This window comes from Erpetoichthys calabaricus, chromosome 14 (genome assembly GCF_900747795.2).
Source record: "Erpetoichthys calabaricus chromosome 14, fErpCal1.3, whole genome shotgun sequence".
In the NCBI taxonomy this organism is placed as follows: Eukaryota; Metazoa; Chordata; class Cladistia; order Polypteriformes; family Polypteridae; genus Erpetoichthys; species Erpetoichthys calabaricus.
In genome coordinates, this window is record NC_041407.2 from 44,776,746 (window position 1) to 44,920,924 (window position 144,179).

The window sequence follows — 144,179 nt, forward strand, 5'->3', positions numbered from 1 at the left end:
CAAAGACTGATGCTTTTAAAATTAAAATTTTAAGTTTGCATTTCGTGAAACAGACTTTCAGGTAGCAAAGCAAATACTATACACTCAATTACAAATTATCTCCAATATTTCAAATATTTAAATAAATAATAATTAAATCTATAATATTATAATAATATAATTATAATATTTAAATAATAATATTTAAAATTTACAGCATTTTACCTCAAGAAACATAAGCACACAGATGGGAAAAGGCAATCAACCAAATCTGAAAAAGGAAGAACTGACAACTGATTGCATAAATCACAAAAACTTACAAATGCACCAATACTTAATGGAATAAACAAACAAACATGAAAAAAAGATCCTATCAAATGCTGAAAATCCTGCTATAGAAGTTAGCATCTTTGGTACTTTAAATTTATGAAATTTTACACCAGATTGTTAGCAATTCATTACACCTTTGACACACTGCATTGTTTCTTCCGAGTTACTGCCTTTCTTTTAGTTCTAGCAGAAAAATGCAAAGAATTGGATCTAGTAAGTTCAAAGAGGATAAAGCTGCACAAAAATGGCAATTATGCAGAACTTACTGTGCATTTATTTAAGTTTCTCAAAAAAGGCAAAAAAAAAAAAAAAAAATGCAGTTTCAGTGGGAATGCCACCTTATTGAACAGACAGAACCTCAAAGCTGCTTTAATGAATCAGAGAGACAATAGGATCTACACCTACCACTGCCATCTTTTATTAAACAATGTAAGAATTGCTATGAACATACCAAGATTTGTTCTGGTCTCTTTAGCTCTTGGACACTATTAGTGTCTTCAACTGTCAACTTGATTCAGAGTTTAACTTTCAATTAAACTAATTTGCAATTCTTTTTTGCTAACATTTTAAAGTATAATGGACTAAAACTTTGACTTGCGATGGATTGTAAGCACTTCTAAAATGAGGAACAGGCCGAAGATAGTACAGAAAAGCAAGAAAAGATTAACTGTACCAATATTAAAAGTGAACTCTTTATGAACATGTGTACAGCTTCTCTAAGGTTAAGGACTTTTTATTCAAAATTTCATTTAAGACCCATAAGGTTTATAGTGACAAATTTTTCATATTTCACAATAGTACCGTCAACAGGTTACTTTATTAAAGTACTGCAACTCATATCATACAATTAAAATGTGTCTTCATTCAACATATATACAAATTTCAGACATTAAAACCAAAGCTTACAAAAAAAAAAAAAGTTTGTGTTCATCACAGGGATACACAACATAAAAAGGTTAACAGACCAAACAGAAACATAACAGGACTACATTTCACCCCGTAACCAGAAATGCCCAGGTCATCCAATTCTCTACTCCTACTGCATTAAAGCCCTGCGCCAGCACAGGTGTACCAGGGCCATTTAGACCCATGAATCCTACACAGAAACATAAGTGAATAATAAATCTAGACTTCTTAGGAAATCCAGACCACCCAGTCAAAAATAGAATCTGTTGAACAGACATTGCCACATTTTCACAACTTGTTGAAGTGAAGGTCAATAGAGAGGTGCTTTAATGGTTTTTGTCCCATTTCAACCTTATATTAAAATGCAAAGCATTCTAGAGTGGTTGAACCAGGCCAACTTATGCCAAAGATACTTCCTGCATATGGACGTCAAAGCCTTAGGCATGTTTCTTGCTACTCCAGGGACATTGATATTACACATGCTAGAATTAAGACATTAAAGCAATGTAAAGTAATTCTAAATTAATGTAAACAAAATCTATTAAAAATCTGCATCTAGAGTAAATGTTTTGTCGATATTTTTTGACATAACTCCCATCTTCTGGTACTCCCCCACTCTCTTCTCAAAGAAGTTGGTCTTTCCCTCCAAAGAGATATTCTCCATAAAGTCAAAAGGATTCTCCACTCCGAAGACCTGTATGGTTAAATTATGAATTTGGTTACAATAAATTCAAATACCTTTGAACAAGACTCGATACAGATCAACAGGAAGCAAAAGCTATTTACAGAGTTAAAAACACAATGTCATGCAAATCTGACATGTTTTGATATTTTGTACACCATCACCATTTCGCTGCACACATGTCAAAGAATCTCATCTACCTGGTTAGTATAACTCGCTACAGGAGTCCCTCCATTCTTCTGCTTACTATCAGGGTTTTGTTTTATTTAACTTTTCATAGCCAATGTCATTAACTAAAACAGAAAATTAAAAACAAAAAACAGACTTTTCATTAAATTAATAGCCCTTCTGCACAATGTACGTGTGAGCATGCAGTAGCTGGTATGTTCATTAAATATTGAAAACCATGCTGTCTTAATCAGTTTGGAGAAGAGCATTGATTTGTCCACATGTTCCCTGCCACTCAAGGACTGATTTGGAACCTGTCAGTTTCATTGGTCACTTCAAGCACTGGTTCTAGAAGGAAAAGCTGACCAAGAGCAAATTCTAAAGCCTCATCACTTGTCTGAGACTTATTCTATGAATTTCATTGGCCATAATTGACTGGTCAGTCAGATTTCCCACTGCCAGTGAAAGGTAGCTTTCAAACTTCAAGGAAAAAGCATTTCAAAACGTGACACCTTTTACTTTGGAAGATCCAGTCAAATAGTTTCAAAATTAAAGCCATGGAGGATTTGTGTAGCTCAAGTAGCCACCCTCGCACTTCAAATTCAGTCAGTATTTAAAATGGGGAAAAAAGCAGATCTTCATACTCCAAAGAATGTAGGAATTTCAGCCATTTCACTACCTACCATTTGATGTTTTAACATAGGTGGTGCTTTTCACAATAAACTTTATGTTAAATGCACCATCAACAGCAAATGGTTGAACTGTAACAATATTAATAGATTAAAAATGCAAAGTTTTAAAACAGGGACTGAACATCACCAGGCTGTGCTTCAGAGCTCATCAGCACTCTTAAAACAAGAGTACCAATGTACACGTGTGACTTCCTGCATTTTCAAGTAAAACATTAGCTTGAAATATAGTTACCCTATAATTACATTAAAAGGCTCAATAACAAGCCATTAAAGGACAGCTTAAAATTTTGGTAAGTTGCTTATCTGTTAGTTGAGGTGATAACAGTTCAGTGTGGTACTAAACGTTTTTTTTTTTCAGTTTGCATACTATTTTGTTCTTAAATTTACAAAGATGCACTTAATTTTAGTCACTCCCACAAGATATTGCACTTCCCCCTTTATTTTTAATATTGTTAAACTGCATAATTAAATCGAGAAAGTGATTTTTGTGTTTCAGCTCTGCTTAGAAGTGATATTAAACCACTTTTAAATTGAGCTTGGTTTTAACGTTGAAAGGAAAAAGGTAAAATGCCTGTGGTCAAAATATTAACAAATGTCTGCTAGCCCCTAAATTGGACTAGGGGAGAAATGTGCACTTTGATTTTTTTTATTTTTTAAACACTACATAAGACCAGAATGTTCACTTCATACTCGCTAATCTCTTCATATGTTTGAAAACTGCATCTAATTGGATGAATGGTTCTTTTGTGAAAAGACAATGTCAATATTTTCCTATAGGCACACTTAATTTTTGGCAATTTGACACTTCAAATCAGGCGTTTCAAATAGTTAAAATAGCTGTCATAAATGACATTGCACACGCTCAGCTCAAAGGAATTGTTTTTTTTTTCTCTGCAATTATAGCATGTTGCTCACATGGTGATGCCAAATTTAGTCTCTAATAAATATAATGGAATGCTGTTCAATCCTGGATCTGCTTATTTAGCTTTATTAAAGTATGGCCTGACAAACAGATTAGGATTTCAAACACAAAGAAAGTAAGTAAGTAATTGGGAATGGAGTCCGTCAAATCCAGCTGTACTCCAATTACACAGAATAGGTTTGTACAAAAAACACACCACACACACACACCTTTTGAAAATCTTTCATTTAGCACCTGTTGTGTTGAACTTAAAATCTTTACCAGAATACTGGTGGAAAAAAGTAATCAAAACTACCCAAGCTACTTAAGCATTCATTCCAACTTCATTTTTGGGACTTGTATGTGTCTGAATAAGCCTAAGCGAGTATAGAAGGAGGCTGGGAGAAGATTTAAAAAAAAAAAAAAAACCCACAAGATTTCTCAGGATTACACAAGGCCTCAAGCCAACCCAGCCACAGGGGATGCACAAACCAGTGTGTTTCTCTGTGCCGGTCCCAAGCCCGGATATAAAATGGGGAGGATTATGTCAGGAAGGGCATCCGGTGTAAAAATTTTGCCAAATCAATACGTGGACAATACAAATTTCAATACCGGATCGGTCGAGCCCCGGGTTAACAACGACCATCACCAGAACGGTTAGTCAACAGGGTGCTGGCAGAAATTGGGCTACTGTTGGCCAAAGAAGAAGAGGTTGGGGAGAGGGGTCCGGGGTTTAGGAAATAAGAAGACATGTCCGGAGGCAGGAGGAAAGTAAAGACAGTGGAACTGAGGGTAGGAACTTTGAATGTTGGCAGTATGACTGGTAAGGGGAGAGAGTTAGCAGATATGATGGAGAGAAGGAAGGTTGATATATTGTGCATGCAAGAGACTAAATGGAAGAGGAGTAAGGCCAGGTGGATCAGAGGTGGATTCAAATTGTTCTATCATAGTGTGGATGGGAGGAGACATGGGGTAGGAGTTATTCTGAAGGAACAGTATGTCAGGAGTGTTTTGGAGGTGAAAAGAGTGTCAGGCAAAGTAATGATTATGAAGCTGGAAATTGGAGGTGTGATGATAGAATGTTGTTAGTGCATATGCACAGCAAGTTGGGTGTGCAATGGGTGAGAAAGAAGATTTTTAGAGTGAGTTGGATGAAGTGATGAACAGTACCTAAGGGACAGACAGTGGTGATTGGAGCGGATATCAATGGGCATGTTGGTGAAGGGAAAAGTGGAGACGAGGTGATGGGTAGGTATGGTGTCAAGGAGAGGAATGAAGGTCAGAGGACAGTGGATTTTGCCAAAAGGATGAACATTGCTGTGGTGAATTCATATTTTAAGAAGAGGGAGGAACATAGGGTTACGTACAAGAGTGGAGGAAGATGCACACAGGTAGATTACATCCTATGCGGAAGAGTTGATCTGAAGGAGATTGAAGACTGCAAAGTGGTGGCAGGGGAAAGTGTAGTTAAGCAGCGTAGGATGGTGGTCTGTAGGATGATGTTGGAGATCAAGAAGAGGAAGAGTGAGGGCAGAGGCAAGGATCAAATGGTGGAATTTGAAAAAGGAAGACTGCAAGGTTGAGTATAGGGAGAAGGCAAGACAGGCACTGGGTGGTAGTGAAGGATTACCAGACAGTTGGGAAACTACAGCAGATGTAGTAAAGGTGACAGCAAGAAGGGTGCTTGGAGTGACATCTGGACAGAGGAAGGAGGAAAAGGAAACCTGGTGGTGGAATGGGGAAGTACAGGAGAGTATACAGGAGAGAGAGGAAGAGGATGGCAAAGAAGAAGTGGGATAGTCAGAGAGATGGAGAAAGTAGACAAGAGTACAAGAAAATAAGGCACAAGGTGAAGAGAGGTGGTGAAGGCTAAAGAAAAGGCGTATGACGAGTTGTATGAGAGGTTGGACACTAAGGAGGGAGAAAAGGACCTGTACCAACTGGCTAGACAGAGGGACCGAGCTGGGAAAGATGTGCAGCAGGTTAGGGTGATAAAGGATAAAGATGGAAACGTACTCACAAGCGAGGAGTCTGCTGAGCAGATGGAAAGAATACTCTGAGAGGCTGATAAATGAAGAGAACGAGAGAGAGAGAGAGAGCGAGAGAACAGGTTGGATGATGTGGAGATAGTGAATCAGGAAGTGCAATGGATTAGCAAGGAGGAAGTAAAGACAGCTATGAAGAGGATGAAAAATGGAAGATGACATACCAATGGAAGCATGGAGATGTTTAGGAGAGATGGCAGTGGAGCTTTTAACCAGATTGTTTAATGGAATCTTGGAAAGTGAGAGGATGTCTGAGGAGTGGAGAAGTAGTGTACTGGTGCCGATATTTAAGAATAAGGGGGATGTGCAGGACTGCAGTAACTACAGAGGAATAAAATTGATGAGCCACAGTATGACATTATGGGAAAGAGTAGTGGAAGCTAGGTTAAGAGGTGAGGTGATGATTAGTGAGCTGCAGTATGGTTTCATGCCAAGAAAGAGCACCACAGATGCAATTTTTGCTCTGATGATGTTGATGGAGAAGTTTAGAGAAGGCCAGAAGGAGCTGCATTGCATCTTTGTGGACCTGGAGAAAGCATATGACAGGGTGCCTCAAGAGGAGCTGTGGTATTGTATGAGGAAGTCGGGAGTGGCAGAGAAGTACGTAAGAGTTGTACAGGATATGTATGAGGGAAGTTTGACTGTGGTGAGGTCTGCGGTAGGAGTGAAGGATGCATTCAAGTTGGAGGTGGGATTACATCAGGGATTGGCTCTGAGCTCTTTCTTATTTGCAATGGTGATGGACAGGTTGACAGACGAGATTAGACAGGAGTCCCCGTGGACTATGATGTTTGCTGATGACATTGTGATCTGTAGCGATAGTAGGGAGCAGGTTGAGAAGACCCTGTAGAGGTGAAGATATGCTCTAGAGAGGAGAGGAAGGAAGGTCAGTAGGAACAAGACAGAATACATGTGTGTAAATGAGAGGGAGGTCAGTGGAATGGTGAGGATGCAGGGAGTAGAGTTGGCGAAGGTGGATGAGTTTAAATACTTGGGATCAACAGTACAGAGTAATGGAGATTGTGGAAGAGAGATGAAAGAGTGCAGGCAGGGTGGAATGGGTGAAGAAGACTGTCAGGAGTAATTTGTGACAAACGGGTATCAGCAAGAGTGAAAGGGAAGGTCTACAGGACGGCAGTGACACCAGTTATGTTATATGGGTTGGAGACGGTGGCACTGACCAGAAAGCAGGAGACAGAGCTGGAGGTGGTAGAGTTAAAGATGCTAAGATTTGCACTGGGTGTGACGAGGTTGGATTGGATTAGAAATGAGTACATTAGAGGATCAGCTCAAGTTGGACGGTTGGGAGACATAGTCAGAGAGGCGAGATTACGTTGGTTTGGACATGTGCAGAGGAGAGATGCTAGGTATATTGGGAGAAGGATACTAAGGATAGAGCTGTCAGGGAAGAGGAAAAGAGGAAGGCCTAAGCGAAGGTTTATGGATGTGGTGAGAGAGGACATGCAGGTGATGGGTGTAACAGAACAAGATGCAGAGGACAGAAAGATATAAAAGATGATCCGCTGTGGCAACCCCTAACAGGAGCAGCCGAAAGAAGAAGATACAAGGCCTCAAACCCCATAAGGATATCTGCTACCTACGCGACTGACCTTAGTGAATCCAAGCTCAAGTAGTAGCCGGTCAGCTACAAACTCAATGTACTGCTTCATCAGCTGACAATTCATGCCAATCAAATTAACTGGAAGAGCCTTGGTCAAAAAGTCCTGTTCAATTCTTACAGCATCCACAATTATCTCCTTGACTCTGGATTCTGTTGGCTTCTGAAGTAAGTGGCGGAACATGAGGCATGCAAAGTCACAGTGCAGACCCTGAGAATAATGAAACAAGTTAATGTTTAGTGCTATATCACTGCATGGAAAGTCTGAAAACAATCTGACACATGTATTTATGTGGTAGTATATGAATTAATTTTCTGGACTATGCAAAAAATGGTATAAAAGGGGCATCAGAGTTCCAATGAATTGAGCAGTAAAACAGGCACACCAACAGGTAGCTTAAATACCAAAATAAAACAGAACTGGTTTCTTATATAGCCAAAAATTATACATCCACTACTCAGAAGTCTCTAGACTATGCTCTAACTGTTGCAAATTTTACAGGAGATCCTACCTATCAGGTAGCTCCAGAGGTAACAATGTATGCATTCAGAGACACCATGCCCAGTAAAAAGGTTTCACAAAGTAGGTATATGTCTAAGTGTTTAGCAGTAACAGGACAGCATTTGGAAATAAACTGGATGTAGATGTTTTTGAACTTGAAGAAAGCCAATTAAAAATGAAAGACATTAAGCGTCATAGATAAATCACCTCATCTCGACTAATGAGCTCATTAGAAAATGTAAGCCCTGGCATAAGACCCCTCTTCTTCAGCCAGAAAATTGCAGCAAAAGAACCAGAGAAGAATATTCCCTCAACAGCTGCAAAGGCTACCACACGTTCTCCTAAAAACAGAAGAAACTATTAGTGCCTTCAAAAGCCAAAAAATTCTTTCCATATTTTAAACCTAAAAGCCTAGTGTAAAACATTGCCAAAAAGTGTACCCCTAAACAAAATTAATAGGTTAAAATATGAAACATGAACTAAATCAATCTTCTCAAAGCAGCATAGCATGACTTTCGAGTAACAATTTTTATCCCGGGCGGCACGGTGGCGCAGTGGGTAGCGCTGCTGCCTCGCAGTTGGGAGAGCTGGGGACCTGGGTTCGATTCCCGGGTCCTCCCTGCGTGGAGTTTGCATGTTCTCCCCGTGTCTGCGTGGGTTTCCTCCGGGCGCTCCGGTTTCCTCCCACAGTCCAAAGACATGCAGGTTAGGTGGATTGGCGATTCTAAATTGGCCCTAGTGTGTGCTTGGTGTGTGGGTGTGTTTGTGTGTGTCCTGCGGTGGGATGGCACCCTGCCCAGGATTGTTTCCTGCCTTGTGCCCTGTGTTGGCTGGGATTGGCTCCAGCAGACCCCCGTGACCCTGTGTTCGGATTCAGCGGGTTGGAAAATGGATGGATGAATTTTTATCCCGGCCACACATTCACCCTTTTGGTTACATCATGTAGATTTTAAAGCCATGACACTATAACACTATTCTGCAAAGTGTTCTTTTTTTTTTTGGCTAAATAAAGACAGACCTCTATAAGCTATGCAAAACCAAATAAAGTAAAATGAACAATTTTGCATTCTGGACATTGATTGATTGAAGTTAAGACAATATACCAAATGTAGAATCTTGGTCTGCAATCCAACGCAAAGCCCATTCAGCTTTCTTCTTTACACAAGGGAGGGTCTCAATCGCATTAAAAAGAAATTCTCTGCAGAAATAAAGTCCATGGTCAAAATTGCCATGTTTAGTGCCCAAGTGCAAAAGCATAAATGGCTCATCTAACCACAAGGAATACTAGTACTGGTTTAAAGGAAGGAAGCTAATCTTGTCTTAAATTATAACAGAATTAAAAGTAGAGATTGTTCAAAACAGATTATAAAACTATATATTGTATTCCTTTTGAAGTGTTTTAGCACTCACACCACTAAAATATCACCAATTCTTGAAATGGAGTACATGATTTCACATTTTTCTTAAAAGCAAATCTTACAAATTTCTCAATGTTATGGGTGGTTTTAAAGTGTACTATAAGATACAATGTTGACACAAAATAGACAGTGCTATGAGTTAATGTATGTAGCCAAAAAGAAAAGAAAAAAGCCAAAAGAAAATGGAAAAGTATTGTTAACAACACGCCTCTACAAGTACAGTGTATCATCAGTAAGATAATGGCTGTTATATTAGGCGCATTGAAACCTTATTTGCCTCTTTCAGGTTTTACTTTATTTAGTGCACACTCAGATTTTGGACAACGGGAAACAGTCATTGGAAGGTATATTGAACATGAAATATGTACTTGCAAGAGAAGCAATTTCATTTGAGTACTACACTAAGCAGGGCACATAAAATACACAGTTTGTCTTGTGGTTTATAGTGTGTAGTCTTTAAAGGTTGTGAAGAGGTCATAGTTCCATAAACAGTAATTGCAAGGGTCTTAAAAAAAAAAAAAAAAAAAGACTATTATGCAGGGATCTTGGCATTTCACAACCAACTCATTGCTGCTCTATTACAAGCGTAAGTGTATTGTCATCCTTTACAAGACTGGTTATGTAAATGACCTCATCCATTTACCCTAAAACGCTCCTAATCTTGACCTTGCAAGAAAGCAACATATTAAAACAAAACCATTGTAGATTGCAAATTGACCACTGGTGATTCCAGAATACGAAACAGTTCACTCAACCCCTAACCAATAAGGAAACTGTTAGGAGGTCACTAGAGGTAATTTTTCTACACATTATTATAAATATGGGATACACAAGAGAAACCAGATTTTTCACTAATCTAATGCAGAACTCCCAGTTTGACCAGAAAACTGGACTCTTCTCACAGCACAAAGTAGTTATTTATTGGAAGGAAAAAGATTAAATAATTTTTAAACTGCTTTTAATCCCCATCAGGGCCATTTTTTAGGAATACATAAACATTTAGAGAAATGTTCAGCTGCAGCACAAGTGCAAATAGTGAAGTGAATAAAGGCACAAGATAAGGAGGCAGCTTAAGGCCACTTCACATGAGGTGACTTTTCCAGAAGTTCAGTTTTAGTCTTCATTTACATAATCTTAGTGAGTCGGAGGCAGTTGATAGCATGCTTCAGTGAGGCTGGTCATGTAAAAATGACATGCCCAGCAACTTACTGCAACTAGCCTGCAACTCGCTCCAGCAAAACAGAGTGTGGCTGAATGTTTTGTACAGCATGAGCTCCATAAAGCAACATGGTACTGGCTGCTGGAAAAAGGAGTGAGCACGACTGTGCCGAAAGGTCGGCATGCGATCACTAAATGTAACTTGGCAGGGATTTCCAGATGTTTAAAAGGACATTAGTACAGTGATGACTTCAGCAACTACGGTTAACAAATCTGATATACCATCCATCCTCTTCTGCTTATCCAAGGTCGGGTGGCATGGGCAGCAGCTTGAGCAGAGATGCCCAGACTTCCCTCTTCCTGGCCATTTCTTCTAGCTCTTCCGGGAGAATCCCGAGGCGTTCCCAGGCCAGCCGGGAGGCATAGTCCCTCCAGCATGTCCTGGGCCTTCCCCAGGGCCTCCTCCCAGTTGGATGTGCCCGGAACACCTCACCAGGGAGGCTCCCAGGAGGCATCCTGATCAGATGCCCGAGCCACCTCATCTGACTCCTCTCGATGTGGAGTAGCAGCGGCTCTACTCTGAGCCCCTCCCGGATGACTGAGCTTCTCACCCTATCTTTAAGGGAGAGCCCAGACACCCTGCGGAGGGAAACTCATTTCAGCCACTTGTATTCACGACCTTGTTCTTTCTGTCAGTACCCATAGGTGAGGGTAGGAACATAGATCGACTGGTAAACTGAGAGTTCGCCTTACGGCTCAGCTCCTTTTTCACCATGACAGATCGATGCAGAGCCCTCATTACTGCGGACGCCGCACTGATCTGCCTGTCGATCTCACGCTCCATTCTTCCCTCACTCGTGAACAAGACCCCGAGATACTTGAACTCCTCCACTTGAGGCAGGATCTCGCTCCCAACCCTGACAGGGCACTCCACCCTTTTCTGGCTGAGGACCATGGTCTCTGATTTGGAGGCGCTGATTCCCATCCTAGCCGCTTCACACTTGGCTGCGAACCGATCCAGAGAGAGCTGAAGATCACGGCCTGATGAAGCAAACAGGACATCATCATCTGCAAAAAGCAGTGACCCAATCCCGAGTCCACCAAACCGGACCCCCTCAACACCCTGGCTGTGCCTCGAAATTCTGTCCATAAAAGTTATGAACAGAATCAGTGACAAAGGGCAGCCCTGGCGGAGTCCAACTCTCACTGGAAACGGGTTCGACTTACTGCCGGCAATGCGGACCAAGCTCTGACACCGGTTGTACAGAGACTGAACAGCCCGGCGCACCCCCCACAGGATTCCCTGAGGGACACGGTCGAACGCCTTTTCCAAGTCCACAAAACACATGTAGACTGGTTGGGCGAACTCCCATTCACCCTCCAGGACTCTGCTTAGGGTGTAGAGCTGGTCCACTGTTCAGCCACCATGACGAAAACCACACTGTTCCTCCTGAATCCAAGGTTTGACTATCCGACGGACCCTCCTCTCCAGAACCCCTGAATAGACTTTTCCAGGGAGTCTGAGGAGTGTGATCCCTTTGTAGTTGGAACACACCCTCCGGTCCCCCTTTTTAAAAGAGGGGGACCACCACCCCAGTCTGCCAATCCAGAGGCACTGTCCCTGATGTCCATGCGATGTTGTAGGGCTGTCTTGGTTGACACGTCTCTGCAACATCCAGAGCCTTGAGGAACTACGGGTGTATCTCATCCACACCCAGGGCCCTGCCACCAAGTTTTTTGACCACCTTGGTGACCTCAGTCCCAGAGATGGGGGGAGCCCACCTCCGAGTCCCCAGGCTCTGCTTCCTCATTGGAAGGCATGTTAGTGGGATCGAGGAGGTCTTCGAAGTACTCCCCCCACCAATCCACAATGTCCCGAGTCGAGGTCAGCAGCGCACCATCCCCACCATATACAGTGTTGACACTGCACTGCTTTCCCCTCCTGAGAAGATGGATGGTGGACCAGAATCTCCTCGAAGCCGTCCGAAAGTCGTTCTCCATGGCCTCCCTAAACTCCTCCCACGGCCGAGTTTTTGCCTCAGCAACCACTGAAGCCGCATTCCGCTTGGCCTGCTGGTACCTATTAGCTGCCTCCAGAGTCCCACGGGACAAAAGGGACCGGTAGGACTCCTTCAGCTTGACGGCATCCCTCGCCGCGGGAGTCCACCAACGGGTTCGGGGATTGCCGCCACGACAGGCACTGACCACCTTATGGCCACAGCTACGGTCAGCCGCCTCAACAATAGAGGCACGGAATATGGCCCATTTGGACTCAATGTCCCCCACCTCCCTTAGGACGTGGTCAAAGTTCTGCCGGAGGTGGGAGTTGAAGCTACTTCTGACAGGGGGCTCTGCCAGACGTTCCCAGCAGACCCTCACAACACATCTGGGCCTACCAGGCCTGACTGGCATCCTCCCCCACCATCGAAGCCAACTCACCAACAGGTGGTGATCAGTTGACAGCTCCGCCCCTCTCTTCACCAGAGTGTCCAAGACATGTGGCCGCAAGTCCGACGACACGACCACAAAGTCGATTATCGAACTGAGGCCTAGGGTGTCCTGGTGCCAAGTGCACATATGAACACCCCTATGCTTGAACATGGTGTTTGTTATGAACAATCCGTGACGAGAACAGAAGTCCAATAACAAACACTACTCTGGTTCAGATTGGGGGGCCATTCCTCCCAATCACGCCCTTCCAGGTCTCACTGTCATTGCCCACGTGAGCATTGAAGTCTCCCAGCAGTACGAGGGAGTCCCCAGAAGGTATGCCCTCTAGCACCCCCTCCAGGGACTCCAAAAAGGGTGGGTACTCCGAACTGCTGTTCGGTGCATAAGCACAAACAGTTAGGACCCGTCCCCCCCACCCGAAGGCGGAGGGAGGCTACCCTTTTCGTCCACCGGGGTAAACCCCAATGTACAGGCTCCACGTCGGGGGGCAATAAGTATGCCCACACCCGCTCGGGGCCTCTCACTGGGGGCAACTCCAGAGTGGTAGAGAGTCCAGCCCCTCTCAAGGAGATTGGTTCCAAAGTCCAAGCTGTGCGTCGAGGTGAGCCCGACTACATCTAGCCAGAACCTCTCAACCTCACGCACTAGCTCAGGCTCCTTCCCCTTCAGAGAGGTGACATTCCACGTGCCAAGAGCCAGCTTCTGTCGCTGAGGATCGGACCACCAAGGTTCCCACCTTCTGCCATCACCCAACTCACACTGCACCCGACCTCCTTGGCCCCTCCCATAGGTGGTAAGCCCATGAGAAGGGGGACCCACGTTGCCTCTTCGGGCTGTGCCCGGCCGAGCCCCATGGGTGCAAGCCCGGCCACCAGGTGCTCGCCATCGAGCCCCACCTCCAGAGGGGGGTCCCGGTGACCCATGTCCGGGCGAGGGAAAACGCTGTCCAAATTTTTTATTCATCATAGAAGGTCTGTTGAACTGCACTTTGTCTCATCCCTCACCTAGGACCAGTTTGCCTTGGGTGGCCCTACCAGGGGCATAAAGCCCCGGACAAGAGTTCCTAGGATCATTGGGACACGCAAACCCCTCCACCACGATAAAGTCATGTAATGAAACACTGGCTTTGGAACTTCTGCCTGCTAACAGCAGTACACACACACACAGAGTAAGTCTCACTTTTTTAAAAATATGGCAGTACTTGCAATGAGAGGAGCCGAACATTCAGTCCTTTAATATTAAAAATGCTTTTTTTTTTTTTTTTCCTCCAGTTCAGCTGTCCTCATTACTGAAGCCACATTTTTAAAAACCCTCTTAAAAATAGAAAAAACTTAAGGCTTTCTGCTGAACACACTGCCAATTCAGAATGAGAAGTGGCAAGTCAGTATTTTCCATATAAAAGATTAAAAGAAAAATTCCCTTTGTTACTAACCCTCACCTATTCTGTTTCTCTTCTCGGTACTCAAATGTGGCACTTGGTACCATGGCCCACCTGCCAAGTTGTTTTGCCCGCCTAAGGTAAAGTCATCCCTGATGGAGGATCACAGGAATCGTGGGGTAGAGGGGTCCTTTCATCGGATTGGCTGGCCCAGCGTGGTTTCAGCTGTGGAATGGCCAAATGGGGGAGGCAGCTCGATGGCTGAGGTCTCCAGGACTCTAAACAAATCCAAATCATATTATGTGATATTATCTACTGTTAAATTCTGGTCCGTACTTGTAAAATTTTTATACTGTATTGAGGATTTGTTCTGTGTATTGTATTGACCCCCTTCTTTTTGACACCCACTGCACGTCCAACCTACCTGGAAAAGGGGGTCTCTTTTTGAACTGCCTTTCCCAAGGCTTCTTCCATTTTTTCCCTACAAGGGTTTTTTGGGAGTTTTTCCTTGTCTTCTTAGAGAGTCAAGGCTGGGGAGCTATCAGGAGGCAGGGTCTGTTAAAGACCACTGCAGCACTTGTGCAATTTTGGGCTATACAAAAATAAATTGTATTGTACTGTATTCACACCTCACTACACGATTCTGTCAAAATCCCTGACACCCGCTCCCACTCTTATTACATGGTATAGTAATCTGTAAAACTTTTGGTGTTGCCCTGAAAAATGCCACAGTTCGTCACTGTTAACATATGGAAGAAGAACTTTAGCATCTTATGCACAGTATAAGACATGAATCATATTAAAGTAAAAGGCTTCATTAAACTACTAATACAGATCCTATATTTGGTAAGTTTAAGATATATTAAAAAAAAAAAAAAAATCCATCTGTACCTTTCATTGGGGTCTTTAATGTAGGTGTCAATAAGAAGACTATACATTTCAGAGTGAATGTTCTCCATAGCAATTTGGAAACCATAAAAACAACGTGCTTCTGTTATCTGCACCTCCTGGCTGAAACGCTCCACCTAGGAAGAGAAAGAACACAATCTACCCCAGGATATAACAAATATATGGAAAATACAGCATATGGTAGGATGGTATGTCATTTCATTCAACTTAGAGGTTACTAAAGCATGACATTCATTCTAGTTAATCATTAATATTTTACAGTATTTGAAGATCTGAGGCCAAAATAGTTAACTTCACTTAAATCTCATTGCGGTAAACATGTAAGCGGAATATACTTCCACACTAAAGAAACTAACTTACTTCTAAGATTATTTAAAATTTTAAGAATTTCAAGATAAGAATACATGCACAATCCTATAAGCAGATTAGTTAAGCTAATGTTAATGAAATAGAGCCAGTTTTGTCCAAACTACATTATATGAAAGCACACACCACCAAAACAAACACTTCTCTGTTGATGCATTGTCAGAATGCACGTCCTGGGGGGTATTTTTCGTACGTCGCTTAAACCATCCGAGATCAGGTGCCTCATCTTGAATGAGTTAATGCCAGTGAAACTAATCCAGATAAGTCGGTTTTTCAAACGCAGATGTGTATTAGATTAGTGTAGCTGGATCTAACCATACGAGATGAATGCACGCGCCCGCGCTGAGTGAAAAGCCCATATATATTGAGTCTAGAAAACATGATCAGCAAGTCTTTGATAGGCTGTAACAAAATGACGAAAGAACGGGCGCATTTTTTTTCACACACGCGGCGCAAGACCTTTTATTCGAAGGACACGAAGAATTTCAATATTTAATATGCACAAGCGGTAACACTGCAAAAGCAGGCCAGACCAGAAAAGACGGCTGGCAAAAAGTGGCCAAAAAAATTAAACGCTAAGTAGTGTACATTGTACTTAGTGAATGCAACGTTTCATTTCCTATGTGTCAGATTAATTATTATTTAATATGTCATAATTCCAGATCAAATGTGAGCACAAGGAGAACATGGGAACAGGTTAAAGTGAAGTACAAGAATATACTTCAAACTGGTAAATATTGGTATATAACTATTTAAAGAATTGTTGACATAAAGAATCATATATAATATAAAAAACATTAATTTTAAAGCTAATAAGGAGGCAGACAAGCAAAAAACAGGTGGAGGTCCACGCGGTCCAGACCTAACCCCTGCAGAAGAGTTGGCTCTCCAGCAAAATGCCCATCGCCCTGTTTCTGAGGGCATTCCAGGGGGAAGCTCCTCCTCAGAACCAGTGGCAGGATGCAGTGGTCACTTAATTTCAGGTAAAGGATGGTCATTGCATATTTGTCCTCCATGTGTGCTATAGGTATGTTCCATATAGCCCTCTTTTTCGTTGGGTCAGTTGCAGGGAATGTCATATCCTTTGAACCTGTGTCTGACCAACGAGATATTAACTAAGGTCAAATATTTGATGAAGACACTGTCTGATTATTCATCAGGAGGAGAGGTACACTTTCCAAATAATGTTTGATCAAACTCCACTCTGATCAGTCCCATGTGCCCCAATCACATTTGGAAATCCTGGTAATGAGAATGTTAGGCTGATTGTGGGATTTTTCGTGGAACTGTGGATGTTTTTACCTGTGTATTACCTACCTGCAATGGCATGAAACGCCTCTTTTATTGTCTGCACACGCAGGTGTCCAGGAAACACAATGAAAACCTGAAGGAAATGTTTCAGAGCCAAACAGACTTTACAAATTGCCTGGAAAACTGCACTTTTCGATCGCTGTTCCGCATCGCCTACAGTATATAAAAAAAGTGCCGCTTGCAAGAAACCTCAAAGCAATGCCTACTGTCTGTGTGGTTGTGAGAGCCCGACTTCGCCGAGTTTGACTTCGAATATACGGAGCTAATAAATCTTTGAGGTACAATATTCCCCCTCGGCTAAAGCGGTATCTTTCGTACAGAATTTCCTCCGGGGGCAATAAAGGATCTTACCGATCGCGCAAAACCCTCTTTATATGAAATTCTCTTCCTATAATTTGCACAACAATATCAATTGGTCGCTCATTCTTGAACGGCGAAGCCCTGACTAGATGACTTCCACACCGTCACTGATCACGTGTGTAAACTAATCCTTGTTTACGCAGAACAAACCTGCTCCGAGCAGGTTTGCGGATTTGGATGTGTTGCTATGACAACACTTCCAGCAAGAGTTTCAAAAAACCGACAGATCCAGGATCAGGCTAAATCGTCAACAATTACATCCGGCTAAACGAGTAATCCACGTACGAAAAATACCCCCCACATCGGCAAGGATAAAGCAGACCTTGAGACATAAAGCACAACAAGTTGTCCGAGGCAGAAACAAAAAAGCCTGCAATCTTCCCCTCTACAAAGAGGGAATCTGTGCAATCTTTGGTGGAGATAGAGTCACCAGTGGATATACATACTAAACAAAAATACATCCAACTTAATATATAAAAGTTCAAACTTACCAAATTCTCATTTACTATGCCATCACTTGCAGCGAAGAATGCAAGTACATGGGAAATGAAGTATTTCTCCTCCTGTTTTAATTTTTCCCAGTGTTTTAGATCCTTTGACAGATCCACCTGAAAAAAAAAAAAAGACTGTCCATATTAAACACAAAGACAAGAACAGAACAACTTTCCATTTCTTATTGTTGAAAGAGTATTACTTCTTCCACTGTCCAGAAGGAAGCTTCAGCCTTTTTGTACATCTGCCAAATATCATGGTACTGGATGGGAAAAACAACAAAACGTCTAGGATTCTCTCTTAACAATGGCTCATCTTGCAGGTTCTCCCCTTGTTTCAGCTTCTTCTGTAACAAAAGGATTTTAAACAAGCATCTTTAGATATCAAAAGCTTTAACATTAGTCCTATTTTGATATGTATCATATGTATTCATTGTAGACCTTCACAGACAAAACTGCATTTTAACTTATGAATCATTTATTCATATTTAATTATTTGCTAAGCCATTCACTATTGTTTTTCCACTTAATCATTTTGCAATAATAGAATGGCACTTTTAACCCCAGTTAAACATTGGATACATTAAGCAATGGTCTAGCGGTTTTATACAGTTGCAAAAATGTCCATTACTAAAAATATCAAATCAAATTAAAACAAGGGAAACATACTTCACATAACCATCCAAACAATAAAGACCAGTAAACTTAAATGTAGGAAAACTTTGTCCAAATCGACCCCAGTCTGTGGAGAGAGCATTGTTCTTAGCTTTCCCACTCACGAAAGCAGTTCTCCTTAAAAATTCAGAATGTTAATATTCTAGTTTAAAAGTCAAAATCTCATTTTTCTAGTGGATTAGGAGATTAGGTAATGGAGAAGATGCAAAATTTATTCTATTAAAAAAAGTCATTCTATCAGATCTTTTTAAATGCCATATTGTTCTGTTCAGATGAAAATTATTAACTTTACTAAACAGAACAAAATTAACAGGAATATTTTAACTGGACTCTAGTATATGCCTTATCAGATCTGTGTCCTATTCTATTTCGTTTTTAATTTTATTAAATATTTCCATATTTTAAGTATTGAAATGGGTACAGCGCTCTATCAGTGAGAAGAGCAAAGTATAAAAATGCGTCAAACTGAAAATAGCCCTAAGATAAAACACTATGCTACAGAAGTTAAAAAAAATCTTAACCCACTCGTTTCATGGGAAAACAAAACTGGCATAAAAACTGTATAAAAACATGTAGGGTCAGGATTTTCAACACACTACAAATCAGGGTTTACTGTATATTTATATTTTAATACACTTCATAGTAACAGATAGAAATGGTGCATATTTGAGTTTTCCCATTTCTATCTGTCACAATTAAGTGTGTTAAAATATAAACATAAACCCTGATTTGTAGTGTATTGAAAATCCTGACCCTACACGCGTAATGATAAATTTATTATAAACGATCCAATGCCAAAGGATATGCAAGAGGACGTATGCCTTGTACTCAAACAGTAAGCCAAGAAAATGATAATGTGTCTACCAAAAAACTCAATAAAATTATGCCACACCACAAAAGGCTTAAGAGCGCCAACTGCGCCGCCCTTAACGTATCCAAAACATAGGTCTAAAATCTATCTATTAAAACACACACACACACACACACAACTCAATGTTTAATGTATACAGACAAAATATTTTAATATTACTTTCTTATTACCTCTAATTTAGCTCCTGGAGAAGATTGCGCTTTCTGGAAGTAAAGAAGAACAGAAAACATTTCTGTGTAAAACATTTTCGGGAGTAGATGTCTGTAAAATGTCAAGTGATCGTACGTTAAAAAAAATCTTACCGCGTCGTTTTCGTCCGCAAAAATTCTTCTTGCAGTTTTCGAAGCCAGCGTCTTCACCTCGCTTAGGGTCGGGGGCTGCAAAGAGCGCAGTGTGAGAAAAAAAAGTGGAGATAAACTTATTTTCGCGAATACAACCCTTGAAAACGGCAAACTTACGGTATTTTCATTCTGGATGATGGACTGTGTGTTATCTGCCTTTACAGAAAGAGGAGTTCTAGTACCAGAAGACATAACTAAATTAAACAGCCTTTTTTAAATTAAACAGGAATGTAATGAGTAGGGAAGTGTAAATAAAGGAAATTAAAAAAATTCCTAAATGATTAAAATTCGCGTTAAGACAAAGATTAAAAAACCTAAAGGGGTGATGAGAAAATATAAAGAAAAGCACAAGAAAGAGAAGCAAAGAGACAGGGTAAAAGAGCTGCAGTAAGACTGACACTCTGTAGCGCCGGAACTTTGGAAGTTATAATCTTTCAATTCGACCGCGCTACAAGCCTATGGCCAATCCCGAGTCATATTACGCTCAACTCCTCCCCTTACATTTTTTAAGGACGTAGGAAATATTTTTTCCATATTTATATATTTTTTTTTACAAACTCGGGAAAAGTGCGAACTACTTTGAGGTTAAAGTTATGTTATTAATAATTTTATTTAAGTAGACTGAAAATATTTTTCTTCATTTATCAAGACACACCAATTCAACTAAGATACTCGTGAAATCTACCTTAAAAAATTAGTCGGGAGCGCTTTTCCGGAAAGCTGTCTTTTTAAACAACTTTTAAATTTTTTCAAATAGAAAGGCGGGAGATCACCAGAAAGACAAACAATAAAAATAAATTTATTTTCCTTCACAAATAAAATGTAAATGATCGTTAAGAATACGTGTGATTATGTGCTGTTCATCAGCATGAATACTTAACTAAACTGATGCATAACGCGGAATCCTTGCATTTAAAGGGGTTAATTGGTAATGTTGAAATTATTTTAAAAAATTTATTCCCAGAGCGATGCATTATTTTAAGTATGTTCCACCTTGCCCCATGTTTGAAAATGTTACTTTCATCAGGAAGTAAAACGAAAACGACCATATGTAAGCAAATGTTGTCTGAATTTATTTGTTTTGAATCAGCTACTCATTTCAGACTTAAAATTTGCTTTGTGGTCGAGAATGGATTCGATATTGAAGGAACTTTGTTCTCTTTGCTATCGTCTGCTCAAATCTGATAACGTGTACTGAAGAATTCGGCAACGTGTCCAAAAAAACCAAAAGATACCAGGAAAGTCGAGTACAGGCGGCCCCCCAACGTAAAACCATCCTGGAGCAAATTACATTATGACTGAGAAGACAGGCGTGGGCATATTTGTGACATCAACTGCAGTAAAGGAAGGTATGAAAAATGAACCAGTGAAAGGACTCGCGGTAAACCGGGTAGTTTCAATCTAAAGTTTTTAGACGCTACCTGCTTGCTTTATTTACGCCCTTCATAGGGCGCCAAAATGCCGATGCGAGTCCCGGACTTCCAAACCGCCTCGAATGACAGCTGCGACTGCTCGATTGTTCTGAGCCCTTTCGGAGAAACGGGTGCAGCTGTCAGCATTTCCAAGGTGCATTCTTCAGTGACGAAATCTGTCTAGAAGACCGACAGGGCATTGTTCGAAAACAAAAGGATTTAGGGTAACCACAATCCACTAATCAATAGACTGTGCTAGGTATTTGCATTCAAAACAAAGGTCAAAGGCCAAAAGAAAGCTTTCAAAATGATAAAAAAAATACAAAACAATAATGTTTAACTAAACATTGATTAACATTATTGACAAATGTATGTAGATAAAGTACACAGCAGCTTATTTTTTTCAGTTCAGCCTCTTTTATCATTAAAGCCCCAACTCTAGTTCAGCAGTTATAGCTGTAAAAAAATCAAGGACATGTCAGCTGCTTCATCAGACAAAATTGCCCTTTTAAAAATCTTACAATTTTTAGCAAAAAATGTAACAAACACAACACTGCTGGATTCTTAGTGATAGTGAAAGCACAAATAAAATACATAAACCAGAATTTAAGGAGTACAACGTGGTGTGGATTTGTCAACTTGACGACAGGCTGCCAGATCTATTCCCACTGCTGACCAGATGACCCTGTGGAAGGCACATGCACTCCATTTGTCAAAAACACATGAATAGAGATAGTGGGGCCATGTTTGGCCGAATTGCCTGTTTTCATCAGTTATGTTTTTCTTTGACGATGGGAATATGCTGTTGTTTGGTGTCTTGAAATGGTGTTCACTTTAAAAATCTATAACAAATATAAGAGTTTTGCTAAATGCATTGTATGCCTGATTGATTTTTTTTTTAATTCATTCATTGTGAGGCAATTTATAAAACCATTAAAAAGCACTGTACAATCTGGGTGCTTGATTGACTGGAGATGAAGTACTGATTTCTGTATATAGGCATTTAACCCCCATTCAAGCTTATGTTTTAATCAGAGCCCACTATGGTTACCTTTCATCAGCTGTGAAAGTTTCTAAGGGCTAAAAGGAAGTTCAGTTCATCTTTTCCATGTAGGTCAGGGTCACCATTGCATTGTGTTTTGGGGATTTCTGGTAAAGCTAATTCAAGAAGGGGTCTTTGAACCTGTAAAGGCTATCTAAACACTAGCTAAAAAGTAGATAAGGCTTAAATCGCTATAACAGCCAATGCCAATTTACACAAAACAACCTATCTGTGATCTGTGGTAATCACACAAGTTCGGAACTTGAGCTTTAGAGAAATGATTGACAATGTCAAAGGCTAACCTAATAGATTAGACTATTGCAATATGATGCTCTGCACTTTTGCACTTCAGTTTATTTGCTTTTACGTTGGCTGCCCTAACATTCCTATGCTTATTAAGTCTCAAGCTGTTGACAGAATCATGCACATCCTCCTAAATCTAGATCATATATCTTAAATCAGCTTTTGGTTCTTAACTAAGCAATGCAAAATAGCACATTTTGGGCTGTGTTCATTAGCTTAAGAGATACTTTGAAATGGAATATATGAGTGATATTCAACTTTGACACATACATTTATAATTGAAGCAGAATAGCCTTGGCATGCTTTGAGGGTATAGGATTCTTCCTCTTGAGATCATCAGGCTCCCATCGAGGCAGTTGTGTGGGAGGATGCTGGAAAACCTAGACAAAGTGATGGCGTGCTCACTGATTTGGATAAGTGAACCAAGTGATTAGCAGTTCTCATTACTCTTGGACCATTCACTAAATAATTACTGGTGCATTTTATCAGCAACTGCCAACCTTTCAAAACTGTATAGGAGCTCAAATCATTGCAGAATTTGCAGGAGAAAAGATGATAGTTTTTTGCATTTTTTTTTAAATTAGACCAATTGTAAGAAAGATCGATTTGGGACGGCTAATTTCCAGGAAACCCTAATAATATGTTTTGAAATTTCATATTTGGTAGTTGTTTTTAAAGCAAACTGAAAAGAGATAACTAATAAGTCGGGTGTAAGCACAAAAATTCGTAGATAATCCAAAAACTGGTGTTTTTATACTGCTTTCTTAGCTGCTTTTAAGACAATAATCTCTACAAGATTTAGGGGCTCATGACTAATCCCATCCCAAATAAATAGACATTTATGCCTCTGGATATGAAATCTTTTTGTTGTGTTTTAGGAGGAAAATAATGATTCGATTAGGGGAAGTTACAGATTTGAGGATTTCTGGAAAAATTACTCTAACTCAAGGAGCTAACTTTAGGAGGGTCTTTAGTTTTGGATAAAGAGTTGACAGTGTTTTTGTTTTTAGAGCTTTACACACGGTTCTAACACTGCTAAATGTAAGTGAAGGGCAGATAAGACCGATAGGTGTTTCAGAAATTAATCAAAAAGTTGTTCACCCATCAGCTTTCAGGAGCCATTTAGTTTGTCATAGTGTTACAGAAAGCTAAAACTTAAGCCAATCCCAGCAGCACTGGGCAGAAAGCAAGATTGACAACCTGAACAGGAACCACACATGAGACATGTCACCTTGCTTTCTGCCCAGTGCTGATGGGATAGGCTTAACCTTTAGCTTTCTGTAACACTATGACAAACCAAAAGTCAGGCATTAGGGATGGGGTTTGCTTGTGAGTCTCTGGTAGCCTGGTGACCCACATAACCTAGTAGGACTCAGTCCAACAAAAGTGGCATTGAGCTAAAGTGTGGGCTCACCACTAAGAAGGAGAAGGATGAGTGTTAAGTATAGTGCTAGTCGGGTCTCAGTGCCATAGACTTTATTCCAGTAAACCAAAGGTTCCTAACTGTTGTTTGCATGTATGGATCAAACAACTATTGAGAGCATTTGCTCTTTTTAGAGACATTAGAATGCTCAAACGGGTACTGTCTACTGACTCTGTAGTGTCAATGGAGACTTCAACACTCATATGGAAAAAACAGATTACTGAAGGAGTGTATTTATGAGAAATGACTTGTCTGATCAGAACATAACTGGCAAACTGTTTTTTGATTTCTGTGTGAGTCATTGGTTGTACATTACTTATACAATATTTGAATGTGAGGATGCTCATAAACATACTAGGCATTAGTGTACCTTGGATCAGAGGTCAATGTAGTCATGTCATATAAACTGAAAATGTATGTTCTAAGACACTTAAGTGAAGGGAGATCCTATTCATTACTTAGCAATGAGTTGGTATAAACAGGTTAGGCATTCATCCACTGGACAGACCCTTAAAACTAAAACAAGTAGCAAGGGCTTGCTGGAAATAACTAGTAGTTGCCTTTATGTGGGATGAGTGCAATGTTCTTCTTCTGAAGAGCTTCTCCTACATCTTGGAAAAAGTTAGAGATATACAGTCTGAATGGGCAATGTTCAAGGCCTCAGTACTAGCAGCCACTGCAAAAAGCTGCGACCAGAAAGTTGTTAGTGCATGGTGTGATAGTACTCTAAGACTTCATTGGTGGATACAAGGGATAAAGGAAGACATCAAGTTGAAATAAGACCTTACATACAATGTTAGCTTGAGGGTGTTCAGATTGAACTTTTTTGAGTGTTTCGGCACCATAAAAAGCAGCAGGTACAGCACCGGCAGAACTGAAAGCCCATGTGTGGGTATAGTTTAGTTAGGCCACTGATAATGACTTTCAGATGGTCTTAAAGAGGTGTGAAACACCATACGATTATTCAGAAAGAGTAACCAGGATGTTAACCAGGCCGATCTTGGCAAGGGTGGTGAAATGTTGGCCTTTGCTGACATTATCATTGAGAGGATTTAAGAGCAATAAATCTTTTGGATACTGGGTTAAGGAGGTGGTGACAGAAGCATTGGTTAGCTTCAACTGCTATGACTAAATATCTCCATATAAGCAAAATTACTGACCAGAAATTCTGAAAGCACTTGTGAGGTTATTCTGATTACTAAGCCTCATCAGTGTTACATGGAAGGAGGGAACAATACCTCAGGATTAGCAGATGGGAAATGGGGTTCTCCATTTATAAAAGGGGAAAAAGATGTTTTTTTCCATTTACCATAGGATCACATTCAGCCTCTCCAGGAATGCCTATGCCAGGGTACTGAGCCAGATTTCAGCCTACATCGGTGCCAGTCTATACTATGACTGATATGAACTACAACGCAATTATGAGAGGTCTACCAAGATGAAACCCCTATTACCTTAGAGGTTCTCAGGGGAATGAGATTATGAAGCTAAACTAGTCAGATCTCAGCAAGCTACAGGTAGAAAATGACAGCAATCAGTATAGTAAAATGTACCAGATGTCCCCTCCTTAGTCATATACTTGAGTAAATGCTCTGAGAGCTACAATACTTGAAAGAAAAGAATCAGCAGTTGTGGCAAACTGTGTTTAAAATGAAGTGCAGGATGATAATGGATGAAACTTTGTTATCTGTTTGCTTACTAAGAATAAAGATTTATCAATAGGCTTTCAAGTCGACTCAAAATTCACATTTTCCAAGGCACCACATTGTTCCAGAGTAGATCTATCAACCCAGAGATTACGTGTAAATGATCAGTTGGAAACAAAATCTATTATTACTGTCAACAAAGTCCAGGATTACCTTAACACAAGACATGGCTCTTTGGGATCTGTGAGGAAAAAAAGCTGTAAATAAAGAACAGCCAAGATCACTACTACTAATGAGCCCAAGATGAACATCCCTTATTATAACAGGCTTGAGGGGGCCTGTCATGTGAGTAAATTCAGCATGAACAGGCTGAGGAATATAAGAAAGCAGTAATTTTAAGTAAGTTAGGTTAATTTGCATAACAGAATTAAGAAACACATCAGTTTGCACCAATCAAAATATAGACAAATGGTATAATCTTTAGCAAAGTTATAACTTTTGTATATCTAAAGGTCCCAAAATAGTAAACAGATTAAAAGTCAAATTAATATATAAAGAGGAACGTCTTAGATGTAAATTCTTACTGAAGACAAAGTAAAAAGTATTAATTGTTGTTATATCATTGTTACCTTGGAAATGTGCTGGGTACAAATGGTACAGAATGTCTTAGTTAAATAAGCAGTCACATTCAGTAGCACTTTACAAATTTATGCAAAAAGTTCTTTCCTAATAGATCCTTACCATTTCACCCATTGTAAATGTAGATGGCATGACAAGTCTCAGACCGAGCTGATCTCAAAGGTTATTGTCAGTATCAATAAAGAATGATCATGATAGATGCCCCAAAACCACAGATTTCTCCTGGACAACAGATCACAATGATTCAGTGGCGCAGTGCTAGTGAGTAGTGAGTAAAGCGCTATACAAATGTACAGAATTATTATTATTATTAATTTTACTATCCTCCTACACCTTACAGCTGAGAAAGAATTTGTAGAGGTCCCATTTCATCCATTCCATATTTCATAAGTGTAAATAAAGTTCCCAAAAATCAAGAGTTCTATTTTGCCATTTAATGCCACTGAGTGCTCCTAATGTAAAAATCTGTTAGAGCACTTGAAGTCTGCGAAGGCTCCACTAATTGCAACTCCCTCTTCCCAATATGGACACAACTGCGTTTTTGACTAAGTACCGTGAACAGCCTCATCATCTAGGACTACACAGATTTGATTAAACTGCTGCATGGCCCAAAAGGAGACTTTAAGAAGCAGAGACACCTACATGAAACCTGTTCTGCTATAAATTAATTTTTGTGATTGGCATGAGTTTGAATGGCAAGCACAATGCACAGGCAAAAAAGTTTTAGGTTGTGAAGAATCTGAGGATTATTTGTCCTTGTTCTGAGCAACTGTATCTGTGGCTAGATGTTTGACTTTCTAACAAATAGGCCCTATTCACTAAGGGTCTGCAACATGAGCTTCTCCACACTGTTCACCAACATTGGCATTCTGCAAGACTGCTGCCTCAGTCAACTGCTATACATTCTACATATGGATATCTAGGATGGTGTTCTGGTGGCAACAACGTTGTTTTACTTTATTTACTATCATTACGAGGTATCCTATATTTAGTAAACCTAAGAGGATTTAATTACACGTATGTTTAAAGCATGTGCAGCAGAAGAAGGGTTCAAAAAGAGAAGGTAAATGCAGCTAAAGCTTCAGCAAAGTCTAAACTGGTCTCAGGTTCACAATAGGCCTGCCAGAGACTGACTCAGAAGAGGCAGACAAAGGAGTTGAAAAAGACAGGCAAAGGAATGTATCTGCTGGGACCTCACGCTGCAGCATCAGTATCAGGATTGGGACTTTGCAAAGTGTGGTCTAGACTCACTTAGGAAGGCAAATGGGAGAGGTCTGGGGGGTTGGAAAGAAAACAAGTTAATTCTCATCTATCCTTTCTACCCCCTGTAGTGGGTTGGCGCCCTGCCCGGGATTGGTTCCCTGCCTTGCGCCCTGTGTTGGCTGGGATTGGCTCCAGCAGACCCCCGTGACCCTGTGTTCGGATTCAGCGGGTTGGAAAATGGATGGATTTCTACCCCGGCAACTATAAGTGCCAACATGATAATAGGCTCTGTAGCCACAATTCTCAGCTATCATATGAAATCAAGATTAAAGCTATTATATGAAACAACATACTACTTTTATTTAAGTTTACAAAGTGTCCTCAAAAATCCAGAAGCAGTGTCTCTCAGAACAAACGGTGAACTTTGTGAGCTGGACTGTCAAAAGTCTCGGTAATGATCTAAAGGTAAAAAAAGTATTTTTTCACTTAACAGGCATAAATCCCAAGATTTTACAGGAGACTCACTAAACAAGCATTGAATAGTTTTGGTTGTAAAGAGACTGGATTGGCCAAATCTTTCACTCCTGGTATACAAAGAAAACTATTTCTAGTATCAAATGTAGTATCTGATCCTTAAGGGAGATGTGTCATGGTGATGGGTAATTTATTTCAATCCTACACACTCATCTCTGCTGCTGACTTAACCCCTTGTCATTAGCCACTGAGAACTGTACAGAATTCATCTCTAAGCAAACTGATTATTTTCTAGAAAATAAATACACACCCTCAGAGGTCTCTGCAGAACTACTATTGGATACTCTGAAGGCTTTTTTTAAGAGGACAGATTATTTCAAATCTTACCCACAAAAATAAATAAATAGGAAACCGAGAAGGCATCAGAGCTAGTCAATGACATTACCAGAATAGATGAAAAATATGGCAGGTCTCCAAATGAGGCACTCTATAGTAAAAGACATGTTTTGCACTCAGAATTTAACCTCCTGACAGCAAAAGAAACAGAACAGCTCATCGTTAAAGTATGATATCAACACTATGAACATGAAGAAAAGGCAAATACGATCTTAGATCAACAAATCCACAAACAGGAAGTTCGCAATACAATAACAGAAATTACCAACCAGATGGAGAAAAAGTTATCTATCCATCCATCCACTATCCATCCCACTATATCTTAACTACAGGGTCACGGGGGTCTGCAGGAGCCAATCCCAGCCAACACAGGGCGCAAGGCAGGAAAAAAACCCTGGGCAGGGTGCCAGCCAACCGCAGGGCACATACACACACACCAAGCACACACTAGGGACAATTTAGGATTGCCTATCCACCTAACTTGCATGTCTTTGGACTGTGGGAGGAAACCCATGCAGACACGGGGAGAACATGCAAACTCCACGCAGGGAGGACCCAGGAAGCAAACCCAACTGCGAGGCAGCAACGCTACCACTGTGCCACCGTGCCACAGAGAAAAAGTCATAGACCATAAAATATAACCCACATATTTAGAGAGTACTATAAGTCCTTATATTTTCCCCATTTTAAACATGACAAGACACAATGTACTGTGTTTTTTGATGCATTACAAATGCCACAGCTAGATACGCTTAGTGCAGAGGAACTGGATAAACCTCTGACACTCTCAGAATTACTAGATGCTATAAACTCACTCCAATGTGGGAAAGCAGAAGGCCCTGATGGATATCCAGTGGAATTTTATAAAAAAAATTTCAAATAAGTTAGCTCCACTACTATCAGCAATATAGATGCCAGAGACAACAAAATTCTACCTCAAAGTTTTCGCCAAGCATTAATTACCATCTTCCCAAAGAAAAATTAGGACCTAATAAAATGTGCATCATACACACCAATTTCACTTCAGATTAATGATGTTAAGATACTTTCCAAAGTTTTAGCTAGAAGGACTGAGAAAGTGCTTCCCTCTGCAATATCACAAGATCAAACCAAATCTATTAAAGCTAGACACTTAGCTTCTAATGTTCAGCATTTGTTTAATGTACAGTAATACACTCATCCATAAAATCTAACACACCAGAGCTATTATTATTTTTGGATGCAGAACAAGCTTTTGACATGGTTGAAAGGGACTACCTATTCACTGCATTGCACAAATTTGGGTTTGGTGGAAATATATGGGCATGGATCAAACTACTTTATACCAGGCCAGAAGTCTCTGTTTGTATTAAAAACATTATTTCAAACTTCTTCAAACTAGAACGTGGTACTCGACAAGAATGCCCCCTATCACCGTTGCACTTTGCAACTGCCATTAAGCCATTGGCCATTCACTTTTGATAAAGGGGTTTACCAGAGAAGGACTTGAACAGAAAATATCACTATAAGAAAATGATATGGTACTGTATATATTAGACCCACAAACTTCTGTACCAGCAGTCCTGAATGCACTAGCAGAATTTCAAAATATATCTGGAATTAAAATTAATTTGAATAAAAGTGTGCTTTTTCCAGTGAATTCTTTAGTACACAATATTAGACTGGACAATTTCCCATTTACTTCAGCAGATCAGTTCAAATACCTAGTGGTAAACATCACAAGTAAATATAAAGATCTGTATGGAACAGATGGTCTACCCTCCATCTCACATTAGCAGGGAGAATCAGTACTGTCAAGATGAACATCTTTCCCAAGCTTCTATTTCAGAGCATCCCCATATACATTAACAAATTGTTTTTTAAGAAATTAGATTAAATTATAACCTAATTTATTTGGAATTCAAAACATCCAAAGGGGAACTCTACAATGACCTAAAGCAGAAGGGGGCATGGTACTACCTAACTTTCAATTTTATTACTTGGCAGCAAATATACAATCCCTAACCCATTAAAAGTTGTGTTTGGTGTACTCTCAGATGGACTCAAAGTGGAGAAGGACAAATTGATTGTAATTGACTTTACTGCACTACTAGCACGTAGACTTATCTTACTGGAAGAATCCACAGCCCATCTGTTATAAGTCAGTGGGTAAGTGATATTCTATTCTATTTAAAATTGGAAAAAAATAAATTCTCAATTACTGGATATGTTCAAAACCTTTTTTTAAAATATGGCAAGATCTAATTAATCAAACCTTAGAATTAGCATTTATAGAAGGGAAAAGGATGTTCTCCTTTCTTTATTTTTTTTTTACAAATTTGCTCTTGTTGTAGGCTCTTCTCTTTCTCTCTCAGTGGGGGTTTGAATTATGGCTTGTTAAGTTTGACTTGATTGTATGGAATGTTGTTTTCTTCAAATAAAATCAATAAAATAAAAAAAGCAGTTGGTGACATGTTGACATCAGGATCAGGAGGTCATCAGCTTGCATGAAGCTAAATTTAAGATTCAGAAATTGGTTGAAGTCCTGCGGTGGGTTGGCACCCTGCCCAGGATTGTTTCCTGCCTTGTGCCCTGTGTTGGCTGGGATTGGCTCCAGCAGACCCCCGTGACCCTGTGTTCGGATTCAGCGGGTTGGAAAATGGATGGATGGATGGATGGAAATTGGTTGAAAGGCATTATTTGCACTATAACTTAAATATTCTAGCAGATTATGTGACTTATGGGAAGCTGCTCTTAGAACTTGTCTAGCTGTCAGATTGGAGTCAATGCTGTCCTGTTTTTCAGAAATACACTTAACTTAGATAACTACTACTAATGTAGATGAGGACAGTAAATCTGTTTTTACCACACAGCCTTAGGTGTGTCCTCTAAAATACCAAACCATAACCTGCTCAGAAGCATAATGTACCAGCTCTCCAGAGACTGTAGGTGAGCTTTCTGCACAAGCAGGTGTAATTTGTCTTCTCAGCCTTGCTTTTTTTTTTTCTTTTTAGGAGGTTAAAGCATTGTTGGCTGGGAAGTCATGGTCCTCTAGTGGTAGACCAAATTACTTCTGCCTCAAGTTCTATTACTGTAATGGCCTTATCAGAGTTTGTGGTTAACTATATCATAGAGGAAAAATGGAAGCGAAACCAAACCTCCAATAGTGCTTGACTCCAAACATACAATCATACATCAATATTATATTATTTTTCAAAAAGTACCGCTCCTCAAAACGGGACGACTATAATATGCGCTGCCCACCTGGAGTGGCAGCAGAGAAAAAAAAAAAAATTCGGGGTGCGAACAACCAACACTACTTTCCTACTACACCAACCTAAGTACAGAAACACACCAGTGAATGCAGAATTCAAGTTCAAAAATGATTATTAGAAGAAATTACACACACTTACTGTAACAAAAACCTCTATATACATATTATTGTGCTGCAGAGCTTCCCACCCCACACAAATCACGGCACAAAACACTTAACCACATACGCCACTAATACATAAATTTAACAAAGAGAAAAAGAAAAAAATAATGTATTCGTAGTCCTTTAAATATTCTCTGTTAGGGATGACTGTCTCAGTCTGTGGTGGGGAATGGTGCGCCGAACCAAACCTCCTGTTCCAGGAAATGCACAGATCAACAGTCCCTTGTGCTGGCCCATCATATTATTATTATTATTATTATTACTGAATACCTTCACCAGAAAAGGAAAATAATTTGTCCTGAAATGAACCCGGATTCACATTATGTTTTCCATGTGGTGTCAATCTCTTTCCCTCTCACCTTTTCCTTTTATGACGTCCACTTCTCTCTTGACTTTGCACTTCCCTGTCCTTTTTCCCGCCATCCATTAACATACTGTTGGCTCCTCCCCATACAGTCTGTTTGGGCCCGCCAAGCCAGGTGCTCCCCTCCCCATGTGCCATTGGCCGGCCTTACTAATTAAGCAATTCCACCAGTAACAGGAATGGGAAAGGTGAAAACTCACAGTGATACACACACATATTCCAGACAACCATTACACTGGTACAGTATAGACTGTTAGTCACAGAGAAAACACTCTCAAATTATGGTCTGAACACTTACTGTATTTCTAAGGGAGAGAAAATGAACATGCTGATGTCTTTTTAGCTTTACATCCTACCTCCAGACCCTATAGGCCAAACAAAAAGCAGAATTTAAAATTCTTGACTCCACCACCTCTTCCACCATATATACACACACACCTACAAATACACACATTTGGATGTGTAGGTCATTTAAATCAGCCTTTTCTAATACACTGGAGGCACAGACTGTCACTGAAAGTAAAGAAAATGTCAGGATCTTAAATTCAGAAAACTTATTATATACAACATATCCTCTGATATGGCAGATATTGTTCTGCTAGTCACTTTACCCATGGATGGACACTGCCCACCTGGGTTTTTAGTTCCAGCTGAACCTTCTGAATTTTCTTCTGGCAAGAGGGAATGTGGCTAACTGCTAGGATGGAGTTATTGACACTTGGTGATGCATGTACTGTATATTCAGGAAACTATAGCAAGAGACAGTACCATATATCAGAGAAACTGTTACCAAACCAAACCACTAAACTGCGAAAAAAGTAAAACAACCAAACGACATGCTATGACCAAAATATAGGCACAAAACTGTTAGCAAAGTCAAGAGGCGGACAGATAACAGTTGATAAGCAAATGACACTCCCTAGTTAAGAGCTCACACACTGAAGTTGTTTGAGGTAGGAATCCTTAATCTCAGACACTACACTGAATGTGGCGTGGGGTTATAAAGCATGGCATCACTGATGTGGGTCATCCTCATACCTGACCTATTCATAAGCTTATTCCTCTACCTGCCCTAAATGAATAGGTTCAATATGGGCTGGACCTTTCCAGTAGGCAACTTTATTATATTCATTTAGGTGTGGCATTATTAAAAATGTCAGGGTAATTTAGGAAGTTTCCCTTTAAGTGATGCCTAAGGGTTAATTGACCCGTGGATGTTGAAAAACAGGATTAAATTTGTACCTCCAAATGTGGATGTGTGTGCTGTTTAGAAAGCTATGTTTGTAAGTTACCATTTCTTTAACCTTACATCATGGACATCATTTAAATTCTGACCAAGTTGGGATTATTTTTGATCAAGTGTCCCTGACCTTAAGTATTGAACATCATTACAATGATGCAAGCAGGTCTGTAAGATGGGTGCATAAAAGAAACTTGAATTATGCCCACAGGATGGTTGGAGGTGTGGAGGCCCCCCAAATTCTTCACCACATGACTCAAGACATGTTATTTCCATTTGGTGTAGCTGTTTAGAGCTGTATAAAAAATGAAAAGTTATTCCAATCTTATGTTACAATCTGAATATCATATACAGTAAATGCTGCAATCCAACTTTGAAAAATAAGTAAGTTACTGTTTTACATAAAATGAATCTCATACTAATGCTTTCATCATTACTCATGCTCAATTTAATAAACCTAGTTCAGAATAAATGACGGATGAATGAATATGTGAATACTGCAGAACACAGAATATGAATATTAATCTCAATATTATTTTATCATAAATATAGTAAAGTAGAATGGTGGCACAATGGGTATTGTTGACCATGGGCATGGTTGTTAAGTGATACATTTTCTAAACTATTTCTGATGACTGAACTTTACTCTCTATATGTCAATTTTTAAGCATTTTACATAAAACCTAGCTTGATACATGGCAATGTTACTATGCATATTTCTGTGATTAATCCCCTTATAGGTGACATTTAATGTTACATATTTAGATACTTAATGCAATTATATAAAATTTGACTTTCTGCCTTGATATGTTTCAGATTTGCCCCACTACTTCTATATATATTAAGAAATCGATCCTGTCTATACACCCATGTCACACTTAACTTCATACACTGTTTCAGCAGTTTACTCTTTATTTATCAAATAACAATAATGACCATATCAACCTCTTTTACTTTATATATTCAATAATAGACTTGGCTTAACACATTTAGAATTCACTCCATATGGAGTATATAATATTTTCTTCCATTTATATGAACATTTATTATATTTGTTTGCATAAATAGCAGATTCAAAATATCTTATCTTGAAATGTTGAGAAAACTGGAATAATGTCTTCATTTCCAGGCTTCATCCCTGTGGATGTCTAAGGAGCGACCCCTGCTGTTGATGTCGGTTATTACATTACATACGTTTTAAATTGGTAAACTAGCTATTTAGCTACACACACGCTCCCACTAGCAAAGACAGAGAAAGCATGTAAAGGGAACTTACATTTACATGTACTAATTTGGCTGACACATTTATCCGAGGCAGCTTAAAACATCTGAGATGCAATTGGTTACATTTCTTTAGTTTTTTCCAATTGGAGCAGAGGCAGGTGACGTGACTTGCTCATGGTCACACCGTGTCAGTAATGGGATCTGAACCTACAACCTCAGGGTCTGAAGTCCAGAGCTTTGACCAGTAAACCACACTGCCTTCATAAAGATAATATTAACTATAATGGAAAGTTACTTTCACTTACAAGCCAGTAATATCCACTTTATTAATGCATGAATTTTGTGTAGCTGTTGTGTACTTTAAAAGTTGGAATACATTCTTATATTAAGCATGTTTTTACAGACATTCTGTCACCTATGCTGCCAGGAAAGGTGCTGGCTCCCAGAACTGCATAAATGGGTTGAATAATCAATGGACAGATGGATGGTTAGATGGATGTTTTTATCATTCTAAATGTTAGAAAATGGATGGATGAATTATTTTGAAGGTCACAATTAAGGGTAAAAGGATAAAAGCATTAGACATGTCACAGTCTTTCATAAGTTGGAGAGTAGTATGTGGAATATAATTGACTAAGTTTAGTTAAAAGCATTAAGACAAAAGTAAATATAAAATGCCGGTGCTTTAAGAATTGTCTATATGAGATGCATCAGGTGCCATGAGGGCACTAACCACGAGCTAGCGGAAGTTCACCTGATCAATCGAGAATAGTCAATTAATGTAACATGCATGTCTTGAAATTACTGAAGGAAAACTGAAGTACTGGAGGAAAAACAAAAAACAAAAAAAACACATGCACACTTAGCAAAATGAATTCAGGTTTGCAAAACCGTGTCACCTAAATGCCTTGTCCAATGGAAAAAATGTCAATTTGTTCCTTGTTGAACCCCCTTCTCTCCATTAAATGAACACGGGAAATCCATCGCTACGACATTTAGCACAAAGGATGGAACACAAGTCTGGACAGGGTGACATGTATAATGGCAAAACAAGCAGCTCATTTAAACATTTAAAAAGCACACACACTGACCAACAGAAAGACATTTGTAAAACATCAAAAAGATGCAAACCTGGATTACAGTAATTTAGCTACAATCAGTGCTAGATAAGGGACATTGTAGGAGAGTTCTCAAAGAGGCACAAGACGTTATCCAGGTAACTGCTGCTAGCAGGATTATGTGGACTGGGGATTACTGAAGACTTTTTAAATTGATTTTAATAGTTTGCTGTTTACCACTCGTATACATATTAAATGTAAAGCCCATGGTAAGCACAACGGAGGACACATAATACTGTAGAGCATAACTGTCAGAGCATTTTGTCACGGGTTATGTCAATTTTGTTTTTTCTTCTAAATAAAATGAAGGGTACTACAGTATAAACAATATCTATAAATAAGAATGTTAAAAAGTCTAACTCTATGCAAAATACTTAATAGCTTTGACTAATTTGAAGATGGGAATTTTTCTTTCCAAAAAAGTAAATGTTCATAAAAATATGAATGATTTTGCATGTTTAGTGGTTTTAAAGGTACTTTAATTGCATTAGTAACAGCATTTAGTGTCAAAAAATAGAATTTTTCTACTTAATTTTTTATTGTTAAAATTGTATTGTGCTCCTGTCTCCTCCCACAGTCCATAGACACACAAGTTAGGTGGACTGACAATGTTAAATGAATTATTATTATTAAATTGGCCCCTTATATATCTGTGTGTGTGTTCACCCTGCAAAGGGCTCTCACCCTGTCCTGGGATTGTTCCTGCCTTGCACTCGCAGAGGCAAAAATAGTATTAAGCTTACAAATGTCAACATTATTTTTTCTAAATACAAACCAGAAACTTAACTAAATTTAAAGCTAATATGACAAAATATTTCTCGATATAACAGAAGGGCAGAATACAATTGAAACTACAAATGTAGGAATATTATTTTTTTGAAAATGTTAGCATTGTAAGGTGATCACTTTAAGTACTTTTGTGATGTGATTGCCTGTTTTATATGTGTTAAACAAAATCTTCATGAAAATGTAGAAGTTCATATTATCTTACATTTGTATGTTCATTCTGGTTGGCATGGTGGTGCAGAGGTAATGTTGCTGCCATGCTGCCAGGAGACAGAGGTTTGCAACTCGTATCTTCCCTGGGTGGAGTTTGTATGGTCTCCCTGTGTCTGTGTAAGTTTCCTCCCACAGTTGAAACACACGCAAGTTAGGTGAACTGGCAAAGCTGAACTGCATGTGTTCAGCCTGCAATGAATAAGTGACCTGTCCAGGGCTTGCTACTGCCTTGCACCCTTATGGCAGCCTGGAGAGGCTCCGGTACACACCCTCTCCGGACCCATGGTCTGGAGTAAGTGGGTCAGAAAATGACATATTCATTCTAATAATATAGATTTTTTAATAAATTTGCTATGGTGACCTTGATACTGTGCTGTGATACTAGTTCATTTAAATATAGACTGACCCATTAATATTAGACATTCCAAAATATTATCATCATTTGAAAACAAATTCCAATCCATTTTAAAAAATACTCAGTATTGATATCGGAAATACTGACACATAAAATACCTGTACTTGTATCGATTTCAAAAATAGTGGTATCGTCCACCCCTACGCTCACAGGTGGCACAGTGGTAGTGCTGCTGCTTTGCAGTATGGAGACTGTGGAAGATTGTGGGTTCACTTCCCGGTTCCTCCTTGTGTGAATAGCGCTTTGAGTACTGAGAAAAGCGCTATATAAATGTAATGAATTATTATTATTACGCTAAACTGAATACATACGAGTGTTGTGGTGTACGTGAGTGGCCCTGCAACGGACTGGCACCTTATTCAGCCGTTTCCTGCTTTACGCTCGGTATGTGACCGTTGAAATGGTTCCAGCAACCCCTGCAAACACGTTCCGGCGACTCTAAATTGGAATAATTGGGTTTGATAATGCCTGTAATGTCTTACAGTCAGATTCTTTACCGATTCATTTGCTGCCATGTTTTCAACTTTGCTATCAGAAATCCAGCCTTGCATGGAGTTAGGATGCACATTTTTTCGTGTGCATGCCATAAAATTAAATACTCATATGGTGGTCTACAGACTCCGCAACAGTAATGCAGCCAACATGTCTGGACCAGCAAAGACAATCCTGACAGTAGTAATACGACGAAAAAATGCGAATCGCATCGCTAGTAGGCAGTACAGTTTGTAGGCTGACGCCGAACCACTCCCATAGTGCCCTCCTCCACGGTCACATTTCTTTGTTTTTGCTTTTCGGGTTGTGGTGGCACGGATATGTAGAATTAAATTTACATGGGTAATATAGTTTTGATCATCCAATAGAATGAGGTTTCATATTCAGAAAAATGTTTGGAAATACACAGATCAGACAGTACCTTAAAGAGAGATGATTGTACGCCTGCGTGAAAATGGAGCGCATGCGCGACACAAACCTGGCTGGGGATGTACATCGAGGAGCAGCATCTGGTTTACAAAGAGTATCAGTGAAAAGTCAAGCAAAACGACACCTTTTATTGGCTAACTAAAAAGATTACAATATGCAAGCTTTCGAAGCAACTCAGGCAAGATGTAATTCATAATGGCTAACACGGTACAGCACCCTAGTAATCAGTTTTGTGCCGGTCCGCGAAAATCAGTGAAATCCCAGGTCTTGTTTTTTTTTTAACAATTCGAACACTTATCAGAAATCATTTCGAAAAGAAAAAAAGTCATGTTTTGTATCGACGCTCGAAAGTCCAAGAGGACACGAACCCTGCTGTCCGGTCAAATGTTAGTAAAGCTGGATGCTCGAAACTTGAAGATGGACCTGCGCCTCCGATAATTTACTAAATTTGAGCTGTAAAATCTCCGCTCTATTAAGAAAGTACACTTAAAAATACAGTTTCCTCGTCAGGCACTTTCAGTACAAAATATGATGCTGAATACATAGGTTTATTCTATTTACCGCCTCTCTGGTGAAGATGTTCTTAGTTTTCTGCCAGCCCTCGAGTCAATAAGGTTTGGTGATTTTCCTTTTCACCGCAAGATGGGGTAGTAGGGTAACGTGTCCAGCTATTTTTGTCCCTGCCAAATCAAGGCGAATCCATAGTGAAGGCAAATAGCGACACTGATGGAGTTTGACTCCATCCACTTACTGAACCTGTAAGAAATTAATCGCCTAAACCTTTCCTTTCTTTGATGTCTCTGTTTTGTTTTTCTTTTTCTGTCTCTTAAGGTACACAGGAATAAGTATTAAATAACCCTTGTGAGAAACATGAAAATTTGATTTTGCCCAGTTTTTTGTTTAATTCATCCTCTGCAACTTACTAATAGGTAAATATTCTTTTGGGAATCATCCTTAACTGTTACTATGGCACAGGTTATATAAACTGCTCAAAAAAATTAAAGGAACACTTTGAAAACATATCAGATCTCATTGGGAAAAAAATCATTTTGGATATGTATACTCCTATGGACAGGGTAATGTGTTAGGAGTGAAAGGGTGCCACATCATTGGATGGAAATGAAAATGAACAACCTACAGAGGGCTGAAATCAAAGACACCCCGAAAATCAAAGTGAAAAAATGATGCAGCAGGCTAGTCCATTTTGCCAAAATTTCATTGCAGCAACTCAAAATCGTACTCGGTAGTTTGTATGCCCCCCCCCCCCCCATGCTTGTATGCAAGCCTGACAACGTCGGGGCATGCTCCTAATGAGATGACAGATGGTGTCCTGGGGGATCTCCTCCCAGATTTGGACCAGGACATCACAGAGCTCCTGGACAGTCTGAGGTGCAACCAGGCGGCGTCAGATGGACTGAAACATAATGTCCCAGAGGTGTTCTATTGGATTTAAGTCAGGTGAAAGTGGGGGCCAGTCAATGGTATCAATTCCTTCATCCTCCAGGAGCTGCCTGCATACTCTCACCACATGATGCCTGGCATTGTCATGCACCAGGAGGAACCCAGGACCCACTGCACCAGCTTAGGGTGTGACAATGGGTCCAAGGATTTCATCCCGTTACCTAATGGCAGTCAAGGTGCCATTGTCTGGCCTGTAGAGGTCTGTGCGTCCCTCCATGAATATGCCTCCCAAGACCATCACTGACCCACCACCAAACTGGTCATGCTGAACGATGTTACAGGCAGCATTATGTTCTTACACGGCTTCTCCAGACCCTTTCATGTCTGTCACGTGCTCATTGTGAACCTGCTCTCATCTGTGAAAAGCACAGGGCGCCAGTGGTGGACCTGCCAATTCTGGTATTCTATGGTAAATGCCAATCGAGCTCCACGGTGCCGGGCAGTGAGCACAGGGCTCACTAGAGAACGTCGGGCCCTCAGTCCACCCTCATGAAGTCTGTTTCTGATTGTTTGGTCAGAGACATTCACGCCAGTGGCCTGCTGGAGGTCATTTTGTAGGGCTCTGGCAGTGCTCATCCTGTTCCTCCTTGCCCAATGGAGCAGATACCGATCCTGCTGATGGGTTAAGAACCTTCTACAGCCCTGTCCAGATCTCCTAGAGTAACCTGGAATCCTGGAATCTCCTCCATGCCCTTGAGACTGTGCTGGGAAACATAGCAAACCTCCTGGCAATGGCACGTATTGATGTGCCATCCTGGATAAGTTGGACAACCTGTGCAACCACTGTAGGGTCCAAGGCCTCATGCTGCCAGTAGTGACACTGACCGTAGCCAAATGCAAAACTAGTGAAAAAACAGCCAGAAAAGATGAGGAGGGAAAAATGCCATTGGCCTCCACCTGTTAAACTATTCCTGTTTTGGGGGTCGTCTCATTGTTGCCCCTCTAGTGCACTTGTTGTTAATTTCATTAACACCAAAGCAGCGAAACTGATTAACAACCCCCTCTGCTACTTAACCGACCAAATCAATATCCCAGAGGTTTCATTGACTGGATGCTATACTCTGATTAAAAAGTGCTCCTTTTTGAGCAGTATATATCCACATAGTCTGTTGCCACTCATTCCTCTCATGTTTTTTTAAAATATTTTTTAAAATCTATTTTATTCTTTTTAACAGGAGCTCAACCTGTTTTTTTACAGGTTTATGGTGTTTTGTTTTCATGTATATGAGTTTCCTTGTCCTGCGTTATCAGAAAATAGTAAAAATCTTAAGTATATCTATTCTGTTCACAAAAGAGCTGAATTCGGCACAATTTAAGTAGCGGTCGGTGTGCCTAAAATGTATCTGGTTATAATCTCCCTTACCAAGCTCCAAATGTAAAATTGGCATAACAGGCTTTCATCTTAGCCACTGAAAACAGATTTGGATGCTATTTTTGGACCTTAACCTTTAAGATAAAAGGTCACTGCTGGGTTGCTGGCATTTGTCTCTAAAAAGGAACTGAAGCTGTAGTAGGAGACACTGAACATGTTTTCCTATGGAGACACAATTTTAAAAACATTTAAAATGTTAAACAAATCAAGTTATGAATCATTGCATGGCTTACATGGCTACAACAGATTGCTTGAAAAGTGGTTACTGAACTTTATCAATAATGTATATGAAATTCACAGCTAACTATCTTCAGATTGTGATCCACGATATTGGTGCAGATCTGATTTAAAAGTAATATTGGAGTATGCTTTCTTATGTATTTCTTTCATAATTTTACATACATCTATAATGTTTTTTCATATACTGTACCTTATTTTCCCAGGCTAAAGTGTTACACTTCCCCTTTGTTGTAACTCAGGATGCCTAACATAAAGTTGATGAAAAATGCTGATAAGGACAACTCCAGATTTAGTTTACTTGCTAGACAACAGAATGTGTGCCAGTGTTGTAAGGGTTTCCAAAAGCAAGATATGTGCAGGTTTCTGGTGGCCAGAAGCCCCAATTCCGTACAGTCAGGACCCCCGCAGCCAGGTGAAGAATTTCAAGCACAAAAAAAAGAAGAAAGAATCAACAAAGGCCTGACACTAATGTCTTCGGAGTAACATCTTTTAGCTTCTTCTACTCTAAGAAAGAATGCAAAAATATATAAAGGGATCCAAAGCTGGGATATTTTGCAGTACTTCACTGGAATGTTTTATAGGCAGGACATGATGATGACCTGCAATGGGCATATCAATGCTGTGAACAATATGATGGCAGCCATGCCAAAACCACCACAAGATGGCAGTTCCAGAATTTCAAAAACAAAAACCCAAACTTGACTGTGTTATACCAGAACTCAGAGCCATTACATTTGTGACTTTCTGTAAATCTTTGCCTGAATAAGTGAAGAATGCTATGCAAGAATTAATTTTTGAGCCTGCTTAAGCCTTATTATCTACACATGTAGAACTAGACATCTGGCACAATTACAGGTAACACCCATGCTTGTTAAGCTTACTTTGGGTACTTAACATCGGAAAAAGCAGCTGCAGCAGAAGAGTTCATTGGATTTTGCAAGACAATCCCTAAATTGTAAAGAAAACCACTGCAAACTGACAACTTATTGAAGTGAAAGAACTACTTTTAACTACACAGCTCTCTGTAGCTGGGAAAGGAGCAGCAGCAGCCGGACTGTTCTGAGATTTGAATGAAGCAGCAGGTATGTAACCTTCCCAGATGTGGTAGCTAGTAAAAGTAAGTCATCTAGGTATGAGATACACAGTAATGTTAGCACTTACTAAAGTTGAGGTCTGAGAGTTAGCTAAATATGTTTTGTTTTTTGTTTAATTTTCTTCTTCTTCTTAACCATATTACTTCATGGTAATACTTACACACAATATATTAGCTGTTAGATTCAACATCTTTCAGGTGATCTGCTAGAAATGAGATTCAGAAATAGAATATAGTTTTTTAAAGTAAGATAGAACAGGTTAAGGTCTTTGCTGGGATTCACAGAGTCTAAAAATATTTCATTCTGTTGTTTTATTTAGTATCAGAGAAGCAACATTTTCAAAGAAGCAACATTTTCAAATTTTAAGAGCAGCATCAAGTTAAAATCTGTGATCTTGTCTCAATACCACTGCTTAGGGATGAATGAAGATTTAGTTACACCAGAAATCAAAAACAACAGGAAATCATAAAACAAAGACTCACTTTAGTTGTGTCATAAAGTGCCATTTTATTTGCAAATGCCCATTTATACAAAGAGACACACAGCATTTACATTCATAACATAAACAGTACAGTACAATAAAAGAGACTTTCACAAAATATTCATGCTCTGCTGTAAACATTCCTCAAGGGTCTTTTATAAATAGATAACCCACCAAAACATTTAACCTTGGTCAGTACAAAGAAAAATTTAATTATGGAAGATTGATATGCGTTGTGTCCTTTGGTTTGAAGTCTTATTTTGATTTACTCTTAAATCCTGGATGGTAGTTCTAGAAAATAAACAAAAGCACTGTGATTGAGTTGAAAATCTGTGAAATTTCCCCTTGAATGATAATGATCTCTGATGGATACACTGCAATTCGTATACTCATTACTAAAAGAAAAAATTCTCGGACCCTTCTCATTGGGATCCTATAGTAAAACACATTCCAAATATTGGTAAGAGCAACACACCATCGTGCCATTTTGAAAACAGCTTCAAAAACTAAGCAAACAAATGAAAATTACCAGTAAAGGAGATAGTGGTTTAAAGGGGCCTTATCCCATATTTTAGTGACTCCCCCAAGTGTTTGGAAAGATTTTTGTTGAGCTTCACAAAATCTTTGTCCTAACCTTATGGGAGCATCTTATACAATGCTTGTACCAAAAGTAATGACCATATCGAAATCATCAAGACATACTTGACAAAATTTAAATGTGGGATAAGGTAACTAGTAATTCCAACTGTCATTTTATACAGGAATGAAGAATAATGTCACATGCCTCAGTTACATGTTCCCAGGTCAGAAAGATAACATGGCTAAGAGGGACCATTCATTTTGACAATATGTAGTGAGTGAGTTTTTATTTTTTTAATAGAAAACCTAGCAGCTGACACTCATGCATAATTTCAACATGCTTATGGCGTCTCCTACACGGGTGCTTGCTGTGTCTGGCAGTTGGTAAAGCTGTTTAAAGTTGGGAAAACAGACATTGCTGACCAACTCCATCATGGCTGCTCATGGAATCTCTCTTCAAAGAACAGCAAAGTAAATATGATGAACTCCTTAACAAGAATTTGTGCTCTGCGGTCAATCAAATAACAGTGGAGACTGTAAAAGAGCACCATCTGGTTCAACTTCTCATGCATCTCTGGAATGGAATTCTACTGCAAGAGATCACAAATCTTACAGAATGGCAGCAAACAAAAAACAGTTGGGATGAGAATCTGTAAAAAAGTAAGCAAAGGAAGGACCTATAGACCTAACTGCCATGTAGCAATTTACTAATCTGATCTTAGTCAAACAGAAAAATTAGAATGCTTATTACTTTTGGTACAACCCCTATGTATTAATTTAAGAATTTATTATACAATTATATGCTTCAGTGCACATTATGCTTTCATAAACATATCAAACATCATATTGTACAGATACATCATCATTTGGAGTATGGTATTAATAAAATGTAATTTATAGTTTTGAACAGTTTGCTTTTTAGTTCAACATTTAAAAAAAAAATGGGTTCTGAAAATTAAATTGCATAAAATAGATACATTATCTTGTTTAACTTTCTTATAATAAAGAACCCAAAAGACAGAAATATTACAGTAGATAAGGCACCAACAAATCTGAGAAGCAGAAATTAAAATGCAGGAGGTGGAGTCATGGAATTCCCATGTTCACATTTGTCAGCTGCTGCACAGCACTGGAAGCTAATCCTTTCAGAACAGTAGACGATGACCCAAAAACCTCTGAATGAACAACTAACAGCAGTAGGGTGATACGTGTGCAAACGTGGGTTTTTGAATTGCACATGAAATGAAGTACCCTGTAAAACACATTTCACCAAGCACTTCACATTCAAGTGACTGTGCAACTTGAAAACTGCAGAAAAACCACATGGGATTTGGACTGCTCTTAAAATTCAGGACTTTGCTTCCTATCTTAAGTATCTTCAAAAAGGTACTTTTTTAAGCCAAATTCCTACTGCCAAGCAAATGAAAGTTTCTCAGAACCCCAAAGCACTTAACCAGTTTTTCATCACACGATGTAGATTTTATTGCCCTTCACTCCTCTACCATATTTGCTTCTAACTTTGTTTTAGCCAAATTTGAGCAGTATTTTATTGTTTAAAATTTCACTTTCTTGGATGTTCATTTTATTTTTACTCCTTGGATACTGGCTCCTTTTTGCTTGATGGTTTATTGTATTTCTGTGCTATACCATAGGGCACATGTGCTGCTATAGTACCCATCTCTGTGGCACCCTCCACATGGAACATCTGATCATCAAAGAAAATGTGTGGCCGTATCTTTTCCAGTAGTGGGCCCTTGGGAGCACCCGCTAGAAAAAGTGCTTCATCTGTCTCCAGTCCCCAACTCCTCAATGTTTTTAGTGCCCTCGCCCCAGAGCTGGCAGCACTACGTGCTGTTACCAAGTATGTTCGGATTGGGCACTCCATCCGCTGTCCTTTCGCATAAAATTTCTTCTGTAGCTTTCCCAAAGCTTCAAGAAAACCCTTTAGGGGGCCCTGTAATTATGAAGAGAAGCAAATTAGAAGGCGTGTATTCCCTGGAGTGGTTTTAGCAGTTAATACACAACTTACTGTTCTTGAGCTTCTAATGTCATCTTAGGCTCACAGCCCACAACACTTGTATTGAGTGGTAACAATGTTTTAGGAAGCCTTTATGAATTATAATTGCTTATAACGGCCATTTATTGTAGCAGGTTATTCAATAAGTTGATATTTTACAAATGGGACTTTGAAAAAGCTGATGAAAAAGTTAAACACTTAATTTCACAGAGATTAAATATCTATCTATGTCATCTTTTAGAAAGGACACACTAAATGCACAAATATTTAGGCAAAAGTGCACAATGATTCTATGTACAGTATGTTGCTGATAATAAAACAGAAAAAGCAAGTTTATTATAAATACAGTATATTGTAACGATGCGGGTTCCGCTCCATGCTCCTATCCAGCTTCTGAACCCAACACCGTCGGTAATGTCACCGATGACCTAGGCAGTGAAGACATCAACCATGAAGCAAGGGTATGGTGCAAAAAGTGCAAAGTGCTTTTATTAATAAACAAAACCTAAATAGTGTCCAAATAAATAGTGCAGAGTCTATCAAATAAGTCATTAAATAAATAATCCATAAAAACTAAGAACTGTGGAGGTTAAAAAACACACTAGAAAAAAATCCTTTAAAAACCAAGGTTAAAATAACGGCTGGAAACAGTCTTTCTTTAAAACTAAAGTCAGGTGCGTTCTTCTACTAGCTGCTCTCCTGCTTCTCCCATTCAGGCCCCGCAACAGGGGAGTCACCCTACCACAAATGCAGCTCCTTCTTTTCTAGTCTGGTAGCCCTCAGATCCCTGGCTACGTCGGGCTCCAGCCGGACCGAGACTTGGGTTTCTTCCCCAGCAGCCAGGGCGCTCACGCTGGGGCTCAACATGCCCAAAGCCTCAATGACTCCCGCTACCTTCTGCGCAGAGTCGTTGCCTCTACCGGTCGCTCCAGCTCCTCTAAACTGCTTAGCTGGAGCGACCACTTCCAACAGCCCCCCTCCGAGAGTTGGTCAAACACTCCTCTGGGGCTCTCTTACCAGCTGCCTTCCACCTTAATAGAGCCTGTTCTTGCTCGTGCACGCATTGGCTTTTCTCCTTCCTGCTTCCTTCTCCTTTAACCTCCCGTTCTCTTTTTCTTCTCTCCTTTCTTATTTTCTCTATCCTGACCGGCTTGCACTTCTATGCTCCGGGACGTGGATCAGGTGTGGCAATCAGCAGCTCCCGGAAACAATTACGGATGCAGACAACTCCTCACCTGTGCACTTAAGTGAGGACCGTCCGCATTACAAATTCACGTGGGAACCGCTCCAGCCACACTACCACGCCCCCTCTCTAAGCCACGAATGTGGCGACTATGTATTTAAAAAGTGGCCTTTTTGACTTGAGCTTTGGACCCGCTACCCCACATATACAGTACCACAGACTAAAGTGTTGCACCCTGTGTGAGGAAGATAATTGGCTGAAGTCTTTGAACTTGTGGTAACAAACAGAAATGTCCATTATGCTGAATTCAGTGCTTGGGCTGGTCATTAACCCAGAATAAATCCATTTACATATATTTCTACAGCAATGCAGAAGGCTGATGTGGCTATGTCAGTGCATACTGAAATGATTAATTGCTTTTTCATCTGAAAAATCAGATGTAACTATTTTTTAAATTATATCCATCTCTACAAACCTAACAGAAACAAGATATTTCCCATCTGAAGTACTGAGAACTATAAAGCATCATCTTTAAAGCAACTTGAACAACCCAACATGTGAACATCTGGCATGATCCAGAAAGAATAATATGCAATATTGCAACTGTAAATTTCATGCTAGTCCAGAAATACACAAAGAGAAGACAAAGTATCACCCTGGCTGCAATGCTGTTCTTCATTTACAGAGAGGTATTACTATTAGACAACCAATATAAAATAAAAGTGAATATATTACAAGGCAACTGCCACAACCTTTGATTTGTACTGATAATCAGCACTTTAATGTGCTGCTTCAAGGAGTAACAGATTGATTTATATAATTTATATTATGAATTATTTACAGGTACTTTGAGCAGTACATTGATCAAAGTAAAAAGTACAGCACTTACAGTACCTGGAATAAGAGTCAAAAATATCAATGAATCATTAGAAACATATAACAAGGTGTAAACGCTCTCTTACACAAAAAGCACTATTCAATTTAAAACTGGATGGAGGTTACCCTTAAGACACATATGATATGTACAGTACTAAAGAACTAATTGTCCTAGTATAAGTGTTTCCCTGCTCATTAGTTTCAGCGTCAATGATCAAATTACTAGAGAATGTGAGTATCGATAAGAGAGATTTTAAGTACACAGCAGTTGCTGGAAGAAGCTTTTTCTTGTTTCAAAAAACCCACAATTTTTTATTGGCTCGATTGACTCAGAATCAGTTGTAAAATATAAACTAAACTGAGGAACTTTTTTAATGGCTGTTCAAAATGTTTACTATGTATAGATGTTATAAGTGTTTTCAGTTTAAGTGCATCACAGATTTCTGTAGTGCAAAACTTAAATGAGTGCCAGGCAATTTGTCTTATATGCAGGCAGGCATAAAGATACAATGAAATACTGTAACTCATCTGGCTCATTGACTGTAATTGATAATGTTATATTTATGTCATGGATGCACTACTATTAGTACTATATTAGTTCACGCCTGGACAAACTGGTGAGGAAGGCAGGCTCTATTGTTGGCATGGAGCTGGACAGTTTAACATCTGTGGCAGAGCGAAGGGCGCTCAGCAGGCTCCTATCAATTATGGAGAATCCACTGCATCCACTAAATAGTATCATCTCCAGACAGAAGAGCAGCTTCAGCGACAGACTGCTGTCACTGTCCTGCTCCACTGACAGATTGAGGAGATCGTTCCTCCCCCAAACTATGCGACTCTTCAATTCCACCCGGGGGGGTAAACGTTAACATTTAACATTATACAAAGTTATTGTCTGTTTTTCACCTGCATTATTATCTTTCTTTAATTTAATATTATTTATTGTATCAGTATGCTGCTGCTGGAGAATGTGAATTTCCCATTGGGATTAATAAAGTATCTATCTATCTATCTATCTATCTATCTATCTATCTATCTATCTATCTATCTATCTATCTATCTATCTATCTATCTATCTATCTATCTATCTATCTATCTATCTATCTATCTAAAATTACTTCATAAACACTTATCATGTTCATTTAGAATGCATACTCCGCAGCTAAATCATGCATGTTTTATTTGCATTTCTGGAGAAAAGGAGCTGAATAGAAAAAATGAAAGCTTATTCATGCTACTGTGGACAAATAAGTCAAAATAAAAAATAAGGCAAATACAGGAGGTAAATGTTTACATTCAAAATACATTTTTCAGATTTTTGTAAATTCAAAATCTAATGTGGTAAAGTTATTTTCTCTCCACTGTTTAAACTTCAAGCTTTTCCTTGTTGTTAGGATCCATAGTTATTATAGAATACGGCACAGTTATCCCTCCAAAACATTTAAACTTGGTTAGTATAAAGAAACATTTAATTATGGAAGATTACTATGTGTCGTGTCCTTTGGTTTGAAGTCTTGTTTCGACTTACTCTAAAATCCTGTACTAAAGTGACTTCAGCTGCAGGTAGAAGCTCCAAGCAACTGTTGTTATGGTTCTGCCTTTGTCCAGAAACAGTTTCATAAGCTTTATGACCTTAGTCTTGGAAAGTCTTTCTCCTGTGGGGCGAGTGGGATCTTTTCCTGAATAAGATCAAACACAGTTGCGTAGGGTGAGACAGGAGCTTCCACCTGCAGCTAAAGTCACTTCAGTACACATGTACTTTATCAGCATGCCCATGTCGATCAAACAGAGGAAACTCTGCAGTCTACTTGTGACTTTACGCTTTAGGAAGATACGTAAATAAATAAAGGTTAATACAATTCGATCTGGCTTTTATATAAGTAACATATAAATGTTTTCATATAAAGTATATATATTGTGAATTTCCCCTTGGGATTAATAAAGTATCTATCTATCTATCTATCTATCTATCTATCTATCTATCTATCTATCTATCTATCTATCTATCTATCTATCTATCTATCTATCTATCTATCTATCTATCTATCTATCTATCTATCTATCTATCTATCTATCTATCTATCTATCTATCTATCTATCTATCTATCTATCTATCTATCTATCTATCTATCTATCTATCTAAAGGCCATCACAAAACATATGTAAACCATGCTGTTTTGTTGGAGGACAGGTGTGGGGCAGACTGACTAGCAGGATGACAACCGATGTGTTGCTGCATCCAAACGGTGCCATCTTTCACCTTTACACCTGGTGCAGCTGCATTGTTCTTATGTGTGAGTGGATGTTTCTTGCGGGGAGGGCTTCTGTTCTCTTTCTCTGATGCAGAACCCTGAAGGGTTAATGATTTGGAAACACTGCACAACAATGAAGGTCAAAATATCAAAATAAGATATAGATTTGACAGTATGTGATCACTCAATCTAAACAGAGATGCCATACACTTTCAACAGAAATTAAAGTGATAGTATCATTATATGCAGCTTTACAATAAAGATTATTTGGGTATGTCACAACTAACTATTTCTCACATTTTGTACCAAACTTTAAATGCCCTTACAATGCGTGAGGTAATGTGCAGATTTATACATTTCCCTACCACTCCATGTGAGGTAATGTTAAAGCAAGCTGCATTCATGCAGATTGGCACGCACTTAAAGATCCCCCAGTGTGAATGGGTACACATATGTGAATCGCAAGCAATATTACAGTGTAAACACACAGGTGGTTCTGGATACAAACTGTATTGTAATAGCCATCATATTACCCTGAAGATAAAGGGCAGGATGGGTGACTGACAGTGAAATGTCACCCAGGTACACTGAACTCCAGGGGTGAAAGTGTAAGTGGCCAGGAACCCCTGGAAGATTCACGTTATATTTTAACAAAAGTGGGAAGTTTCAAGAAGGCAGGTGTAGACTCCTAGACCATTGGATAAATAAAGCTTTGCAGAAGATAAGGGAGAATCACAACAACAACAACATTTATTTGTATAGCACATTTTCATACAACAATGTAGCTCAAAGTGCCTTACAAAATGACAATAAGAAAGTTACAAGAAGAGAAAACAATTAAGATTAAGCAATACTTTTAAAGAAATAAATAACAACAAAACAAGGTATGGTCAGATGGCCAGGAGGACAGAAAAAAAAAAAAAAAATGTCCAGTTAGGCTGGAGCAAAAAAAAAAAATCTGGCTAAAGGCAAAAAGTCCTCTCAGCCCCAACTGGGTATTCTACCTAAAATAAATGTTAAATCAAACCTCTTAGTTTTCATGCTTCACATCACAGGATTTGATGAAGTTGGTCTCATGAACAGCTGAGACACCCACCTTCATTCCATCATCATGAAGAGACACACGGTGTGGTACACTGGAGGAGTGAACATGACTTCAGAAACAGTGCAGAAATAGCTGTGGCTTCTTTAGTAAGTTATTTTACAAGGTGTTTCCTGTGGCTATAGCAGTGGAAAGGTTATTAATGTGAAAATATGGGTGTTCATCCATTTCTAAATCTGCTTTATCCTGAGCAGAGTTGCAGGGAAGCTGGAGCCTATCCCAGCAAGCATAGTGCAGGAACAATCTCTAGAGCATTCATTGATAACTGTACATACTTCAGACACCAACAGACAGTACCCCAGTATGAACACTGTCCTACAGACTGCTGTATTGTGTGCTACAGGCTTTTTGGAGTGATGAGGAGTATTGCTGCACCATGTGTGTTTGGTTCTCTCCATGAAAAATGGAGACATGAATAATTGGCAAAAATGGGTAGTTGTGTTCAGATGTGCCAAAGGGCATTACATGCAAGAGCACAACAGCTTTGCAGGTTTGTGAAAGTGTATTGTCTAACAGGTTTTCCAGCAGTAGCACACATCATAGTCAAGCGCTCATTGTCATCAGAACTGCAGTCAAAAGACAGTGTTTATAGAAAGGGATCATCATGTATTACATACTGAGATAGCAAACCATTTTGCCACCAGGCAAGAATAGTGGTAAACAGTCAATGCAAGCCCACAAAAAGCCATGTATAGATGAACAATCAGAAGGGAACTCAATGCAATGGATATCTGGAGCAAAGTACTGCAGATGAGGCCCTTGCTAAGAGCTCTTCACAAAGCTGCTCTGTAACAGTGGGCTCAATGCCATAAACACTGGGCTATTGATGCATGGAAACATGTTATCTAGTCTAATGAGTTGTGTTTCTCCTTGTACTCGATTGATGTGGGTCCACAAGTACATTGTTAAACACATGAAGCATTCATTGAGGACTGTGGGTTCTCTAATGTTCTGGGGGTGTGTCAGTTATCTACATTACTAAATGAAGGTTGTATATATGCATGGATGCCAGACGCCAGAAGCAAGCCGTGCTGAAAGCGCACAGCGCCTCAGCGCCCCAGCAAGCCATGCCAAAAGCATACGCGCAAAGTGCCTCAGTGCCCCAGAGTCAACCCAGAGGCACCCAAACAACACAACACAACCTGTAAACTAAACTTAAGGTAAAGTGTGCACACCAACAAGTTGCCATGGTGACATATTTAAACTTGAGGTAGTGGTGACTACTGACAGCGCCAGTAGTCAGTGTTCTCCACTCCACAGTGCCAGGAGCTATTCCACTACACAGTGCCAACAGTACTGCACTCCACAGTGCCAGCAGTACTCCACTCCACAGTGCCAGCAGTCAGTGTTCTCTACTCCAAAGTGCCAGCAGCTACTCCACTACACAGTGCCAGCAGTCAGTGTGCTCTAATCCACTGTGCTAGCACTCAGTGTGGCAGCTGTCAGTGTGGCTTATTTGAATCACATTAAGGTAATTCAGTGTTAAAAGTAAGTTTAGTTATGATTCCTAACAGCAAACGACTTCTAGCTAACGACACAGTCATACAAAAACAAAAACGAGACCACATGGATAAAAACAATGAACGAAGGCGCCTACAACGCGCTTCTGAAACACCAGAACCAAAGGAGTCACGGATCCAAAAAGAAACAGCTTTAGTACAAATATATTTATTTAAATAAATGAAAATTTTCCCAGGACGCTCCCACCCTCCATGATTTTTCATCCCTCCAAAGATCGGAGGGAACAGAAAGTGATTGCCATTCTTGGATTTGCGATTCTTTAGAGAATCGGGGGTTTGCTGGTTGTGAATTTCCCTTTGGGATTAATAAAGTATCTATCTATCTATCTATCTATCTATCTATCTATCTATCTATCTATCTATCTATCTATCTATCTATCTATCTATCTATCTATCTATCTATCTATCTATCTATCTAGGAAATAGGTCCCTTGGTTGAGATGATGACACACTTCAAAGTCAAAGCAAACTTTATTGTCATCTCAACCATATACAAGTATACAGATAGAAGAAATTACAAAGCTCAGGGTCCGCAGTGTAACAACATGAAGTGCAAATAATAACTTAAAAATAAATAATAGGAGGATATCAAGAGTGTCAAAATACTTAAAGGTCAGTATGATATTTTCAGTCTTTTCTACATGTCTTTACAGGAAAGTGGCTTGCGTGTATAAAAGTTCTGTTTTTAGAAGTGGTTGAGGCAGTTAAGGAGTCTGACAGCTTGGGGGTAAAAACTATTCTGTAGCCTGGTAGACCTGGCTTTGATGCTGCAGTATCTTCTCTTGGATCTTCTCTAAGTGGCACTTGGATGGCACTTGAACCAAAAGGCTGCATTAACACAACCATGTGTTACATTTTGTGTTTTAAATAAACACAGACTGTCTATCCCAGACTTCTAATACAGCAATTATAGATAGATAGATTGCATGCAAATTCTGAAGCATTGTAGCATCTCTACTGACTCACAAAAATTGGAGCAACAAGTGAACCACTGGAGAGCATTTCCAACCAAATCTAGCCAAATTGTGGGATTTGATGCTGAAAAAGTGGATTAAAATTGATGTTGTCTACATGGTCTACTGGCATTGTCCATGCCAGACAGAATTAAAGCTGTTCTTCAATCTCTTAGGTGACTATTTTTGTCCTGTGGGTTTAAAAGGGAGGATTAAAGTGATGAGTTATTCTAATCTATGTGTTTAAATTACAAATGATTAAATAGATAAAGTGAAAGGGTGGTCCAAAAAAAATGGTGGTATGGTGTGGAGATTTTAATGCACGTGGTACTTTATGGAGTTGTTTGACAAAGGATGGAAATGGCTTGATTGTAGAGTAGTATTCAGATATGCATCAATATGTACAGTAAGTTTAAATGATGGTAGTGGTAAAATTATAAATGTAAAAAACAATAAATAAAATGTAGTAGGTCTCACATTAGGTTCTAAAAGATTGTCAGGAATGAATCAGATAACATTAAGTGACTGTTACCCAATATTTGTTGAAATAGGTGTAGATAAACATATATAGAGAGAGAAAAGGTAGGAGGTATAAAGAGGTGACTGTACTGTTCTAGTTAAGGTTTGAAATAGGAAAGGATTAAGATTAGCACCATCTAGTGGTGAAATTCAGCATTTCTTTACTTAAAGAATAGCCTGTCTCTGGGCAATGATGTCATCAAGCTGTGCACCAGAAAGTAAAAACAAATGGAGAGCACATGTTTACCTCACTTCCTTTGCTTTGAATATTCAGGTTGGCTTTGAAGGCATTTTCATTTTACCCTATTCCAACTGGCTTCAGTAAACTCTTGTCTGTTTGGTCATTGGAAAGGAGTTTATCTGACTATCGACTCAGGCAGGGCGCTTGAGGCAGAGGGCAGGACAGTGACATTTTGAAAAAAGCAGATTGGAAGAGGTTTATTGAATCATTTGCAGATAAAATGCAATTAGTTTTCAACAGACAGATTTAGAAGTAATAGCAAAAAGGAAGAAAAAAACTAAAGAAAAAGTCTGTGCAATGGTTGACAAAAGAATGTTATGTGGCAATCAGTCAGTGGAATAAGGTGTTCGGAAAGCTAAAGAAAAAGCTTTCCCCAAAATTATACAGTATGTTGGAATATAAAAAGGCCTGTGTATGAATAAGAAAGGTAGTAAAAATGGGAAACGTCATACTGTAATACAATTGGTAGAGATACAAAGATTAGGGAAGTGTGGGGAAAGAAAACGGGGGAATTTAGTAAAAATATCACAATACCATCATTGATAAAAAAAAAAGTTAGAATGGCAATTACAACAAAGAGAAATCCATAGTATTAGCCAGAAAATTTACTAAAATTCATCATATAGAAAATGTATGTTCTGAAGCTAAAAAGAGTAGGAATGAAGTTTTAAGTGAATACCAAGGGCATTGGAAGTAAGGAATAAGTTTGACAATATAATGGATGTGGACTTTACAATACCTGAATTCATAAAATCATTCAAAATTTCACATCAGTTCTCACCAATAAGGGATGACATATTTCTAGTTGTATATTGGAACATTTGATAGAAAGTTATCTAGAGCTTATATATTATACTGTATATTAATATTTTATAATGAAATTTGAAGGGTAGGTTGTATTCCTTCAGCAAGGAAATCTGTGGTGGTAATTGGAATATTGAAATTGGGAAAAGATCAAACAGAGGTAAGAAATTACAGACCAATTTCATTGACATCTCATGTAAAATAATGGAACTTCTGGTAACTGAACACGTAATGTATTTCTCCAAGAAAAGGTGTAGGTTATCAAATTATCAAAGTGGTCTCCATAAATGAAGAATGACAATGAATTCTGTTTGACGTTTAGAAGATGATGAAGGCTCAAGTGGATTAGGAAGCTGTCATTGTATTAATATTTGATATTGAAAATAATTATGATACGATGTTGAAGAAGGCAGTGATATTTTCATAATGAAAACGAGAACTAGAACTAAAAATATTGTTTTTCGTTTTACAAGAACGAGAACTGAAATTAAGGCAGAGAAACTAAAACTTAATAAAAAAAAAATTAGTGATATGTGAACGAACTAAAATGAGAACGAAAACTGAGTAAATATGAAAAAAAAAGCAATAGCATTTTTGTTCAGTTTCAGTCGTGCAGAGGGGTTGTTTGTATGTCACCCTGAGTCTTCAGTTACGTTGCGCTGTTCACTATACGGTGATCTTGTAACTTGGGCTTTCTATAGTCACGTGGTGCAACTTCCATAAAAAAGACGGTTGTTTGTTTGTTGAGCTCGTAGAGTTGAAGCAGTAAGCACATGTGGTTGACGATGGCGAGTTTTGCACATATATTTGCGGGTAGAAATCTATGAAGTAATGTGTGAAAATACTTTAATTACAGTGCAGAGGATAATAAAAGCAACTATAGCGTGCAAGAAGAAGAAAAGAGTCTCGGAGTTTCAGTGCAGGACCACCTGGATCAGTACATGACTGCACATCAGGGCAACAGAGTGAAGCTACAGACCGCAATACCTCTGACATCAAAAAAAAAAAACTAATAATCCATATTACTAAACGAGAATGGTAAACCAGATGGACGCAGGGACATCCGGCCATGGGCCGTGGACGCAAAAGACTGCGCAGGCGCCCCCACAACCCCCCCCCCCCCCCCCAAGCAACGGAAACCAGATGAAAACCAACGTAAAATAAGACATGAGGCGCCGAACGGAACACACACAAAGAAGAGGATTGAGACCCACGACACACAAAGCCCCCCTCCAGTAACTGAAATAAGAAATGAGGCGACGCGCCCCTAGAAAACCAAAAAGAAAGGAGTCAGACGCAAGCGCCACATAGCACACGAAACGGTACGCACACAAAAAAGAGGATTCAGACCCACCACACACAAACACCCCCTCCACTAACAGAGATAAAAAAAAGTGAGGCTACGCGCCAAGAAAAAATGTCTCGGATCCAAAAACGCAAAGCTCAAATAAGCAAGGGTTCAAAACGAAACACCTCGAGTCTCACAGATTAACCGACATACAAAAACGGGCAAGGCTCAATACAAACAATGAACGGTGTAAACTGCAACGGGCTTCTCACACAGCACAGGCAAATCCATTACAGCTCCAGAATAGCACGTCCCAAATCCTGCACATACAACGACGCGCCTCTCAAACGGCACAAGCACAACATACACGTCAAGGACATCAACGACAGACACCTGCTAAATGATTGCGCCAGTTAGCTGACAACGCGTTCAATAATAAGTCCACTATTCATGAAAATTCATTGGGATTAATGAATGTCATTTGCAATCATTGTCATTCACTTAACTTCCCTGAAGAAACAACTGGCAATACAAGTAATGAATTTACACGTTGTTGTCAAAAGGGCCAAATTAGACTGCCTCCTTTACATTCATATCCTGCATATCTACAGAAGCTTCTAACTAACGAAGTACCTGAAACTAAAAACTTTACGAACTGCATTAGATCCTACAATAGTTCATTTGCTTTTGCATATACCGGAGTAAATATCAGGCCACCAGAAGGCAATGGCCCATACTGCTTTCGCGTATGTGGACAAATATTACATCGCATTGGAACAGTGCACCCTGAAACAAATCAAGAACGCAAATATGCACAAATCACGTCGGCACCTACAACAAGCTTCTGAAACCGCGGAAGAAAAAATGTCTCGGCTCCAAAAACACATGTCACTCATTATTCAAAATACCGGTCCCAATCACAGAAACATCGGTATCCACTATGAAAATGAACAGTAACAATGCACGTGACATCCGTCTTGCCACACTATTAATTATAGATGAATTTACAATGGCATCCAGTCACTTACTCAACACCATTGATAAACTTCTACAAACGTTGATAAATAATAATACACTATTCCCTTTGGAGGAAAGGTACTGTTATTAGGAGGAGATTTTAGACAGTGCTTAACTATTGCTCCACATGCCATGCGCTCAGCTATTATTCAGTCCACCTTAAAATACGCGACAACGTCATACATAAACAACAAGAGAGCGAACTACAATGCATATACAGGCGCGAGACCTGATTGGTGATAATACGAAGAAACGAACAGTCCGCATATTAACAGTGAGTGCGATCCTCCTTATTACTTATCCATATTCCTAATGATAAAGATCAAACAAGTCATCAATTCACGATCACGGGTACAAAACTAGATGGCTCGAGTAACGGGACCACAAACACGTACCCGCATCAAAAAAAAAAAAAAATTCACGTCACCTACAACGCGCTTCAAAAAAATGTTACGCGAACAATTGGCATTGCTTTCAAAAGATACACTTAGTACAAAACATGCGATGTCCAGATCCCGAATATAACAATTGCTTATTACAACTGAGAGATGGTACACTCACCAGTACAGATGTACTTCACCCAGATATTATTACAATTCCTCAACCCTTTATCTGCGACGACTTACTTACGGAGATTTTTGGAACAGCAATCTCATTAGACCAAATACCCCTTTTAACACAACGGACTATATTCTGTCCAAAAAATATTAATGTTCATCACATTAATAACCAGGTCATTTCATTACTTCCTGGAGAGGCACGACTCTTTCTAAGCTCTGACAAACTTGACTCTGATGACGACAATGACCATCTTAATTTCCCCTTAGAATATTTGAACACTATTAACCCAGCCGGATTTCCACAACACAATCTTAGCCTTAAAAACGGAACAATAATCATGCTATTAGGAAACCTTAACACTACACAGGGTTTATGCAATGGTACACGTTTAGTCGTCAACACTATGACACACAATGTTATTCAAGCAACAGTTCTTACAGGATCACATGCTAACAATACTGTTCGAATTCCTAGAATTGACCTTACAAGTTCTAACCTGGAATTACCTTTTACACTTAAACGGCGATAGTTCCCCATTACACCTGCCTTTGCCATGACCATCAACAAATCACAAGGACAAACCATGGACAAGGTTGGCATCTACCTCTCTGAACCCGTTTTTGGACATGGGCAACTTTATGTGGCCTTCTCACGAGTTCGACGTTCATCTGACGTTAAAGTTAAGGTCATAAATGCTCCATGCCAAGGAATACTCATTCAAGGACAAGACACCATCTTTTCTACTAATGTTGTGTACAAAGAAATTTTCCAATAAACCTTTACACTGTACCAAACACTGAATTGTTTGCTTCCTATATGCGTCATCTACACCTTCACACTATGCTATATCTCATTCATACATCACGCTCTTTGTAATTTCCCAACACCAGGGGTTGGCGAGCGAAGTGAGCAGGGGGCGGAGCCCCCTAGTGATAACATAAAGTAAATGTGCCCACTGGTCTGTGCTATACATTTGTTTTCTGTCTGATTCCAATAACTTTGATAATTTTTATAGTCAAAATTGCTGAATTGGCGCATTTCCTGTTCAAATACAGGGGAGAACCTTCGAGCCTCACCTCAACTCGGACTGCGCTCTCTCTCACGCACTGGGTTGATGCACGCAATTGGCACGTGCCTGTTGCTGTATCTCTGTATGTCGCCAATATAATGTTTGCAGACACGTTTATTATACACCCTGACTTTCCACAGTCTGGCTAATATCTTTAATGAATGTGTGTGACATATCTAGCCTTGCTTGATTGGTCATAAAATCTCAGTGAAAAGGCACAAGGTGAGGCAGACAGTCGTGCCAATAAATTAGCGATATCAGAAAGTCAAGTGCACTACAGCGGTCTGTTTATTTTTATTTTTTATTCCGACTGACTGCCAAAATGGAAGATTAAGACTTTGGTCTGGTAGAACAATTCGCCAAAGAGTTGGGGTAGAATATTCCAACAAATAGAAACAGTGATAATGTAGTCAGTTATTTTTTAATATGATGATACAGGATATTTTTTATCAGATTGGCAAATCATGTAATTCAAATGATAAAGCTTTATGGTAGGGAAAAAAATCCAATATGCAGTTAATAACATTCAACAAGCAATTAATGGAATAGAACTATGGGCAAATGTTTGTGTGGATATGAATGGGGATCTACAATTATCTTTATTAAATATTTGATCAAATCCAATGTTGATTATGAGCTAATTGCTTATAGTTCTGATTCAAATACATTAAAATGCTTGGAGTTACACCACATGAAAACTGGAAGTAGTGCTTCACTGGTCACTTAATTGCTTCCAGCACAGCAGGCATGTTGAAGTGAACCTTGGCTGAGATATTCTTGACCTGTCAGCCAGTTTCCTGAGAAGTAACAACAGATAGCTGATATAAACTGATGAAGAAAGTGCTTCAGTAAACAAATAAAATTGGCCCACTTTAAACATTAATAAAATACAGTTTGTGCTTCATTAATTACTTCTGAGGTTTACTATGTTAGTCAAAAACAATGCGCATTCTAATAACGAGTCGGTGATATAAATATTATGTATGTGAGTGTACATTTAGCAGGTTTGGCTGCATTTCCCTACTTGATTAAGGGTCAGAGTTGTCAAAAATCTATGTACGTTCAAATTTTCTTGTATAAATCCCAACATTTGCATGGAAAGTTGCATGCACACACTTTGAGCCTATTTTTGTGCATACGTAAGTTTTATAAATTTGACCCCTTTTTTATGGGTGCCATTCAGGAGTTTTAAACAGGCGTGAAGGTGTTATCAATGTAATGTTCCTGGCCTGCTTTTGTGGCTTATTTAGGAGGCCCTAACGCCTTTTCACTATTTTCGTGACTAGTAGTCATAACTTGTGACAAAGTATTATATTATCTTAAATTGGAAAAAAAATAACTTTCTCTCTGAGAGATGATACAATAATTGTTCAGAACATGTCAGTAATTCAGTTATGTTATCATAAAATAGCTTGCTGGGTCTCGGTTTGACTTTTGCTGTTGTTGTAATGTGAGAAAGCACATTGATTCAAGTAGAGGAAGGAAATGTATGTGTTTTATTTTTGATTTGGTTGATATTTGTTGAGTCTCTTTATTTTATTTTTTGAACACAGTGATTGTACTGCTTACATAAGTTTATCTTTGACTGAACTGTGTGCTACTGTATAGGTTATTGTTAAATAAAAACAAACTATTGGCAATATGTAACTGCGTGGCTAACTCAGACAAATGTCACATAGAGTTATCATCACTGCCTACAGAAGCACAGGCTCCTTTGTTGCATAGTTGGTAAGCAAATCATTTGGCATCAGCACATGAATAAAAAATGAGAATTTTTAATTAAATGGATACACTGTCCTCTCATTTAAATTTCATCTAATATGGCATGAAGCATACTAGGTAGAATGACAAATGCAGCATTAGGTCACTATTTCTTCTAACACTGCCATTATTACATTATTTGTGAATTGTTTTTTTCTATTCTTTTTCCTCCTATTTTTTGAAGTCTTATACAGAATACAGTATATTATTGCAGGGTCTTTTGAAGCTGGAAGATATCTAGTAAGCATCAGGTGTGAGGCAAAACCGAACAATTAATTGGGTAATTATACTCTGCAGCATATACATGCATATGCTCACGCACAAAAATAATTTTTTCTTAATTTCTTCATCATAGGTATGTTGCCAATTTTGAAATGATTTTCTTGTTTACTTTTTTGCATGCATGTGCTTTGTTGGTACAGTACTTATTTCCTCACTATACAGTACAACTGAGGTCCTTTTAGACTGAAGAGTTTATACGCCTTGACTGATGTGGAAAGCTCACAGGAGGAGTTAAAAGAATTTGCTGAATAGGGTGGAGTGGTCAGCTCAGCTTAGTTTGTTGTGACCATGAGTGACATCTAGACAAGCGGAAAAAATTATAATGAAAATGAATGAATGTATGAATTAATGAGTCATACTATTATTTGAAGTTTTATTCTGTTTTATTTTACGCTGTAATGTTTAACACATTTGAGTGTAACATATTTGCCCTTTGTGCCTGTCTTTGGTCACCATGATAAGAAAACTATTTGCCAGGTATGGAAGGAGTTGGAAATAGCCTCCAAACAATACAACCATGAGAGAGCCATCACAGATTCTTTGTGTCTTGGGTGGGATAACTTGTGACCACTGTTGAATGACAGCGAAGCATATAGTCGGTCCTTTTTCTTTCAGTGAGAGTAAGGAATGTTGGAAGTGATCTTTTTAGGAAAACAAACTGCACAAGCTGGTGTTATGACTGCAGCAGAAAAATGTGTAATCTTCAAAACTTTTTTATATAAAGGCAGTATGTGCAACTCCTGACTATTCTGACTGGAGATACTATAAGGCAGTATCATACGCTGATCCAGTAAGGTAACCCTTGTCTTTGATTAGAACATTAAAACAATGAAAACATTGTAATGAAAACAGGCCATTGAGCCCAACAAGCTTGTCGATCCCATTCACTAAGGTCCCCCAATAACATCAAGTTGAGAGTTGAAGATCTCTAATGTTTTAATTTCCACCAAACTACTTGGTAGTTTATTCCATATGTCTATAGTTCTTTGTGTGAAGAAAAACTTTTTAACCTTTGTATTAAATATATCCTTAACAAATATCCAACCATGTCCCCATGTTCTTGTTGAAGAGTTTATTTTAAAGTACCAGCTGGGATCAACTGATGATCAACTTCATAATTTTAAACACTTCAATCAAGTCTCCTCTTCATCTGTTTGCTTAAACTAAAAAGGTCCAGCTTCTTCAGCCTTTCCTTGCAGCTTATACTTCACAGTCCCAGAATCCATCTAGTTTCTTCCCTCAGGACTTTTTGTAGTACTTATATGTCTTTTTTGTAATATGGAGACCAACACTGTATGCAGTATTCTGAATAAGGACCCATTAATGCGCTATATAACTTAAACATATCCTCCCATGACTTTTGATCCACACATCATGATATACTGTATAATCTAACGTACTGTTTGCTTTGTTGATAACTTCTGTATGCTATCTTGATGTAGAAAGTGATCAGTCCACTATGACTCTTAGATTCTTATAAGCAGTACTTTCAAGTTTTAAACCCCTCAATGTGTATTGAAATCTAACATTTTTACTTCCTACTGTAATACCTTACATCTGCTTATCTTAAATTTCATCTGCCTCAAATATGATCAAGCTGGCATGCTGTCCAGTAATGTAGAATCAAGTTGATTCTAAATTATCTGCTGTTCCTTCTAGACTGATGTCATCTTCAAACTTAAACGACTTGTTTATATTCTTATTCTTTGTTGCTTCCATTTATTTAGTTGTGATGCTTGTTTAGGTTAGCGTCTTATATGCACTAGGATCAGTCCAACCATCTTTTTATACAAAAGGGATAATGTTTGCTAGTTTCAATCTTTAGGAATTGGTCAAGGGTTCATATTTAAGCTTACTAGCCTCCTTAACCATTCAAGTATACATTTTATGTGGTCCTAGTAATCTGTTAGATAGATAGATAGATAGATAGATAGATAGATAGATAGATAGATAGATAGATAGATAGATAGATAGATAGATAGATAGATAGATAGATAGATAGATAGATAGATAGATAGATAGATAGATAGATAGATAGATAGATAGATAGATAGATAGATAGATAGATAGATAGATAGATAGATAGATAGATAGATAGATACTTTATTAATCCCAAGGGGAAATTCACTTTCAGTCTATTTAAACTGAGCACCACCAATCCCTCTATAATTTCCAAATCACTAAGTACCTCTTTAATAACCCTGGTTACATTTTTAAGGTTATTGACATATTTCCACATGTAAACTTTAGAAAAATGCAAATTCAAAGCACTTGCCATTTCACTTTCTGTGTATTTTTCTCTCCATTAATGTTAGCACCACTCTCCTCCTTCACCTTTCTATGTCTACTAAAATATTGAAAAAAATCTCATTAGGTTACCTTTCACTGTTTCTGTAGTAGTATTTCTCTCAAGCTGCCTTTTAGCCTTCCTAAAATTATTTTTCACCATTGCTCTCAAACTCACATATGCCGTAATGGTTAACACTGCAGATAGTAGTCTTATGTGCCTTATACAGCTGTTTTTCTTTCATAATTTCTATTTCATCTCATTATTTATCCATCACATAGTTCTCTTTAACTCCTTACTGCTTCTAAACTTTACATAAAACACACCTCCTCTACTATCCCATACTTAAAGGAATACTCCACATAAACATCATATTTTCTTTATGTGTTACTCATTCATTGGTCAAGAGTTCAAAATGGCTATCCTATGTGGACTTATGTTTCCTGTTTATGATTTGTGCTAAATTTTCCAGATTTATTTAAAATTATTTTAGCAAAAGAAAATAAAAATTGTGAATTTACCTCGTTTTGAGCATAGGACTGGGTAACTGACAGGTAGATTAGTGACATCATTAACATGAGGTTTTGTTTTTTACTTTTTGCATAGATGCAGAGTGGTGGCTCTGAGGCTAAGGATCTGCGCTGGTATCCCGAAGGTTGCCGGTTCGAATCCCCGTCACTGCCAAAAGAAATCCTACTCTGCTGGGCCCTTGAGCAAGACCCTTAACCTGTAATTGCTCCGGGGGCGCTGTACAATGGCTGACCCTGCGCTCTGACCCCAAGGGGTATGCGAAAACTAACAAATTCCTAATACAAGAAATTGTATAAGGCGAAATAAAGAACAAAAAAAAAAAAAAAAAAGATGTTTTACAGATTGTCATTGTACAGTATTGGTCGCCATTACCATGTATCATATCATAAACTTTTTTCCATTTGCATGAAAACATGAGATTAAAATTTTTTCTCAGCCTTTACTACAAATTACATATAAAAACATAAGTATTGCTTTAACAGCATATTCTAATTATGCTATTTAGGCTTTGTTACATCTGCTCAAACTTTGCTCAAATAAAATTAAACTCAAATGTTCTAGTTTTTATAAATGAACTCTGCCAAAACACTGAAAACACTATATAATATTATGGTCATCAGATCCTTAGTAATTTAGTTATACATATCCCCTGAATCATATTTTGTTATTTCAAAATACCAAATCTAGACAGGCTTCTCCCCTTGTTGGTGTGTTAACATGTTGTGTTAAAACTGTCACTGACTACCTCCCAAATCTTCTCTTCTTGTGCTCTGCTATTTGTAAGGCTAGCGAAGATAATATTGGGGTAATTAAAGTCCATGACTAAAACATACCCCTCTGAAGTTGCCATTTTTATAATATTCTAAAGGTAGAAATTGAAACTAATGTCTGTATTACGAGTTCTGTACCACGCTCATAATATAAGGTCTGAATCTGTAATGTTTTCTAGTCGAATCCTAACATTCTCAGATTTGCATTCAGACCTTATTTCACAGCAATAATAATAATGCTCCCCCACCTTTTTAGTTCTTTCTCTCATTTCTAAATGATACAAACATCTATATTATTCTCATCCCCATCTCTGTTTATTTAGCCAGGTACAGTATCTGTTATTCCTGTTATATTATAGTAATGTGCAGCTTCACATAAATCCAATTCATTTATTTTATTCTTGATACTACTACCAGTAAGGCAAGTAATTGTTAATACATTACTTACTTATTTACTTAGGTAGATGCTGCACATTGGTGGTGGTTGAAATGGTTCCCCCCTCTCAATGTAAAGCACGTCAAGTGTCTTGCAAAGCACTCCATAAATGCAATGTCTTTTACTTCAGTCTGGCTTTTTAACAGTGGACTAGAACTTTTATAGTTATCTTGTAACTCTCGATTATATAAGACTTTGTAGCTGTTAGAAAACACCACACCTCATTCTTAATAAGTCTGGCAATATCTAGAGTGATTTCCAACTGCAGGTTGGGAATGGTTATAGCAGAGAAAAGACAGAAATAAGTTGTTTTTTTTAATGTGAAAAATGGAAGGTTATCTTTTCTTCTGTATTTTCCTAAGCTGATTTCTTTATGTTTGCATATTCTCCTGTATCTTTTTGCCCTAATGTGTGCACTAGCAGTACACCTTAATTGCCATACCATCTTTCCTGTTGTTTCAGAAAGTTTGTTACTGCATATCAACATGTTTCATAATTTTAAAATATTCTAATCTCCTACATGATAGACTTCCTACTTCACCATTAAGTTTAAATCCTCAGTGAATGACATCTTAATTTTTTTGGAGGTAGTATCATTTGAGACAGTGAGTTTCTATATTGTGTAAAGAGGTGTATCACTTACATGTGCAAGTGGGTGGTTCTCGTATGCCTTCTCATGCTCAAAGAACTTGTCAAGCCCGTGTGCTTTTACAATCTGCTCTGATTCATCAGAAAAGAGTACAGCATCGCCATCAAAAGCTACACGAAGCTGGGTGTCTGACACTTCCACTACCTTGTCTGGGCTGTAGATAGTTGCTGCTGCTATTCCTATCAAGAAGAAGAAATAATTTATATTAATAACACAGTCTTAACTAAATCATTAGTTAGTCAAGTAAATAACTAGAACAGAAAACAAAGTAAAAATGATAAAGTAGCATTGAAGGTGAGAGGATACCACAAGAGTGAAGACAAACATTTCAAGAAAGATGGGGTAGACTTTTTCTTTCGAGAAATCTTAAATATGATACAATCAAAATCACAAAGCCTAAGATGGCAATTCTTGTACCCTCAGTTTTGCTCATTTTTGTTTTGTGTGTTTAGATCTCATTTTTAGCAAACAAAATGTATGGGCTTCTGAGCAATTTCTGAGACCATGACTGTGATCACTTAGCCTTGCCTTACTTAAGTTTTAATGAGAGACCAAGCTTTAATGTTGCTTTGATCCAGCTGGAAGTCTTCTACCCCTTACCCATCCTGGCCTTGAATATAATCAAATAAAGGGCTTGTTGTGGACATCGAGAGATATAGAAGGACCATGATTTGAGAAAGGTAAAGACATGTGATCCTTTGGGTTTTCACTCAATAATAAAACCAGACAAACTTCCATCCGAATGCTCAATTGTTATCATTGTCTGTTGTTAATACATTTGTAAGATGACTTACTCTATATCCTAAAATAACTTTGAATGTAGACTGGGTTTCCTGTGAATCACCCCAGCTGCAGATTATGTTGAGTGCTGACTGCCCTCATTGCCCTTCCGGTCACATATGTTTGGCAGCTGGCTTAATTTCAGCCAGTTTGACAGTTGGGTGCATAATTTCTCCCATATCCTCATGATGACATTAACTGACAAGATGGCTGGCTGTTTTGAAGATGCCTGGTTAGATAAGTTCTAATAACTGAGCTGTCACATAAGAGGCTGAGCCCAGGTCCTGCATCTTGTCTTACGGTCAAAGTCCTTGCTGAAATACTGCTGAATAGCATGTTTTATTAATTAATGTACATATATCATTTTTATCACTTATTTATTTTTTATGCGAAATATACATTGTGGAATGTATTATAATTATTATGTTCAGAGCTAGGGCACTTACTCAGAGAAAGAGATCCATTGGAAATTACTAATTTCTAATACTTGTTTCTCTTAAATTGTAAAGAGATTTCTTCACTTATTATTTCATGGAAAAATTAACCACATCACTAATTTCTGTTACACTACTCTCTAAACTCATGAAAATATGTACGATTTGGCAAATACACTATGACATCCACATGTACCTGCAACATTTTAAAAGTGTCAAGTTCACTATGATATCAAGGTCCTTCTTTAAGGTGTATTTTCTAGTTTCCTAGAAACCTCCAGCTGTGTATTCAAATCTTACATTTCTACTTTTTAGAAGTAATATCTTACATTTATTTACATTAAATTTCAGCTTCCACAAATCTGCCCAGTCCTGTATTTTGTCCCTCTGTAATAAGTGTGACTCTGCATTATCCCCCATTTCACCTACTGTAGTTTGGTATCATCTGCAAGCATAACCAGCTTATTATTTATTTTCTTATCCAGATCATTTTTATATTAAAAGGATTAGTGGGCCCAGTACTGATTCCTGAGAAACACCACATTTCACATCACCTAATTTAGAAAAAATTCCTTTCACCATACCCTTTTGTTCCCAGTGTTCAAGACGGTTTTGTGCCCAACTACATACTATACCCTGAATTCCCACTTTTAGTTTGATAAGTAGTCTCTCATGTGGGACTATATCAAAAGCTTGTTAGGAAATCAAGATGATAATATCATTTGCACCTAACTGATTGTATGTTTTTGTTGCTTCATCACAGAATTCTAGTAAATTAGTGAAACACAATCATCCCCTGTTTAACCCAATTTTGACTCTTTGCTAATACACCTATTCTTGCCATGTGATTCTCACTAATTTTCTTAATAGTTGCTTCTATTACTTTACTCAACAATGCATACTAAGCTTACTTGCCTAGTTACTTGAATCAACCTGATCAAACTTTTTATATAATGGGATAATATTCTGTAACCTCCAGTCCATCGGAATTTCCGCAATGTGCAATTGCATTCACTACTTCAATGTCTGTACACTTTACATCACTCTTATAATTTCTAATGCACTCCATTACCTTCTTCACTTTTTGTTTTTTTGTTTTTATTTTTATTACTTTAAAAAGTGACTCATCTTTCACTTTTTCCATAATATTTCTACCAAACTGCATTTTAGCTTTCCAAATATCCACTTTAATCATGCTCATAAACCCTACAGTTAGCACTGGAATTATTTGTCTTGTATTGCCCATTACCTTGGCTTGTTGGCGTTCTCAGTTTAAGAATTACATAAATTATAAAATTTCTCTCGGAGTAACTGGAGAGCCAGTTAAGTAGAACAATGATCACAGTGAAGCATTAAATGAAATTCAACCTGAGTTATGGGGAACATTTTTAAAATAGAAAAGCCTTAACTATAAATTTTACACTGGCCATAACATGCCCAATAGAATGAATAGGAGGTCAAAAGGAACAAGTGTTCTAGCAAGTAACAGAGATTTCAAAGGTCTTTCTTTTAGCAAACAGTAGGAGAATACATGTAAGTCAGGGTTGATTAGTAGAGGTAAAACACAGAAATTGTCAATAATCTGTCAACACGTTGCTTGAGGAAAACTAAATAAAACAAAACATTAACATACAAAAGTAGTAGTTATTTTCCTATTTTTTTCAAGCACTAGTCTCCCACTACATTCTTCCTTTTCTTTGGTAATGTCATGTATGTTAGTAAATTTGCTGATTATTCTTGAGTTTACAGTATATGTTTTTCTTTTTGACATTTTATTTTTAAATTTGGATTTTGAACTACAGTGGAACCTCGAGATACGAGCACCTCTGTATACGAGAAATTCAAAATACGAGGGAAGTATGAGCGAAAAATTCAGCTCTAAATACGAGCATTGGTTCGCGTAACGAGCCACGAGCCAGGCTGTGGGTATAGCTCGCGGCTTAGCAAGGGGGCGTGGTAGCAGTTGCGAGCCGCGATCTGCGGTGTCTGCGTTTCTCACTTAAGTGCACAGGTGGGAAACTGCCCACATCCATGATTGTTCCTGTGGCTGATGGGCTGCAGCTGCCATGTCCTCCCCGCATATATAGAGAAGCGCGAGCCGGTTAAGGGGGAGAAAAAGTAAAAGAGAGAGAGAGAGAGAGAGAGAGAGAGAGAGAGAAGGCAGGCAGGCAGGCAGGCAGGCAGGCAAGTGCAGGCAAGTGCAGGCTCGCGCAGGCTCGCGTGTAGCTGAACAGGCGAGCCAAACAGCTGAAGCAGGACGGTGTAGAGAAGGTCAGCTGCATTAAGAGTGTCTCGCCTGTTGCAGAGCCCGCATGGGAGAAGCAGGTGAGACGCTAACAGAGAAGAAGCACCGGGGATTGTCATCTGTTTTTAAAGACTGCTTCTTGTTGACGTTTTAACCTCGTGTTAAAGGATTGTTATTCTTGTGTATTTTAAACCTCCACTTCACAACTGTTTTAAGGATTATTTATTTAAAGATTTATTGAATGCTCTACTGCACTTTGGACACCTGTTTTGATTCTTTTAATAATCAGTTATATTATTTACCAGTGTTATTTATTAAAGGTAGACTACAGTATATATAATTTATCAGTGTTATTTGTTAGGAAAATTGATTTTTATGTTAATATATTTGGGGTGCAGAACGGATTAACTGGATTTCCATTATTTTCAATGGGGAAGTTTGTTCTAGATACGAGAAATTCGCTATACAAGCTCAGTTCTGGAACGAATTAAACTCGTATCTAGAGGTTCCACTGTATAATAAACTTAGTTTTACTTTCATTTTTTCTTACGTTTTGTTTGGGACTTATTGTTTTATTGTTATGTTTTGAATTTACTGAGACATCATTTTATTTTTTAGAGGGTTCCAACATGCTTAGTGATATCATTGTTGTGATAGTATTTAAAGTGCCAGTGTAAGTAGGCCATTGTCCCAGTTTGTGGATATACTTTACAAAGACTTTAGTGAGTGATTCTTGACATATTATTTTTTCAGTCTTCATGCTAGTTTCTTGAGATGTTGATTTTCAGTTTACATACTGGGTTTTGACACAAGATCATTCTGTCTTTATGGTTACAAAACCCAGGTTGTGTTTTGCTTTGTACTTCCATCTGCTGGTTTTTCTCAGTTTCCCTGGTGCCTGCCAATTTTCTTCCTGTGGCAGATCAACTCAAAGCCTGAATGTATTAATTTGTATACAGCAAAGTCCCCTATATTGAACAGTTGTACTGACATAATAAGTTGCTGATGCTGCACTCACAGCCATAAATCGGTGATATCCATGATTTTACCATTGGAAAATACCAGCACCGACTGTATACAAAAACATGGACACAAAGTGGCAGCACAATGATGCTACAGGGAGAACAAAATCAAAACAACAAGAAATATATATTAATAACATATCAGAATGAAAACAAAAATGCCCCAAATTAAAAACTAATGCATTCAAGACACAGTTCAGAAAAAAACTTAACCTAGGCTGTCAATAACATTCTAGTACCCTGCAATGCAAGAAATGTTACAGTGCCTGTGCTGTGCTGTCAGACAGCAGTGCAGTTTTGACATTGACAACAGTATTTGATGAGACAGACTTGATTATTTAAATTAACTGTCAGGCACTGTTCCAAGGTGGTATACTTCCTCCTAGGAAAGTCTACAGTGCCATTTCACAGGGCCCACAATGTAAACCTGTATTGTGTCTTATTTTTTTTTTTAAATGTGAACACCAGAAAAATGCTCATGGCATAAGCATTTAATGTATACCCAAGTAGCTGCTACCCAGAAAGATCAAGCTGTAGGATGAATAAACACAAATATGAAGATGATGCTTAATATTAGTTAGGTAAGGTAGTACTGGATGTAGTAGTTTACATTTTTCACATACAGTCTGAAGCTTTTACAGGAACAACCTTGGGATAAGTACTGGACCAGTCCCCATCAATGTGTAGGGCAGTGAGCCTAACAGAATGCTTGATTTTATTTGTAGAACACCCTTCAATCCATCCATTTTTTTAATCCACTCATCAAAGTGAATGTCATGCGGAACCAGTGCCCATCCCAGGAGCATTGAGAGAAGGTGGAAACCAAGTCTTTACAGGTTGCCAGTTTATTAATTACATGGTACACAAATGCACACATCAAGACTTACTGTCATACCAGGACATTTTAAAATCACCAATTAACCCACCGTAAAAATCTTTCTGAAAAGGTACAGTAATAGTGAAGGTTTACAGCACATTGGAACATATCAGAGTATTGTAAGCGAATCTGGGCAACACATATACGTTTACTGTCTACTGTAATGTACTGCCCTTGAAAGGGTTCAATAAAAAGTAAGATAGCCAGTCATGGGAATAAAGAAGCTTGACTGCAAGGAAAGCCAGCATAAAATTGACCTATATAGGCTAAAAAAGGATGGGGCATGAGTGTGTGCATTTTTAATGGATAGTCATACAATTAAGTGTTAACATTTGACAACTGCAAACTAGAAATTGTAGTTAAAATAACTTTGAATTTAAGCAATAATCAAGTACAAATGAATAAGAATATAATACAAAGGTTTTAAATTTGTGAAATTTGCTGTTGACACACTAAATGGGAGTAGATGTGTTTGTTCTTTCTAAGCAATGAATGCTATTATAATTTTTCTCCAGTGCAAAGGTGGCAGTTATTTCCCATGGTCTCTTGTTATCTTTTTCCTGTTTGCTTTGCTTTTTTTTAAGCAAATCCCATGGACTGATTGGCTTTCACTTATATTACCATGTAAATATACATTTTATAATATAAAAAACAGAATGGAATTAGAAAAAAAATGTTTAAATCATCCTGGCATGAATAAGTATGTGTTGAGATTGGATCTTTTTCTCAGTAACCTTCTGGTACAAAAATCAGGTAAAAAAATCAATGAATAAATGCTTCAACATAATATAAGAGCCATTGTATATTTGTTGTATTTCTATTTTGGCACCCAAATCTTTACTCACCCTCTTCCAAAGCTTCTCGCACCTTCTCTGCATCAGCTGAGAGGTACAGGTTGGTATGATAGGCCTTGAGATAACCAATGGGGCTCTTTCCACCTGTCATACAGAACCTCTCAATGAATAAATCTGTGAATTAAGAGAAGAACAGAAATGTATGGTTGACCTTAACAACAAATATTTCAGTTTAGGTCAATGCTGACACTATTCCCAGAGAGAATACAAAATAATATTTTACAATTTAGGGGATTATTTATATTAAGTAAATTAATTTAGGCAATATAGAACATGACCAAGGTCTTTGAAAATTGAATTAATTTAAGATGCTGAAAATATCCTGCTGTAGCTAACAATTTACCTTACCGTTCTAGAAATGAGAATGAGAACTGGCAGTGCTCAAATGTTCCAGTAGAGTTCCATAAAGCCTCTACACCATCTGATTCTTCATCTGAAAAATGTTGCTTTTTTGCTTCGGTTTCAGTAATTGGAATAAGCCTAACACACTTCATTTTCTTCTCTATTAATTTCTTGAGCTGATTTTTTTTCCATTCTAGAAGCTATCCTTTTTCTTATCAGTATGTAGCAGATGGTTGAATATAATTGCTGTGTGTGCTTCCTTTAGCTGTACATTTACCTCCATGACTTATAACTTTTTGATCTATTTACATATATCATTTTTGCACTCTTTCTATGCAATATATCATCATTTTGTCTCAGCCTTTGCTGCCAAGTTTTCCATTCATCCTACGTTTCATAACACAGCCACATCAGAGTGCGTAATCAGAGTGAAAGCACATTTGTTTACAGGCATTGGTTTCTTGTGAGGGAAGTCAGTGGACAGACTTACTGTAATGGTTGATATTGTTGATGAGGCGAACTCCAACTTGTGCATGGTTATTGGTCATAAGAACAATGTCAAATAGCTCCTCACTGTCAGGGTAAAGTTCTCTCAGTCGACTGTTCACTGCCTCAAGTGCCTGTGTGTACATAATGGATATGTAAGCCAAATTCTTTATAACAATATAACATTTACCTAAAGAAACAGGCATAAAACTTCAGAGATGACAAGCATACATCAGACAAGGTGTACCCTCTCATTTCTGCTTTAAAGCATATGCAGAGCTGAACTGAAATGAAATTAAGCTGGAAAATAGTTGAGTAAATAGATACATGTTTCTCTAAATATACTGTGTAATCGGTTAAGAAAAATAACAATAACAGCACAGTACATGTGTATTCTTGAGCATCAAAATTCAATTTCGAAATAAGAATTTTTTGTACTCAATTAAAAAAACTGATAAATCATTCCTTCATTGTTGTGATATTCCTCAAAATCATTGTTTATTTTGCCTTATTATTTGCTTAACTTTAAATGCTTTCATACCATTTTTGCACATTCCAGGATTTTTTACTTTAATTATTTTAAGTCAGTTTGCGATAAATGAATGGCCACAAAATAAACCCTGGTTTACAGCTCTTCAGTGTCATTTTTCATGTAGTAAATCCTTACATAGAATTACTTGTCACAGCCTGTAAGTAGTTTCTGTATTTCCTTGAATCCTTATATGTTTGGTTTTACTTACATTCCATTCAAAGAGACTTATTAATATCACCAGTTGATATCAAAATTGTTTAATGCTTTTTAATTTAAAAATACATTTACTATATGTAATAAGCATAAGTTTAATATGTCACTGTACTCTGTGCAAATATATCTTATAAATCTGCCTTTTTCTACTCACATGCACAGTTGACACAGAGCCAGATTTAGCACAGGGATTCACCATGTAGAGCTGAGCTAGACCAGCTTTATAAGACGAGACAGATAGAAGCAACTTGGAAATGGGCGGTCAGACTGAGGGCTGTTGTATACTATTTTTCTCTGGCAAAGTCAGCATGAAACTGTATCCTCTTTTGCCTTGTTTGGAATTGCATGATTCACCTAAGTGGGGGCCTGCACGTGAAGAAAGAGTATAAAGCCTTGGAACATTGCCAGGCACATTTTTGAAGCCAACGGACAAGAGAGATAACGTCATCCGATCCTGAAAATCCTTCCACTGCAATGGCAAAAATGGCAAACTGTACACATCTGGCCCCCACTCCTGAACTGGGTTCTTGCCATTGGCTTCCTTCATCTGTTATGCAGCGCAAGCCGTCATTAAACAAAGCTAAGTTATTTCTCCTATGTGATTTCTTACCGCTGTATTACTAAGGGAAGGGTATCGCCTTTTTATATTATATCTATATAGATTTGGGTTATGTAACATGTAACATGCCGCAATCACAAAAGAACTAATTCCCAGGGAGCTAGTGCTCTCTGCTGGATAAACTGTATCAAGGTGGCATGGTGGCGCAGGCGTAGCACTGCTGTCTCGCAATATGGAGACCGGTGTTTGTGTCCCATGTCCTCCCTGTGTGGAATGTGCATGTTCTCCCCATGCCTGCAGGAGTTTCCTCAGTGTTCTCTGGTTTCCTCTCAATGTTCAAAGACATGAGGTTTATGTAAATTGTCAACTCTAAATTGGTTCACACAATTTGAAAAGTTTGTGTTCACCAACTGATGGACTGGCACCCTGGGTTTGTTTCTGCCTTGCGGCCTATGCTAGCTGTGATAGGCTCCATAATTCCCTCCCCCTGCGACCTTGACCTGGATTAAGTGGGTTAGAAAATGACATTACCTCTACTAGACCAGATTTCCTATTTTGGCCTTTACACTTTTAGTACACCACCGTGTCTGGCAGCTTTTATGATGTGGAACAATAATCTGGCTAATAAAGACATGCAGCACACACAGTACTTTACAGAACAGAGTCTAAAAAATGTTGATTATGTATCCTATGCATCTCTAGATTTACACCACACACAAACCATGATCTGCAAAACAGAATATTAAAGACATGTCAAAAATTATTTTTAGCTACAGAGTAAAAATCAGTTATGAATTAAAAGTGTACCTAATATATAGAGACTATTGGCCAAAATCAAATTGATTCCAGTAAGGACTGACTGTTAAAAATGTGATGTTGAAACTTCATAAACAAATTGGATCCTCCACAACAGCTTGTTTTAATGTTAAACAATTTGTTAGGATATAAACAGGTTAAAGTTAGTAACATTATTTTGAGGAGGATAAAGTCTTATTTCTGTTTCTTTAATGAAACATACAGATACCATTCTTTCAGCTGAGGCCTCTCCTGATGTTTTGCCTGGCTCTAAAAATCGTGCATTAGGGGCTGAGGAGTTGGACATAGACTGATTATTAAGGATATGCAATAAGACTAGATGCAGTCTACATGTGTTTTGTGGACTTGGAAAAGGCGTTCGACCGTGTCCCTCGGGGAATCCTGTGGGGGTTGCTCCGAGAGTATGGGGTACCGGACCCCCTGATAAGAGCTGTTCGGTCCCTGTACGATCGGTGTCAGAGCTTGGTCCGCATTGCTGGCAGTAAGTCGAACCCGTTTCCAGTGAGAGTTGGACTCCGCCAGGACTGCCCTTTGTCAACGATTCTGTTCATAACTTTTATGGACAGAATTTCTAGGCACAGCCAGGGTGTTGAGGGGGTCCGGTTTGGTGGACTCAGGATTGGGTCACTGCTTTTTGCAGAATAATGTTGTCCTGTTTGCTTCATCAGGCCGTGATCTTCAGCTCTCTCTGGATCGGTTCGCAGCTGAGTCTGAAGCGGCTAGGATGGGAATCAGCACCTCCAAATCCAAGACCATGGTCCTCAGCTGGAAAAGGGTGGAGTGCCCTCTCAGGGTTGGGAGCGAGATCCTGCCCCAAGTGGAGGAGTTCAAGTATCTCGGGGTCTTGTTCACGAGTGAGGGAAGAATGGAGCGTGAGATCGACAGGCAGATCGGTGCGGCGTCCGCAGTGATGCGGCCTCTGCATCGGTCTGTCGTGGTGAAAAAGGAGCTGAGCCATAAGGCAAAGCTCTCAATTTACCAGTCGATGTATGTTCCTACCCTCACCTATGGTCATGAGCTATGGGTAGTGACCGAAAAAAACGAGATCGCGAATACAAGCGGCTGAAATGAGTTTTCTCCGCAGGGTGTCTGGGCTCTCCCTTAAAGATAGGGTGAGAAGCTCAGTCATCCGGGAGGGGCTCAGAGTAGAGCCGCTGCTCCTCCGCATCGAGAGGAGTCAGATAAGGTGGCTCGGGCATCTGATCAGGATGCCTCCTGGACGCCTCCCTGGTGAGGTGTTCCGGGCACGTCCAACCGGGAGGAGGCCCCGTGGAAGACCCAGGACACGTTGGAGGGACTATGTCTCCCGGCTGGCCTGGGAACGCCTTGGGATTCCCCCGGAAGAGCTAGAAGAAGTGGCCGGGGAGAGGGCAGTCTGGGCATCTCTGCTCAAGCTGCTGCCCCCGCGACCCGACCTCGGATACGCGGAAGAGGATGGATGGATGGATGAAGACTAGATGCAAGAAGAGGTCTGGGAAGGAAGACTAAAACTGTAGCAAAACAAAATTATTCACCTTAAGATAATCTATTATAGATCCAACTGTACTTCACCTTCTAAAATACACTTGATGCCAGTCTTAGAGTCATGAAGAGACATATTCCTTTTTAGCAGCATATCATGCAACCATAATCATAGAACCAGATATACAAAATGCATACTGTATATACATGTGCATCATGAGTTATGCATTAGCTCCAATAATGACTCATGATACTGATATTCAAAATGTAACAGTTTATTTTATTAGTAAAGCATTTTAGATTGTTATTTATTTTACTGGTCTTGCCCTTGTCGATAAATACTTAAATAAGAGCAATAGTTCAAGATTTTGCTTATATTTTGATCTCATATCTAAGGAATGACTGTAATGCTAACACATACCATCTTACAAATACCTACAACTAGACAGTGACAGACCTGTTAGAAAAAGGAATTTTTGTCAAAACAACTTAAAGTAAATTTAAACAGGTTCCATCCTCTTCATGCGTAGGTGGTCAGCATGCTCATAAAAGTGTCTCCTCCACAGGCAAGAACAAGCCAGTGGGACAAAGTACTGAACACCGCTCTATGAAACATTGCTGACTATGTATGCCCATAAAATAATGCTGATCATTCTGAGTAATACATTGAAATGGAGATCAAAACAGACAAGGGCAAATGCAAAAGCAGTTATCTAATGACAAAGACAGGCTAGAGAATAAGGATCACAGCCAAAATCAATTGCATATCAAAACTCAAAATACAGAAAACCAAAGCTAAAATTCAGAGAAAGGGGAAATCTAAGAAGTGGCCATCTCAAGGTCAAAACTGCAAATGCTCAAGGAAAGTCATTATTGTAAACTCCCCGTTTTTAATATTCCCAGTGTCTCCATCATATGACTGCTGCATAGAAAATATTTCCATGCAACAGATTCAAGCTGAAGTGGTCTGAGATAACAACCATGTGCAATGATGGACTAAGGGACAGACCTACAGACCACTCCTTACAACAGCCTCTCTTTAATTAGAACGTTGAAAATAAGAACATGCACAAGTTGGAAGTCAGTGATTGGGATGTGGTAGAGCATAAAATAACAGAAGGTTTACACTTGGGAAGCGCCAGTTATTAGTACAAACTTATAGATGGAAATATAAATTGCACATTTTTCTCAGAACATTAGCTAACGTGTCAAAATAGAAATCTGAAGTGTCTCTCAAAACTCCATTTAATATTAGTAGGCACATTTATGACTTTCTCTTTGTAATATACTAGAGCAATGGTTTTCAAGTTTAGTCTTGGGGATCATCATGTCTGCAGGTGCTTATTCAAAGCAACTTCACAATCGGTGTATCTTTTTTTTCTTTTAATTGGGTTTATTGTTCAGTTATTTGGTCTACAAATAATGCTAAGAAATTCACAAATATGTTTATTTTTTGCAAATGATTTAAATGCTTATGTTTCTTTTGCTGATTTCTCTTTAATGTACCCTTTACTGTGCACTTTGCTTTCTTAATTATACCAAAATGCCAATAAATACCAATGAGCAGTGCATATGCATGGGCCAGGAACGTTTTATGCTAAGGCATAATTATTATTATAATTATAATAATTATTATTATAATTATAATAATTGAATTATTATACTATAATAATTATAATATATTATTACATAACAATTATACTCACTGCCTTTTCACTTATCCAGTTATTAAAACTTTCTTAAATGTAGATGCAAGTGAAAATGGCACTGAACTAATTGTAGTCCTTAGGCATTTGGTGCTGTTAGCATTTACATATAATTAAGAAAGCAAACTCTATACACAAGAGTGAAATAAAAAGAAAATGGCTAAAGACTTGTTAGCATTTAAAGTTTTATAAAATTTACAAATATTTCAGAACTCTTGAAACAAGAAAATAAAAAAGATATCTGGGAAAATAGTTGGAATAAAAACCCTACAGCCATAGGTGCACCTGTGACTGACCTTAGGAACTACTCGACTTGAAGTTAGATATTCTTTAATATGAAATACTAAAATAGTAGATATATTAAACTAGTTGCATTGCTTCACAACTTTGGCCACTCATTCTGCTTTAGTAAATGTATTATAGCAGACAATGAAATGCTAAAATTGATTTCTAAAGTGAAAGTAGAAGTAGAATAATTATAATCAGTACGTACTTACAAAATAAGTTATCTGTTTGTTAGACTTTTTTTTCAGGAAATTAGATTTAGGTCTAAAGGTTCTTCAGAATTAAACACATATTTAAAATGTGTCATTTAGTATGAAATTCATAGAAAAAAAATGTCATCTTCAACCTGCAACATTATCTTTATTTGTTCTTTATTGGTTCAATATTATACAATTTAATATCTAATTTACCAAGGATGTAACATTTAATGTGATATCTTAATTTGCATCATATAGAACTGCTGGTTGAGTCATTCATATATAGTATTACTCTGCTTTCTAATATACTTTATTGGTAATTAAAATACTGCTGCTTTAATCTTGATATTTTAGCCTATGATATTTTCCTGTTAAAATTGCTTGTAAGGTATGTCACACACGAGCGTTTAGGAGGCAGTCAAAAAGCCTAAAGGTGAGTAAAATATCTCGAGACTGGGGTTGTCACATGGTACTTATCCAAATCTCTCAGTCTCTCAGCAGGAAAACCAAAGAGAAGTAACCATCACACTTCCGGGTTCCAAAAATGGCGGCCACAACGTCACTTCCGGCACCAGACATGATGTCACTTCCGACCCCTTCTGATGACATCACTTCTGTTTCGACATCACTTCCCGCCAACCATTTCCTGACAACCATTTCCTGCCTCCATTTTATTTTCTGTATAAAAACGCCATTTTGTTGACTGTAAATTATCATCTGCATAGAATACTTTTTTGCTCTTGATCACAACGTTTCTTTTAGTTTTTCTTTTGTCTGGTGGACAATACGGGGACGGTCCCCAAAACTTCTTTTTTGGTGAAGCTTCTTTTATTTACTACAAAGGTTTTCCACAATTGGCGTAGCCGGAAGGATTTTTTGTTCAATAATAACAGAGGAACAAGACCTGAATACTGTGCTGTCAACCATTATGGCCGAACTACGTACCTTGATGTTACAAATGGGCGAGACTCGGACCCAACGCGCCAAATCCAAGGCTCGTGGTGCAGCCACGGTACGGACAGAGGCCGCTCGGTCTCTACCCACTCGGTTGACTTATTTAACTGAGGGGGATGATATTGAATCCTATTTTTTGGTTTTTGAACGTACTGCTAAGTGGAATGCATGGCCGAGGTCGGAGTGGGCATACCTACTGGCCCCCTACCTGAAGGGGATAGCACAGAGGGCCTACTATGATTTAACTGAGGAGAAGGCTGCTGATTATAAAGTTCTCAAAACAGAAGTGTTCAAACGCTACGCCATCTCTCCGGAACAGCAGGCGAGAGAATGGAGGGAGCGGCAATTCGACCCCGAACGACCTCTCCACATGCAGGCGTTTGAGGCATAGAGTAAAGTATGTTGTTGGCTACGGCCCGATATTAATAACTCCCATAAGATGGCTGAGCTGTTAATGTGCGAGACCTTTGTGCATGCCTTCCCTGAACATATCGCCCAGCAGATCCGGAAACAAAATTTTGATAATATGGACACTCTGATAAAGATTGCAGAGCGTCACTGGGCGGCTTGCAAATTGGAGCAATCAGAACGGTCCTCTAGTCGAACCCAAAAGTTGCGTGGGGCAGTCCCTGAGCCCTCTCAACGAGCTCCCAAGCTTGCCGTCCGTCAAAGGGGCAAACATTTTGGCCTACCCAGCTGTTTCAAGTGTGGGGAGGTTGGACATCTGTCACCAGCCTACACCAATGAGCCTATGGATTGTTCGCTGGGGAAGGGAGAAAGGTATTGTGCTGTTGTGATTAACCCTTTGTCTCTTCCTTACACAGGTGCTGTTTTGATAAATGGTGTAAAGGTAAGGGCAATGTTCAATTCCGGGAGTAACATTTCCATTGTTGCTTCCCGATTTGTTTTACCGCGACTATGGCTTAAAATTAAAACTAGCCTCAGATGTATTCATGGGGACATCCAGTATTATAAGACTGCCTCCTGTGTGTTAATGGTAGACCACATTATGAAAGAATTAACCATGGTAGTATTACCGGATCCCACATTTCCAGTCATAATTGGGAGAGACTGGAAGAAAATTAACAGCGGTACAAACACAACTTCTCCTGATAAAAATTCGTGCTTAATAATGGAGAGTTCATCTACTATGACTGCCTCCACGCCGTGTACAACGGCCACTAGGACCCATATGGGTACACAGTATGAGGAAGTTGATGTCCCATCATCCTCTGCGGAAGCTAACACGGTTAACGTAGAGCAGTGGTCCCCAACCTTTTTGACAGCAAGGATCACTTTACTAGAAGCAAATTTTTCCAGGGACCGGTGGGAGGGGGGTTGGATGGGGGTTGGGGGGGGGGGGGGGGTTGGGTTGAGGACTCGGGGTGGGTTTGTAGGGCAGTTTAGTACACAATTTACATTACATTTCTATTATTATTAAGTCATTAAGCAGTTCGCATATGTTTGCAACCCGAGATTTTTCTTCTTTTTTGCATATAACAAAGACATGTCCATTGCATTTGACATTCCAACAGATTGCATATCACAAACATTAACACTGTTATCATTTTTTCGTGTCTACCGTTTCTATAGGAGGGTGACAATGAGTTAAATTCCAATGGATGTTTTTCAAATGTTGACAAGCAATAAGCAAAAGGTTTCACTGAAAACCACAGAAAACAAAAAAAAAAACAGTACGAGGAAAGTTCGAAGAAAGAATTTTTTTTTTATATTGTTTCTGTTTGGGGATCGTTGTGCAAATGTGTACAACTGAGCTGTGACCACAGATCTAACTGCTCTGTGGTTGATTTATTCAAGCATTTCAAGGTCACTTCGTTGTAATGAAAGTATCTGCTGAATGTACTTCGTAGTAACGAGATTTCTATAGACTCATGTCATATGGGGAAACTTTTGGGACCATAAAAATACTGTTATAATACTCTCTCACCTCGGTCTCTCTCCTCTATCTGCGCCGCTGCAAAGCCCCACCCGCCAAGCGTTCTGAAAAGTCTGAGTGAGTCTACGTTGCTGGCAGTTCTCTCGCGGCCTGGCTGTCAGACAGCTGCGGCCCGGTAGTGGGCCACGGATCGGGGGTTGGGGACCCCTGACGTAGAGGATGTAGGGGCAGAGACTCCTCCCATTGAGGTCACCCAAGATCCTATACAAAATTTATCTTCCCAATTTTTAATTACCCCGTCTTCATTTAAAAGAAAACAATGGAAAGATGATTCCTTAAAATTTGCAATGACTTCCGACAACTTAATCAGGGGCCTCATGCGTAATGCCATGCGTAGAATTTGCACTATAATATGACGCAAGCACAAAAGCGGAAATGTGCTTACGCACAAAAAAATCCAGATGTATAAATCTCTGCGAATGCCAACTTCCGTGTTCTTCCGCTCCATAAATCCCGGTCAGCGTGAATAGTAACGCACGTGCACGCGCCTGCTGTCCCACCCCAACTCCTCCCAGAATTACGCCTCTTTGAATATTTGAATCAATATAAATAGCCCTTAAGATCAGCCTTCTGTGAAAAGACAATGGAAAAAGCACGAGGGAAAATAGAAGGATTTCAGCGAATACCAAGTGGAGACAAGGAAAAACGTACTATTTGTTGGTTTAAACAGTGGTATAAACAACAAAAGGAAGTTGATCGAGTGACATAACATGTCGGAGAAACTTGAAAGCTCAAGTTCACAAAGTTGCATAGTGCCCGAAATAAAAAAGAAGTTGTCACATATCAAAGTCGCCGTGAAAAGGCGAGTTGTAGCCCACCGTCTGAGTGTCATATGAAAGCTTATTAGGGTACAGAGAAAAAAAATAAGCACACAGTGAGAAAAAAGCACGAAATGTCAACTTTAATCTCTAAATTACCACTTTAATCACGTAATTTATTTTGTCATTAAAGTTGAACATCATAAACTTCATTTTAAAATCGTTTAATGTTTAGTTTCTCAAATCCCATCGTAACTAAAGCAGCACGTTAAATGCTTTGTTTTGTATTTGATCTTCTATGTGCTCTATGTTTGTGAATCACTACGTGCTTCCGGCTTTCTCTTCCTCCGACAGGACACAGAATCCATTTCATTCGTAATATTACAGCTCTCTGAATAATTAAAATACTGAGATGTAGACATGATATCATTTTCATGATGATAGGAGTTAAAGCATGTTATTAAACATGGGAACACGGTGGCGCAGTGATTGTTCATGTCTCACGCAAGATGCTTGCTGCGCCATGCTCAACCTTCGATGAAATACTTTATTGTAGCAGTACTGTCTCTTTCAAATGAACTAACCCCCAATTCCTGTCCTTACTTTTCTTTCTCCAAATACCCAATCACCACACAATCAGCTCTGTAATAGACGTTAAGCCATCTGTAAGCTTAGAACGCAGATTCTTCAAAACATTTAAGGAACATTGAAATATCTTCATAGTACGTGTTTAATTATTCTATCCATCTATCCTTCCAGCACCAGCAAGAATACAGCGCGAGGCAGGAACAGTCCGTGTCGCTAGCGCTGCAGCACTGTGTCCTCACATGTTTAATTATTAACAACTAGCAAAATACCCACGCTTCGCGGCGGCGAAGTACTGCCTTAAAATTTTTATTAAGAAGAAAATTTACTTTTTTAACTGAGAGAAAATATACAAATAATTATTTGTTAAGGATGTCTTTGTATACCACGTCGTCAGTTCGGCCCTCCAGTTGTAATATGACCAAGCTGTACGCTGAGCTTACTCTTGAGCATGCAACGTATAGTTGGCCATGTGAAAAGCAATCTTGCCTGAAATCAATGCCAACCTTTTGTAGGGTCTGTCCCTGAGACTTATTAATTGTCATTGCGAAGCAGAGCCTTACTGGAAATTGGAGGCGTTTGAATTGAAATGGGTTTCATCGATAACTTCGCATCCAGCTTTTGAGAGTTGAAACATTCATAAACATCAAAGTGTCCACTACTCAGCTGTCCGCACTAGCACAAGCCGGACTTCGTATTAATCCCAAAAAATGTTTCTTTGGGTTAAAAGAAGCTAAATATTTGGGCTATTTGGTGGGCGGGGGGCACTGTTAAACCACAATGCTCCAAAATTGATGCCATCATAAATTTGCCCCATCCGGTGACTAAGATGCAAGTACAAGCATTTTTGGGTTTAGCGGGCTACTATCGCCGTTTCGTACCTCGTTTCTCAGAGATTGCTTCGCCCTTATCTAATCAAACAAAGAAAGGAACACACTTAAAAGTGGTACAGGATGAACATGCTGATACTACATTCAGTGACTTGAAGTTGGCCCTTACGTCAGCACCTATTTTGAAATCTCCTGATTTTTCTTTTCCTTTCATACTCCAGACCGAGCCAGTGCATCAATGGTCCTGAACACCCCATTATGTACCTCAGCCGGAAACTGCTGGACCGGGAAACCAGGTATGCCGCGGTGGAGCGAGAAGCCTTGGCAATCAAATGGGCTATCACGCAGTTAAGGTACTACCTATTGGGGTAGGAGTTTACCCTGGTAACGTTCATGCTGCCTTACAGTGGATGTCCGTTCACCGTGAGTCTAACCCCCGTATCACTAGGTAGTTTTTAGACCTTCAACTTTATCGTTTTAGTGTTTATCGTAAAGGTTCCTTGCAGACCAACGCGGATGCTCTCTCCCATGTTCACGATCTCTCGGTACAGGTCGCCCAACCTGATGTGTCTGGGCTGAGGGTGTGGGGGTCATGTCACACACTAGCGTTTAGGAGGCAGTCAAAAAGCCTAAAGGTGAGTAAAATATTGCGAGACGGAGGGTTGTCACACGGTACCCAAATATCTCAATCAGCAGGAAAAGCGAAGAGAAGTAAACATCACACTTCCGGGTTCCAAAAATGGCCGCCACTACGTCACTTCTGACCCCTTCTGATGACATCACTTCCGTTTCGACGTCACTTCCTGCCAACCATTTCCCGCCAGCCATTTTCTGCCTCCATTTTATTTTCTGTATAAAAATGCCATTTTGTTGACTGTAAATCATCATCTTAAAATACTTTTTTGCTCTTGATCACAACGTTTTTTTGGTTTTTCTTTTGTCCAGTGGACAATATACGGGGACACTCCCCAAAACTTCTTTTTTGGTGAAGCTTCTTCGGCACGGTGGCGCAGTGGGTAGTGCTGCTGCCTCGCAGTTGGGTGACCTGGGGACCCGGGTTCGCTTCCCGGGTCCTCCCTGCGTGGAGTTTGCATGTTCTCCCCGTGTCTGCGTGGGTTTCCTCCGGGCGCTCCGGTTTCCTCCCACAGTCCAAAGACATGCTGGTTAGGTGGATTGGCGATTCTAAATTGGCCCTAGTGTGTGCTTGGTGTGTGGGTGTGTTTGTGTGTGTCCTGTGGTGGGTTGGCACCCTGCCTGGGATTGGTTCCTGCCTTGTGCCCTGTGTTGGCTGGGATTGGCTCCAGCAGACCCCCGTGACCTTGTGTTCGGATTCAGCGGGTTGGAAAATGGATGGATTCTTTTATTTACTACGAAGGTTTCCCACAGGTGGCACATGCTAACATACTCTTGGATTCCTCCAAAGTAGCCATTACTTCATCTTTATTAAAGGAGTTACATTTAGCATTCAAAGATCTTCAGACCGTTTTCACAGGTAACTTTTCTTTCTCAATTTTAGAAAAGAAATGTCAAAACTTGAATTATATAAAAAAATAACACAATTTTTATTAAACATTTCAGTCTGATTTTCTCCCAGGTCACAATACAGAAACAGCATAAATGCATGTTACAAATTATATTTTAAAATCACTTCATTCTGGAAATGCCAACAAAGCTTTTTAAATTATTGACTCAGGCTTAAGAATTTAGATAAAATCATTTTCAACACGTAGCTGTACAATAAGGACATTCTACTATGAAGGTGGCTCAACTTTGCCAAAATATTACATGTATTAATAATCATAAGGGAGGTATAAACACAGGGAGAAAGAAAACAAGACAGAAAGATCAGTAAATGGCTATACAAGTTTTGCACCACTGTCTTTCCCAAAAGCAAGGGACTTTTCAGACTTACACTAGTGAAGCCTTTCCTTTTTTCCTTCCTCTCTCTTTCCTTTCTGCCCTCTCTACCTCTTTTTCTCTGTCTCTCCCTCTTGAATTCATATTCTTTTTCTCCCTTTAGTGAATCCTTGCACCAACGCTAAATTCAAGGGGCTTGAAACAGCTTTAAGGTGGTTTTAAATGCCATCCTGGAGTCACTTTTGTCCAAATCCTAGAATCAGTTTTAGGGTTGGTGGGATTCTTGTTTTGATAAAAGGATATTAAAATAGTGGTCCATTTAAGTGGCCATGTGTCCCTTATAAAGGCCAGGGGCAGACTGGTCCATGACCTTCTAGGTTGAAACCATTTATATTCCTCCTCTTCTTGCTGTTACAATTTTCCCAGCTCAAAAAACTCAAAAACATGCTTTACACAATATGATAGGCTATAAGGTTTAGTATAAGGTTTAGCCTAAAACCAAAATGAGCCTTACCCAAAAATTGAGAAGCGCTATTTACAGCCTGCGCAGGCCAGAATTAAGCCAATGCTAAAAAGGAGAGGGAAACTGTAAAACTCTGGACCCATTATTATGGAATAGCCTGGGATTTATCTCTGACGAAAGTGTCTTTTGTTATTATGCATTTGAATATTTTTATGTAAATTCTTTTTGTGTTTCCTTTATGTTTATAATTGACTATTTGTCAATGTTTTGTTTATTTATTAGTTTTTGTGACTATAGTATGTTGATCATGTATTTATTGGTTCTTTGTTTTGTGTACCTTGTTTTCTTTATGCTTATTGTGAGCACCAAACAAAATGAGGATTAAGAAGAGTTTTTTAATCTTCTGGATGGCCACAAATGTAAACAGGAAATGGTAAAAGCAATAACATAGTTTTAAAATAGGCTAATGGTGAGAAATTGTAAGAAGCAAGCCAAAACCTCTTATCAATGCCTAATACACAAAACAAGTCTAAGTCAAAAATAACAAAGGTCCTTATACTAATTGAGATTCTTTGTCCTTTATTATCGGTAACGTTTCATTAAAGGTTTGCCTTTTTTATTTATCCAATACTTGGATAGCATACAATACATGGCACCAATTTGAACATAGGACACCAAGGATCAAACCTGGGTGTAATTACATCAGCATAACTCTTCTAGTAAAATTGCTACATTGGCTCACACCACAGTTAAAAGATAATTAAAAAATATATCCTTTTGAAATCCAAAAAGTCTGAATTAGTGAAAGGTGGCCTAATTCAGGATGTTCATAAGAAATTTTATTGATTTACTTCATGAAGTTGAATTAAATCACAATTGCATCAAATATTTGAAGCATTGAAAATGCTTACAGTCTAAAAATGTTTCAATTGTTCACCTTCTGATAGAGGTCCATAGAGGCATCTTGCATAACTAGACTTCAATACAACTCAAATAGTCTATAATATGTGGGGGTTTTCTCATACCTATGAGTTAGGAGGTGCCTGGATAAAAAAAAAAACTGAAATGGTTTCAAAGCGTTCATAAGTAATTCTTATGAATGCAAAATTATAAATCACGTAGGCGGCTCATTTCTTTGTAGAACTTGTAGCAGGGCTACATAGTAATAGTGTATTCGATGTATGTGCTGAGTGCATGTTTGTTTCCATTGTCCCATTTTACTGTTTGTTATGTGTACGTCAGTGAATGTCGTCCCCGTAAGTGCAGAGGGGATGGATGAAGGAGAGAGACCGCAGCCCCAGCATGGAAAGCACCTGTTCACATTCAGTTACATCCGGTTCATTACTATTTAAACGATCAGGAGGGAAAGAGGAAAAGGGAGAGGAGGAAGGAGAAAGACAGAGATTTCACTTAACGACAACTGACCATCATTTCTTGCTATTTGTCACATCGCGCCTGGTACCCTGTTTGTTTCTCATTCTGCCGGATTCACGACTGCTCAATCATCGCCAGAAACCCCGGGGTTGGACTTCATTATGCACCATACGCCAAGGAAACATGGTGAGATTGTTCCATTTATTCGGGAGATTCAAACGCATCCATTTTTTCTTGATCAGTCTTCCGTATTCAGGACAGTAATATACCTGGACTCAAGTTCATGTTCATTGTCATTTCAGTATTCATTCATTATTGTTATTTGTGTTTTGTTTGTTATACGTTACAAGGGCAAGGGAGTGTTTGTTATTGTATATATGGTGTTTTCACGTTGCTGCTTTGGTGGAGGGATATACATATACGTATATATATTGTGAGATATGGCTGGCCATTCATCCCGGCCAATACCCCCAGGCCGCTAGATGGAGCCCTCCCTGTAGCATGGGAGTGCCCCAAAGACCAGCAGGGAATCATGGACAATGGAGTTTTTATTCACAACCCTGCTGGACACCGTGGGGCCCACCAGGGTACACTGCAGGGAGGCCCAAGGACTTGTATGTGCCCTATAACCCGGAAGTGCGTCACGATCATATGACCAGAGGGAACGATGTGCTTCCGGGTTGAAGAAAAGGACTTTTAATCTGACCCGGAAGTGATAGGGACTCATGGACTGCTGGGCTGGAGCCACTTCCGGGTTGGGGAGTATAAAAGGACTATGGGAAAGCCCAGACATTGAGCTGAGCTGGGTGGAAGGGTGGCAACGCGTCTGGGAGAGGAGGATTGGTTATTTGTATTGATTATTGATTATTGGAGTGTTTATAGTATTATATGTGTAGTGTGGAGTGGAGGGTGTTTTGTGCACATTATTATCATAAAATAAATAATAATTGGAGTTTTACCTGGTGTTTGGAGTGGTATCTGAGGGTTCAAGGGAGCTCTAGCACCCCCTACTGTTACAATATATATATATATATATATATATATATATATATATATATATATATATATATATATATTTTTTTTTTTTTTTTTTTCTACGTGGGGAAGTTGCATCATTGTTTTTGTTATTGCGTTTCATTTAATATATTTATACACCTATTTTACCTATCTGCTTTGGTGTGCTTGTGTTTAACCGTCGATTGAGGGGAAAATATTATTTGTTAGAGGTACAGCTTGGTATATGTATATAGGTTACAAACTTATGTTACAATTAGGTTTGGTTCGAATTTTTTTCCCTTTATGTGAGGGATGGTAGGATGGGCATTTGTAGTCAACCTCTGTATAAAAAAACAATTACAGTACCAGCTGAAATCTTTTTGCATTAATTGATTAAGAGAAGCAGACAATTGTAGTATCTTTTTTTTATTTCATGATTTAAGAATAACTTGTATTCCCTTAAAATTCTTTCCCAGAGTTCTCTTAGTCGATGACAAGCCTAATGGCACGAGACTTCCAGAATATATTACTCCCCTAATTATTATACAAACTAGCGCATTACATCCAAAGGCAGTAAGCTTCTTTGGTATTTCTTCAAATATACTGCATTTAATGATGGGATAGCCACAGCCACAAAGTCATAATCCAACTATTACCTGTGTAACTAAGGATATTGCAGTGTTTGTAAACCCAACTGTCTCAAAGCAATTTTACCCCCCATAATCCATTGCACCTTAGATAGTTTGGTAGATGAATATGAAGAATTTAAGAATGTATATGTTACACAAAAAATCTCCAGATATCACCCTGAAATATTTAGCCAGACCGAGAGGTTAAATTGGAACCTTGTACATTCAACTCTTTTTAGTCCATTTGGAAAGAAATTATGCCCATTGTTGAATTTGCCCATAACATATTAACATTATTTTGCTACTGAAATGTTTAATTTTTAATAGCTTAAAGGTTTTAAGCCACCTCTAATTAATTTACCATCTGCTACTTTTTCTGTACCGTGTATATTAGAGCACCTAACTAGACTACATTATGTTTGGAGGCAGGTTCAGGAAAACCTTCAGGTAGTGGAAACTTCTGTTGTACACTTTGCGGACTGTAAACATACTGTAGATAGGCCAAGGAGATTAGTTCATGGCAGCAGGTGTGTCTCGCCACACATGACATCCTCTTGAGAATTCTGTGTGGTACTTTGAGCATTCTCTTAATTATTCAATGGGCCATAACTTGTGCTGAAGAATTAAACTCTTCCTTTATATTTTAAAATCCATCAAACTTTCCATTTCCAAGCTTCCTAACTGAACCATATTGGTGCTAATCATATTCATGTCTCCTGCTTTGTTGACCAGGTTTCATGTTGTTAACCCCTAAATGTGATGGATGCATCCAAAGTACATAACATATGAGGATACTGTTATGGTTAAATTTAAAATAAAAATTAAGTTTTGCATCTTTTCTGGCTTGTTGTGATGTATCTCCTGTAAGGGATGGCCGGTATCCCAACCTGGCCAGGATGCCATAAATAAGGAAGGATGGGGGAAGGCAGCTTCTTTAAGGGACTTCCTCCCCCAAGATGCTAGATGGCAGCTTCCCTGGAGTGTAGCGGTGCCCACAGGGCACCATGGGGCATGAAGTTCTGTATCTTAGCCCTGTTGGGTACCGTGGGTGCCGCCAGGGGACGCTGTGGAAGGACAATCGGAGACAAGGTTCTAACCTAATCCAGAAGTACTGGCAAGTAATGTCATCAGAAGCCCAGAAGTACTTCCGGGGTGACTAATATAAGTTATCCACCTGACCCGAAAGTGCTGGCAGGTCATGTGGAAGGAAGAGCAGAAGCACTTCCAGGTTGGACAATATATAAAGGACTGCCTCAAACCCAGTAAATGAGCCAGAGTCGGGTGGAAGATGGACAAAGCTTTCTGGGAGGTGTGGAGGAGAAAAGAAAGACAAAGAGAGAGAGAAAAGCATAGCTGAAGTGCTGTGTAATTGTTTATTACTTGTGGCTGTAGTTGTGGAGAGCACTGTGCAAGAAAGAAAATGAAAAAAAATGTTCTTGGTGCTTTTAACTGGTGTCCTCAGTGTCTGTCTGTTGGGTTTAAGGAGCAACAGTGCCCTCTAGCGTCCACACTCCTTTGCTTCTGGTGTTTAATAACTGAAAGAATCCTATTGTATTATTTATTTTTACTTTCACTTTCATTTTAAGACTTACTTTTTATTCTCTTGTTTTGGTTATCTCTTGAAGCCTTTTTTTTCAAGAGTACTACCATTTTATGACTTATTGGTTGATGGTTGCTATGTTGTTTCTAGGTTAGAATGACCAGAAATGAGCAGTGTGTGACTCACTGTCACGTAAAATTCTGCGCAGTGAATTTCACAGTTGTCCAAAATTGTAGATACTCTGAAAACTTTCTTCTGTACTTTTTGAATTTAGCTTCTAACTTAGAACTTACAAAGCAGCCCTAACCAAGAATAACACAATGGAAGCCTAGGATAACTTGTAATAAGGTAATATACTTATAAAGAAAAGCAAACACAGAAGGGTTGGAGCATTAGAAGGAGTAACTGCACAATGTGACAAAAATAACAAAACCTGCTTAGAGCTAATTAACATCCATGACTAATTTGTTGGGTAACTGGTCCACTTTCCACACCAAGAACCAAACAACACACTCCCTGTTACCTCCCTCACTTCACTCTTAAACACCAGTAAATTTCCCACCCTTACCCACCCTCTCCCATCTTCATTTTCTCCTGGCCAATGGCCCATGGACATTTTCAAGTCAGGTCCCATGTGTACTTCTGATATCATTTCCAAAAGAGCTATTAAAATACTGGGGCAGCTTTTCCCAGAACACCCCTGGTGGCCCAAGTATTCCTACCAGCTTCTTGGCCAATTTATAGTAAAAGTGCTGTGCAGGAACCTTAACATAGCCTTCTGCTGCCCCCGGTTATGCTGAAGGGGAATGTGTGATCTTTTGCCTTGCAGTTCCTAGTGTTCTTCCTTTATTAATTTGCTCCTAAAATAAAACATATTAGGAGTGGCAACATATTCCATAGAAAATCCATCAAATTCAATACTCAGTTCCCACCAAAACCAGATTCTTTCTTTCTGAAGTCTTTCTTCATATAAAATAAATCACATAAAATAAGAAGGTTCAGCGCAGGCATTACATTGCATTTAGAATTAACACTCAATTGATCTTTACTTGAAAATTCACTTGTACTAGAAGCAACTTTGAAAACAAAGTATAAATAAACAGTGGAAAATAGTGAAAATAATGACAAACCTATTTACATTTTCAAGACCCAGTCTACTCAATGTAAAGGATAACGTACGAGTGCTCAATCATCACCAGAAACCCCGAGTGTTCCCACAGAGATATATTCCCTTTACTAGTTTGTCCATTACAAATAGCTAGGGTAGAGATAAGTACAGTAGGAAAAGGCATTATTCATTGTGATGATTGTTGGAAAAACACAGTCCCAGTAGGGCCTCTTGAGACATCATGAAGGAATGAGTGATGTGTTATGAAAGGGATGAGAGCATTAGTCATGATTGTCTCTTTTTTGCCATGGCCTCCAGTGAATCCAGGATCAGTCATATAATACAATTGAACATCCTTATTGCTTTAGTTAGCCATCTGAGCTGGTGGTACTGGGCTGGCAGACCACAGGACACAACAGCATACTGGTCACTCTGAATTAGTAGAAATCAATATAATGAAGAGGCTGAGCTTTCTTAAAAAAAAGAACAGCCTGCTCTGATTCTCTTTTGTACCTCATAGCTCTCTTATTCATCCAATCTAGTCTATTGTTCCAAGTGACATCTAGGAGATCCTGAAAACAACTGTGTGACCTTTTGTGACAGACTTCCCTGGTTTCGTTTTACAATAGAACAATGCCCAACTGCTTTTGGAATATTTTTTAATTCTCCCTGGTACTAAATGAGTATGCATGGGCACCAACAACAGTCTGCTTCACATTCCAGCAGATCACTGCTTCCCTGGAGGAATAGTTGCAAAATGCTTGACTGGATGTGTTGCAGGGTTAGATTCTGTTTGCAACTAAGCATAGCCTCACATATCCCCAGAAGGTGTTTTTAGCTAATATAAACAACCTCCATTTGTTGCCATATTCTAAAGTAATAAATAATTTTTAAACATCTTATGTAGTTGGTTTGTACTTTAAAATAGATAAGTGCAGTGTAATAGTATCGTTTGTCACAAAGCATACATTTGTATATGCATATACAAATGCACATTTGCATATACTGAGTTAGTGTGCACTTCAATGAACTAGTGTCCTGCTCAGCCTGATGCTCCTCTTATTGACAACAGCTCTATGTGATTCCATATTGTGAAATAAACCAGTTTGGAAATTTGATTGATAGATGGATTAATTGAACTATAGCAGAAATTGATCTGGTTTAACAATTACTTGGTTTTCTAAGGAGCCTTGAAACTAACCAAGGAGTAATAGGCTTTAAGAGACTTTAACATGTTGTGCAGCATATTTGCTGTGGATCACAGATAACATCCTTACCTGTCTATTGAATATAATTGTGTAGTATGGCAATCTGTCCAAGGGCACATGGGTGCTGACAGGGTGGGAAGACTGGAGCACTTGTCCCAGGCTCCTGGGCTTGTGGAGGTTACAGAATAATCTGTGCATTGCTTTTTTAATGGCGCCATCAGTAATAACATCAATATGAGTTGCGACAACAACCGCATGGGGTTACAGAAGGTGGCAAACCATAATGACTTAAACTGACTGGGCCATTATGCAAATCAGACCCTTGCTTATAGTGCTCCACTGCCTGCCACAGAACAAAAGATGCCTCCGCCAAATTTCATTTATTCTACAGTGGATGAATGAACAATCCTTATAAAGACAGCAGTCTGAAATCCATTCAGAGTAATGTGTAAAGAAAGATTGAATAGTCTTTAAACTTGTTCGATTAGGAGGTTGCTGTGGATGTCGGTAATGACTTTGCAATGAAAGCTTGGAGGTGGATTCTGTAAAAATGAATGCAGTAAGATATTCTGTTATTTACTTTATTAGTTTTACGTAATGTTAAAAATATATTTTGCTGCAGTTACTTTGCAGTGTTACAAAAAATTAGCTAATAAAGTGGTTAAAATGTTACATAATATCTGTTTAAAATGTTATGCATTTGATTTGTAATGTCATAAATAAATGTTGATAATGTTCTTTAAGTAATGATGTTGTTAAATGGCTAATACATTGAAAGCTGAGACATGGCCTGTTAGTACATTTCTGTCTTTGGCCATGATGGCACCCAGTGAGAGCGTCAGGGGCCCCTGGTGGTGTAGGGTTTTTAAAAACAATGAGGCATCTTGAGCCCCACAAGTACTGGTGTGCAGGAGGAAAGCCGTGTAATCACGAAGAACTTGAGGGAATTTTCTAATTGCACATAACATGCATGAAGGTAGTTAGTGTTGCAGTTCCTTGTAAAGATTCTGCGGGTCAGCCGCCACCACTGCACTGACTGAGTACAAACGGGGGCTCAGAGTGAGACAAAAGAAAAGAGCAAATAGGAAAATAGAAGGCAGGATGGAGAAAGAGTGACGGTACAAGCAAGAGAGAAACAAGGATTGAAGTTGAGCCAATGCAGAGGAAAGGAGGCAAAATGATCAAGAAGCCCTGTGAAGAACTATGGCGCTTCAGGGGTAGGGAGATTCCAGTTGAACATTGGAGAGGAGCAGGAGTGGCCAATTGCTCTGATGGCTGTTCCAAGGACACCAAAGGATGGTGGTGGAACAAGGGAGCAGGACTCAATAGTTACCAGGTACGTCAAGGGATGGTGATGAGGACAAGAGCTGAAAATTGTTGACTGCTCTTACCGACATCTCCATCTACTGAGCAGGCCAGCATGGTGAGCAGGGGGAAGTGGTTTAAGAAAGGAATGCAATGGGGCTCAACATCTAAAGAAAGAAAAAAATGCAGATATTGACTGTATTTTAATTCTTGATCTTAACCTATGTAACTTACTTATTGGCTTTAATTAGATAGATAGATAGATAGATAGATAGATAGATAGATAGATAGATAGATAGATAGATAGATAGATAGATAGATAGATAGATAGATAGATAGATAGATAGATAGATAGATAGATAGATAGATAGATAGATAGATAGATAGATACTTTTTTAATCCCAGGGGGAAATTCACATACTCCAGCAGCAAAAAATATTAAATTAAAGAGTAATAAAAAATGCAGGTAAAAAACAGACAATAACTTGAATAATGTTCAACGTTTACCCCCTCTGGTGGAATTGAAGAGTCGCATAGTTTGGGGGAGGAATGATCTTCTCAGTCTGTCAGTGGAGCAGGACAGTGACAGCAGTCTGTCGCAGAAACTGCTCCTCTGTCTGGAGATTATTAAAATTATTTATGGTTCTTAACCCTGTTTTAATTATGTATTTATTGAAGACTTTGTACTGCAGTTTTTCTGATACACTGCTGTTGCTGTGAATAAACCACTCTTTACACTCGTCTTGTTGTTTGGGTCCTCATTGCACTTGTCCATCCTCAGTACATGAGTATCAATGTCCTGGGAACAGAAGGACACCAAGGCTATGGGCACCCAGGACATCACACACCCCTGCTTACACACACTAGTCAGACCTCTTAGTCATCCTGATGAAAGGATTTTCATAATTGACAAAGCAGTCTGAATTTATGACATGTAGAGTTTGCCTGTGTCCTATATTTCTATTTGTAAAAGTATTCTCAAGTTTTATGCACACCACTCTATAATTTACTATAATCTTATTACTAATCCTTTATTTACACTAAATTCAAACCTACAGCTTATGGGAAAAGTGCATTGCACAAAACACATTTCTGAGGCACAGCACAGTATTCCGATTTTCAGTCAGGCCTCTGGTCTTGTGAAACATTTGGATATGATTATTTTGGGCAGTAGGAAAACCACAAATTAAGTATACTGTAGTGACTGAAATTGACACGAGAAGCTGCTACAAATTCTGTAGAATAAAGGACTGAGATAGGCAAGTAAGATATAAATCTATATAAACAGTATAATAAGAAAAAGCAAGAAGGATATGGCACAAAAGTATAATGCATATTATTTACAAAATGCCCTGAACCTCATACTTAAGGTGTTTAAACCGATCAAGACTTGGTTCAAGGAAAAGGATGAACTAAGAGGAAGCATGAGAAGGAGCCAGAAAGTGAATCCTGTGGAATCTAAAATTGCATTATGCTGATTGATATGTGGAGTGTTTGCTGTGCACAGCATCTGCTTTGACAGATACAAGTTTTGGGAACACACCAGTTATTCTGTGACCCAATTTGATTTTCATTTTAGAAGGACTACTTCTAACAATGCAATTTGTTTCTCATTTTGAATATCCATCCATTTTCCAACCCGCCTTATCCTAACACAGGGTCACGGGAGTCTGCTGGAGCCAATCCCAGCCAACACAGGGCACAAGGCAGAAACTAACCCCAGGCACCGCAAGGCACACAGACACCCACACAAACCAACTCCATGCAGGGAGGACCTGGGAAGCGAACCCAGGTCTCCTTACTGCGAGGCAGCAGCGCTACCACTGTGCCACCGTGCCGCCCTCATTTTGAAGATAATATTACAAATACAGATAAGCTATTTCTGGATTTCTCATTAGTGAGGGTGAAAGTCAATTTGTCTGCCATTCATCTGTTTCTTGATGATACAAGTAAGGCCACTTTATGCAATGCATTCAATAGGTTTCACAATGCTTTGAGACATGATAGAAAACAGACTGCTTTACTTCTCACAGTCAAGTGACATGACAATAGTTTCAGCTTCTTCCACTGGTGACTTCAAAGGCTCATTACACAGGATTGGAGGGCTTTGAGTTTGTTAGGGTTGAGCAGCAGAGCTTCTCAAGGGAAAATCGAAACAGTCCCCAAGGCTGAGAGAATATCAAAGCAGCTCTTTTCAGACAAACACCAGTGACCTAAAAATGCACATGTCATCAAAGAAATTAAATGTATTTATTTCAATGCTGTTTCCTAAATGCAGTCTTTCCCACAATGCTGTAAAAACCAGGAAGAAATCTAATTTACCAAGTGCTTCCTTCATTGTGCTTGTTAATCTCAACAGTATATCTAGGTCACTGTAAGCCTTTCTGTTTCAGGCTGTGGAATAATATTAAATTAAGTTGCATAGGGCAATTCAGTGGCACAACTGTTAGCTCTTCTGCCCTACAGATTCAGTGGCCTGCTTTCATATCTCATGGTCAGTTATTGTCTATGTGAATTTTGTATGTTCTAAAAATGTCAGCATGGCCCTTGCTACAGGTACTCCAGCTTTTCCCCCATTTTCCCAAACGTGTGTTCGACTAATTGACAGTCCAACTCAGCCACAAATTTGAATGTGTGTGCAGGAATGGGCCTAATAATGAATTGTCACCCCATTCAGGGATGTTTCGTAACTTGAACCTAGTGCTGCCAGGATTGGTCGTGATTCCCCTATGGCCATTAATTTGGTTAAACAAGTTGAATAATGTATTTATGTATGTGCTGTGATGGGCGGCCGGGTCCCATGACCTGCTGCATATGTTCCGGGGGAGCAACCATGGGCAGCTCAATACCTCCCCCGGAATGCTTGGTGGCAGTCTCCCTGGCTGATGGTGATCTCCCAACCTTCTGCATGGCTCCATGGGAGATGGAGTCCTCCACAGCCTGGTTGGGAGCTGGATTGGCTGCTAGGGGGTGCTGCCTGGAGTCAACAGCCTGGCTGGACTAGTCTTCAGCCCTACCCGGAAGTGCAATTGGGACCAGGTGGTCAAGCACCTGGAACACTTCCGGGTGGGCTATAAAAGGGGCCAGCCACAACCACTCAACAGCCAGAATTGGGAGGAAGAGGATGAGGTTGCCTGGAAGGAGTGGTGGTGCCAGAAGAAGGGTCGTTGTGATTACTGAGTACTGTGTATTGCCTGTGGGGTTCACAGGGAAGACGTGCCCCACAGGTGAAGAAAAATAAAAAAGCCTGTTTGTTGTTACATGTGCCTCTGCATCAGTCTGTGCCGGGTCGGGCGCTATATAGCGCCTATTACAGTGCTTTAATAAGGAAATAGTTAAATAAATCTATTATTTCAAACGTCAATTCCCATCATCATGCCAGCTTTGCTATTGCTCTTAGTAGTTCAACCAAACACAGTATACTGTATACCCAGAATTATAATCTGTATTGTTCCCTTCTACATAGTACTTCTACTGCTCGTATCATCCATCGAATTTAATATTGTAAATGAAGGGTGATGGAAAACAATGGTAATGCCATGCTGCAAGGAAGAAACAAGGATACCTTCCATTTCTTAATAATGTTTGCTGAGCCGAGTCCATGCATACTTTGTGTGGATATGAACAACAACATTGGCCCACTGAGTATACTTGGAACCATAGGAGAATGACAATTAAAAAAAAAAACATCTTTGAGGCAATGGATAAAAGTAAATTACATCCTGTCCATGTGTACATAAAATATCATTATATTTCACAAATCAGTGCAAGGATTTGTAAAGATTCTCTCCTTAACAGCTTTACAAATTAAATACTCGCATAAAAAGGGCCTAGCAAATCACAGTCAACTATTCACAAGGATGCCTCAGGAGACATTTCAAGTGAAGCTACAACACCTTTTGTAGTTTGCATAAAGCAAGCAAACCAAATAAAGTCTAACACATACAGTACCGACTTTTTTACCTTGACAAAGGGAAAAGCTGCCCCTGGCTGAAAAGGTTCATTCTCGTGTTCTTGTTGGTATCTCACATACTCCTCCACTCCACGTTCCACGTAGATCTTTTGTTCCTCTTCCATACGAAACAGAGCTCTTGAAGATACTGCAATGGTGATAGCATTTTGTGGCTTTGGCTGAAAAATTACAAAAGACAACATCTTTCTCATGTTGGTGCATTTCAAGATGAAATACCTTGATCGGCTGGTATGGTGCTACCCATCTCAAACCAATTGGGAAAGAGCATGGCAATATTAAGAATAATAAAGACATGAGAATAAGCAAATATCAACTATTAGAAAAGAGAAGGTTTTGTTTTGTCTTGGCCATCAATGTTATTGTTCATTATTTTACTTTTCATTTATTTGGAGCAGTTCTTTTGCTTAGTCAGGGAGACATGTTAAGTTCTAAAGCAACTATCAACTGAGTTCTATGGCTATGCTAAGCTATATGCTGAATCTGACATAGACTAACATTATTCCCTTGTCTACATGGGCTTTTCTCAGGGTATTCTGGTTTTCTTCCAACATTCTAAAGACATGTATGTCAAATTAGTTGTAGATGCTAAATTTCCCTATTTTGGGTGTGTTTGCCTTTGTAAAGGCCCAGTGCCCTATTTAGGGGTGGTTCCTGAATTGTACTCACTGCTACCAAGATAGGCACCTTCATCCTGCCACCTTGAACTTAATACATTTGCTAGAAACAGTATGGATGGACTTTGTTTGGTACTGTATTCTATACTTCATTAGATGTCTGGATAATTTATAATACAGATTATAATTTACAATTTTGTATAGAATGCCTACCATACCATACAATACTAATTTGATCTAATTCAGAGTCACAGGGGTTGGCGTCCATTTCAGTAGTAGGGCATGCAAAGCAGGAAAAAGTGTTTACATTTTTAGCTGTTCAGAGTTTCCTCTATTTGGAAGCTTTTGGGAAAAAAATGTAATATGATGTGCTATTATATCAATATTATCAGCATCAATTATATCAATATTAATAACATTTTATGAAAATGTAAAAAAAGATTTAGTTTTTATTTACAATTTTTATGGATTTGGCCTTAATGAATAGGAGACTTGAGAGAATTTAGTAATATATTGATAGGATGATCCTCAGTTCCCCTCATACATAGGAAGCGTGGGTGAAGGTTTAAAAAGGACTGCAAGGAAAAGTGAGATAACAGAATGCTGTTGACATGACTATGCATAACTGTCAAATAAATGTGTCATGTAGAGAACGGAACATGTTGCCCTGTTGCATAAAAAGATACTGCTTATTTTTGCCAAAAGTGGTTTAATATCTTTTAGAGTTTATACAGGGTGGATTTAGTATAGTGCAAATGGTAACATCCAACTTATGTGGAATTAGGGGTGCACACTTGTCATAAGTAATTAGTAAGATTAATATGCAAGAGACATAGTAAGCTTTTCATTGTTATATTCACTTAATTCAAATCAGTGTCAAAAGTGAGACAAAGCCTATCCCATCAAAGCTAGATTTAAGGCAGGAAGCAGAGTGACAGTCCATAGCAGGGCCCAGTCATGGGGGCACACACACATACACTCGTACAGGGCCAGCATAAGAAAAACCATCATGGAGAATGTACAGATTTTACACAGGGAGTATCCTGTCATAAAATATTAACCCAGGATGCCGGATCCACAAGGCATTGTACTTCCCATTATTCCACTCCATATCAAGCTTTTCTTTTTATCCAATTGCACTGTAACAAAAATTAAGCAAAATTGATTCTAGTTGGAAAACATTATATATGAGTGTTGTCCAAACTGTATTTGAAACAGTTCATTCATGAATGTCTCATAATGGCAACAAAGAAGGCTGTTCCTCACTCTATTATATAACTGCTCACATATCCAGTGCTGAATCTGAAGATTATTAGAGACACTGCCGCAGTTGAGTGAGATGAACTACTGTCTGGAAGTGCATCACAAAAAGAACAACAGATAATAAAGGCAGAATGAAAAGAATATGCAGATATACAAAGAGGGATGAGGGCACTAAGAGGTTTTCAACATGAAAAAGATAACAGTTGTGTTGACTTTTTAATGCAGATCACCTTAATTATGATGTTATAGGTAAGTAGTTGATTATGATTTCAGTTAATCATGCAGTTAAATAAATTACCACATCAGTTACATACTATGTCAACTCTGTATAGTTTTACAATATTTATACTCAAGCTAACATAGTGTGACTTCATTCTCTAGCACTGGCCAGGGTCCAGTACCTTGTAGGATGGATGTCCTTTTTGTGTTTTTTGCAGCTTACTAAAAGATCAGGTCAGGTCAAGTCAGGTTGAGGAGCATGCACTAGTACAGTGCATTGATGCACCAATCACACAGATAAACAGCTTGGGGTCTTAGTTGGCAACCCTCCAAGCTGACACATGGTCTAGTCCCATCCTCCTTAAATTACCATCTAACTTCTGCAGCCAGATGTTACGTGGTGTCCCCTTGGCCTGGTCCAGCCATTCTGGTCCAATGTGGATCCTGCAAGCTGTAACTGACACTCCCTCACAATGCAGGTGCTATGCCTCTTTCAGGACTCTGTGAGCATCCACTTGTTTGACACAAAGTCAAACTAGTGATTCCCAAGGATTCTACCAAAGGAGTGCAGTCTTCATCTCAGGTCACATGATAGTGTTCATGTCTCGCAACCATATAGCTAAACAGGAAGCACCAAGACTGTAAAGACTTGAACCTTCGTCCTTTTGCCACACAACCCTTTCCAGTGACCTTATGACCCCCCCATGTCCTCCCAATCCATCTACTGACTTCATAGGAAGAGTCACTGGAGACATGAATGTCGCCACAGAGGTAAGTAAAGCTTTCGACATGGTTGACACTTTTTTCGCAGACAGACACGCTGCTGATGGCTGTGTCCAAGAAGTCATTCAAGGCCTGGATCTTGGTTTTTATCCAGGATACTCTGAATTTTCACTATATCTCTTGAGAGACCTGATCAGAGCCTAAATTGACTCCACAAAGATCAAAGCATCGTTGGCAAAGTCAAGATCAGTGAATTTTTCTTCACTAATAGATGCCCCACAGCCGCTGGACCCCACAAGCCTGCCCAACACCTAGTCCATGCAAGCTCTGAAGAAGCTGTCGCAAGAACACACCTCTGACGAACACATTAATCAATTGGGGAAAAGCAGAGGTTCTTCTTCGACTCTGCACAGCACTCACAGTACTAGGGTACAGGCCTGACATGACATCCTGCAACTTCAGGGGGATCCCGTGAAGTCTCAGGATATCCCATAGGGCAGCTCAGTCAACTGAATGGAAGGCTTTATGAAAATTGACAAAGGCTGAATTTGCTCTTGATGAGAACCCACAGTGTCAGGATGCGGTTAATGGTAGACTTCTTAGGCGTAAACCCAGACTGCTCCGGTCACTGGTAGTTGAGCAAGTGATTATGGATTCTATTGAGGATGACCCTATCAAGGACCTTACCTGGTACTGAAGGCAGTGTTATCCCCCTGCAGTTAGTGCAATCCAGGTGATCGCCTTTCCCTTTAGATAGGGACGACAAGTTCCATTTTCCAGTCAGTTGGGATGATGCCCGTCTCCCAAATGGAAGCAAAGATTGCTTGCAATGCCAGGAGAACAGCCTTACCACCAATCTGTAGAAGTTCACCCCAGATACAACAGATACCTGCTGCCTTCCCTACCCTCATCTGGTTCAGCACCTGTGAGCAATCTCAATGAGATTGGGTGGTTCACAGCTAAATGGAGGATCAGCCTCAAGACCATGGACCCAGAGATGTCTAACATCCTAGCCGGAGGATCAGCGTTAAATAACTGCTGAAAGTAGCCTGCAGCGTCATCTGTAATGACCATTCCATTACTTGCCCTGAATGTGACTCTCTGAAGAAAAGATTTGGATGTGCATAATGCTTCGATTCCGCTGTAAGCCGTGCGCTGTGACTCCTCTCAACAATATCCTGGATGCCCTGTGAGATGAAATACCTCCTTCTGGGAACACCGGCAACACCAACACAACCCTCAGCAACCTTTAGGGTCTTGTGATGGAAGGTCTCCCCCATCACATTAGGATCAACAGTTACACCTAAGTCTCAAGTCAATCACATAAACTGCTTGCAAACTCATTAGAAACACCCTGATCTTGGAGTCTGGCCAAATTCAGCCTAACTCTCCTAGTAGGTAATAGCCTAAGCTGGATCTTCAGAGTAACAACAACAAGTTTGTGGTAAGAATTCACAAATTGGGCACTTCTGTAGACCCTGAAGTTCTGTAGGAGCCTGCAGCGTCAATCTCCTGTGATCGATATCCTCCACTGCACCATCAGGGCTCTGGAACCAGGATCCAGTGATCCACAGCCCCTGATTTTTTGCAAAGTCAAGGAACATGGAGCCACTTTCACCACGGTCACCAGACCCATAGGGTCCAACGCAATCCTCATAGCCATCCCTTTCAGTGCTAGTGAGCACGAAGTCACCCATGACTAGGGTAGTGCCACCTCACAGACACCCATCAACTACTGTGCGCAGTTGCGAATGAAATGTCTCCCTCAACCTAGACATCACTCACTGCGGTCGGAGCATGCACTGAGACAACAGACAAGGCACCCAGAGAGGGCCGTAATCTGAGTCTCATAATAAGCTCATTGAAAGGAGTGACATCGGGCCATCAGAAGATGACAATCTTTCCCAGCAACAGCTATTCCTTGATTATGACAGCCATCAGATTGACAAGACCAATAAAGGTGTACCCACCTACAGAGATCTGGTCAGTCCCAGGTCTGCATACTTCAGAGAGTGCCGCCACTGAAATGTGGAGTTTATGAAGATCTTCCGACAGCAGAGGAAGACAATCATTGAGCCATAGAGACAAGATGTTCCACGCACCTAGGGCTGCCTCAAATTGGGACCCGAGTGCTGCCATGCACCGGGCGATGCCTCAGCACCACACCAGTTCTGATCCCCAACAGGCCTGACCCATTGGCTCTCCTGTGGGTTTAACTCTTCTGGAGATGAAGCTCCCAGAGGCTTTCCTCCATTCCCTTCATAATGTGAGCAGCCTTCCTGTGGGTGGCTGCAGAAGACTTACTCCCGCGGAGAGCAGAAAGGAGTCTTGTCTGCCATTTCACAGCTGCGTGAATTTTTTATCGTGGCTGAAGTGCCAAACCTACCACCAACCCCCATGTTTTCCCTCCAAGTTGGAGGACCGTTTGCAGGACTGAATGCAGTTTAACATCATACCCAGGTCATACTAAAACATAATTGCAAAAATATATATTGCATTCTCTTTTGCACCAGCAACACAGGTTTTGCCTTGGGATGTGAAAATGAGCTATGACTTTTACTTGCTATCTAAGCTTCAACAAATAATATTAGGCAATTGATTACAACTTTTTTAGTGTGTGAAAAGAAACATTTTATTTAATATCACCTTAATACTGCTCAGAAGACAAGATACAGATGTATAGGGAAAAATGTTTGTTGGCTTATGAAGAACTCTAGATGCCAAAAGGTATGATCTGTTATCTGGCAGAGGAGGATCAGTAGTCTACTGATTTATGTGCCACCCTGGAAGGTCATTGCACTCAGTGAGGTTCCTCAACAGGTTAAGGCCACTGCTGGTCAAGTGACCCCCAGAGGTGAATACAAGGGGGGTGAGACTTCTGTATGTGAGTTTACTTCAGACTTGCAATCAAGAAGGAACCCTGTCAGAATTGGACGAGGCATGCCAAGATCAAATGAGTCTCAGTCCCTACATCATAGGACCAGCACACCTGATAATGGTACAAAAAGGATTATTTGTATGTTCGGTTTATTATCTTATTAAAGCAAATAAAGTCAAAAATGTCTTTATAAACTGAATTCATATAATTACTTTTGATCAGGGGTTTATTAAAAAACAATAAATTCAGAGCATATGCATAAAACAGGAATGCACAAAATATTAGGCATTGTGTGGTCATGGCTTAATTAAACACAATTTACCTACTTTCAAACTGTCAGTCTATGTATCAGAATGTGAATCTTTAGACAAGTTAAGTCAAAAATACTGGCATTGTAAAATGGTAGAAGTGCATTGACTTTGAGCAAAATCATGCTCCAGTACATAAACCTTAGGTTAATACAGTATATAGAGATATTAAAATTACAGTTTTTTTTTAGGAAGAGTCATATGCTGGGCACATCAGATGTTTTTAAGTGCCTAGAATGCTTTAGACTTTTACTTGTCTGTGTGGCTTGCTTATCCACTGAGAAGTGTTGCTATTATGCAGCCATAGTATTCCTTTCTTGCAGAATCAATTATAATTTTAACTGATACATTAGACTCTTGGCATATACTATATTTGTGTAAAGATTTCACTGCTGCTCTTATAAATGTTAGTCCTGGATATTAAAGATCAAAATCCAAATGGCATCATTCAGACCTAATAAGTGACTCCAGCAACAAGAATGCAGGGTCAAGTTCCTTTGGTAGAGTTAGAAATCTGAGCTTTTCATGTCACATACCCAGCAGCAGGTAGGCCAAAGTTATTATATTGGTGTCACTTAGTCCCATAATGATCATTGAGAGATCCTGAGTGATTAGACACATATAAACTTTTAGGAACAAGTAATGTTGAGGCAGCTCTTTTTGTTTTATTCATATCTGTATGGCACTGTATGCACAAACGTGAATGTGCGCACAACAATATATTTGTGTCATCAAAGTTGGTGTTTTATTTGATTTCATAATTACTATTATTGAGTATATATTTTATTTAATCTGGTTATGCTTAAAGTAGGGTGGTCTTGTCATCAGAAAATATTTGAATCGACACTGCTTTTTTCATTTCTGAATTGAAAAACTGAAACCCGCTGAGCAACTCTGGGGCAGTGATGTAAAAAAACCCTTTAAGCACTCTTGATTTATTTTTAAATGTTACTATTTTTTCTTCTTGATCTGCACACAGTGTAATTATATAAATTATCAAATGCAATGTCTTTTATAAGCAGAGCCTGCAAAAACCTTTAAGTTTTGCATATGATGGGCATTGGATGAAGTTAGTGCTTTTACTGATGTGCTACTTACAGATAATCAGAGACCAGATTTTATTCACGGACAGCTTAGAACCAGATGCGAATGTCACCTCTGCACTTTTCTCCCCCCACCCAGTCAATTTCTCAAACAGGTTGCCCCTTCAGCTTGCTGGGTGGATTTGAAAAGCCTCCAATCAGATGTCGCTTGCAGACTAATCTATAATTTACAGCTGTCCTATGCTTTCAAGGTCACCGGAGGCAGATTGGAAAAGTGATCATCTCTGCCAATGGAGCCACAAGCTGAGACCCCTACAACTTGCATTTTATAATTGATTTAAAATGCACAGAACACATGGTTTTGGTGTAGCTTGTGCTTTATATAAAGTACCATTTCCCAAGAGAAAATATGTGCTTTATCTTGTCTTGAGATCAGTCCCCTTTTTTGATTTTATGACATTCCTTCCATTTTTTGTCTTTTTGGTTTATCTTTATTCATAATTGTGCCTTAGCCAAAGAGCACAGAGGTTTCATAAAAGCAAATCTTCATTTAGCATGCTTGTCCGTTCAGTAGTTTATGCCCTGTAGTTTTCTTACAGGACCTCTTTATCAGAAAGGGTTGGAGTTCTTCTCCATTCTTTCCTACTATCAAGACAAAGATGTTGAACCCTCAGCTTATAACAGTGTGATATGCAGAGTCAGAAGTGTATTGTCAGATTTTCCAAGTCGGTTGCATGCTCCACAGCTCTGCTGTTTAATCTACAATCCACAGGTTGTATCAGTTTCTAGTTTGTACTTTCCCTATGTCTATCCACAATTCTTTTCTTCCCTTTTTTTAATTTGTAGATTTTAATTTATTCCTGATTGTATTTTATCTGCATGCTGAAGTCTGGGTTGCATTGTGTGTGCTGGTAAAAGCACAGGCTTCAGTTTATTGTGATCCTAATTTGCTGAGGGTAAAACAGTTTATAAATTGGTCGATGGATTTGACATCTTAAACATCCAGATTGTAAGGAAATGTTAGCCAATCAATAAATGATCAGTCCCTGAATCAATTTTATGACACTTGCCAAAGTAAACATAATTAATATTTGAAACAGTAACATTGAATAAGGGAAATGAGGCAATTTCTCCAAAACATCTGTCCAAAAAACAATTTGTTTAGGAGCATAAAATGAAGATTATATGTGGTGGGATGGAATCACATTAAGTTAAGTGAAATATTTCATTCATTCATTCAGTTTCAGAGCACATCTATTCTAATATAAGGTTCTGGGGAGCCAGAAAAAAGCTATTTTTTTGGTATGTTGAAAGAAGACAAAATACATAGAGAAAGCTGATATGAATATGGTAAGAATGGGTAAATGGCACATAGACAGCTACCAAGGCTGGGATTTGACTGGCGCTATAAGAAAACAATTTTAACAAAAAAGATTTTGTTACTACTAGTACTATTAGTATTACTACTAATACTACTACCAAATATACAGACAAAAATAAAAGTTAAAAAATGGAGGGGCAGTGGAATTTACTATAGGTCCAAGTATGGCACTGAATGCCTTACAAGACTAAATCGAATTAAGCTGTCTACAGAGGTGATGTCAAACTCATGATCCTCCAAAACATTCTCTGTTTAGAGTGTGTGTAGAGAGTTAAGGTCTCCAAATAGCGGCCTGGGTATGACAGGACAAGCTCGCCTATTTATAGTTCAGAGTGCACTCTGGTCTGATAGCTAATGTGTCCAACAGATACCACAGTCTTCCTTTAAGGGGTAGAAGACAAGAATCTTATGCCAAAATCAGGAGCAAAAATCACTTTGGCTGCTTTCACAAATCTTTTAATCTCCCTAGTAACAAGCGAGTAAAATTAATCTCTTGAGGAGGCCTGAGAGCAGGATAACATCGCAGGTCTTGTCATATATGGGAAACTTTCATTACAGATCATCAGCAGCTACCAATCATTTCTGTCCCTAGTGGTTTGTAAAGACGATTATCAATAATCAAACATAGAGTAACCTGTAACCTGTGGGATAATGGCAGATTGGGATTTGATGGAATGGGTTTTCCTAATAAAATATATTTTGTTGTGCCCCTTAATTAAACCTTTTTTTTCTGCTTACACTTTTGTAAGTCTGCTGTGACCAAACCCGATCACCCACTTAGAAATCCTAAAGGGAGACAGTGAGCTACTTCAAATAGCTTGTTTTTCAGAAATCTGCCTTGGAGAGCAAAGCAACAAATTGTTTGCAGTGCCTTCTGAGTGACAGGCCAAGCTAGTCAAGACTAATATTTGGATTGACTCTCAGTGAGCACTGAATTGAAATTCCTTCGGCTTAATCATCAAAGCACTTACATGTGGACATCAGTTAGTGTTCAAATATAAACATACTACAGAATGCACATGTACTGTCAGCTTCCGTGAAGCCTTAGCTCTGCTTACATTTCCCTAGGGGCTGCGCAGAGAGCAGAGCAAACAGCAGCTATAAAGAATCTGAAAAGCACTTACTGTTTTGGGTTTCTTGCTTGGAGCCAGTTTGTCATAGAAAGACTTGGCATCGTCCAAGTTGCTTTTGCTTTGCCCATTAGTGCTGCTGGCTTCTTTCCCTGGCCTGCTGCTCGGCTGTGTTGAATTTTGACTCATTGTTGCAGTGTTGTACCTTCTTTTGCTGCTAATCCTTCTTTCTCTGTCTGGGATGTGGAGACAAAAATAAAGGCAAGGCTTCCTGAGGCCTGGGTGAGTGGCTTAAATTCTCATTTCTCCCACACCTCTGTTGCTTTTGTGCATGTATGTGTGTGTGTGTATTATGCCGGCGCTGCTCTCAGGTTCAGACTGAAGCTCGTAGAATGCCTCAGGATCTCCCTTTTGACAGCTCACTATACTATAGCCCTCCCTCTTTTTTTAACCCATCAACTGCCTCCAAGATCTTTCTCAACCTATTACACATGGAAAAAGGCAGCTGACTGTTTGACATACAGCATAGGACCCTTTCATGCAGACATTCCTGTACCTTTGAGGGCATTCCCAATCACTTTGTTTCTATTGATAAGCTTTATCATAAAATGTATATTCTCTTTTGCTATAGCAGTAGCAATACTACAGAGTACAATTTTGCATCTCGTGGAAAACGTGTTATATATAGTTCTCAAAATATAAATTTAGCAAAAAATAGTATGTTAGAGGTCAGCATGTAAAAAAAAGAAAAGCACTTTACTTATGCATGTCATGTGCATTTTATATCATTGTTAATATAATTAATGTGAGTACAACTGTATTAAAATAAGTGCTCATAAAAGATAACTATTATTATATTATGTCCTCTTACTCTAATTTGTATCCAAATAAGGAAAAAAACATATACACATATGAATGTTTTCTATAAAAAATCTTGTTTAGACTCTAGCTCATTGACATCAGTTCTTAATAAGGTGACAGCAACATGAATTTGATTTATTACACTCTTTGGGTGGCATGGTGGCAATTTAGGACTTGGTGCTTCGCTTTAGGCAATTGGATTTTGGACATCTTAGCCAACAGACCTCAGCATCTGCATACTGGCAGCATCACAAACTCCATGCTGACCTTCAAAACAGTCACTTCATAGGGTACTGTGCTAAGCCCCTTCTGTACACCTCGCTTACCTCTGACTGGGTGGACACACACAGCTTAATTGCCATCATTAAATCAGCTGATGACACCACCTTTGTAGGCCTGATCACTAATAATGATGAGACAGTTTATAGTAAGGAGGTGTAGCAAATGACACAGTGGTGGCAGGCCAACATTCTCGCCCTTAATGTCACCAAACCAAAGAGCAGGAAATAGACATCAAGAACCAGAAAGCAGAGCACACTTTCATCTTTATCAAAAGGGATACTGTTAAAGAATAAACAGCATTACATTTCTTGGAGTGACCATAAAAGCTGAACTGAAATGAGAACAAAACACTCTGGCTCTTGTCAAAGGGCTCACCAATGCCTCTACTTTCTCAGGCATCTGAGGTCAGCTCGCATTTATCCATCTGTTCTCATGAACTTCTACAGGTTGACAGTGCAGTCCATCCTCACTGGCTGCATCATATCCTAGTAATCACCTGTTCAGCTTAAGATCATAAAGCATTGCAGAGGGAGGTGAAGGCAGCTCTGAATATTACCAGTACTCAGCTGAAATCTGCTTGGATTTTCTTCTCACATCGTCAGATATATACAGGTTAGTCAACTGAATTGAAGCAGGTTTGGCAAAGTTATATTTTTAACCCATTATGTCTACAGTAATTTACATTATTTTTGGTTGGAGTCTGCATTTTATTTTTCCGCAGTCTCTCTAGCTTGTTATCTGCTCAGTTATATTCTATTTATTTCCATGAAGTGCACTGGTATTGAGGTTTACAATCAGTAGGTCTCCATATGATTACAGGAGAGCACAAGGGTGAGTATTCAATAATGTTATAAAGATAATTACTACAAATTGCAATGCTGTATTGACATCAAAGCCTAAACTGATAGCTGCCTATTCATAAAATTGACCTGAAAATCCCTGAAAAGATTACTAAAGTCATCCTCCATTGTTCTCTTTGTACCATATTATAAACAGCAACTGTTCATTTTTGCTCATCTCTGTCTCACTTAGCAATTTTATGCAGGTGTACAACAGCACTGGCTTTTTAAAAAATGTAAGGATTTGATATGAAAAAAATGTAGTGTTATCAGTTAATTTCAGATGTACACAGTGCAAAGAAATTCCAGTCTAAGCATTTGACCAGCAAGTACCAGGCTTAAATCTCATGCCGTAGCTTTTACACAACATAACATCACAAACTATAACAGATAGTGATGAGCAAAACAACTTTTATATATAATTTCACGAAACTGATGCTAAACTTAATTTCTCATGCATTGGCATGATCAGTGGTATTGGTGACAGAAGTCAATTTAAGTTTAGGATATTTGTTGTTTCACTGAATTTTAGCAAAGAATCAGGCATTTGTTGAAGAAATATTCCAAGCAAAAATGGTATCTTTTTTATTTGTTACTTACTCCAACTTGTTTGTAGAGATGACCAAGAAAATTTTTAATTTTACATTTTTGTGGAGACTGGAGATAATGGTTCTAATAGAACAGGAGCCTATTTTGAAAAACAGTAAGCCATATTAATAATGTCCTTGAAAAAAATCTCCCATTACCTATGCTGCATAATTCAAATGTCAATACATCCAGGTTTATGCTCACAACCTGCAAAATGCATACATTTTTTTACTAAAATATTGATAAGTAAACACCTTGGAAAAATGAAAGTAGTCCACAAACAGAAAGCCCCTTCACACAGGGTCGAGCTTTTGAACTGATGAAAGAACAAACAAGTAATAAACAAACCTCGATATCGATAAAAATCGATAATAATAAATCATTAAGTGGACTGACCCCCACATGGGGTATAGGAAGATTTACCTTTTATTTTTTATCCCTTTGAGTAATGTTCCTTTTCTTTATTTTTGTTAATAACTGGGTTTTTGTTAATAAACTTCCATCTCTTTGGATAACTTTGGATTCCCTGAGTTTCATTTTGTATTCAGGAATGGCTCTCACACTCTCTCTCTAGTCTAGGTAACACCATCTATCTTGTGTATACATGAATTAGCGACATATGATTGCTTATATTCCTGTGAAAAACTGACTCAGAAGAAACAGTAATAGTGAATATATGTGTATCTTTGTGAGTTTATAATGTGATGGGTTTACACGTCATCCAGGTTTGGTATCCTTGTGCTGGGAAAAAGTTTAGTCCCCTGCCAATCTCAATTGGACTAAGTATGTTCATAAAATGAACAAGTGGGTAAATTAACAGGAGAATGTGTCACTTGCAAAGATCATATTCCCAAGTTATGCATGTTTTCTATTCATGGATATCAATAAATACACCTAGAATGAAGGATATTGCTTGGTCTTGACACTTCTGCCAGAATATGAACACTGAATTTAAAAGAAAGCTGCAAAGGGCAGGTGAGAGGACATTGGTTGACAAGTCCAGGTTTTGAAACACAAGAAAAACCTCAAAAGGTATGCGTGTTGTGAGCTGAAAAAGTAATAATTAAGGATTTTAGATTAACAGAGCTTGTCTTCTCCGGATATGAAGCATAGCTGAAATCTATAAATTGAAATATGTGAACATTTTTTCATTTATGACTCAGGAATAAGATATCAGGAAACAGAGAAATTATTTATAACCATACATTTAATACATATTATTGGTATAATTGGAGAAATATTTTACAGGGATTCAGGCAGTATAATGTAGTTTTATAATTGGACTGAGTACATGTTTAACTGTACTGTTTAACTATAGAAAAATGTTAATGGAGTAAAATCATAATTCTATATTTCATACTGCTACCTGGGTAACTTGACCTTCAACCTAAACTGGAGTATACTGTTTTGGAGTTCAATAGACTGATTTATATAAATGTATATCAATTGTCTGTGGTGGGTTGGCACCCTGCCCGGGATTGGTTCCTGCCTTGTGGCTTTTGTTGGCTGGGATTGGCTCCAGCAGACCCCCGTGACCCTGTGTTTGGATTCAGCAGGTTGGAAAATGGATGGATGGAAGGATGTATCAATTGTGTACAATATTATTTGCAATAGTTTCTTAGTTTGCAGTATTTATTATTCATATAATAACTGTAAGCAAAAGTAAAACCTGGAGTTTTATTTATTAGATGAAGTTTTTGTATGCTTAAAATACAAGGGTTGTTTTCATAGTGACAAGTTGTTTGACAAAGTGTAATGTGAAAGAAAAAAAAAATCATCAGTTAAATTAAAATCTACACTTATTCCAAGTCAAGCTGTATCCCAAAATCCTGATTACGACACCTCTGTTATAACAATGTTGAACTCCATTATCTTGTCACCTCTAATATTCATACACATTAGCTTTAGAATGCTCTCTAAAATAGTGACAGTGTTTGTAGACCTCAGCTTCACTCACCTTTCTATATGTAGTAAACACGCATTCCTTCTGTAAACATTCACTGCACATTAGTGCCTAGAATTCATCATTCTATTTGCATTTACAGCAGTGCTTTAGAAAAGGATGTGATATAAGAGCATGGGGGGGGGGGTGTATTTTTAATTGTTTCTTGTAAATACATACACCAAACAGAAGGAGAAGGTGATAACAGAGACTAAACCTCCTCCATGCATGACGTTCCAGGGGTGTAGCGTAGCTTTGCCATTTCCCTCTATTTTTGCAACAACTTCCTCTCCAGAATGTGAAGTGATTGTGGCTGAAAAAATGTAAACAAGATACCATACATGGCAATCTGTTTACATTCTTCACAGAAAGAAGATTAAGACAGATATATCCACTGAATGAGATTCGGTGATAGATGAAATCGACAAGAGACTGGCATGTTTTTTTTTCTGTGCTTGTTAAATGAGCTATGTGATGAACTGCAGTTATACATTAAAGATGCCAAAGATTCCATCTCGTTTGTTGAGAAGGTAAAATTATCAATGTGATGCTATGGTTGTTGAAGAACACCCTCTGCCATGTGATTTCCAATATTTCAAAGAAAAATAACAGTTGTTACTCTCTATTATAAGGATCTGGGCAAGTCTGACTGGTGTTTCACACTTTTATTGGGCATTTGTAAGTTATTATTATAGACATAAAGTATTTTGGTTGTTTTGTTAACAGTTTACACATAGAAAAAACATGATATCATAGCCCTGACAAATATAGCATGACTTTGCAATGCCTTTAAACAAACTTTCTCACTGATAATCCAAATGAGAATTGTTTGCTTTATGAACAAATCTGCTCAATTTTTCAAAGCTGAAATAAAGACCTTGAGATTTAGTTTAATGATTTCAGCTGACAAGACTAGATGAACAATCAAGCAAACAAAAAAAGCAGCAGCACCTACAGTTGGAGTCGTCCAACAACCTCCATTTTTTCCTCTTCAGTATGGATGGGACCCAAATAGCATTATGTGATCTTGTGTTTTAATCTCTAGTTAAACATGTTTCAAGTTTTTATTCTTTCCTTACAATGTCTGCTTTAGGGGCACGATCTAAATTTTGAAACAGAACACAGTCTGTGATGTTCCCCTGAACAAACGTTGAATGTGAACTAAATTTGGTAGAGATAGGTTCAAAAATGTGGATTTGCATATTGTAAAAACATAAGGCACGACTTGGGACGTCAGCACCGACTACATTATGCAACAAAACATTGTGATCATCCTTTCAGTAAAAAAACAGAAAATCAGTGCAAAATGTGCTGTAGAGAGATTAACGGTGTGGATATGCATATTGGACAAACACTCATGCAGCGTTACATATCAGACAAGCCATCCCCTGTAGCTCTGCCCACATAGTAGTGAAACAGGACAGTCAGGAGGGCCCTGCCCGGCTCCACACTCCTGACGTCACTCTTCCCTGTCCCCTCGGCCCGTAGTCTCTGTCTCGGATTAGCGCTAATATATCACTCCTGCAAGCGAACTATAATTCCTAGCGCAATGCGAGAAGTCGCAAAATCAACCGGAATGTTCAAGCAAATTATAGAAAAAAAAAGATCTAAATCTCTTAAGTAGTTCTCTCGGCTAACTGAGCGGAGTTAAGGTTACGCCCCGAGGCAGACACGACTCCCTCCCCTCAGCTGGCAGCCTCTTTCTCAGATTTGCACAAATAAATTAGTACCGCAAGCAAACTATGATACTTAGCATGATGAGAAAGTCGCAAAATCAACTGAATGTTCAAGCAAATCATAGAAAAAAAACCTGATCTAAATCCGTTAAATAGTTCTCTCGTGAAAAATGGACAGATATACAAACGGGTCTAAAAAACTATAAGAAATTTCGCACTTGGACCACGAAATTTTTAAAACCATTTCTTAGCGAGCACCTATGGGCCAAAGGTTACCTACATTCTAAATTTCAAGTCCCAAGTCCTCATGGTTCAGGAGATTTTGTGATGAGTGAGTCAGTAGCATTTAGCTTATATATTTATAGATTAGAACAAAAGTTTCTGAAATTGCAATTGTCCAGTCTTGTAGTTTTGGTTACTTTCTTCAGTAAATTAAACAGTCTTTAAAAGAAGAATGTGTTTCTGTTTTTAAGATACCAAAAATAGGACAAAGACTACAGGTATCTTATTAAATGTGAAATTTATAAACAAATGCACTGAAGACTTCCCAAGTGATTTTTACACATTATTTGCAGAATATGAATGCATCGACAGTGCTTTAACTCCTGTCTTTCATATTGGTACAGTATATTAGAAAACTTTAATGTGAGATGGAAAGCCATAAATTTGGTGTAGTGTAGCAGGTCCACAGCTCAAGTCAAAAAGGCCACATTTTAAATAAATAATTGTCGCCTTCGCGTCTTAGAGAGGGGGCATGGTAGTGTGGCTGGAAGCGGTTCCCGGGGGAATTCATGATGCAGATGGTCCTCGCTTAAGTGCACAGGTGAGGAGTCTTCCGCATCCGTAATTGCTGCCGGGAGCTGCTGATTGCCACACCTGATCCAAGTCCCCGTAATAAATAGAAGCGCGTGGAGGCTTAGAGGGAGAAAAAGGAAGGAGAGAGAATGGGAGGTTAAGGGAGAAGAAGGCTGGAGAAGTGTGGAGGTGGTGCGAGCAAGCGACAGCAGGCTTGCATGAGCAAAGGCAGGCAGCTGGTAGGAGAGCCCCGGAGGAGTGTGGCCAATCTCTCGGAGGGGGCAGATTGAAGCGGTCACTCCAGCTGAATAATTGGGAGTAGCTGGAGTGACCAGCAGCAGAGTCGTTGGAGGCTTTGGGCGTGTTGAGCCCCAGTGTGAGCACCCTGGCCGCTGGAGAAGGAACCCAAGTCTCGGTCCAGTTGGAGCCCAACGTAGCCAAGGATCGAAGGACTACCGGACCAGTATTGATGGAGCTGCATATGCTGGTAGGGCGACTTCCCTGTTGCGGGGTCTGGACGGGAGAAGCAGGGGAGTCACCAGTAGAAAGGAGGCACCGTGCTTTGTGTTTTAAGACTGCTTCCAACCGTTATTTTAACCTCTGGTTTTTAAAGGATTGTTTTTCCATTGTGTTTTTAACCTCCACTTTTCACCTGTTTTATGGATTACTAGCAAAATACCCGCGCTTCGCAGCGGAGAAGTAGTGTGTTAAAGAGGTTATGAAAAAAAAAGGAAACATTTTAAAAATAACGAAACATGATTGTCAATGTAATTGTGTTGTCATTGTTATGAGTGTTGCTGTGTTTTATATATATAAAATACACACACACACATATAAACATATATATACATATACACATATATATACATATCTACATATATATATATATATATATATATATATACATATACACATCCACATATCAACATATATATATACACATATATACACACACACACGCTTTATGGGTGATGATTGTTTTACTCTTTTTATCTTTATTTTATTTTATTGTAGAATCAACTCCTATCTGCGCACAGCAGGGCAGCCGTGGGCGGATGCGTATGGTGTATTCACTCCATGTTATCGTGCATTGCGCTGTCAGTGGTATTTTGATAAAAGAATTTGAACAACATATAAGAAGCGTATAAATTATTAAACAGTAAAACATTAACATTTAAGAAGTAAAGTTACATTAAGTACTACTGCAGTGCCTTCAGGTATACCTCATTTTTTGTTTGCCCATTACATGCTTAAATGTATACATTTTTTGGTGCACCTACCCGAGAACACGCGACATATAACCGAGCGTGGGAGAAGCATGGATTTTAAACACGCCTTGAGTTCATCTGCTGGTCTCCCTCGTGGAATAACTGGTAATGTTTGACTAAAATCTACAGCGAGTAAAACGACATTACCTCCTATTTTTTTTTACGATCTGTGAGATCTTGCTTTTTTCGGTTCAAGGCTTCATAAGCTCTTTTATGTTGTATGGTGTACTTATCCCAAACCATCATCTTTGAATGTTGCAAGACTTTCGCCTTGTATGTAGATCGGGGTAATTACATTCATTGCATTCCTAGTCTGAATCACAATCTGATTGTATGGGTGGTTACCTGGCACTGTAGGGTTGCCACCCGTCCTTTAAAATACGGAATCGTGCCGCGTTTGAGAATGAAATTGCGCGTCCCGTTTTGAATCAATACTGGACGGGATTTATCCCGTATTTTTTTTATCATTTTTTTTTTAAAGCAGCGTCTCATGCAAATCATCCCACACGCATTTTATGAAGATGCCTCCTTTCCTACTTTTGATTGGGTAATACTTGATGTCATCGTTAGTTTGATTGGTGTTTTTAACTGTTCAGTGAGGAGGGCATGTCTTTTAAGTAGAGTCTGCAAAGTGTTGGCACTGAGATGTGGCGTCAGCGCCATAGTTGAAGCCCCTAACGTTGCGGTCAGCAAGTCGGCTAACATCCGCCATGTGCCGTCTTTCAGTTGCGAGAAGCAGATCATAGAATGGTTGAAACTGTTGCCCCTAACGTTGCGCCACGGCATGTGGTTCGTTTATACCTCGTGTCTTCTCATTAAACTTTTATCTCGCGAATATGTTATTGCAATCCGCAGCGGGAGCGTTTCTATAAACTTAATTTAAACTTACGTTTTACACCGTGTTTTGTTTCCCTTATGAACATGCTTGTATGCTTAACTCGCTCCGTTCTCAATTGTTTAATTAATTTTTTGCTCTTCGCTGTTTGCGGCTGTTCCTCCATTTCCCCCTACTTCGTTCTTTTATCTCGCGAATATGTTATTGCAATCCTTAACGGGAGCGTTTCAATAAACTGATTGAAAATAGTTTTGCATTTACCTTTTTAGTAAAAGGCGAGCTTTTAAGCCTGAGAAATCACCCCGTAAATGCACACGTTTAATTGCACATGTGTTAATATGTATGGTTACACAGTATTAAAAGACAGTGAACAACGTCAGTTACCTTTCTTCCCGCGTTTGATAAAAGGTGAGCTTTTAAGCCTGAGAAATCACCCCGTAAATGCACACGTTTAATTGCACATGTGTTAATATGTATGCTTACACAGTATTAAAAGACAGTCAAAAATTAACGTCATTTACCTTCGTTCCCGCGTGCGACTCGTGCTGTAAATGTCTTCCTTGTTTTTAGTTCACGTGATTACGTAGGAGGCGTGATGACGCGATACGTGACTCCGCCTCCTCCATTACAGTGTATGGACAAAAAATATGTTCCAGTTATGACCATTACGCTTTGAATTTCAAAATGAAACCTGCCTAACTTTTGTAAGTAAGCTGTAAGGAATGAGCCTGCCAAATTTCAGCCTTCCACCTACACGGGAAGTTGGAGAATTAGTGATGAGTGAGTCAGTCAGTGAGTGAGTGAGTCAGTCAGTCAGTCAGTGAGGGCTTTGCCTTTTATTATTATAGATTTATGTAATGACTTTGCAACACTGCACTGTTTAATTTGGACACTTTGTTTTTGTTGTTGTTGGTTTTAATAAAAGCACCTTGAATTTTTTGCACCATCCCCTTGCTTCATTGTTTGTGCCTCACTGTCCAGCTCATAGATGACATTACTGACGGTGTTGGGTTCAAGAGCTCCCAGAAGGCAGATGGGAGCATGGAGTGAACCCGCATCGTCACATTTGGTAATACATTGCAATGTAGTTTTCAGTGTGTAGTGGAATATGGTGTTAAATTACAAAAGAGATTAATGGAATGTAAAAAAATAAAAGACAGGTTTTTAAACTGACCAAACCGACACTCGGGTGAGGAGATGGAAGCTGGATCCTCCAATGCAGTGAACAAGTCAATAGTTAGATTTACAGAATGGTGCAGACTCATAGTAGAGGATCTCTGTGTTCACTGTGAACAGTCAGTCATTTTCTAACCTGCTTAGGCCTGAACAGGGTCACGGCATCTGCTGAAGCCTATCCCAGCTAGCACAGGGTACAAGGCAGGAACAAACGCTGGACAGGGTGCTAGTCTTTCACAGGGCAAATACACACCTGCACACTCTAGGACCAAGCCTTCATGTCTGTGAAGGTTGGGAGGTAACTGCAGCACCCTGAGGAAACCAACACAGACAGAGAGAGAACATGCAAACTCCACACAGGGAGGACCTGGGATATGAACACTGGTGTCCTTACTGTGAAGCACAGTCAATTGTGAATTAATTTACTAATGTATCCAGGAGAACAAAAAGCTCACTATTAAACAAACAAATGCGAAAGTGGAAATCCCAGGCTCAACGGGATAATAACAAATAAATAGCAATGGATTATGGATTACAAAAAATATCTTTAGGTTCACTTTATCTTAACATTAAAATAGTCAGGATTTCAGCCATTTGCAGGAGTCCTAATGCCTTGGCTTAAGACAGGGAACATGGTTTCACACCAGAGTGGAGAAGTGACCTGCAGTGAGTGTCAGATCAAACACAACAGGCCTACATTCCAGAATGCACACTGCAATCACAAGGTACAAGATTCGGTCTTGTTAACACTACCAGGGATAAATACAACTGGTGTAGGAAAAAGAACAATAATAAGGGCTGCATATTGAAAAGGCTTTCACTGTTCTCATGAACACAAATTCTTTTAACATTAAGAGGCACTCATAAATTCATATTAATTTTCTGAAACTCACTAATTATGTTTCCTTGCAAGTGAATATGAAGCCTCAGGTGGTCGTCTGCTGCAAACATCTGCTGGTGGACATTTGAGGCATGTCGAGGCCAGTCTTGTAACTAGTCCTGAAAGCAGAGAAGCAGCACAATGAGAAAGATCAGTTTGTCATTTTGAAAAGAAAGCTTGCACATTTTGTGTTCTGAGCACCTCATTTAGCAGAGGTGTTGGTGTTTCTCAGAGGGAGTCTGTTTGCAGCTACATGTCAGGTGTTGTTGTATTATTTATTATATGTATCTCATGACACAACCTATCTAGACCTTCTATCGAATAATTATTTTCTTTGGTTCTTTCTCAGTCTTTGTTTATTTTACAGTGGATTCAGAAAGTATTCAGACTTCTTCATTTTCTGCATAATTTATAGTGCTGTAGACTTAATTTTAGATTAATAAATTTGCCAGTTTTGCACATCAATCCATGCTCAATAACTTATAATAACAAAATGAAAACATTTTTTCAGAAACGTTGGAAACTCTATTATTAATCAAAAAATGAAATCCTCATTCATATTATTTAAAACTCTTAATTCAATACTTTGTAAAAGCCTTTTTGGCAGCAATTACACCTTCAGGTCTTCTTGGGTAAATCTCTATAAGCTTTGCATACCTGAATTTGGGAGGTTTAGCTATTCTTCATGACAGATCCTCTCAGATTTTATTAGACTGTAGCACCTGTAAACTGCCATCTTCGGGTCTCTTCACAGATGTTCTATGGAGCTGAAGGCTGGCCACTCAAGGACTGTCAGTGTCTTGCCCCAAAGTTACTCCTCAATTCTCTTGGCTGAATGCTTCAGGTCTTTGTTGTGCTGAAAGGTGAACCATCACCCCAGTGTGAGGTTACATGCACTCTGGAGCAGGTTTTCTTGAAGGACCTCTCTGCATTTAAATACATTAATCTTTGGCCCAATATTGACCTGTTTCTCCATCCCAGCCACTAAAGAGCAGACCCCGACATGATACTGCCACCACCATGCTTTACTATAGCGATGGTATTAATCAGATGATGAGCAGTGCCTGGTATTCACCAGAGATAGTCCTTGGAGTTCTGCCTGAAGAGCTGAATTTTTCTCTCAATAGACCAGTGAATCTTCTTCTCCATTCTCTCACAGTCCTTGAAATGCCATTTGGAAAACTCTATCAGAGCGGTCATATGCTCTTCACTCAAGAGCGGCTCACACTTAGCCACTCTACGTCAACATTTAAATGAAGGTGTACTATTGATATGGTCATCTTTCCAACAGATCCTCTCATCTGAGCTGAGGACTTCTGAGGCTAAGTTAGAGTGACCATTGGATTCTTGATGCCTGCCCCTACCAAGGCTATTCTTGCCTAGTTAGAAAGTTTGGCCTGACAGCTACCTTTAGAAAGAGTCCTGGTGGTCTCAGTCTTCTTCCATTTCACAATAATTGAGGCCACTGTGCTCCTGAGAATATTCAAAGCTTTAGAATGTGTAATACTTTTGCCAAGATCTATGCCTGTGTGAACTGTGTCACCGTATGTACTTTCCTAATTGATATCAAATCATTTCCCAGGTGGAGTCCAATCAAGTTCTAAACGCATCTCATAATTAAAGACAATCAAATGCACCTGACGACAATTTGGAGTGCCACAGCAAAGGGTCTAATTACTTACATAAATAAGGGATATCAGTTTTTGTGCTTTAATAAATTTGCAGGCATTTCTGAAAATGTGTTTTTACTTTGTCATTATGGATTAATAAGTGTATATTGATAGGAAAAAATTGCTAATTTTTTCATTTAAAATTAAAATCTGCAATACAATAAAATGTGAAGAAAATCAGAATTCTTTCTGAATCTACTATAAATATTATACTGTACAGCTGCTTTAGAATTCTTCTGAGAGTCTTAACTGTTAACCAGTGTTTTAGATTGAAATGTGGATAGTCTTCAGAAAAGCATATAGTCAATCTGCTAAAGCATACACAATTAAAAGAGAAACAGTATTTTCACAGAGGAAGACAATTTTACTGTAAGCAAGGTGTGCATCTTTACTATGCCTATGTTTTATTGCTACTTTTGTAGTTTAATTTACTTCTCAATAATGGTTGAGGTCTGGTGTAGTGTTGGCTAAGCAGACTGTAACATCTGGAGAGTATGACCTAAAATATGCTGTCAGTATTATCTGGGGGCTTCATCACTTTGGTATTAACTTTGTATAGTTATACAGTAATTACATATTATACATCTTATATTCTTTCTCTCTCTTTCTTTTACTCTCTCTCTCTCTCTCTCTCTCTCTCTCTCTCTCTCTCTCTCTCTCTCTATATATATATATATATATATATATACATCAACACAGAATAAAGCCAAGAAGACAGAAGTGTGCTACCAGAAGGTGTATGTTTAACAAAAAAAATGGAAAAAATACAAGCAAAGCAAGGCAGTTAATAGCTCTGTAGGCCTTCTGGGTCTACCATTATGGGCCTATTCCCTTTCTCGGGATATTTCTATGTCACGTTGGAATCACTTACTGTAGGTGATAAGGATAACTCCATAGTTGTAATATACAGTGCATCCGGAAAGTATTCACAGCGCATCACTTTTTCCACATTTTGTTATGTTACAGCCTTATTCCAAAATGGATTAAATTCATTTTTTTCCTCCGAATTCTACACACAACATCCCATAATGACAACGTGAAAAAAGTTTACTTGAGGTTTTTGCAAATTTATTAAAAATAAAAAAATTGAGAAAGCACATGTACATAAGTATTCACAGCCTTTGCCATGAAGCTCAAAATTGAGCTCAGGTGCATCCTGTTTCCCCTGATCATCCTTGAGATGTTTCTGCAGCTTAATTGGAGTCTACCTGTGATAAATTCAGTTGATTGGACATGATTTGGAAAGGCACACACCTGTCTATATAAGGTCCCACAGTTGACAGTTCATGTCAGAGCACAAACCAAGCATGAAGTCAAAGGAATTGTCTCGAGGCACAAATCTGGAGAAGGTTACAGAAAAATTTCTGCTGCTTTGAAGGTCCCAATGAGCACAGTGGCCTCCATCATCCGTAAGTGGAAGAAGTTTGAAACCACCAGGACTCTTCCTAGAGCTGGCCGGCCATCTAAACTGAGCGATCGGGGGAGAAGGGCCTTAGTCAGGGAGGTGACCAAGATCCCGATGGTCACTCTGTCAGAGCTCTAGAGGTCCTCTGTGGAGAGAGGAGAACCTTCCAGAAGGACAACCATCTCTACAGCAATCCACCAATCAGGCTTGTATGATAGAGTGGCCAGACGGAAGCCACTCCTTAGTAAAAGGCACATGGCAGCCCGCCTGGAGTTTGCCAAAAGGCACATGAAGGACTCTCAGACCATGAGAAAGAAAATTCTCTGGTCTGATGAGACAAAGATTGAACTCTTTGGTGTGAATGCCAGGCGTCATGTTTGGAGGAAACCTGGCACCATCCCTACAGTGAAGCATGGTGGTGTCAGCATCATGCTGTGGGGATGTTTTTCAGCGGCAGGGACTGGGAGACTAGTCAGGATAAAGGGAAAGATGACTGCAGCAATGTACAGAGACATCCTGGATGAAAACCTGCTCCAGAGCGCTCTTGACCTCAGACTGGGGTGACGGTTCATCTTTCAGCAGGACAACAACCCTAAGCACACAGCCAAGATATCAAAGGAGTGGCTTCAGGACAACTCTGTGAATGTCCTTGAGTGGCCCAGCCAGAGCCCAGACTTGAATCCGATTGAACATCTCTGGAGAGATCTTAAAATGGCTGTGCACTGACGCTTCCCATCCAACCTGATGGAGCTTGAGAGGTGATGCAAAGAGGAATGGGCAAAACTGGGCAAGGATAAGTGTGCCAAGCTTGTGGCATCATATTCAAATAGACTTGAGGCTGTAATTGCTGCCAAAGGTGCATCAACAAAGTATTAAGCAAAGGCTATGAATACTTATGTACGTGATTTCTCAGTTTTTTTTATTTTTAATAAATTTGCAAAAACCTCAAGTAAACTTTTTTCACATTGTCATTATGGGATGTTGTGTGTAGGATTCTGAGGAAAAAAATGAATTTAATCCATTTTGGAATAAGACTGTAACATAACAAAAGGTGGAAAAAGTGATGCACTGTGAATACTTTCCGGATGCACTGTAGATATCAGCACAGTGTTCCTCGGATGGTTCCTGATGTGTCAACACTTTGCAGCTTTCAAAGGCCTTTTAAATGGTACACATCACATATAATGCCTAGGTTGCCTATTTCGCATAAGAGATCTCATGCCCAACTTCTCTGCCAATCCAAGTATCCCATGTCAGACATAGCACAAAGATCTTTGCCACAAGCTTGTAAACAGCTCATTCTTCCATTTTCCAAACCCACTTCATCCTGAGCTGGTTCGCATGGAAGGTGAAGCCAATCCCAGAAAACACAGGGTGCCAGACTGGAACAATCCCTGGACAGAGAAGCAGTTCACAGCAGGGTGAACACACACCCACACAGACACACTAAAGCCAATTTAACTTTGTCACTCCACCCAACCTACTGTGGGAGGAAACCCACAAGCACACTGGCAGAACTTGCAAACTCCAAGCAGGGAGGACCTGAGACACGAACCCTGGTTCCTTCAATGTAAGGCAACAGCCCTACCACTGCATCACTGTACTACCCATGTAAATGGCTCATTTATGCCATTTGAAAGATTGAATAATTTAGCACAATTCCTTTTTTATCTGTCCAGAGTTGCTTATGATGTGTTTATGATCCTGACTTAGTTTGAAAACTGGATGAATGGATGATTTCTTTCACCACTGTGGCAGTTTTGTGAAACATTTGTAAACTCTACTGGAAAGACAAACAAATTATGTACATTGCAAAATTTCAAATAATCTTGTGGTCATTGTTTTTCATTTAATATTTCAATTAGCTCTAGTTTGTCATTTACTCAGTAGTATTGTACACCAACAATTCTTTAATAATGGCTAAGCGCTAAACAGAGTGTGTCTTTCCCACACCCTTCTTGGATTCACACTTTAGTAATAAAGTTAATTCCTGTAAAGGTGCAAAAAAAAAAAAAACCCAATGTATTAGTAAAGGACTCAGGGCTTCAAGCAAATTAGAAAGCCAACAATATCCTAGATTCAAGTCCTCACATGAAAAAGGCATACAGCAACTCACCACAAGTATTCACAGCATTTAGAATTCGTTAGATTTTTCCTGCTTATTAATTTCACTTTATAAATATGTTGCAAAATTCACAATACCTGTCCTATATATAAGTTAAAAAGTGTTTTCAAAAGTAACCAGAAAAACTCTATTTAATATGTCCAGTACCATCCCCCAAAATCCGTTTTCTGTATTTCCTAGGAAAAAAAAGTCACATTGAGGATTTGCCAACTCTTAACTATTTATACTACTAGTCTCATTATTACTACATGTTAAGAACCCTTGAAGATAAGCCCTGGCACTGGCAGTTAGAGAATAAATAATGTTGGAAGCCTTTCTCTTTCATCCTGATAGGCAGACTTCAGCATACACAATATTCAATTCTCCATTGTTGCCTTTAAGTCTCACTGCCACAACTACTTATAATGCTAGTGTTGTTATAGAGCAAAAAACAACCATCATTTTTATATACAGATATACAGATCTGCAGTACAAAAGTTACAGTATGTTTCAAATGTTTTTAGTACTAACAGGTAAAGGACTTCTTCAGAGTCAAACACTAAGTCAGTTCTGGCAATCATTCAGACAGCTTTGTGATTTAAAGTGCCCTTAGCCTCAATCACTTATTTATTTACCCTCCAACTCCTTATGGAAGCAGGTTGTTTTGATTTTATCCTACATCTAAATTAGAATTTTAAGTATGTGTTCTTGTCTTATTGGTGACGCGGGGAACCAAGTCTTACAAACCCACCATAAAATTTCAGAATACTTTTTTCAAATTAGAGAAACAAGGAAAGGATTTAAATGAAGAGATAATCAGTCACATACGAAAAAAAAGTCTCGTTGTTAAACCATGTAGACATTACTTCTGACGTGTGCTTTATTTTAGTGTTTTTTCGTCAATAATCTGATTAGATCTGTTAGTTGCATCAATTCAAGTTTGCATGTACTGGTTGTAGGACTGGAGTGGAATCCTTGTTTTCTATAAAATGACAGAATCAAATAAAATCCCTATGGGGTTTTATAATAACTATTAATTAAAATGTAATAACACTTTTAGTAATGAAAATGAACAAAGTCACATGCTTCGATGGGATTTAATCTTACCATAATACAGTAGTGCCTTCATAATGGAGAAGTACCTGGGGACTGGAAAGTTGCAAATGTATCTCTAATTTTTAAGAAAGGAGGCAAATGGATTCTGGAAATTATAGTCTAGTACATCTTACTTCATTCAAAATTATGGAGGCAATAATAAGAATAAATTAGAAAAGTACCAATATGAAAATATATATTAAATATTAGTCAGCATGGGTTTATTAAAAGAAGATCGTATTGAACCAATCTTTTATATTTTTTTGAGCAGGCTCTTGCAATAGATGACAAAAACAAAGCATAAAACATCATCTATTTAGATTTCCAAAAAGCCTTTGATACAGCATCACACTGAAGATTAATTTTGAAACTAGAAAGTATTGGCATTTGAGATAAACTACAAAACTTTATCGTACAGATACGAAGAGAAAGCGCCACCTGCACTGATGTCACAAGTGGGGTCCTTCAGAGGACTGTCTTGGGACTGTCCTGCTTTTTCTGATTTGTATTAATGACACAGATTTCGGTAATGCTAGTAAAGTTGTGAAATTTGTAGATGATATTAAAATTAAAAGAATGGCAGATAATGAGGAGGCAGCAAAACAATTCAAAAAGACTTGGGCAAGCTTTAGAGCTGGGTAAACAGTTGGAAAATTCAGTTTCATATGGAAAACTGCAAAATGCTACATATGGGCTTAAGGAACATCAAATATAAATGCAATATGAGAGACATTGTAGTACAGGAAGCAACATCTGAAAAGGAGTTAGGGTTGACACGTCATTTTCATCATCTAAGCAATAAGCAGAAATTATTAAAAAAAAACAGGTAAAATGTTAGATTATATGTATATTGTAAAATCTTTTGAATATAAATTCAAGGATGTTATGCTTAGATTATTTATTGAACTAGTGAGAGCACATCTGGAGTATTGTGTGCAGGTCTGGTCACCATCCTACAGGAATGACATCGAGGACTTGAAGATGTGCAGAGGAGAACAACCAGGTGCATCCCCGGACTTAAGAACATATCACACTCTGACAGGCTCAGCGATTTAAACCTGTTTAGTGGCGAGCAGAGGAGACTCCATGGGGTCCTAATCCAGGGGCTTCATATACAAAACCTTGCTTAGATTGCATACTATAATTTTGCTTATTTCTGAAAGGTGAAAATGGTGAGTGCACAAAAGAATTGTATATATAAAACCATAATTATGTCATGCGCCATGTCAAGTTCCTTTATAAATCTTAAGTCAACTTAAAACTGTGTGAACATGTACAAGCTTTTAGTGACTCCTTGTCTCCTCCTGTCAGTAGCCATATATGGCGTTAAAATGTCTTTTTTATTGATTTTATTCTTGATCTTATCCCCATATAAACTTGGCCATGACATCTTTGCTACAAACTATGGGAAAACACAGAAAACAAAACTTAAGTGAATGTGAACTTGAGATATTTCTGATTGAAATGGAGAACCGCAAAACCATTGATTTTATTGGTCTCTCTGTGGGAGTCACAAATAAGTCAAAAAAGTCAAGTGTGCTGTGAGACTCATGCGACGCATTTTGACTGATAAAGTACTGCACTGCATACACAAAAAGAATTGATTCAGGCTTGTGTCAAACATGGCATGAATTAATGGATACTATATGCTCAGAACTGTGAGATATTAAGAACATTTTCTACTGAACTTGTAGAAAAACACGAAATAAATTTGCCAAGTAAATGTGAATTTTGCAATACATACAACACCTAAACAACTTTGAACTGCCACTGTTTTAATGTTGTAAGGGACAGGGTCTAGGTCACCCGTGGACTCATCTTGACCTACCTCAGATGGCAGAGGTAGTTCATGTTTCCGCGCTATGTCATGTTGTACTGCCCAGGCCATCACAATGAGGTAAACTTTTGTGGGGCTGAAGAGCAATACGTCTCCCAATCAGTCCAAACCCCACCATCTACCTTTTAAATAACCAATAGTGGTGTTTGGAATCGTCTATTACAAACTGTGTGCAGAAGTACCTTTCATTATAAATAATAATAATAATAATAGTAATAATAATAATATATCCTATAATATATAATTATATCTCCTCTCTTGTGGTGTACCCAATTTAATTCGAAATAAAGATTATACAAATTGTTTGTAATATTCTACATTTAATTGCAAGGCTATAAATTAGGCCTACTTACTGACAAGCCAACCATCACACACAGCATGACCCTGAAGTCTACTTCCCATATTTCTATTAGATAAAATAAAGGAATCTTAGTTTGAGGTGGGCCACCTCACAGTCAGATATATTTGAGCATCATATAATAATACAAAAGTAAATTCATTCTGTGATAGTGCCTTTAGCACAACATGTGTGCACTCAGTTGCACTGATTTCATTAGGAAATCAATAATTGCTGCAAATTTTCTTTTGATCTTGGCTTGCTAACTCTGTTGGTAGGGATATTTAAATGTATCTTTGTAACATCTTAATTATACCATCCCAAACAGATGGCATGGCTTGGCTCAGGGAGATTGTGAGATTTTTGATTGCACTGCTGAAAAGCACCCATCACCAAATACCCTATATTTGTTAAAACCTGTCACAGAACAGGGAGTATGTGATTTCTGTGTGATGGTCTCTGTAATGTAGGCTCCAATTCAGCACACAATTCCAAGAGGACTGCTCTAAGAAGTGTAAATCAGCTAATAAGCCAGTGATCATTTGGAGCCACAAGAACAGATCCCTGAAAAGTCACTCCTTGCATAGCCTGTCACTGGCAAATCATCCAAAAGAGCTAACACTGCCATGGCTAGTTATGTCGTACAACAAACATCACATCCTTTTTAAAGACAAACTGATCCAATAGGTTACACACTAAAGAAATTAACATGAAGTGTATTATTATCAGGCGGCACGGTGGCGCAGTGGGTAGCGCTGCTGCCTCGCAGTTGGGAGACCTGGGGACCCGGGTTCACTTCCCGGGTCTTCCCTGCGTGGAGTTTGCATGTTCTCCCCGTGTCTGCATGGGTTTCCTCCGGGCGCTCCGGTTTCCTCCCACAGTCCAAAGACATGCAGGTTAGGTGGATTGGCAATTCTAAATTGACCCTAGTGTGTGCTTGGTGTGTGGGTGTGTTTGTGTGTGTCCTGCAGTGGGTTGGCACCCTGCCCAGGATTGGTTCCTGCCTTGTGCCCTGTGTTGGCTGGGATTGGCTCCAGCAGAACCCCGTGACCCTGTGTTCGGATTCAGCGGGTTGGAAAATGGATGGATGGATGTATTATTATCAAGTTCAAGTTCAAAGTTTATTATCATGTGCACAGTAAGGAAACGCGTTTCCCTGTACAATGAATGTTGTTATCAACACTGAAGACAGCTGTATTAAAAGAACATGTCAGTTAACTGTGATATAATTGGTTCAAGAATATCAAATATCAAAATGAGACTGATGCATTATTAAAATGCACGATGAAACACCATTTTCTGTTCACTTCATCGTTCTACCACCTGGAGCTGCTAAAATGCCAACACCAAAAAAGACTGCATGGGACAGATTGTCAAAATTTGCTGTAACATTAAGCTAATTTTCACCCCAAGTTTGTGTTGTATAAATCCCAACTTTTGCATAAGAAATGGCTTTCACATATTTCTGAGCTTAAGCATGTTTTATACATTTCAGAAACTCGCACACTACATATGCAAGGCATGACATGAATAACTGATCTGAGATGAGTTAAAAATAAGATCAGGTGCAAGCATTTGGAACATCATTATGGAGGATCTCTATGTCTTATTTACACCTCAGACATTTATTTTGGTTTGCGGTTTGTTGGGGAAGTGTGTGGTATCATCATGCCTTGATCGACAGAGCACTCTGGGCCTTGAAAAAGATGCCTGTTAGCCTGGGAAGGGATTTCAAAAGATCTTCATAAAACTGGAAATCAGCCATTACACTGTCATCTATAACATCCCTAGAATTTCATCACAGACTTTTTAGATAACCCTTGCCAACGTTGATTTCAAAGAGCATGAGTCTACCATTAGAAAGAGGCTGCACAAATGAGATCTATGCTGAATGTGTGCCCGAAAGGAACATTTGCTGTACAAAAAGAACATCAGGGCAAAACTAGCATTTGCCCATGAACAACTAAGCAAAGACCAGGACTTCTAAAACCATGTTCTCTAGATAGACAAGGCAAAGAGTTTGAGGCTATTTGGCAATAACACCAGAAGACCTACATAACAAAACCAAAGATTGCATTTGGTCAGAAGAACCTTATACCATTTGTAAAGCATAGTGTTGGAAATGGTATGGTTGGGAGCAGCTTTCCTACATCATGGCCTGGGAAGTTCACCATTCACTCTGAATACTTCATTGTATCGGAAGGTGCTTGAAGATAATATGAGAGCATTTGTCAGAAGATTAAAGCTCAATTTAAAACAGACCTTGCAACAAAGCAATAACCCTAAACATCCCAATGAATCTACCAAGGAATGGCTAAAAAGAAAGAAACGGATGTTCTGGAATGGGCAAGCCAAAGGCTGGATGTGATTCCCTATCGAGATGTGGTGAAGAGTTTGAAAAGGGCAGAGCATGCAAAACACTCTTCAAACATCACACAGCTGAAAGAATTTTGAATGAAGGAGTGGAAAACCATTTTTCACATTCGATGACCATGACTGCAATATGAAATGCCTACTTAAGGTTATTTCTGCCAAATGGGGCAATGCCAGCTTTTAGAGTCATGATTGTACTTAATTTTTCCACAAATGGAAATGGCATATCTGTCTATTTCTCATTGAATAAGTTGTTGCAAAGTCAGTTTTTCATTGTGTTTTTTATTATTACCTCACCTTTATCTAAATATGTAACATAAATGAAGATCAAATCTTGATATGTCCACATGTTTAAAAAAGAAAATTAAATCATAGTAGGCTATACTTACTTTTTCACATGCATGTATGAATGTCTGAAGAAAAGAGAAAGACATGCATGTATCAAAAGAAAATAAAACTAAAGCGACAGAGGGAAGTTTATAAATTGATATATGTATTCTTCCATCCATCCATCCATTATCCAACCCACTATATCCTAACTACAGGGTCACGGGGGTCTGCTGGAGCCAATCCCAGCCAACACAGGGCGCAAGGCAGGAAACAAACCCTGGGCAGGGCGCCAGCCCACCACAGGGTGCGCGCACGCACACACACACACACACACACACACACACACACACACACACACACACACACACTAGGGACAATTTAGAATCACCAATGCACCTAACCAGCATGTTTTTGGAGAGTGGGAGGAAACCAGAGCACCCAGGGGAAACCCACGCAGACACAGGGAGAACATGCAAACTCCACGCAGGCAGGACCCGGGAAGTGAACCCAGGTATCCTAACTGCGAGGCAGCAGCGCTACCCACTGTGCCACCATGCTGCTCATATGTATTCTTTGTACACCTTTATTAAAAAGGTGTTTTGTTTGTATTAATCAAGTACAAACTTCAAGTAAGGAAGTTACAGTAAGCACATTGAATTTTTATTTATCCTTCTCCATGTTTCACAGTTATTAATCAATAATTTGCATGTGGTGGTGTGATGGGGCTTTTATATAGTGTGCAGAGAAATACATCAGTTATTTCTGAAACAGGAGCTTAGGAAGTGTATATTCAAGTGATAGGCTTCTGATGATTTCTTATTATCAGTTATTGATCAGCAGTCAAAACAGAAGCAGTGCTTTGTTCTCCTTTGCAGGATGAGAATCACATCCAGGCTTCACCCTTTTGGCGTAACAGACTCTTAACTCTTGGCAACTAGATCATCTTTAAATGAAACACCTTCAAAAAGTAAGAACATAATTCAATATATGGCTTTAGATTAACGGAAAATGATTACTGTTTTATTAGTTATATTAGCACTGACTGACACACTTGTAATAAAAATGGAAACAGAGACAAGAGGCATTTAACAAATGATTTTTCTCAAAGATCTCATCTCTTAAATTTGGAAAAAAATTACATCAAATAGCAATTAAGTTGTATGCAAGTCCACCTAATGAACTGATGCTTCAGTATAATCAAAAGCTGACTTACATCTTTAACCAGGTTAATTCTGTTGAACATGAGCTAGCATTTCTATGTTTAATTTGTTTGTCCAGATCATATTTTTTGAAACCCACATTACATGTTATAAAAAATAGTTTTGAAAATGAATATAGGAAAGGAGAATGGGTAGCTGTTTAAGAAGGACCAAACAACAACAACAACATTTATTTATATAGCACATTTTCATACAAATAATGTAGCTCAAAGTGCTTTACATGATGAAGAAAGAGAAAAAAAGACAAAATAAGAATTAAAATAAGACAACACTAATTAACAAAGAATAAGTAGTAAGGTTCGATGGCCTGGGAGGACAGAAAAAACAAAAAAACTCCAGACGGCTGGAGAAAAAAAATAAAATCTGCAGGAGTTCCAGACCACGAGACCACCCAGTCCCCTCTGGGCATTCTACCTCACATAAATGAACTGTCCTGTTTGTATTTAGGGTTCTCATGGATGGACTTGATGATGATGGTCATGTAGACTTCTGGCTTTTAATCCATCAATGTATGAACATCACGGTGCTTTGATTAGGTGGTGGTGGCACAGGTCACCACCACAGAAAACCAGGGGAAAAAAACAGAAGAGAGAGTAGGGATTAGTACAGATTTTAGAGCCACCATGAATAGTTATGATAATTAACTGAATATACAGAGCATCAGGATTAAACTAAAATGAAGTTATAAGAAAACCATGTTAAAGTAATGTGTTTTTAGCAGTTTTTTTAAAGTGCTCCACTGTGTTAGCCTGGCGAATTCCTATTGGCAGGCTATTCCAGATTTTAGGTGCACCTGTTTATCATTGTATAATATTGATTTACATGTTCATTTTATCAGTTTATGAACATTTACTGTCAGTTTGCATGCCTGCAATATTGGCTTGTGTACATGCAATACTGATTTACATACAAACTATATTAGTTTGTATGTTTGTATTACTGATTTAAGCATGAACTATATTCATTTACATTTATAGGCTTTTTTGCATTTTTTTGTAGTATCTGTTTGTGTGCATTTAATTAACATGCTATATTAGATGATCATGTGTTCTTGAGTAGTAATGGATGGACAAACTAAGTAACTCTGCAACTGGAATGGGCGTGGTGGAGCTGGATAAGGAAAGGGATCAGTTTGTAAATAGACTTTGTGTATTAATTTTGAGCCCAATGAGTTAGAGCAAACTGTGAACATTTATCTATTTTTCTAACTCTTTCACTGTATCCATTTGAGGATCAGGGAAGCTGATACCTATCCTAGATTAAGAAGGGACTCCAATCCATTTCAAGGTATATCATGCAGCATACTCACACTTACCCACATTGGGCCAGTTTAAAGTGCCTAAATGACCTGTGAGCATCATGTCACAAATAGCAATTCTTTTATATTCTTTCTTTATTATAAACATCTTCATATTTGGGACATATCATTGGTAATTTATTGCTATTATCTCTTATCTTTGTTCTACTTTCAGCATAGGCACTTTCTGTGCATTGTCCCTGGATGTATCTGGATTGTGGTTTTCCTCCAACATTACAATCATGTGCATGTTTTGATAATTGGCAGTCTTAAATTCATACAGTATGAGTGACTCTGGAGGTGTATGTGAGCTGAGTCCTGTGATAGCCTGGTGCTCCTTTCAGGATTGGTTCCTTACTGCCTGTCAATGCCTGGATAAGATCCTGCCCCTCAACTCTGAACTCTGTCAATAACTGAAGGATTTTTCAGAGCTAGGCAGCATGATCATGCTACATTCAATAGCTTCTGAAATATGATCTGCTTTCTATTTTCAATATGTAATATTATTGTATACATCTAAGTCAATTACTACCTATACATATTTATTTATATGTGCTTTATATAAAATGGATGTGTTCAGATCTACATATCACACAAAGAAAGAAAGAAAGAAAGAAAGAAAGAAAGAAAGAAAGAAAGAAAGAAAGAAAGAAAGAAAGAAAGAAAGAAAGATTTTAACCAATAGGGTGTGCCACTAAGCCTCAAACCCCATACCCAATAATGTCCAACTCAGTTATAGGTCAAAATAATAGATTTTTTAATCCAACAAGCACACAAAATAAGAAACACAGCCCCAAAAAACATACAAACAATAAAGCTTTTTCCTCTCCTTCCACCTCCCGTTGAGTGTTGCCCACTGCCTCCTGACTCCCTGAGGTAAGGCAGCGGGTTCTTTTTATACTGGACCTGGAAGAACTCGTGGTGACCCAGAATGACTTGTGTACTTCTGGGTTGTTTGAGAAAAAGGGTAGTCCTCCCATGACAGCGCCCCCTTGCTGCACCCAGGATCCCTGACAGGGATGCATTTCCAGACTCCAGTTCCCATGATGCCCTGTGGAGGTCCAAGCTGGAATGCCTCCAGTGATCCACTGCCACCTATATATGCGAGCAAAAGTATTCAATCACCTTGAAAGTCATACATTTTTGTATGACGAACGATTTGTACACATACTTATCCATTCAGTATTTTTAAAGTGATCTCTCATGCTCTAACAATACATTTTCAAAGTCAAAATAAACCATTTTATGTAGATATTTAATTGAAAAAGAAAAGTCCAAAGTTAATGTTTGCATAATTATTCAAGCCCTATGTACCAGTTTTCCACATTCTTTTGGCGGAATTTATAGAGATCCTCTAGATTGCTGAGATGAAGCCTCTAGACAGCAGTTTTCAAACAATGGCACAGATTTTCAACAGAATTAAGATCAGGACTTTGACTTGGCCATTCCAAAAACATTCACATTTCTGTTTTTGAGCAATTTCAGTATCACTTTGGCCTTATGCTTAGGGTCATTGTCATGCTGAAAGATAAATCTTCTTCTGAGTCCTAGGTTCATAGCAGACTGGAATACGTTCTCCTGCAATATTGTGTGATATTTGTGTCCATCCATTTTTCCTTCAGCTCCAACAAGATTCCCAGCCCCAGCACATGAAAAGCATCCTCATAGTATTATGGTGCCACCACGATATTTCACTATAGGTATGGTGTTTCTTGAGGCATAGATAGTTAGCTTTACGCCACACATAATCTCTTTGAAGTTTGGTCTCATCTGACCATAAAACCTTTTACATTTTAACTGTGTTTTTCTTGTGCTTTGTAGCAAATGTAATACATGTTTGTATGTGGACATTCTTGAAGAATGGCTTCTTTCTTGCTACCCTCCCATTGAACTCTGTTTTATTCAGAGATCTTGAAATTGTGGATCCCATGCACCTTCACTCCGGCTTCAGCCAAAGAGCACTGCAGACTTCTAAAAGTGACAGTTGGATTTTTAGTAGCCTCTCTCACTCAATGTCTTGCTCTGATGTTTAGTTTTCAGGGACATCCTGTTCTAGTAAAGGTCTGGGTGTTGTGATGAACCTTCCACTTTCTGATGATGGTACCAACAGTGCTCAACAGGACATACAAACTCTTTTCTATTTTTTGTTGCTATTTTCTGCCTTGTGCATTTCAATTATTTTGTTTCTCACATCAGTCCACCAACAGTCCTCCAACTTGCAGAGAAATCATGAAGGTTGGTGGCAGGATTGGCTCTCCAGCCACCGTAAAAAAAAACTTCACACAGTTCTGAGACGACAGACAGGACTCCTTTCTGCTCTCTGTGGGAGTAGGTCTGCTGCAGCTGCCCATAGGAAGGCTGCTCACATTATGAAGGGGATGGAGAAAGCCCTCGGGCGCCCCATCTCTGGAAGAGTCAAAACTGTCGGATAGAGCCAATGGAGTCAGGCCTGTTTGGCATCAGAACTGGTGTGTCGCCCGCTGCATAGCAGCAATTGGGTCCCAGTTTGAGGCGGCCCTTCCGAGTAGGCACGTGGAACGTCTTGTCTCTCCAGCATGATGATCATCTTCCTCTGCTGTCAGAGGAGCTATGTAAACTCCACATTTCAGTGGCGGCACTCTCTGAGGTATGCAGACCAGGGACTGGCCAGATCTCTGTAGGTGGGTACACCTTTTATTGGTCTGTCATACTCAGGGAGTAGCTGTTGCTGTGGTGGATCGGCTCCTTCTGATGGTGTCCAATGTCACTCCTTTCAATGAATGTATTATGAGACTCAGATTGCGGCACTCTCTTGGTGCCTTCTCTGTTGTCTCAGTGTATGTTCTGACCGCAGTGAGTGATGTCTCAGCAAGGGAGACATTTTATTTGCATCTTCACTCAGTGGTTGATGGGTGCCCACAAGGTGACACTCCCCTGGTCATGGGGGACTTTAATGCAACTACTGGCACTGACAGGGCTGGCTATGAGGATTGTGTCTGTCCCATTGGGCTGGTGACTGTGGTGAAAGTGGTTTCATGTTCCTTGACTTTGCAAAAGATCAGGGGTTGCGGATTGCTGGATCCTGATTCCAGTGCCCTGAGCCACATTGCTGGACATGGTAATCTAATACTGGTGGTGCGGTGAAGGAGATGAATCACATCCTTGTGGACAGATGCTGGAGTCTCTTACAAAACTGCAGGGTCTACAGAAATGAATTTTTGTTTGTGAATTCTGATCACAGACTTCTTGTTGCTACTCTGAAGATCCGGTTTTGGTCCAGTAGGCTACCACCTACTTCCTCGATAGGATCCGTGATCACTTGCTCACCTACCAGCGACCGGAGCAGTCTGATTTTATGCCTAAGTAGTCGACCATTGACCACATCCTGGCACTGAGTGTTATCATGGAGCACAAATGCAAATATTGTCAGAGTTTCTTTGCAGCCTTTGTTTATTTTCGCAAAGTGTTTGACTCAGTTGATTGAGCTGCCTTGTGAGACATCCTGAGTCTTCACAGAATGCTGAAGTTCCCTTCCTGAAGTAATGGCTTCTTTTCAGTCTTCTCAGAATGGGCTCAGTGACTGGCACACATATTCCAGTTGATGAGAAAATAAAACTCCATGAGGAATGACAGAAAATTAAAGTGGAAATTGAAAATGTGACATATTAGAGTAACATTCTAGAAAAGCAGGTAAGACAGCAAAAGAAGCTAAGACATTGGAGTGTATGTCTGCTTTCAGGTCCACAAAGACAGGGATAGATAGTGGCTCATCAGTTTTCTGTTTCACAGTGGAAAGTAGGTAATTTTAAAGAGTGAAAGCTGATTTCCTCATATGAGAATGAGTGCAGCATAGTTTTTGAACAATTTGTAATCTCTCGTGATTAGATTAAAGTCACTTCCAATTACAAAACTGATGCCTTGTCATAGGAATGTTATTTTGTCCATCACAACTGTCATTCATTGAATTATAGCTCTTTGGTTGGACTTGAGTAGATTTGGAAGCTTTGGTCAGAGGGTGCCTCTATGAAGATGTACAGTAAGTTCAACTCTGATTTACACCTATACTAGATGAAGAACAGGCTGGTCCTGGTATGAAGAGTGAGCTACTTTTTTTGGAAAGTTGGGAGATGGTGACACTGGATGCCTGCACCCTTGTTAAATCTGCTGTCTTAACACACCTTGTCTGCCACTAAGAAGCCTAGCAGAATGGGCATTGTCCACTTTGTCCTAAAGTGGGAAGTGGTGATGAATGGCTTATTGAAAACAATGGAAAGAATTTGTAGTTCAAAAAAATTCCCATTTAGACACAAGGAGACATGGGATGGAATGCTGAGATACATATGCCAGTTGACGAGAAAATAAAATTCTATGAGGAATGACAGAATATTAAAGTGGAAATTGAAAATGTGATATATTAGAAGACAGTGTAACGTTCTAAAAGAGAAAGAATGACAGCTCAAGAAGCTAAGACATGGGAGTTTGAAAGAAAATGAAAGAGGAAAGAAAAATATTAAAAGGTAAATGTGGATAGGAACAAGGTGCTGGTTGCAGACAAAAGAGAAGGAGGCATGGAAAATGTGAATAAGTACATGGCCATGTGGCAAGTGTGGAAATAGTATATGGAGAAACTCAGTTCAATGTGAGTGTTGTCAGAAGTAGGCCCATAAAAGAAATAGCGGTATGAAGGGTAGCCTGCAAGCTGTGAGTTAGACCTATGATTATATAAGTGTGTGAGATGAGTACAGAATTCTGATGTAGTAATTATACATTTATATACAGTATTAGCAATTGAGTTGTTTTGGAGAAAGCATGTTGAGTACAGTCAGAGATGCAGGCACAGCATGGAGGGCGAGGGTGAGAGGTACATGGAAGAATGTTGTCAGCTGTTCCCCATTCTAACTTTTAAATGAGCCATTCTGGCTTTGAAGGATATGTTTGTGAAAGCTAGGTGAGGAATAGTATATTGTACGTCAGTGAGACATGGCTGATGAAGGTGAAACATGAAGCAAAGCTGAAAAGAACATAGATGAGAATGATCATGTGTTTTTTTTTTTGTTCTTTATTTTGCCTTATACAATTTCTTGTATTAGGAATTTGTTAGTTTTCACATACCCCTTGGGGTCAGAGCGCAGGGTCAGCCATTGTACAGCGCCCCTGGAGCAATTACAGGTTAAGGGTCTTGCTCAAGTGCCCAGCAGAGTAGGATCTCTTTTGGCAGTGACGGGGATTCGAACCGGCAACTTTCTGGATACCAGCACAGATCCTTAGCCTCAGAGCCACCATTCCGCCCCTTTGTTTGTATGAAGTCTTAGAGGGAGAGACAGAGAGAGATTTTAAATGTCTCATAGCTCTTCAATATGCAAGCAGGGTAATAGTAGAACTTTAGCAAAGATATCCACTGGTTGCTTCCAGGACATTCCCACTACCTATTAGGGTTTTCCAAATCTGTCTGATGGACACACCAATCTTCAGAGACTACTGGAACAGCATCAGCCTGGGGTTTGAGTATCTCCTACCTGGGACCTCTCCCACAATGGGGAAACTCTGTGGAGAAGTGATTGTGAAACAAATTTCTTCTTTATCTTATATTCTGTAAGTCAGAAAATTTAGATTTTAATATGTAAGCTGTTTCCTTTGTAGAATCTTATATAAATCCTTGTCCAGTAAGTGGTTACATAATGGTAATTGGAGAGTATTTTAAACAGATATAATTCTAAGTAAATTATATTCCAATGTAGAAAAGCATTAAGCTAAATTTTATTTTTTCCAGATATTCAAAAGTGTTGCCTTTTTGCCACCAGTTCTGAGGTATGTCTTTGGCTTTGGGCTGTGAAAAGAAATACAAAACAATAGAAGAAAAAAAAACAGCTAATTAAACAATAAAATTTGTTAGTGGTAAAATGACAGAGAGTGAAACTGGTTGGAAAAAAAACCTAAAGCCACATGGATCCCTCAGGACTGTGTTTGAAAACCACTGTCTTAGATTATGTCCACACTACTACGTTTTCATTTAAAATTTGTACTTTTAAATGAAAATGACCTAAATCTACAATGGAATTTTCACATCATTAACAAAAATATCCATGTCCACACTGACACTCCCAAAAATGGATATGATGTAAACCTTCGCCTACTGTACATTGGGCATGGGTGCATCGGAGGAAGACTGCTTGAAAGGACAGTGTAGTAAAAAATTCAGAGAACTGTGAAAATAAAATTCCCTTCTGCTTTATGTGATTTCAAAATTGTCAACATGAGGAGGATTCTGATAGCGCATTTACAGAATAGAAAAATAAACTTTTTAAGAAGCCATATTGAATTACCCCATGTCAAATTAATGTGCCGATTACAATTTTAAAATATTAAATAAAGGTACATCCATGTGTGTCTATATCTAGGCAGGAACACCACCTGGACATGGCATGGCAAACACACACACACACACTAGAGCCAATTTAGCAAAGCAAATTCACCTAATCTGCAAGTCTTTGGACTTGGGGAGGAAACCGACGCAAAGCCCAGTCTTCTTATGGCAAGGCAGCAATGCCACCACTGTGCCACCCTATTGTATAATACTATCTCAGTTTATAGAGACTTTAAAGAATTTTAAGTTTTACTAGCTGTGTTACCCGGCTTCACCTGGAATTTTTTGTAAGACAATGTGCCATTAGTTAATCTGGTGTATCAGAAAAACTATGTAGATAGATAGATAGATAGATAGATAGATAGATAGATAGATAGATAGATAGATAGATAGATAGATAGATAGATAGATAGATAGATAGATAGATAGATAGATAGATAGATAGATAGATAGATAGATAGATAGATAGATAGATAGATAGATAGATAGATAGATACTTTATTAATCCCCAAGGGGAAATTTACATACTCCAGAAGCAGCCTACTGATCAAAACAATATTAATTAAAGAGTGATAAAAACGCAGTGCAAGTTAAAAAAAAAAATGCAAGGTGGAGAGTGCAAAGAAGATATAATAATCTTGTATAGTGTTAACGTTTACCTCCCCGGGTGGAATTGAAGAGTCGCATAGTGTGGATCCAGGTGGGGACTGGGCCTCCTAAAATCCACCACCAGCTCTTTGGTTTTGCTGGTGTTCAGGTGTAGGTGGTTTGAGTTGCACCATTTAACAAAGTCCTTGATGAGGTTCCTATACTCCTCTCCTGCCCACTCCTGATGCAGCCCACGATAGCAGTGTCATCAGCGAACTTTTGCACGTGGCAGGACTCCAAGTTGTATTGGAAGTCTGATGTATATAGGCTGAACAGGACCGGAGAAAGCACAGTCCCCTGCGGCGCTCCTGTGTTGCTGACCACAATGTCAGACGTGCAGTTCCCAAGATGCACATACTGAGGTCTGTTTGTAAGATAGCCCACAATCCATGCCACCAGGTATGAATCTACTCCCATCTCTGTCAGCTTGTCCCTAAGGAGCAAAGGTTGGATGGTATTGAAGGTGCTAGAGAAGTCTAGAAACATAATTCTTACAGCACCACTGCCTCTGTCCAAGTGGGAGAGGGATCGGTGTAGCATGTAGATGATGGCATCCTCCGCTCCCAACTTCTCCTGGTATGCGAACTGCAGAGGGTCGAGGGTGTGGCAGACCTGTGGCCTCAGGTGGTGAAGCAGCAGCCGCTCCATGGTCTTCACCACATGTGACATCAGAGCGACAGGCCGGAAGTCATATGTAACTATATACTGTATATTATATATGTTATATATATAACATATGTAACCAACTAAATACTTTTCTGTATACAATGTTTGATTTTTTTTTTTACTAAAGGTTAATATTATTGGCAAGCAGTGTGGTGTAGTAGTTAAGGCTTTAGACCTAGAACTTCAAACAGTGAGATTGTAGGTTCAAATCTTGCTACTGACACTATGTGACCATGAGCAAGTCACTTCACCTGCCTGTATTGCAATTAGAGAAACAAAAGAAATGTAACCAATTGTATCTCAAAAGTTGTAACCTACCTTTGATAAAGATATCAGTCAAATAATAAGTATTAATATTATTATGTCACTGAGGTTGCTTACTCTTGAAAATGCTACATGTAATTGACCATGAGCTTTAGAAGTGAATTGGCTTTTGTTGATGGTCACTGCAAAACACAATCTATATTAGTAAACGACAGTTTAATTTATGCACGGCGGACACACCGAAGCGCATGCCTAGGCGCCCCAGAGTCAAACGCAGCGGCTTCCCAGAGTCAGTAGGTGGCGCCCAAACAACAAAACCTGTAAACTAAACTTGCTCTAATCCACTGTGCCAGCAGTCTGTGTGGCATGTTTGAATCACATAACGGTAATTCAGTAACAGAGAAACAAAAACGAGACCGCATGGATAAAAACAATAAACAGAGGCTCCTACAACGCGCTTCACAAACACCAGAAGCAAAGAAGTCACGGCTCCAAAACGAAACATGGACGGCGGACGCACCGAAGCGCGTGCGCACTGCGCCGCAGCGCCCCAGAGTCAAACCCAGCGGAACTTGTTCTAATCCACTGTGCCAGCAGTCAGTGTCAGCAGAGGCAAAGGAGTCACGGCTCCAAATGGAACAAGCTCAACGATTTGTAATACAAAACCGAGCCCGTACTTCCCAGAGTCAGTACGTGGCGTCCAAGCACCACAACCTGTAAACTACACTTGCTCTAATCCTCTGTGCCAGCAGTCGGTGTGGCATATTTGAATCACATAATGGTAATTCAGTATTAAATGTAAGTTGGATTATGCTTCCTAACAGTAAACGACTTCTACCTAATGACACAGCCACAGAACAACAAAGACGAGACCACATGGATAAAAACAATACACGGAGGATCCTACAACGTGCTTCAGACACACCAGAAGCAAAGACGTCACGGCTCCACAATGAAAGAGCTCAACTAACGGAAATACAAAACGAGCCTGTATGGATAAACACAATGAACGAACGCGCCCACAACGCGCTTCTGACACAGCAGAGGCAAAGGAGTCACGGCTCCAAATGGAAGGCACTCAACGATTAGTAATACAAACACGAGCCCGTATGGCTATGACCTGTGAACGAGCCCGTATGGATAAAAACAATGAACGAAGGCGCCCACACAAAGAAACCGCTTTAGTACAAATATGTTTATTTAATTAAATGACAACTTCACCATGGCTACGACCTGTGAACTAAACCTGAGGTAAAGTGTGCACACCAGGTTGTACAGCCGCCCACACCACCACATGTGCCACCTTCATTTAGTAATGTAGCCCTCCATGCCTGGATCCGCCGCCATGGTCACTTCAGCACGCGAATCCGCCACTGTCAGCAAACGACTTCCCGCTGACGACACAGCCATATAAAAACAATAAACGAAGGTGCCTACAACGTGCTTCTGAAACACCAGAACCAGATGAGTCACAGCTCCAAAAAGAAACCGCTTTAGTACAAATATGTTTATTTAATTAAATGAACTTTCCCAGGACGCACCCACCCTCCATGATATTTCATCCCTCCAAATATCGGAGGGAACAGAAAGTGATTGCCATTCTTGGATTTGCGATTCTTTTGAGAATCGCGGGCTTGCTAGTTTTACAAGAACGCACAGTATATTCTTTTCAAATGAAATGGATAATCAGCTATATTCCTTCTAAGTTGATGCACACCTTTTTTCTGTACCTTTTTCTTTCTAGGTGCTACCTAATACCTTTGAACTGCAGTGCAGCTGTTATCACACGCTTATTTCTACTTTAGCACAACAGTTTTGAATAGCCACCTTGCCTTTCACTACTTGGTAATGCATCTGCAACTCCTAAAACTCCATGGGTCAACAACAATACTTGTCATTCATGTGAGACTACTTCACACAGCTTGACAGTTCACAAGGTTCAATATCACCCCCCATACCCCTTGCTTATCGTTCATGTAAGAGTGCTTTGCACTACTTGGTGCTTCATAGCAGGAGGTTGATGAAGTGGAACAGATAACCAGGCTAAGAGCCAATTGTATCTAAAGGTGCCAGTAGTCAACAGCAAGAAACAGCACTTGTTAACAATTGAGTTTTTCATCTTTCTTAAGTTTTGCCAAGCTTTCTCTTTCTGTTTTTCCAATGTTTTCACATTTTCATTTCCCAGACACCACCCCATCTTCAGTCTTCTAACAGTGGCATAGCTAGAATTTGTGCAGCCCTTGGTGGTGGGGAGGTGCTTCAATTTGCCGCCCTCCAACATATCTGAATATGTTAACCTATTTCAATAGAAAATTAAAAATGACATATACAGAAAAATTAAAGATAAATTTTGCATAGATGTACAGTATTCATATATAGAGAAACAGCAATCATTTTTCACATATAATTATTTATAAGCATATACACAATAGTTCATCTTCTTCGTTCCACCTCCACTCCTTCTCTGGCAAGCATCGTTCCTCTTCCTCCTGACTCTGGCTCTCTCTGTGAAACAACCAGCTCCTTTTGAAGCCACTCCTGGGAGCACTCCAGGTGGCTCATTAGGGTGGTCTGGAATTATACCCAGGTGTGGCGGAAGCGCAAAGTAGGGCTCTGCAGGTCCCACAGCTTCCCCTGGTAGTTTCCACGAAACCCAGCAGGGTTCTGCCGACAAATAATAATTCCCATACTACCCTATGGGAATCTAAAGCACCACTGTAACACATGGGGGCTGCCAAGTAGCAGTTCGGGAGAGATAGCACCCTTCAAAAGCCATCTCCCTTTGTCCTTCCTTTAAGGAGGTGTCCCAGCCAGGTAAAGATGCCGGCCATCCCTCACTATATGCAGTATGTATAATAATCTTAATTCTTTGTATTTTTGTTTATCATTGGCTGAGCTTTCAAAGTAGCAACTTCCTTTTAATATATGAGATGCCTTATGGAAACAGTAGTATTTCAGTAGTGACATTAAGTTTATTGGATTAACAGAAAATATGCAATATGCATCATAACAAAATTAGACAGGTGCTTAAATTTGGGCACCCCAACAGAAATGTTACATCAATACTTAGTTGAGCCTCATTTTGCAAATATAACAGCCTCTAGACACCTCCTATAGCCTTTGATGAGTGTCTGGATTCTGGATGGAGGTATTTTTGACCATTCTTCCATACAAAATGTCTTCAGTTCAGTTAAATTTGATGGCTGCTCAACATGGACAACCTGCTTCAAATCATCTCATAAATTTTCGATGATATTCAAGTCAGGGGACTGTGACGGCCATTCCAGAACACTGTACTTCTCCCCCTGCATGAATGCCTTTGTAGATTTCGAACTGTGTTTTGGGTCATTGTCTTGTTGGAATATCCAACCCCTGTGTAACTTCAACTTTGTGACTGATGCTTGAACATCATCCTGAAGAATTTGTTGATATTGGGTTGAATTCATCCGACCCTCGACTTTAACAAGGGCCCCAGTCCCTGAACTAGCCACACAGCCCCACTGCACGATGGAACCTCCACCAAATTTGACAGTAGGTAGCAGGTGTTTTTCTTGGAATGCAGTGTTCTTCTTCTGCCATGCAAAGCACTTTTTGTTATGACCAAATAAATCAATTTTTATCTCATCAGTCCAAAGCACTTTGTTCCAAAATGAATCTGGCTTGTCTAAATGAGCATTTGCATACAACAAGCGACTCTGTTTGTGACGTGAGTGCAGAAAGGGCTTCTTTCTCATCACCCTGCCATACAGATGTTCTTTGTGCAAACTCCGCTGAATTGTAGAGCTATGTACAGATATACCATCTGCAGCAAGATGTTCTTGCAGGTCTTTGGAGGTGATCTGTGGGTTGTCTGTAACCATTCTCACAATCCTTCACATATGCCGCTCCTGTATTTTTCTTGGCCTGCCAGACCTGGGTTTAACAGCAACTATGCATGTGGCCTTCCATTTCCTGATTCCATTCCTTACAGTTGAAACTGACAGTTTCTCTGAGATAGCTTTTTGTAGCCTTCCCCTAAATCATGATACTGAACAATCTTTGTTTTCAGATCTATTGAGAGTTGTTTTGAGGATGCCATGCTATCACTCTTCAGAGGAGAATCAAAGGGAAGCACAACTTGCAATTGACCACCTTGATACCTTTTCTCATGATCAGACACACCTGTCTATGAAGTTCAAGGCTTAATGAGCTAATCCAACCAATTTGGTGTTGCAAGTAATCAGTATTGAGCAGTTACATGCATTCAAATCTGCAAAATTACAAGGGTACCCAAATTTCTGCACAGCCAATTTTTCACATTTGATTTAATTTCATACAACTAAATACTGCTTCACTAAAAATCTGTTCGGAAAACACCCCAGTACTCAGATGTTCCTAGGAAATGAAAGACATACCACTGTAATCTTTTTTGTTGAAAGTAGAGTAAATTATTATGCAGGCTGAGAGGGGTTCCCAAACTTTTTCATATGACG

The 144,179-nt window shown here is 39.1% G+C and overlaps 2 protein-coding genes across 3 annotated transcripts; both read right to left on the reverse strand.

The window, feature by feature from the left end:
- Window positions 1-1,051: 1,051 nt before the first annotated feature.
- Window positions 1,052-20,007, reverse strand: LOC114664974 (ribonucleoside-diphosphate reductase subunit M2-like). Of its 2 annotated transcripts, none has more exons than XM_028819314.2 (10): window positions 19,670-20,007; window positions 19,514-19,588; window positions 19,382-19,414; window positions 17,869-18,012; window positions 17,666-17,782; window positions 15,120-15,253; window positions 8,927-9,021; window positions 8,031-8,164; window positions 7,305-7,532; window positions 1,052-1,909 (listed from the first exon to the last, which is right to left on the reverse strand). In XM_028819314.2, exons 1-10 carry the CDS (start codon window positions 19,742-19,744, stop codon window positions 1,757-1,759), a joined length of 1,188 nt encoding a protein of 395 aa, XP_028675147.1. In that variant the 5' UTR covers window positions 19,745-20,007; the 3' UTR covers window positions 1,052-1,756. The 2 variants fall into 2 exon arrangements, with proteins under 2 accessions (XP_028675147.1, XP_028675149.1); XM_028819316.2 differs by having other exon boundaries at window positions 1,059-1,909; window positions 7,314-7,532; window positions 19,670-20,004.
- A 22,428-nt stretch (window positions 20,008-42,435) lies between these two features.
- LOC114664961 (cytosolic 5'-nucleotidase 1A-like) lies at window positions 42,436-107,384 on the reverse strand. Its single transcript, XM_028819296.2, has 6 exons — window positions 107,031-107,384; window positions 97,468-97,635; window positions 72,176-72,305; window positions 71,335-71,457; window positions 65,126-65,310; window positions 42,436-44,967 (listed from the first exon to the last, which is right to left on the reverse strand). The coding sequence occupies exons 1-6, from the start codon at window positions 107,163-107,165 to the stop codon at window positions 44,602-44,604; spliced, it is 1,107 nt and encodes a 368-aa protein (XP_028675129.2). The 5' UTR covers window positions 107,166-107,384; the 3' UTR covers window positions 42,436-44,601.
- Between the last annotated feature and the right edge of the window lie 36,795 nt (window positions 107,385-144,179).

What these genes read in the sequence shown, in the direction of transcription:
- LOC114664974 (XM_028819314.2), bottom strand. Translation starts at nt 19,744, where the DNA reads ATGTCTTCTGGTACTAGAACTCCTCTTTCTGTAAAGGCAGATAACACA. An exon ending in ATTAAAGACCCCAATGAAAG is followed by an intron (nt 9,022 to 15,119) that starts GTACAGATGGAT and finishes TTATTTCTGCAG; the next exon opens with AGAATTTCTTTTTAATGCGA. An exon ending in AGACCAAGATTCTACATTTG is followed by an intron (nt 8,165 to 8,926) that starts GTATATTGTCTT and finishes TTCTGTTTTTAG; the next exon opens with GAGAACGTGTGGTAGCCTTT.
- LOC114664961 (XM_028819296.2), bottom strand. Translation starts at nt 107,165, where the DNA reads ATGAGTCAAAATTCAACACAGCCGAGCAGCAGGCCAGGGAAAGAAGCC. An exon ending in CAGCTTTTCCCTTTGTCAAG is followed by an intron (nt 72,306 to 97,467) that starts GTAAAAAAGTCG and finishes ATGTACACACAG; the next exon opens with GCACTTGAGGCAGTGAACAG. An exon ending in CAACAATATCAACCATTACA is followed by an intron (nt 71,458 to 72,175) that starts GTAAGTCTGTCC and finishes CTTAATTCACAG; the next exon opens with ATTTATTCATTGAGAGGTTC.